Source organism: Ranitomeya variabilis, chromosome 4 (assembly GCF_051348905.1).
Source record: "Ranitomeya variabilis isolate aRanVar5 chromosome 4, aRanVar5.hap1, whole genome shotgun sequence".
Lineage (NCBI taxonomy): Eukaryota > Metazoa > Chordata > Amphibia > Anura > Dendrobatidae > Ranitomeya > Ranitomeya variabilis.
Genome location: NC_135235.1, coordinates 662023868 through 662162487, shown reverse-complemented (window position 1 = coordinate 662162487; position 138620 = coordinate 662023868). Strand labels below are relative to the sequence as shown.

General features: G+C 44.7%; 1 protein-coding gene across 5 annotated transcripts; it reads left to right on the top strand.

The window, feature by feature from the left end:
- Positions 1-36417: 36417 nt before the first annotated feature.
- LOC143766210 (uncharacterized) lies at positions 36418-138330 on the top strand. Of its 5 annotated transcripts, XM_077253700.1 has the most exons (18): positions 41163-41686; positions 41812-41991; positions 42074-42197; positions 42281-42378; positions 42508-42598; positions 58263-58399; positions 59872-60006; positions 60133-60312; positions 60388-60511; positions 60595-60647; positions 60882-60972; positions 77480-77562; positions 122674-122823; positions 122953-123132; positions 123207-123330; positions 123409-123503; positions 123600-123690; positions 135932-138330. In XM_077253700.1, exons 1-18 carry the CDS (start codon positions 41396-41398, stop codon positions 137371-137373), a joined length of 3669 nt encoding a protein of 1222 aa, XP_077109815.1. In that variant the 5' UTR covers positions 41163-41395; the 3' UTR covers positions 137374-138330. The 5 variants fall into 5 exon arrangements, with proteins under 5 accessions (XP_077109817.1, XP_077109815.1, XP_077109816.1 ...); XM_077253702.1 differs by lacking the exons at positions 122674-122823; positions 122953-123132; positions 123207-123330; ... (1 more) ...; positions 123600-123690; positions 135932-138330 and adding exons at positions 36418-36850; positions 36938-37101 and having other exon boundaries at positions 41503-41686; positions 77480-79630; XM_077253703.1 differs by lacking the exons at positions 41163-41686; positions 41812-41991; positions 42074-42197; positions 42281-42378; positions 42508-42598 and having other exon boundaries at positions 58266-58399; positions 59928-60006; positions 60595-60689.
- Positions 138331-138620: the final 290 nt, after the last annotated feature.

The window sequence follows — 138620 nt, the reverse complement described above, 5'->3', positions numbered from 1 at the left end:
CAAAATGATCGCAAGAACAGTGAGCAAAAATCCCAGAACCACATGGGGGGACTTAGTGAATGAGCTGCATAGAGCTGTGATCACCATAACAAAGTCTACCTTCAGTAGCACACTACTCCGCCATGGACTCAGATTCTGCAGTGCCAGACTTGTCCCCCTGCTTAAGCCAGTACATGTCAAGGCCCCTCTGAAGTTTGCTAGAGAGCATTTGGATTATCCAGAAGAGTATTGAGATAATGTCATATGGTGTGATGAAACCAAAGTAGAACTGTTTGGTAGAAACAAAACTTGTTGTGTTTGGAGGAGACGGAATTCTGAGTTGCATCCAAAACACACCATACCTACTGTGAAACATGGGGGTGGCAATATCATGCTTTGGGGCTGTTTTTCTGCAATGGGACCAGGGCGACTGATCCGTGTACATGAAAGAATGAATGGGGCCATGTATCGTGAGATTTTGAGTGCAAACCTCCTTCCATCAGCAAGGTCATTGAAGATGAAACGTGGATAGGTCTTTCAGCATGATAATGATCCCAAGCACACTGCCGGAGCAACGAAGGAGTGATTTCGCAAGAAGCATATGAAGGTCCTGGAGTGGCCTAGCCAGTCTCCAGATCTCTACCCCATAGAAAACCTTTGGAGGGAGTTGAAAGTTTGTGTTGCCCAGTGACAGGCCCAAAACATCACTGCTCCAGAGGAGATCTGCATGGAGAAATGGGCCAACATTCCACAAACAGTGTGTGCCAACCTTGTAAAGACTTACAGAAAATGTTTGACCTCTGTCATTGCCAACAAAGGATATATAACAAAATATTGAGATGAAATTTTGTTAAAGACCAAATACTTATTTTCCACCATAATTTGCAAAATAAATCTTGCCAAATCAGACAAGGCGATTTTCGTGATTTATTTTCTCATTTTGACTCTCATACTTTAGTTGTGATCTACCTATGATGTCAATTACAGGTGTCTCATCTTTTTAAGTGGGAGAACTTGCACAATTGGTGGCCGACTAAATACTTTTTTCCCCACTGTATACTAGAATTGAAAATATATGTAGTTACTAATATCTGTCATTCAAAAAGCAAATAAAAATTAACGTTCAATGTGCATTAAAATTTTTCATATTCTCATTTATGTATATACTACTACATCAACATAAGTATTGCAATAGTTTTTAAGCCTCTCAAAAATAAATATCCAATACTTACTCCTCCCTCTTCAGTGATAAGCCATTCATTATTTCCAATGCACAATCTCCCTGTCTGAATAGTCATTAACTTATAAACCTTACACTTCTGAACATGTTCATTTTACAACTTATATTTTACATGTACGATCCATTCCTTCTTTGTAGGAACATCAGGTGTGATCCATTTTTTTATTTAAACCCTTAATGTAAAATTGCCTTCGGGGATGCAGTACCTTACCACAGTTCATCGTACTTGTAAAGGATTTATTTAAATTGTAACCACATGAAATCGCACAGTGACATCTGAGCAATGCAGATAACTTGCCCTAGACCAGGTGTCCCCAACCTGTAGCTCGGGAGACACATGTGGCTCATGGTCCCATGAATTGTGGCTTGCGGCTGTCTGACAGCTTGTTGCATTAGCTCCAGATTTACTAAACTAGTATGAAGAGCACACCTCAAAATGGTGAACTTTGTGAGTAGCCCTGCAGAGAAGAGCAGATCTGGGTACACATCTACTGGTCTTGGGGGTTTAGAGATAATTTAAGTATGGTATGCCGGAGACAGGATGATACTAATGGTCAGAGGAGGTGCTTGAAGCTGGATGTGACTATGTTGGGAGTGCCTGATGGGAGAATGCTGAATGGGGGTTTGGTGGGAACCCCTGGATCTTGGTATAGTGCTTCATGGTGATTTGTGTGGAAATCTTTGGTTATCATTATACCCATAATAATTGATTTGGTTGCCACTACTGTGAGGTGGGACAGGAGCTGGATGTGGCTCACGACCCTCTTGCTGAGCTGAATGTGGCTCTCAAGGTCAGAAAGGTTGGGGACCACTGCCCTAGACCAATTAGCTTTGGACATGGCTGACAATCTCAGACCAATCACAGTGAAGGATGCTGGTTTATCCAGCCTTATTGACTCTGATCTTCTCAGTAATGTCACAGAGAAGATTGGAGCCGGCTGTCAGGCAGTGTATAACACCCTGACAGCCTGCCACAAAGATTTTCTTAGAGGCCACTGTCAATAGCGGCAATGGCATCTAAATGGTTAACGGAGGAAGGTACTGCAGTGTATCAGATTAGCAATCCAAGTAACAAAATATTAAAGTAAGGAAAAAAAATGAGGGTTAAAAGCTTCATCACTACAAATAAAGGTTTTATGTAAAACCAGTTTACATCTGGTATCACTATGTATGGAACAACTCAAAGTATAAATCTGCCATGTTATTTATCCCATATGGTGAACACTGTAAGCAAAATAAACAAAAAATGTCCAAAGACTATACCCCATTTAAAGTGATCAAAAAGTCGTAAATACAAAAATTGTCAACACTACAGATGTTATCTTGTCCCACAAATAATAAGCCATCATATGACTCTTTTGTCAGAAAAATAAATGTACAGCTCTCAGAATATGATGATGCAGCAAAACTATTTTTTTTAGCAAAAGTTGAAAATCATAAAGCCGATATAAATGGGGCATTGATGTAATCATTTTGACCCAAAGACTAATATCTGAAAAATTTGAATAAGCAATTAAAATTTTATGTACCCCAAAATGGTACTAATCTAAACTTCAACTTATTGCACAAATAATAATCCCCCACTCAGTTCTGGCATCTGTCAACCGAAAAATAGTGGGTTTCTGTGTATATGTGCACCACAATGACCTGACCAACTGCATTTAAAAGCTAATTCTTAGTTACATATACATAGTTACATACGTTGAAAAAAGCCCTAGGTCCATCAAGTGCACCCTTTCTCCACCAATTATACATTTTGTCCCTAAATTATCTATAATACACAATGTTATGCGCTCCAAATGCCCCTTCTGAGCCCCACAGCGTGCCTAAACCGCTATTAGCATCCACATGTATAGCACTGATGGAGTGAGAAGATCCCACCTAACAAATTACTGGGAAAGTGTCTTCAGAAGAACAAGCTGGGCACAATGTAATGGGCACTACAATGGCATATTTTCACTCTGCAACATCTACTCTTTTTTTTTTTCCTGGAAAGCCAAGTAAGACCAAAGTAGTCGCTGACTTGTAGGCGTTTTTGTGGAGGTGTGTAATTTGCAAAATTAGGTCACTTACTGGGGATTTCTGCTGTTATAGTACTTCAGGGGCTCTGCAAATGCAACATGGCATCCATAATCTATCACAAGCCCATTTGCCCTCCAAAACTAAAATTCTGCTCTTTCAGAGCCCTACTATGTGCCCAATTATTGGCTTTTGACAGCATATGGGGTATCATCACATTTTGGAGAAATTGTGAAACAAATTATGGGGTCCATTTTTTTTCCTGTTATCTCTTAAATTACAAACTGCTGGCCAAAATGTTGTTTTACTGGGAAAAACATAACTTTTTATTTTTACTTCCAAATATTACAAAGTTCTTTGATGCACCTATGGGTACATAATTGTCAAAACACACCTAGATGAATTCCTTGAGTGGAACATGTTCCAAAATGTGGTCACTTGTTGAGGTTTTCTGCTGTTTTTGTACCTTAGGGTCTCATGATGTCCGCAATCTATTCCAGTCAAGTTCATGCTCCAAAAGTCAAATAGCACTTCTTCACTTCCGAGTCTTTCCATGTACACAAAAAGCAGTTTTTGACCATGGGGTACAGCCACGTTCAAGAGAAATTGTGCAATAAATTTTGGGGTCTATTTTCTCCTATAACCCTTTGTGAAAGTGAAACGTTTTTAGCTAAAGCAATATTTTAGTGGACAAAATATAATCTTTAATTTTTTTGTTCCACTTTGCCTTAATTCCTGTGTAGAACCTAAACGGTTAACACATTTTATGACAGCAGTTTAGAATGACTTACATAGTTACATAGTTATTAAGGTTGAAGGAAGACTGTAAGTCCATCTAGTTCAACCCATAGCCTAACCTAACATGCCCTAACATGTTGATCCAGGGGAAGGCAAAAAAACCCCATGTGGCAAAGAGTAACTCCACCATGGGGAAAAAAATTCCTTCCCGACTCCACATACGGCAATCAGACTAGTTCCCTGGATCAACGCCTTATCAAGGAATCTAATATATATACCCTGTAATATTATACTTTTCCAGAAAGGTATCCAGTCCCCTCTTAAATTGAAGCAATGAGTCACTCATTACAACATCATACGGCAGAGAGTTCCATAGTCTCACTGCTCTTACAGTAAAGAATCCGCGTCTGTTATTATGCTTAAACCTTCTTTCCTCCAGACGTAGAGGATGCCCCCTTGTCCCTGTCTCAGGTCTATGATTAAAAAGATCATCAGAAAGGTCTTTGTACTGTCCCCTCATATATTTATACATTAAAATAAGATCACCCCTTAGTCTTCGTTTTTCCAAACTAAATAGCCCCAAGTGTAATAACCTATCTTGGTATGGCAGACCCCCCAGTCCTCTAATAACCTTGGTCGCTCTTCTCTGCACCCGCTCCAGTTCAGCTATGTCTTTCTTATACACCGGAGACCAGAACTGTACACAGTATTCTAAGTGTGGTCGCACTAGTGACTTGTATAGAGGTAAAATTATGTTCTCCTCATGAGCATCTATGCCTCTTTTAATACATCCCATTATTTTATTTGCCTTTGTAGCAGCTGCCTGACACTGGCCACTGAATATGAGTTTGTCATCCACCCATACACCCAGGTCTTTTTCATTGACGGTTTTGCCCAAAGTTTTAGAATTAAGCACATAGTTATACATCTTATTACTTGAGGGGTGCAGTTTTTTTTTTTAAATGGTATCACCTCTGGGGCTTTTCCAATGTATAGGTCCCTCAATGTCACTTCAAAACTGAATAGGTCCGTAAAAAGTAGGGTTTCTAAATTTCTTAAAAAATGAAATAATCCTGCTAAATTCTTCTAACTTCCTAAAAAAAATAAAAAGACTCTTGAAAAATTATGCTGATATCAAGTAGACCTATGATAAATGCTACTTATTCACTATTTTGAGTGGGATGAATGTCTTGATTAAGGCTATAAGCAATCAAAGTTTGAAAATTGCATTTTTTTTTAATTTTCATCAAATTTCAGATATATTCATTAAAAAAGCTAAACTTATCAACCTAACTTTACCAGTAATATAAAGTTCAATGCGTCATGAAAATACAGTCTTAGAATCACAGGGATATGTAAGAGCTCCGCCGTTATTACCACATAAAGTGACACTGGTCAGAATTGAAAAACGAGGCTTGGTCATTAAGCTCAAAAATGGTTTGGTCCTTAAAAGAGTTACGGTATATTCCTTTTTGTGTTAAGTATAGTTTGTTTTTGCCATCATTAGGAACTGATTCCCTTTTCTGTTCCCCAATTTACATATTATTTGGTCTATAGAGACCTCTATTTTAAATACATACTCCGTGGTCTCAATAACCTGACCCTTAACATTCACACTTTAAAGTAAAGAAAAAATATGTTCGGAAAAGTACCATTCCCTAGTAAAATCCAGTATTTCTTATATTCGCTGCTTTTCATTCTCCACCAAATCATATTTAACAGTTCAATGTTGGGTTTTCAGTAATGAGTTTTATTCCAAGTCTTTAGTTTCCCAAAATTTTTAATCCCTTGTAAATGACAAAGCATGGAACCGGATGAATCACCCATTTCATCCAAACCGGTAGATTTTATACGTTTCTAAGCTCCATGACAAAGACAAGGAAATTTGGAGTTGTCAATTATGTTTCTTTTTGTAGAGTTTTGGAGATAAATCAACACTAGCCTCAGAGCAAATTCAAAATGGTAGGAAGAAGAATCATTTTTTCTTTCAGATTTTTTTTATTTAAGGAAAATTACAATAAAATTACCTTCTCCCATTTTGCCCAGTCAGGAATTACGAGGCATGTAGATCAGCTAAGGTCCTCATTTTCAAGCAGTTTCTATTATTCTCAATCGCTCATTATGAACAAGATTAGTGAGTCTCATTATACTGAGTAGAGAAGCTCACACTAACATGCTGGAGGCCTGGAGTATCCAGCCAAGGGGCCCGGATTCTCTCATTTTTGGCTCTAGCTTTTCTTGTAGAATAAATCACTTGCTCATACAGTCCTGTAGTAATGACTTTATCATGTTTTGTTGGAGGATTTGTCTGAATCCATCTAAGGCTGGTTTCACACTTGCGTTTTTGTCTGCAGCGTTTTTTGCACAAAAAACGCATGCGTTTTTTTCCTATATTTAACATTGAAAACGCATGCGTTTTTTTGCACATGCGTTTGGTCGCGTTTTCAAACGCATGCGTTTTTTGTCTGCATGCGTTCATTTTCAAAAATGCTACCTGCAGTATTTTCTTGCGCTTTTTTTGCCGCGAAAAAACGCATGCGTTTTTTCGCGGCAAAAAAATGCATTGCTGTCTATGTAAACGCATGCGTTTTTAAGCACATGCGTTTGTTTGCGCTAAAAACGCATGTGTTTTTATAGAAAAAAAACAGAAAACACACTGAAAAGCCACCCACCACCATCAAGGTGATAAAGGGATCCAAACCCTAACCCTACCCATAACCTCACCCCTAACCGTTTAATGAACATTTTCTGACAGTCATATTGCCACGTATTTAAGTGCCACGTGGCACGTATTAAAGTGCCACGTGGCACGTATTTAAGTGCCACGTGGCACGTATTTAAGTGCCACGTGGCACATATTTAAGTGCCACGTGCCACGTATTTAAGTGCCACGTGCCACGTATTTAAGTGCCACGTGGCACATATTTAAGTGCCACGTGCCACGTATTTAAGTGCCACGTGCCACGTATTTAAGTGCCACATGCCACGTATTTAAGTGCCACGTGCCACGTATTTAAGTGCCACGTATTTAAGTACCACGTATTTCAGTTGCACGTATTTCAGTGCCACGTATTTCAGTCGCACGTATTTCAGTGCCACGTATTTCAGTCACGTTTAGGGTTAGGGGTAGGGGTAGGGTTAGGGTTTTCTTGTTTTTTCTTGTGTTTTTCTATAAAAACGCATGCGTCTAAAAAACGCATGCGTTTTACCGCTTTTACATGCGTTTTTCACACATGCGTTTTTGTTAAAAAACGCATGCAGATAAAAACGCAAGTGTGAAACCAGCCTCAATGTTATCAATTTATATGCAAAAAACAATAAATGTCCTACCGCAGTTTTACCATGACTGTTCAGTGTCCGTTCTTCTACATTCTGTAACCAAACCTTGGTGTCTCCGTCCAAACCTGCTGATTATGATTATACAATTGTAATAACTTTATTCAAAAAAGTTTTTATAATCCCGCAACATGCGATGAAGATCAGCAGGTTCTGCTAAACCATTTGGACCTTTGACCTCTGTACTTGCCGACCTTGTGGAGAAACAGAGGGGTTATACATCACCTATAAATAATATATAGTGTGACATTCTGCCACATTCCCCTAAGGATATAGATTTGACTTTTCAAGCATGATTGTCCATTGATCTTCAGAAACGGGCCCAATGTTCCTTTTCCCTTCACTCATGACAGCACATCAGAGAGAGGGATCTGCTCAGCAAGAGCAGGAAACCTACTGAAATACAAGGGCGGTACCTCTCCCCCACATCAGATGGTTTCCTGTCTTTGAATGGGAACCCTCGTGTTGAAATTTGGGTGAAGAATTTGTTATTTTTATGACTTACCCACTGCTGTCCCAGTACTGGAAGAGCAGGCAGTATGCCTGTGGGCCTGCCTTCAGAAGAAGGAAGCACCATCTACGGGTCCAGATGGGGCCTTCGAGCATGAGCTGGCACGGGCAGTACAGATGATTAGGCGGTGCATGTCTGGATCCGCTGCGCCACTCGCCACTTCCATTTACCCGCTCGACTCCGTGGTGAGTTGCGCTTCCGAGGGCATGCTCTGCCGACATCACAGACAAGGCATGCTGGGAATGGGCATGCCCAAGTGACATTGGAGGGGGCGCGCCGGAAGCAAGATGGCGGTACCCTGGGCAATATAATGTCGGCTGGGACGCGTGGGGACTTAGCGCGTCCTGGTTGAGGTGGTGTGGAGGAGGGTGGGGCGTTTTCGGGACCAAGGAAAGCATTGTGATTCCCCCTTAAAAAGGGAGGGATGATCACAGAATAGCGCTTATGTACAGCTTACTCCATTATGGAGGATTTGAGAAGACCGTAGCAGCCATCGCAGCAGCAACAGCAGAATCCACCACTACTATTGCCAGCTCACCAGCATGGGCATAGTAAAGGGAGCAGTCGCTCAAGCGGCAGCCATTCCAGTCAAAGGAATGGAAGGTCGCAGGACTCCTCAGTATTCAGGAGGGATGTCGTATGTACCCCCTGAACAGCCTCCGAATAGTGACCTTCTTGAATGTCACCATTTTTAATAGGGCCAATTTCTTGCTTAAATCACTAGAAGCCTAGGAAAGCTAGCACAAAGAATAATAGAGAGTGTGCCCTATGTAAGATCCAGTTAGCAGTGCACTGGCAGAAGAGTCTGCTCAGACTACACCCGAAAACTATCATGGGTGAAACCTCAGACTTTGCCGCATGCCTTAGGTCCGTGATCATGGCTGAGGTGGAAGGTTCCCTAAAGACCCTGTTAAAGAAGGGAAATGTCTCGGGTGTGTCAGGTGTGACAGACAGTCATCCTGGATCCAGCTGAAGAAGGTCATTGCGATTAGCTCTACAAGCACCATTTTGATTTATATATCTCTGTCATGAAGTGATATCCTTCTCCCTCTAGGATCCAACAGTTACCTCCTCCTTCTGCTGCTAATTAACACATCCTTACTGAAGGTTTAAATACATTCAGTCTCTTCAGCAAGGTGCTGGTGTTAGCTCAATTTCCCTCTGGTTGGAAGTACTAGCAGTCGGCTAGTGTCTTCTTGAAGTACTCTTGGAGGATTGCTGGCATGATATCTCGGTGGTCTTAAGCTAAGTGTATCCCCTTGTTTGTCCACCGTCTCTGTCTTTAGATGCAGTGGGGGCTGAGAAACGGTCACCCATTCCCCTCCATATCCAGGGCCTATCGCTAGGGTCAGGCAAGGATTAGGTGTCACGATCCAATTTTGGATTTGTGGCAGATCTGGTTTGCCTCAGTTTAAGACTTTTTTTCCTTTCTGGTCATCTGGGGTTAATATAGTTTTTCCCCCTCTGGTGGCCGCTGGTGTTATTGCATTGCTTCTGGGTCAGCTGATGTTTGTGGTGACCACTCCCTCCATCCCTTAAGAGGTCACCTGGTTCATCAGCTGACTGTCGGTGTTAGTTCATTCTTCAGCGACCAAGCTGGGAGTAGGAGCTTGCTGGGAACTGTTGTTCTACTGCTGTGTCCAGTGAATCTGGTGTTTCTTCCTGTTGTGCTGTGTCCTGCGGCATTAAGCTAAGTTTGGTTTTCCTTTACCTTTTCTGTATACCCTAAGTGTTGTATTAATACACTGGTGCAGTCCACCTCCCTTGGGGGGAGAGGGGGCCACTGATAGGGCCTGCACAGGAGACAGGGATACGCTGGCGGCTCAGGCCTCCTAACCATCATAGGTACCCCTGAGATAAGGGAAAGCCAGGGCCCCATATTAGTGGCAGGGACAGGTGCGGGTCCCAGTACGCCGTCCTGCCCCTTTATTGCCGGTAACGGCGTGACTTTAACACCGACCGTCACATTTTTTTCTGGTGAGCCATGGCCCAAATGCAGGCCTTTGCCCAATTACTGCAGACTCTCACCGATGAGTGTAAGGTGCTGCGTGGTGAGGTGGTGCAGCAGCTGCAGCAATTGTTGGGGTTTTGGGCGTCGGCTCAGGTACAGGCTCAACCAGAACCCAAGATATCTCTCCCAGATAGGTTCTCTGGAGGGAGAGATACATTTTTGGTTTTTAAGGAGGCCTGCAAGTTATACTTCAGGCTCTGCCCTCGTTCATCAGGGAGTGAGGAACAACGGGTGGGAATCATAGTTTCCCTTCTTAAGGTTGATCCCCAATCCTGGGCCTTCTCCCTGCCGACCGGTTCTCCATCTCTACGGTCAGTGGATGAGTTTTTTGCAGCTCTGGCGCTGGTATATGGTGACCCGGACGGCATCTCCTTGGCGGAATCCCGTCTCCGCAAGATCAAGCAGGGGGGTCGGCCGGCAGAGGACTACTGTTCAGAGTTCAGGAGGTGGGCCACTGACACACAGTGGAATGACCCGGCCCTTAGGAGTCATTTTGTGCAGGGTCTGTCCCCTAGGTTGCAAGATACTCTGGTACAGTACGCTGCCCCCAAGTCGTTGGAGGCCGCCATGTCCCTTGCCATCCGGGTGGATAGACGTTTGAGGGAGAGGCATACACCAAATGTGCCCCCGGTAGTCCTTGCTAGGGAGGAGGACACACCTGACCAGGTGGACGAACCCATGCAGGTGGGGAGAGTTGCTTCCCAAACAGGGTTGTCTGGGGTTCGCCGTGGTGTGGGGGCATGTTTTTACTGTGGGCAGACTGGTCATTTTATCAATGTCTGCCCAGCTCGCGCCAAGAAACCTGTTCCATATAAAAAGCCGCGTCCCCCTGGTTGTGTGGAAGGAAGCGACCAGGGAGTGTATATTTCCTCCATTTTCTCGTCTCAGTGTACCTTACCTGCTGAGGTGGTTGTAGGTGGGGTAACTGAGAATATTCCGGTGCTTGTGGACAGTGGAGCAGGAGTCAATTTGGTGGATGCTCATTTTGTCCAGACCCATGGCCTGATGAGTAGGTCGCTAGCTAGACCCCTAAGCGTTCAGGCCATTGACTCTGTCCCGCTCAGCCAGGGGAGCATTGCCCAAGTCGTAGACAATATACATCTGCGTATAGGGGCTTGTCATGAAGAGTCCCTGTCATGCTACGTCTTGGAGAGCATACCAACTCCCATTGTTTTAGGTCTCCCTTGGTTGAGAAAACACAACCCCGTCATAGACTGGCGGTCCAGAGAAGTAGTCAGTTGGGGTCAGTCGTGTAAGGACTGCTGCCCGGGAGCTACGATCTCTGCCATCCTTCTACAACCTACCCCTTCTTCTCCAGTGGGGGCAGTAGAGGTGCTTGAAGGGAGTAGGGGCAGGACTCTACCCTCACTACATTCTAACCCGATATTTCAGAGACCTCTTAGGAGGAGGGGTCAGAGGAGGGTTCCCTCGGTGCTTTGTGGGGGTGTGAGTTTGGAGACACAGGGGGACGCCTCTGTTGTCGCTTCTGTAAAGAGTTCATCATCTTGTGGCAGACGCATGCGTGAAAATAAACTTTCAGGTCCGGACCTGTGTGTGAGTGATTACGTATGGGTGTCCACCAAAAAGATCAGGTGGAAGTGTGGATCTGGAATCTGGAGTTCGAGGGTAATCGGGCCATATCGGGTGTCAGCCATTGTCGGTCCGAAGACTTACCAGTTGGAGTTACCCTCTGTAATGCCCATACACAACTCATTCCACAGGTCGGCGCTCTGGAGATTTGTGCCGCCTACGTTGTCATCTCCATCATGCTGTGTCCACCATAACCCTGAGGGTCAGGTGACTGAGGAGGTGAACTCTGGTTAATCGAGACGTTCTCACTGTAGGTTGTTTACTGGTGAGGTCCAGTGTTGAGGGTCCAGAGGCCCCTCATTGAAAGGGGGGTACTGTCACGATCCAATTTTGGATTTGTGGCAGATCTGGTTTGCCTCAGTTTAAGACTTTTTTTCCTTTCTGGTCATCTGGGGTTAATATAGTTTTTCCCCCTCTGGTGGCCGCTGGTGTTATTGCATTGCTTCTGGGTCAGCTGATGTTTGTGGTGACCACTCCCTCCATGCTTTAAGAGGTCACCTGGTTCATCAGCTGACTGTCGGAGTTAGTTCATTCTTCAGCGACCAAGCTGGGAGTAGGAGCTTGCTGGGAACTGTTGTTCTACTGCTGTGTCCAGTGAATCTGGTGTTTCTTCCTGTTGTGCTGTGTCCTGCAGCATTAAGCTAAGTTTGGTTTTCCTTTACCTTTTCTGTATACCGTTAAGTGTTGTATTAATACACTGGTGCAGTCCACCTCCCTTGGGGGGGAGAGGGGGCCACTGATAGGGCCTGCACAGGAGACAGGGATATGCTGGCGGCTCAGGCCTCCTAACCATCATAGGTACCCCTGAGATAAGGGAAAGCCAGGGCCCCATATTAGTGGCAGGGACAGGTGCGGGTCCCAGTACGCCGTCCTGCCCCTTTATTGCCGGTAAAGGCGTGACATTAGGTTCCTGCTTGGCGATAGGTGCGGAACCTATTTAGGGACATTAGGCAAGACAAGGTGTTGCTAGATCTGCCTAGGGGTCTCCAATTGCCCCCTTCCCTAGTGTTTGGGCTTCCCCTCCCTCTCCCCGTTATTGGTTCAACCTCACCCAGCATGACAGGAAAGAAAAGTGCTAAGGAGGTCTCTACTGAATCAGACCATTCTCCTTGGTCGGAGAGAGAATGTCGTAGTGAGTTTACGTCCTCCTCCTCCTCGGAGAGTGATATAGGGGGCAGACCATGCTTTTCAGCTGAGGACACGGATAGGCTAGTCAGAGCCGTTAGGTCAACAATAGACCTAAAAAAGTAAAACTCATCTAGGTCCCTGGAGGATGTAATGTTCGGAGGGCTGGTGGAGAGAAAAAAGCGCACCTTTCCGGTTAATAGCAAAATAAATAAAGAGTGGAAAAAGACGGAAAGGACTGGTACCTTGCCCTCATCCTCAAAGAAGGAGATAACCCTTTGAGGAAAAGGACTTGGAGATCTGGGATAAAGTCCCTAAAATTGACACTACATCACCAAAAGGTCGGCTCTGCTCTTTGAGGATTCTGGGGTGCTTAGGGATCCGCTAGACAAAAAAGTGGATGGTTTTCTTAAGCACACCCGAGAGGCAGCTGCGGGGTGTTAAGCCGGCAATAACTGTAACCTGTACTACATGCATTCTTATGATTTGGCTGGAACAAAAAGAGGAGCAGGTTACGGACAAGACCGCAAGGGAGAATATCCTGGCCAGGATGACCCTAAGGAAAGCAGTGTTCCTACTATTATCCATGACATCTTGAATCCTGGCAGTAAGATAGGCCCAATTCCACATGAGGCAGCTTCAGTGGGAAATTCTGTCTGCACAGTGGTCGTTAAGAGGACATTTAGAAGGAAAAGTAGATCTTTCTTCAACAGTCAGAAATTCCCTCTCTTCGTGGGCAGACCTGAGGAATCGCACAGTTCAGGGGACCTGGTCTTCTCTAGAGAGAAACCAGGGATCAAACTTGAAAGAGTTATGGGCCATGGAAAGGGCTCTAAGAGACTTCCTTCCCTTCCTCTTTGATCACCATGCCCCGGTCATGTCGGACAACCGGGCGACTGTGGCTTACATCAACCACCAAGGTGGATTAAGGTCCCATACCCCAATGATGGCAGCAGACAAACTACTCCAGCTAGCAGAACACCTGTTGTCCCTTACAGCACTTCATATAAGAAGAGTAGAGAATACAAAGTAAGACTTCCTGAGCTGCAAAAGACTGAAACAGGGAGAAAGGTCTTTAAATTACCAGATCTTTCAGCAGATAGTTTGCGCATGGGGGCAGCCTGAGATTATTATTATTATTTATTTATATAGCACCATTAATTCCATGGTGCTGTACATTAGAAGGGGTTACAAACAAAGTTACAGATATCGTTAGTGTGGCGCCCCAGGGTCCTGGTCGTCACAGTAGCATTGTTTTCCTCACGGGGAGAGTGATGTTACGCTTGAAGGCAAGAAGGGATAACTGCAACCAGGTAACCACAAGCATGCAACACATTCACACTCCAGGCCACCAGGGGGAGCTTTTGATCCTATTTACTAGGTGACTCCCCATTTATAAGGTAGTTTTGAAGGGAAAGCTGAGGACAGTTCTTGCCAGGAAACAGACTGGATCAGTCTGAGGCAGAGGAGGGTTTACGGAGCTGTGTAGCCGCAGTGCAGCAGTTCCCGGAAAGAGACATTCAGAAAGCCAAATTGATTGCAGTGAATGTGCAGGAGTGCTAAGCACAGGAGAGGATACCAGGTGGAGACCAGCCCCGAGCAGGCTGCCTCCTTCTGAGGCGCAGAGACTGGTAGCCGAGACACCGAGGTTGTAAAGACCTCTATGACTTACATCAGAGACCGGCAGGACAGCTGAACTCCAAGTTACCTGTCCGACCTAATACCCAGGAGGCACGGTGACACCCTTAGAGGATGGGGCGAGCTATTGTCCCTATAAACCGCCTCAAGTCACCAGTCATACGGGTTATGTCCTACCCTCTGCGGAGGACAGAGAGAGAGATAACATCTGTGAGGGCCTTATGTGAAGCCATAGGCAGTAAGGGACTACACCACCACAGCGCTAGAGGAAGGCTTTGATTTCCACCTAGATAAGGGGACTCCTAACTTGCCTTCAAGCCGGCCGGACCCTACCTGCCCTGTGATCCGGTGCCCTGGACTGTGGCTGCCTGAAGTCAACAGTAAACAAGGTAGAGACTGCAAACCCATGTCCTCGTTCCTTACTGCGCCATTCACCATCTACCATCCACACACATCAGGAGCCCTGGGGATACACTTCACCTGTGGGAAAGTATACCATCTAGCTGCCATAACATCACCCCAGAGGACCCCTTAAAGCAACGTCGATCCCCACTGACCGAATAAAACAGGTGGTGTCACGAACATAAACTTTATTCACTTTAAAGACCTTCCCCTTTTACATGGTCGCCCAGGGCCACGGACCAGGTCGCCACCGTGACATCCCCCTGTGAAACATCGGACCCGGTACCGAGTACCCCAATTTTACAATGACAGACTGGTACAGAGGGGAGAGGACCCTGTCCTTGCGGACTTACATTCTTCGGGATAAAGGGAAGAGACAGAAGGTCGGGGGTGCAGCAGGTCCGGTGGTGGTGAGGCGGCAGCTCAGGTGGTGGTGAGGCGGCAGAATGGTTATTGCAGGCTGTAAGCTTTCCTGAAGAGATGGGTTTTCAGGTTCCGTCTGAAGGATCTGAGGGTGATGGATAATCGGACATGTTGAGGCATGGAATTCCAGAGTATGGGGGATATTCAGGAGAAATCTTGGAGGCGGTTGTGTGAGGAACGAATAAGTGTGAAGGAGAGTAGGAGGTCTTGTGAGGATCGAAGATTATGTGAGGGAAGATATTGGGAGATTAGTTAAGATATATAGGGAGGGGACAGGTTGTGGATGGCTTGAACTGCATTCCTTGGGGATTTGGGAGCCAATGGAGGAATTTGCATAGGGGAGAAACAGGGGAGTAGCGAGAAGAGAGGTGGAGATTAGTCAGGCAGTAGAGTTGAGGACAGACTGGAGTAGTGCAAGAGAGGTGGCGGGGAGGCCACAGAGGAGGGTGTTGCAGTAATCAAGGTGGGAGATGATGACGACATGCACAAGAGTTTTAGTAGATTGAGGGCTGAGGAAGGGACAGATTCTGGAGATAGATCTATTTGCCAATTTACAGAACAAGAAGGTGAGGAACTTCTGTTCGCTAGACCCAAGGGAAAACCAATTTGCGGTAGATGCTTTTTAGATTCCCTGGAACTTCAGGATTGTCTATGCCTTCCCTCCTGTAGCGATGATTCCAACAGTCATGAGGAAGACCACGGAAAATCAGGCGAGGGTGATTCTCTTTGCTGTATTCGTGCCAAAAAGACCATGGTTTTACCACTTAAGGTTAATGTCGGTGTTTGATCCGAGAATTTTGCCGGACCTTCTAACACAGGGGCCACTATGCCACTCTCAAGTAAGAGGTTTCAATCTAGTAGCGTGGAATTTGAGAGGGCAATACTGAGTTAGAAAGGTTTCTCATTGGGGTTAGTCTCTATCCTGTTGAAAAGTTGAAAACCAATAACATCAAGAATTTATTGCAGGACATGGAAAACATTTCTGACATTTTCAAGGCAGCCTCTAGGAAATAAGGATCCAGTAGGATCCATTCTAGAGTTCCAGCAGTCAGGACTGGAGCTTGGTTTAGCAACTTACTATATACCCTCAAGGTTCAGGTCTTAGGCGTGTTATATAACTGTAATCTGGCGGCAAATAGATGGGTGTCACTATTCATAAAATCCTGTGGTAGGTCCAGACTGGTTAAAATCCCCCAAATTCCACCATAGGATCTAAATCTGGTACTAGAGGCACTAACTAAAGACCTGTTTGAGCCCTACAGGATTTGTCTGCCAAATTCCTTACGCTTAAAACCATTTTATTAGTGGCTCTAACATCGGCACACAGGGTGAGAAATATGCAGGCCCTGTCCGTATGCCCTCCATATACGCAGATATATGAAGATAGGATTATACTAAGACCTGATCCGGCTTACCTTCCCAAAGTGGCTCTTAAGTTCCATAGGAGCCAAGAAATTATTTTGCCCATTTTTGTGATAACCCTAGGAATCCAGGAGAGGAAAGATTCCATAGGTTAGATGTGAGGAGGTAGCTGTTAGAATATATATCCATGACCAGTCAGTGGAGGAAAGACCAGTCCCTGTTTGTAGCCTTTCAGGGTAGCAGAAAAGGGTATGGGGTATCCAAGGGTACCATTGTCAGGTGGATCAGGAAGGCCATTAGTTTGTGTTACACTGCAAGTGGTGCTCTGTTTCCTGAAGGCATCAAGGCTCACTCCACTAGAGCCATAGCAACCTCCTGGGCAGAAAGAGCGGAGGTATCAGTTGATCAGATTTGTTAGGCCGCTACCTGGTCCTCACCATCTACCTTCTTTAAATGGAACCTGTCAACCTCCCAGGGCCTATTAAAGGGAACCTGTCACCCCCGGGCGTTTTTAAGTAAAAGAGCCACCTTCTGCAGCACTAATGCTGCATTCTGTGAAGGTGGCTCTTCTTTTTCTATTTACATCACTTGATATAAGTTCCAGGGCAGAGCACACGGCGCATGCCGGAGAGATAATTGCAGAGCGTAGGCGCTGGTGTCGGCACAAGACAGAGAGGAGGGGGCGCCCGGTGGGATGATGGACGGCTGTGAGGCGCTTGAGTCAGGGAGAAATCATACCTCCCTGATGCAATACAGGTATGGAGCGAAATTTATAAAAGTGATTATTTCAGCATTCCTAAGGCTACTAAACATAAGAGCCACCTTCACAGAATGCAGCCTTAGTGCTGCTGAACGTGGCTCTTTTACCTTAATAGGCCCTGGGGGGGTGACATGTTCCCTTTAAGCACTACAGACTGAATCTATCCTTCTCTGCTGACTTATCCTTTGGTACAAGGGTGCTGCAAGCGGTGGCCCCTCCCTAAGATGTTTCAATTCTCCAAAAGTCTCTCAGGTGTGCTGTCATGGGTGAAGGGAAAACACCAAGGTTACTTACCGGTAGCCAGTTTTTCCAGAACCCATGACAGCACCCGTATATCCCCCCTCCTTTCTCACCATATGGGTGTGCACTACAGTTTGGGTGTTTTACAATGTGGTATAGCTTATGTATGTAAATTTACCTGGAGGTCCTCTCATGATCTGTAACCCAACTGATGCGAGGGGGAGAGGTACCGGTCTTTTATTTCAGTAGGTTTCCTGTCCTTGCTGGGTGTATCCCTCTCTCAGCTGTGCTGTCATGGGTTCTGGAAAAAACGGCTACCAGTAAGCGGTAAGTAACCTTAGTTGTTTCACACTTACAAAGACTAACCAGGGGATAATTTTACACATATTTAGATAGCAGCATTTTATATAGTCTCTTATATAGTCTAGGAATCTTACCAGACATTTTCCTTGAAGTAATTGCTGTGCTCAGCATCATATCTGACTGCATGTCACAATTTTTTAATCCTGTTTTGTAAAAAAGGTGTCAGACCTGAATATTGGTAAAAACTAGTGGCGAGCGAGTATACTCGTTGCTTGGGTCTTCCTGAGCATGCTCGGGTGATCTCCGAGTATTTGGATGTGCTCGGAGAATTAGTTTTCCTGGCCTCAGCTGCATGATTTATGGCTGCAAGACAGGCTGAATACATGTGAGGAATGCCTGTTTGTTAGGGAATTCCCACATGTTTTCAGGCTGTCCAGAAGCCGTAAATCATGCAGCTGAGGCGATGAAAACTAAATCTCTGAGCACACCAAAATACTCGGAGATCACCTGAGCGACAATGCTACTCGCTCATCACTAGAAAAAACCTCTATGAGGGAGGTTCAATTCCTCTTGTAATTGCTGAGATGAACAGAAAGAATTATTGGACAGTAGACGGCTAAGTCTTGCAAAAACTGGGGGCATGGCTTAGCCATGGTGGCATGAAGAGGCAGATTGCTGGAGCTTCATGGGTGCCAAATATAGGTATAACTGTTATTGAGCATTTATGATGTTGAGTAAGAGAGAGGATAACGGCAAACACTCCTTAAGAAATCCTCGCGGCAGCACCTGCAATTCTAACCTGGCTCATTTCTTTGGTAACAAAGTGGAGTTTGTTTCTTTGGTGTCTTGTGAAATGGTGACTGACCCTTCTTCACTTCCTCAGATGTGCAGCACTCATACAGTGGCGGGAAAGGTTCTCAATAATGCTGGCCCGTGTGTCTCCAAACTTTCCGATGTAAGATATGCTTCTGAAAGACCATGAGAGTCCTCAGAGAGGGATGTGTCAGCCATGTCACATCACCTTAGTAGCAAACAGAATTCCCCTGGCTTCCAGTTGTAACTGAGGAAGTCAAAGCTTATCCAAGTCCTGCTGATAAGGCAGAATCTTGATAATCAGGGTGGAGAATTCCCAATAACAAGCCCTTATAGCTATTTGGGCTGACATTGAAATGCTTACAGCTAGGACTGATACTAATGTGGAGATCACTAGTTCTCTTGCTGAAAGGTGTCTCCAGACTGGAGGAAAACATTTCCTTGTCTCAGACCCTTTTACAATCTCTTACTCTACTGGTTAATGACCTAGAAAACATAGGTAGACAACATATTTGTTTAAAGGGGATCTGCAAGATAACATTATATCAAATGGTGATCTCTTTATTCAGCATGGTGTCTCAAAGACCACTTAATGCTACTTATGTTATTGATAGAGTACATTGGGTGGCCCATATGGGTCCCCTAGATGAATTTTACCCATGTGATGTTTTATTAAAGTTGCACATTTTAACTGAAAAGGAGGCTATCACCCGGTAGGCCTGGTCTAATGGACCCATGATGGCCTGGTCTAATGGACCCATGATGATTGAGAAGATGAAAATATGTTTATTTCCTTATATTTCTACATGAGATGATTGCTTCAGCCATTTCTACTTAAAGGAAACCTGTCAGGTCCCCCGTGCCACCATAACGACCAGCAATTGCATCTGCATATTTGTATACTCTGCCTAACAGTCCCTATATTACATTACATACATAAACAGATCTTTAGAAAAATTATTTCTAAAGTCTGGTTATGGTTAGTGTTCCCCTTAGCATGTTATCACACCCCTGTGGGCATGATAACATAACTTGCAAGCGTGGCTTCTTCCCCTAGTCATTGATCCTCTGAAGGGCCCTGGTTTCAGAGAGGCGCACTACGCATGACCAGAACTGCAGAGACTTGGGTCAGGGGGACCAGACATGTTCCATTAAAGATTAAAGGCATTTGTGCTTCATGTTGTTGGGTACATCTTTCCATCTGATTGTAAAATGGGACAATGCATTCTTTTATTTGAGAACAATCAGAGGATCTGCATGGTCTGTTTTGGGGGATAGCACCTTTACACATCCCTACTGTAAGAGAAGAGAGGACATCTTAATCACATCTCACCTACAAATAATCTTGCTTGTTTCAACCTAGCAACCAGGCAGCTCCCACATGTACTTATGCTGGCTAACAGATGTAAATCATTCAGCTGTGGCGAGGAAAACTAAATCTCCGAGCACTAAAAAATCCTCGGAGGACCCCCCGAGCATGCTCGAGAAATCTTGAGTAACGAGTATATTCGCTCATCACTAGTCATTTTGAGACAAGGATACCAAAGGCACACTCAACAGTTCTTCGTGCCATGGTCAGTCTGTAATTAAAAATTATTTTTGTGTGGTTCAAGTCCCGGACTGGAGTATGGTTTCAGGAGGTTTCCACACATCTGAAAGGCCTCATCCCCAACCACAAGAAATGGCATTGGCGGGCCTTGAGTGTTGGGAAGAGGTTGTGGCAGGGGGAAATTAAAATGATTCCCATACAACCATTGGCTCATGTCCAAGTTTTTAAATGTCTGGGAGTCATTACCATGGCCAAAAGATCCAATGTCCACGGCGACAAACCTACAGTCCGCAGCTGCAATCGCCATGAGCACTATGGAAAAATATTTTTTATAATTAAAGTACTTAGATCCAGTTCCAGCCGGTTTGGTCATCCTGATATGTTTTCCATCCACTGCTCCCACACAGTTGGGGAAATCAAAAACTTCAAAAAATTGGTCTGCAATTTGCTGCCAGATTTCCGTGGTGGGTAGGGGGATAAATTCCGCACGGAGAACATCCCACAAAGCCCGGCAGGTGTCTCCGATAATCCCAGAGAGTATGGAAATTCCTAACCGGAACTGGAAATGGAGCGATGATAGGCTCTCTCCGGTAGCCAGGAATCTGCCAAAAAGAGAAAGAAAAATATAAATCAGAACAATAATTTTTATGACTTGGGGTTTTGCAAAAAAAAAGAAAGAAAGAAAGAAAGAAAGAAAGAAAAAAAAAGAGAAAGAACATGGCTTTTAGAACAATAATATTTAGGATAGTATTTAAGCTAAACAAAAAAACAGGGAAATATTAAGTACATTGCAGAACAATAATAATTATGACATGCATTAATGTTTAAATATTACGTACCTTAGTGTCACCAGCAGTTGTTCCTCAGCAGGAATTGCTCTTTGGAGCTGGGTGTCCTGCCTCTTGATGGCTCCTTGTACACGGTTCAGCAATTCCATAAAGCTGTCTTGAGACATCCTCATGTACTCAAAATATTTCTGTGGGTTTTCATGGAGCTCAATGAATAAGGAGTGGTAGGCTCCATGGCTCTCTCGTAGTTCAAGAATCGGGTGCTGCCAAAAGCGCCGACACCGTCTTCTCTGTTTTTTTCTCTTTTCTGTTCTTGCTCACAAGCAAATGCAAAGGAAAGAAACAAGTTGACATCCAAATCCAGATTCCAATAGGCTACTTTCACACTACCGTCGTTTGGCCTCCGTCGCAATGCGTTGTTTTGGAGAAAAAACGCATCCTGCAAAAGTGCTTGCAGGATGTTTTTTTTCTCCATTGACTTGCATTAGCGACGCATTGCGATGGATTGCCACACGTCGCAACCGTCGTGCGACGGTTGCATCGTGTTGCGTCGGACTGTCGGCACAAAAAACGTTGCATGTAACTTTTTTTGTGCGTCGATAGCGTCTTTTCCAACCGCGCATGCGCGGCCGGAACTCCACCCCCGCCTCCCCGCACATCACAATGGGGCAACGGATGCGATGTAAAACAGCATCCGCTGCCCCGGTTGTGCGGCGCTTCCACACTATGCGTCGGTGCGCTGCAACGTCGCATAGCAACGTGCAGTGCACGACGCTAGTGTGAAAGTAGCCATAGAAACTCTCCATGCGAAGATCCATCTTGACACAGGATACAGGAGTGAAATCTGAGGATTAATGTGTACAAGGGTTTATAGAGAGAAATCCCAGGAGCCAAGCCCATTTAGCACGGCTTGTTTCAAGGAAATTCTTCTTGAAGCAATTTTTCCTATCAAACACATGTGCATAAAAAACGAACGCATGCAAAAACGCATGCAAACGTTTTTATCCATGCATAAGTTGCTACGGAAAAAAAAGCAGCGTTATCATGCCTTTGCATGCATTTTGCATTGCGTTTGTGGGCGAAACGCTGTGGACTCAATCGCAAATGTGAACCTAGCCTTAGGTAGGTAGTGACAGCTGGGGAGAGGGACTGGAGGAAATGTGAGGGAACAGAATCACTTGTGCAGGTTGTAGGGCGAAAAAGAACAAGGAGCCTGGTCACTTCTTCTGTGACATGTTCAAAAATGGAAAGTGAGTTTGAGGTGCTGTAGGGAAGGGAATCCAGGCTCTGAGGGGATAGTGCAAAAATGTCCCGACTGATTTGAAAATATTGCACATGTGCCACAGAAAACATGCTCTCCCTCAGCCAAATCTGAAAATATCGGAAGTGTGTGCTGGGATGTAGGACCAATTTATCTTGTGGAATAATTAAGCAATTGGCAAGGTACTACAGCAGGCATTACTATTAGTGATGAGCGAATATACTCGTTACTCGAGATTTCCCGAGCACGCTCAGGGGTACTCAAAGTATTATTTAGTGCTCGGAGATTTAGGTTTTTTTGCCGCAGCTGAATGATTTACAGCTACTAGCCAGCTTGATTACATGTGGGGATTCCCTAGCAACCAGGAAACCCCCACATGTACTTAGCCTGGCTAATAGCTGTAAATCATTCAGCTGAGGCGATGAAAACTAAATCTCCGAGCACTAAAAAATACCCGGAGGACACCCGAGCGTGCTCAGGAAATCTCGAGTAACGAGTATATTCACTCATCACTAATTACTATGCAAGATACACTAACACTCATACTGGGCAAAAAACATAAAGTGAAAGAGAAAAACTTTGAAAATTTAGAAGCAAAGACAGGAACAATTAGTACATAACAAACCTGAAATATTGTGAAAGCAAGAGATGTTCACACTTGAGAGATGCAACACAAGCAGATCAGTGAATAATACCTGCTGGTCACTTTTGGGACATTTCTGGTGTATTTCTAATGTGCACGTGATAGATGCACTCCAAGGTGATTTTAATATTAGAGATAATATAGATGGTCCTGATTTGGGTACACCTTGTCGCAGTGGGATGGTTTTTTACGTTTTTTTTTAATGAAATTAAAAACAATGTTTACTAAGTACCCTATGTTATTTCTAGGCACTATTACTTACAGTAGAGTATTTAATGGCCAGTGTGAACATGCTGCTACATGTTGCATGTATGCCAAATCATACTCCAGTTCATTTTTTCTTGTTTTGCTTGTTGACCTAAAGAACATAAGTGTCTCCATTAATACTAAGTTGTAGTTTCTGCATGTGACTCGTGTACACAGTGAGTACATTGTGTGCGTGACATTGGTACTTATGTAAGCAGGTGAACGGATGCAGTAACGCAGGGAAAGCAAAACAAGGTCTAACAGTGCAGGGAGATCACAGTTAATTAACAGTAGAATTACAGTATAACACAACAGTCTTGTGACCGCTTGCATGTAAACCTAAAACAAGCAATGGGCTGCAAGATAGAATAGCAAATGTCTGCAAAATATGCAACCAAACAAGAAAGGTATCAAAAAAACCAAATTTTTATTCATACAATATGTATACACAATATTAAAATACATATATATGGACAAACAATGCGGTGATCGGAATGACGTGCCAACATGACCCCCAGCAGAGATGTTGAGGAAAACTGGGGAAGGACAAGCACAGTCCAGGTAGCCTAACTGCCCATCCACGCCAGAATATGACCCAGGTAAAAGAATTAATTGATTTTATAATATACAAAAAATAGCATAAATGGTCAGTGTTGATAACAACAGGGGGTATCTAATAAAGCCCCTCCCAAGGAGTTAAAGACTCAAAATAGAGATGACCCAAGCCCATAAATATGGTTATGCTACAAAAGAACCGGGCATAAGAAGATGGCAAGTTACCAGCACATCCAAGTCCTAACAGAGATGCATACAGGCAAATACTGGTATAGGCACATTACCTTGAGACATGATGGAAGTCTGGTATAGGCGTGGAATGGACAGAAGGAAGGCCTCATGAAGGCCCATCGCAGTCCGATGGGAGTTGCAGTACCGGCAGTGGCCAGCATGGCATCTTCAGGCGCAGCCTGCCAACAAACGGTCCAGCTTCTGGCGGCAATGGATGGTCACCGGTTTTGCCCATTGAGCCCCTAGTCCATCAATCTTTAACATCAAGGTGGAAAGTGCAGTAGAAGTCTCTGCCCGGTACGTGCTCCGCTGCACGCCTGCTAAGGATGGGGAACGCACCTCACGATCCGACACCCGCTTCTCAATGCGAGCACCACACACTGGATGGCTGAGTGCCCAACACTCTGCGTGCTCACTGACTCTAGGGGGCCCTCACGTAACCTGTGCTGGGGAGCAGCTCCGCTCTCTTTCGCTGCGGAGCGAGGTACACCACTGCTTCCTCTCCCTGCCGGCGGGAAACTCTGCTCTTTTCCCGGCATTACAGTTCCTCCTTACACTTACAGCACTTTCGGTAAGTGGTGGCAGCATTGAGTGTCTTGGGTGTGTAGGCTGGTTGAAGGCATGTTCTATGTGTAGCCTGAGGGACGGGAGAGTGTGAGATTAAAAGCTGTAGAATGCTCTGCACGCCAAACAGTAAACCTCACGTCATGGGTCTGAGTGGGTGAGGACCTGACTGTGACAAATTAGTACTCCTTAGGCCGGCGTCACACTCAGCGTATGTAAATACGGTCCGTTTATTACGGCCGTAATACGCAGAAATGTTCCCAAAATAGTGATCCGTATGTCATCCGTAGTCAGGGTGTGTCAGCGTATTTTGCGCATGGCATCCTCCGTATGTAATCCGTATGGCATCCATACTGTGATATTTTCTCGCAGGCTTGCAAAACCGACATCTAATGGATTTATGTGCTCAAATGTTCGTTAACCCCTTCACCCCCAAGGGTGGTTTGCACGTTAATGACCGGGCCAATTTTTACAATTCTGACCACTGTCCCTTTATGAGGCTATAACTCTGGAACGCTTTGACGGATCTTGGCGATTCTGACATTGTTTTCTCGTGACATATTGTACTTCATGTTAGTGGTAAAATTTCTTTGATATAACTTGCGTTTATTTGTGAAAAAAATGGAAATTTGGCAAAAATTTAGAAAATTTTGCAATTTTCCAACTTTGAATTTTTATGCCCTTAAATCACAGACATATGTCACGCAAAATACTTAATAAGTAACATTTCCCACATGTCTACTTTACATCAGTACAATTTTGGAACCAAAATTTTTTTTTGTGACGGAGTTATAAGGGTTATAAGTTGACCAGCAATTTCTCATTTTTACAACACCATTTTTTTTTAGGGACCACATCTCATTTGAAGTCATTTTGAGGGGTCTATATGATAGAAAATACTCAAGTGTGACACCATTCTAAAAACTGCACCCCTCAAGGTGCTCAAAACCACATTCAAGAAGTTTATTAACCCTTCAGGTGTTTCACAGGAATTTTTGGAATGTTTAAATAAAAATGAACATTTAACTTTTTTTCACACAAAATTTATTTCAGCTCCAATTTGTTTTATTTTACCAAGGGTAACAGGAGAAAATGGACCCCCAAAGTTGTTGTACAATTTGTCCTGAGTACGCTGATACCCCATATGTGGGTGTAAACCATTGTTTGGGCGCATGGCAGAGCTTGGAAGTGAAGGAGCGCCATTTGACTTTTCAATGCAAAATTGACTGGAATTGAGATGGGACGCCATGTTGCGTTTGGAGAGCTCCTGATGTGCCTAAACATTGAAACTCCCTACAAGTGACACCATTTTGGAAAGTAGACCCCCTAAGGAACTTATCTAGATGTGTGGTGAGCACTTTGACCCACCAAGTGCTTCACAGAAGTTTATAATGCAGAGCCGTAAAAATAAAAAATCATATTTTTTCACAAAAATGATCTTTTCGCCCCCAATTTTTTATTTTCCCAAGGGTAAGAGAAGAAATTGGACCCCAAAAAATGTTGTGCAATTTGTCCTGAGTACGCTGATACCCCATATGTGGGTGTAAACCATTGTTTGGGCGCATGGCAGAGCTTGGAAGGGAAGGAGCGCCATTTGACTTTTCAATGCAAAATTGACTGGAATTGAGATGGGACGCCATGTTGCGTTTGGAGAGCCCCTGATGTGCCTAAACATTGAAACTCCCTACAAGTGACACCATTTTGGAAAGTAGACCCCCTAAGGAACTTATCTAGATGTGTGGTGAGCACTTTGACCCACCAAGTGCTTCACAGAAGTTTATAATGCAGAGCCGTAAAAATAAAAAATCATATTTTTTCATAAAAATGATCTTTTTGCCCCCAATTTTTTATTTTCCCAAGGGTAAGAGAAGAAATTGGACCCCAAAAAATGTTGTGCAATTTGTCCTGAGTACGCTGATACCCCATATGTGGGTGTAAACCATTGTTTGGGCGCATGGCAGAGCTTGGAAGTGAAGGAGCGCCATTTGACTTTTCAATGCAAAATTGACTGGAATTGAGATGGGACGCCATGTTGCGTTTGGAGAGCTCCTGATGTGCCTAAACATTGAAACTCCCTACAAGTGACACCATTTTGGAAAGTAGACCCCCTAAGGAACTTATCTAGATGTGTGGTGAGCACTTTGACCCACCAAGTGCTTCACAGAAGTTTATAATGCAGAGCCGTAAAAATAAAAAATCATATTTTTTCACAAAAATGATCTTTTCGCCCCCAATTTTTTATTTTCCCAAGGGTAGGAGAAGAAATTGGACCCCAAAAAATGTTGTGCAATTTGTCCTGAGTACGCTGATACCCCATATGTGGGTGTAAACCATTGTTTGGGCGCATGGCAGAGCTTGGAAGGGAAGGAGCGCCATTTGACTTTTCAATGCAAAATTGACTGGAATTGAGATGGGACGCCATGTTGCGTTTGGAGAGCCCCTGATGTGCCTAAACATTGAAACTCCCTACAAGTGACACCATTTTGGAAAGTAGACCCCCTAAGGAACTTATCTAGATGTGTGGTGAGCACTTTGACCCACCAAGTGCTTCACAGAAGTTTATAATGCAGAGCCGTAAAAATAAAAAATCATATTTTTTCATAAAAATGATCTTTTTGCCCCCAATTTTTTATTTTCCCAAGGGTAAGAGAAGAAATTGGACCCCAAAAAATGTTGTGCAATTTGTCCTGAGTACGCTGATACCCCATATGTGGGTGTAAACCATTGTTTGGGCGCATGGCAGAGCTTGGAAGGGAAGGAGCGCCATTTGACTTTTCAATGCAAAATTGACTGGAATTGAGATGGGACGCCATGTTGCGTTTGGAGAGCCCCTGATGTGCCTAAACATTGAAACTCCCTACAAGTGACACCATTTTGGAAAGTAGACCCCCTAAGGAACTTATCTAGATGTGTTTTGAGAGCTTTGAACCCCCAAGTGTTTCACTACAGATTATAACGCAGAGCCGTGAAAATAATTTTTTTTTTTTCTCAAAAATGATTTTTTAGCCCCCAGCTTTGTATTTTTACAAGGGTAACAGAATAAATTGGACCCCAAAATTTGTTGTCCAATTTGTCCTGAGTACGCTGATACCCCATATGTGGGGGGGAACCACTGTTTGGGCGCATGACAGAGCTCGGAAGGGAAGGAGCGCCATTTGGAATGCAGACTTAAATGGATTGGTCAGCAGCCGTCACGTTGCATTTGCAGAGCCCCTGATGTACCCAAACAGTACAAACCCCCCACAAGTGACCCCATATTGGAAACTAGACCTCCCAAGGAACTTATCTAGATGTGTTTTGAGAACTTTGAACCCCCAAGTGTTTCACTAAAGTTTATAGCGCAAATCCGTGAAAATAAAAATTCTTTTTTTTTTCACAAAAATGATTTTTTAGCCCCCAGTTTTGTATTTTCACAAGGGTAACAGGATAAATTGGACCCCAAAAGTTGTTGTCCAATTTGTCCTGAGTACGCTGATACCCCATATGTGGGGGGGAACCACTGTTTGGGTGCATGACAGAGCTCGGAAGGGAAGGAGCGCCATTTGGAATGCAGCCTTAAATGGATTGGTCTGCAGGCGTCACGTTGCATTTGCAGAGCCCCTGATGTACCCAAACAGTACAAACCCCCCACAAGTGACCCCATATTGGAAACTAGACCTCCCAAGGAACTTATCTAGATGTGTTGTGAGAACTTTGAACCCCCAAGTGTTTCACTACAGTTTATAACGCAGAGCCGTGAAAATAAAACATCTTTTTTTTCCCACAAAAATGATTTTTAGCCCCCCAAATTTTTATTTTCCTAAGGATAACAAGAGAGCTTGGACCCCAGAAGTTGTTGTTCAATTTGTCCCGAGTACGCTGATAACACATATGTTGGGGTAAACCCCTTTTTGGGCGCACGGGAGAGCTCGGAAGGGAAGGAGCACTGTTTTACTTTTTCAACGCAGAATTGGCTGGAATTGAGATTGGACGCCATGTCGCGCTTGGAGAGCCCCTGATGTGCCTGGACAGTGGAAACTCCCCAATTCTACCTGAAACCCTAACCCAAACACACCCCTAACCCTAATCCCAACGGTAACCCTAACCACACCCCTAGCCCTGACACACCCATAATTCTAATCCCAACCCTAATCCAAACGTAAATGTAATCCAAACCCTAACCCTAACTTTAGCCCCAACCCTAACTTTAGCCCCAACCCTAACTTTAGCCCCAACCCTAACTTTACCTCCAACCCTAGCCCTAACCCTAACCCTAACCCTAAACGTGACTGAAATACGTGGCACTGAAATACGTGGCACTGAAATACGTGGCACTGAAATACGTGGCACTGAAATACGTGGCACTGAAATACGTGGCACTGAAATACGTGGCACTGAAATACGTGGCACTGAAATACGTGGCACTGAAATACGTGGCACTGAAATACGTGGCACTGAAACACGTGGCACTGAAACACGTGGCACTGAAACACGTGGCACTGAAATACGTGATACGTGGCACTGAAATACGTGGCACTGAAATACGTGGCACTGAAATACGTGGCACTGAAATACGTGGCACTTAACTATGTGATACGTGGCACTTAAATACGTGGCACTGAAACACGTGGCACTGAAATACGTGATACGTGGCACTGAAATACGTGGCACTGAAATACGTGGCACTGAAATACGTGGCACTGAAATACGTGGCACTGAAATACGTGGCACTGAAATACGTGGCACTTAAATACGTGGCACTTAAATACGTGGCACTTAAATACGTGGCACTTAAATACGTGGCACTTAAATATGTGATACGTGGCACTTAAATACGTGGCACTGAAATACATGGCACTGAAATACGTGGCACTGAAATACGTGGCACTGAAATACGTGGCACTTAAATACGTGGCACTTAAATACGTGGCACTTAAATACGTGGCACTTAAATACGTGGCACTGAAATACGTGATACGTGGCACTGAAATACGTGGCACTGAAATACGTGGCGCTGAAACACGTGCAACTGAAATACGTGGTACTAAAATATGTGGCACTGAAATACGTGATACGTGGCACTGAAATACGTGATACGTGGCACTGAAATACGTGGCACTGAAACACGTGGCACTGAAATACGTGGCACTGAAATACGTGGCACTGAAATAATTGGCACTGAAATACGTGGCACTATGACTGTCAGAAAATGTTCATTAAACGGTTAGGGGTGAGGTTAGGGGTAGAGTTAGGGTTAGGGTTTGGATCCCTTTATCACCTTGATGGTGGTGGGTGGCTTTTCAGTGTGTTTTCTGTTTTTTTTCGATAAAAATGCATGCGTTTTTAACGCAAACAAACGCATGTGCTTAAAAACACCAAGAAAATACTGCAGGTTGTATTTCTGAAAATTAACGCATGCAGAAAAAAACCGCATGCGTTTGAAAACGCGACCAAACGTGTACAAAAAAACCGCATGCGTTTTCAATGTTAAATATAGGGAAAAAACGCATGCGTTTTTTTGTGCAAAAAACGCTGCAGACAAAAACGCAAGTGTGAAACCAGCGACGCTTTTTATAGCAAAAAAGTTTTTGCGTCTCCACATTTTGAGACCTATAATTTTTCCACATTTTGCTCCACAGAGTCATGTGAGGTCTTGTTTTTTGCGGGACGAGTTGACGTTTTCATTGGTAACATTTTCGGACACGTGACCATTTTTGATCGCTTTTTATTCCGATTTTTGTGAGGCAGAATGACCAAAAACCAGCAATTCCTGAATTTCTTTTGGGAGAGGCGTTTATACCGTTCCGCGTTTGGTAAAATTGATAAAGCAGTTTTATTCTTCGGGTCAGTACGATTACAGCGATATCTCATTTATATCATTTTTTTATGTTTTGGCGCTTTTATACGATAAAAACTATTTTATAGAAAAAATAATTATTTTGGTATCGCTTTTTTCTCAGGACTATAACTTTTTTATTTTTTTGCTGATGATGCTGTATGGCGGCTTGTTTTTTGCGGGACAAGATGACGTTTTCAGCGGTACCATGGATATTTATATCAGTCTTTTTGATCGCGTGTTATTCCACTTTTTGTTCGGCGGTATGGTAATAAAGCGTTGTTTTTTGCCTCGTTTTTTTTTTTTTTTTTCTTACGGTGTTTACTGAAGGGGTTAACTAGTGGGGCAGTTTTATAGGTGGGGTCGTTACGGACGCGGCGATACTAAATATGTGTACTTTTATTGTTTTTTTTTTTTATTTAGATAAAGAAATGTATTTATGGGAATAATATTTTTTTTTTTTTTTCATTATTTTGGAATATTTTTTTTTATTTTTTTTTACACATTTGGAAATTTTTTTTTTTACTTTTTTACTTTGCCCCAGGGGGGGACAATACAGATCGGTGATCTGCCAGTTTGCATAGCACTCTGACAGATCACCGATCTGCGAGAAGTACAGGCTGCTTCACAGTGCCTGCTCTGAGCAGGCGTCTGTGAAGCCACCTCCCTCCCTGCAGGACCCGGATCCGCGGCCATCTTGGATCCGGGTCTGGAGCAGGCAGGGAGGGAGGTAAGACCCTCGCAGCAACGCGATCACATCGCGTTGCTGCGGGGGGCTCAGGGAAGCCCGCAGGGAGCCCCCTCCCTGCGCGATGCTTCCCTGCACCGCCGGCACATCGCGATCATGTTTGATCGCGGTGTGCCGGGGGTTGATGTGCCGGGGGCGGTCCGTGACCGCTCCTGGCACATAGTGCCGGATGTCAGCTGCGATAGGCAGCTGACACCCGGCCGCGATCGGCCGCGCTCCCCCCGTGAGCGCGGCCGATCGCGCTGGACGTACTATTCCGTCCTTGGGAAGTAGGGCCCACCCCACATGGACGGAATAGTACGTCCAATGGCAGAAAGGGGTTAAAACATATACACAGTATATATAAATATATATGTCATTGAGACACACATTATATATATATATATATATATATTTTTTTTTTTTTCTGTATTTATATTTCATTCAGCGCGAGATATGTGAAAAGCCGGTAATTCAATTGCCTGCTTTTCATTTCTCCTTCCCAAACCCGACATGATATGAGACATGGTTTACATACAGTAAACCATCTCATATCCCTTTTTTTTTTGCATATTCCACACTACTAATGTTAGGGGCTGGTGCTGCTGCATACACACCACGACTGAGTATGGGTGAGGTCCAGTCCTTTATATGGTTATTGACTTATTGCTAGTAGAAGGTCCATAGGACTTGCTGGATATACATGCTCTTAAATTACTTGATATGTTGAACTTGTGACCTCCAGTCTTTTACTATTGGTGTGCTATGTGGTGCCTGTTACCTGTATCGGTCTTTCATATAGTTATTTGGACATTAACTTTTTGTGCTATTAAACATTTGTACCCTTTGTATCTTATGATGGTAACTAAATAAATATTAATATATTTTATACTCTATATGGCAGTTGTGCAAACTCCTTTGTCGGATTATATATGTAATGTTAGTAGTGTGTATGTGCAAAATTTGGGCGCTGTAGCTTGTAAAATAAAGGGTTAAATCGCGGAAAAAATTGGCGTGGGCTCCCGCACAATTTTCTCCGCCAGAGTGGTAAAGCCAGTGACTGAGGGCAGATATTAATAGCCTAGAGAGGGTCCATGGTTATTGGCCCCCCCCCCTGGCTACAAACATCTGCCCCCAGCCACCCCAGAAAAGGCACATCTGGAAGATGCGCCAATTCTGGCACTTGGCCACTCTCTTCCCACTCCTGTGTAGCGGTGTGATATGGGGTAATGAAGGGTTAGTGTCACCTTGCTATTGTAAGGTGACATTAAGCCAGATTAATAATGGAGAGGCGTCAATTATGACACCTATCCATTATTAATCCAATAGTACGAAATGGTTAATAGAACGCACACACGCATTATTTAAAAGTATTTTAATGAAATAAAGACACAGGGTGTTGTAATATTTTATTATACTGGTAATCCACCTGAAGACCCTCATTCTGTAACAAAGGAAAAATAAAAAAACAACACTATCTCATACCTTCCGTCGCTCAGATCAAGTCCCACGAAGTAAATCCATCTGAAGGGGTTAAATCATTTTACAGCCAGAAGCTCTGCTAAAGCAGTGCTCATGCCTGTAAAACCCCCGGGGAATGAATGGAAAGCGGGGTGACCTGTAGTTACCTTGAGTTGCGGTGAGGCGCCCTCTGCTGGATGTCCTCATATGAACTAGAGCGTGGGAACTTTTCCAAGGCTCCAGTTCATGAGGACATCCAGCAGAGGGCGCATCACCGCAACTCAAGGTAACTACAGGTCATTCCCCTGCAATCCATTCATTCCCGGGGGTTTTACAGAGCTCCTGGCTGTAAAATGATTTAACCCCTTTAGATGGATTTACTTCGTGGGACTTGTTCTGAGCGACGGAAGGTATGAGATATTGTTGTTTTTTTATTTTTCCTTTGTTACAGAACGAGGGTCTTCAGGTGGATTACCAGTATAATAAAATATTACAACACCCTGTGTCTTTATTTCATTAAAATACTTTTAAATAATGTGTGTGTTTTATTAACAATTTCGTACTATTGGATTAATAATGGATAGGTGTCATAATTGACGCCTCTCCATTACTAATCTGGCTTACAATAGCAAGGTGACATTAACCCTTTATTACCCCATATCCCACCGCTACACGGGAGTGGGAAGAGAGTGGCCAAGTGCCAGAATAGGCGCATCTTCCAGATGTGCCTTTTCTGGGGTGGCTGGGGGCAGATGTTTTTAGCCGGGGGGGAGGACAATAACCATGGACCCTCTCTAGGCTATTAACCCCTTCATGACCTTGGGATTTTCCATTTTCCCGTGTTCGTTTTTCACTCCCCTCCTTCCCAGAGCCATAACTTTTTTATTTTTCCCGTCAATTTAACCATGTGAGGGCTTATTTTTTGCAGGACGAGTTGTACTTTTGAACGACATTATTGGTTTTACCATGTCGTGTACTAGAAAACTGGAAAAAAATTCCAAGTGCGGTGAAATTGCAAAAAAAGTGCAGTCCCACACTTGTTTTTTGTTTGGCTTTTTTGCTAGGTTCACTAAATGCTAAAACTGACCTGCCATTATGATTCTCCAGGTCAGTACGAGTTCATAGACACCTAACATGACTAGGTTATTTTTCACCTAAGTGGTGAAAAAAAATTCCAAACTTTGCAAAAAAAAAAAAAGCGCTATTTTCCGATACTCGTAGTGTCTCCATTTTTCGTGATCTGGGGTCAGGTGAGGGCTTATTTTTTGCATGCTGAGCTGGCGTTTTTAATACCATTTTGGTGCAGAGACATTCTTTTGATCGCCCGTTATTGCATTTTAATGCAATGTCGCGGCGACCAAAAAAAAGTAATTCTGGCGTTTCGAATTTTTTTCTCGTTACGCCATTTAGCGATCGGTTTAATGCTTTTTTTTATTGATAGATTGGGCGATTCTGAATGCGACGATACCAAATATGTGTAGGTTTGATTTTTTTTGATTGGGGCGAAAGGGGGGTGATTTAAACTTTTATATTTTTTTTATTTTTTTCACATTTTTTTTTTTAACTTTTGCCATGCTTCAATAGCCTCCATGGGAGGCTAGAAGCTGGCACAACACGATCGGCTCTGCTACATAGCAGCGATCTGATGTTCGCTGCTATGTAGCAGAAATGCAGGTGTGCTGTGAGTGCCGACCACAGGTCTCAAGGACCTCTATGGTTACTATTCTAAAGCATCGCCGACCTCCGATCATGTGACGGGGGTCGGCGATGACGTCATTTCCGGCCGCCCGGCCGGATGCGGTAGTTAAATGCCGCTGTCTGCGTTTGACAGCAGCATTTAACTAGTTAATAGCGGCGGGTGAATCGCGATTTCACCCGCCGCTATTGCGGGCACATGTCAGCTGTTCAAAACAGCTGACATGTCCCGGCTTTGATGCGGGCTCACTGCGGAGTCCTGCATCAAAGCAGGGGAGCGGACCTCGGACGTACTATCCCGCCCGAGGTCAGTAAGGGGTTTAATATCTGCCCTCAGTCACTGGCTTTACCACTTTGGCGGAGAAAATTGCACGGGAGCCCACGCCAATTTTTTCCGGGATTTAACCCTTTATTTTACAAGCTACAGCGCCCAAATTGTGCACATACACAATACTAACATTAGTAGTGTGGAATATGCAAAAAAAAAAAAGGGGCTATGAGATGGTTTACTGTATGTAAACCATGTCTCATATCCTGTCGGGTTTGGGAAGGAGAAATGAAAAGCCGGCAATTGAATTACTGACTTTTCAATAACACCGCTGCGTATTTCTCGCAAGTCACACTGCTGGTCCGTGTGTAATCCGTATTTTTCTCGCCCCCATAGACTTTCATTGGCGATTTTTTTGCGCAATACGGTGATAAACGCAGCATGCTGTGATTTTCTACGGCCGTACAAGACCGTATAATACGGATCAGTAAAATACGGCTGATAGGAGCTGGGACATAGGGAATCATTGGGCCGTGTGTTATGCGTATTTTACGGGTGTATTTTCTGCGCTCATACGTCCGTAAAACGTGACGCCGGCCTTACACACACAGCTCAGCTCCGCCCACCTCATACACACACGGCTCCGCTCCGCACACCTCGTACACACACGGCTCCGCTCCGCACACCTCGTACACACACGGCTCCGCTCCGCACACCTCGTACACACACGGCTCCGCTCCGCACACCTCGTACACACACGGCTCCGCTCCGCACACCTCGTACACACACGGCTCCGCTCCGCACACCTCGTACACACACGGCTCCGCTCCGCACACCTCGTACACACACGGCTCCGCTCCGCACACCTCGTACACACACGGCTCCGCTCCGCACACCTCGTACACACACGGCTCCGCTCCGCACACCTCGTACACACACGGCTCCGCTCCGCACACCTCGTACACACACGGCTCCGCTCCGCACACCTCGTACACACACGGCTCCGCTCCGCACACCTCGTACACACACGGCTCCGCTCCGCACACCTCGTACACACACGGCTCCGCTCCGCACACCTCGTACACACACGGCTCCGCTCCGCACACCTCGTACACACACGGCTCCGCTCCGCACACCTCGTACACACACGGCTCCGCTCCGCACACCTCGTACACACACGGCTCCGCTCCGCACACCTCGTACACACACGGCTCCGCTCCGCACACCTCGTACACACACGGCTCCGCTCCGCACACCTCGTACACACACGGCTCCGCTCCGCACACCTCGTACACACACGGCTCCGCTCCGCACACCTCGTACACACACGGCTCCGCTCCGCACACCTCGTACACACACGGCTCCGCTCCGCACACCTCGTACACACACGGCTCCGCTCCGCACACCTCGTACACACACGGCTCCGCTCCGCACACCTCGTACACACACGGCTCCGCTCCGCACACCTCGTACACACACGGCTCCGCTCCGCACACCTCGTACACACACGGCTCCGCTCCGCACACCTCGTACACACACGGCTCCGCTCCGCACACCTCGTACACACACGGCTCCGCTCCGCACACCTCGTACACACACGGCTCCGCTCCGCACACCTCGTACACACACGGCTCCGCTCCGCACACCTCGTACACACACGGCTCCGCTCCGCACACCTCGTACACACACGGCTCCGCTCCGCACACCTCGTACACACACGGCTCCGCTCCGCACACCTCGTACACACACGGCTCCGCTCCGCACACCTCGTACACACACGGCTCCGCTCCGCACACCTCGTACACACACGGCTCCGCTCCGCACACCTCGTACACACACGGCTCCGCTCCGCACACCTCGTACACACACGGCTCCGCTCCGCACACCTCGTACACACACGGCTCCGCTCCGCACACCTCGTACACACACGGCTCTGCTACATCCACCCTGTAAACCCCTCCTGACCCCACACATAAACTTCCCCTCATCCAGCACCATGACAACCAGCACAGCAGAGTCCTGCATACACTGAGGCCCCTGATCATGTGACCCCTGACTCCTCCCCTCCTGTGACCTCATCACAGGTCCTGTGTGCACAGAGCAGCCAGCAACAGCGGAGCCCCCCAAAATCCCACCACGGGTCACTCCCCACACAGACAAGTAGGTCGACCACCACAGGGCCTCCCCCCAATAGCGAATAGCGATCGGCAAGTAGCATTTTTCACCCTGAAACCACTGACCTCCATGGCGTCCACAAGCTGTCATGCTGCTTTCCTTTGCCGCCTTGGAGAACACGCCCCCTCCCGATAGGACACGCCCCCGGAAATGACGTCACACCTGGAAGAAGCCCATACACTCTAGCATTTACCCTACAGGTGGAGGTAGGTGCTGGAGATTCCCCATTACTGGGCAGGGGGCAGTAACCCCTTCAGTGCTGAGACTACGGTGCCCTCTGCCTCCCTTATCTCTAGTGCTGGGACCTTTCTCCCATTTCTCTGTTTTGTCGCCATTTTCGGCTCCATATATTGTAACTGATCGGCTTCTCGTCATATATTTGGTGAGCAGGAGACAGACGGCCGCTCCTCTATTATCTCTCAGTAATAAATGTACAATTACTGTGGTAACAATCATTATTATTGTTTAGCGGCCTTCAGCTCGATCTGGAGCCATGAAGACTTGATGGCTGAACGATCTGTAGGAAGAGGAGAGGGGGAGATTGAGCTCACCGCACCTTGCAGTCTATTGCTGGACGCTGAAATCTGTGTGGAAAGTGCCGTTCCGTTGGTGAAGTTCAGCCAAGTAATGAAAGTGTGTGGAGGAATGAAATCTGCACATCCATCCAACAATAGACAAAATAGATCAAAAGTTTAGTGTAAAATCTTTAAAAACATGGAGTCCAAAGATATAAAAGAGACCTGGATGACCTGTGCTCAATCAGGGTGTGCGGGTTTCCTCTTCCCTGTTCAGAGTGATTACCTGCCTATTTAGCTGGTTCTCTGCCTCCAATTACAACCAGTTGTAGTTTATGCTCTGTGGTGTTTGTTTGCCCTGTGTTCCTTTTGCTTAGTCTTAAGGTACCTTCACACGAAGCGACGCTGCAGCGATAGCGACAACGATGTCGATCGCTGCAGCGTCGCTGTTTGGTCGCTGGAGAGCTGTCACACAGACCGCTCTCCAGCGATCAACTATGCCGAGGTCCCCTGGTAACCAGGGTAAACATCGGGTAACTAAGCGCAGGGCCGCGCTTAGTAACCCGATGTTTACCCTGGTTACCAGCGTAAAATCTAAAAAAAACAAACAGCACATACTTACATTCACGTCCCCCTGCGTCCACTTCCTGACTGACTGAGCGCCGTACAGTGAGAGCAGAGCGGTGACGTCACCGCTGTGCTGCTTTCACTTTCACTTTGCGGCGCTGAGTCAGAGGAGGAAGCAGACTGCAGGGGACGCAATGTGAGTATGTGCTGTTTGTTTTTTTTACATTTTACGCTAGTAACCAGGGTAAACATCGGGTAACTAAGCGCGGCCCTGCGCTTAGTAACCCGATGTTTACCCTGGTTACCAGTGTAAAATATCGCTGGTATCGTTGCTTTTGCTTTCAAACACAACGATACACAGCGATCGGACGACCAAATAAAGTTCTGGACTTTATTCAGCGACCAGCGACATCACAGCAGGATCCTGATCGCTGCTGCGTGTCAAAGAAACGATATCGCTAGCGAGGACGCTGCAACGTCACGGATTGCTAGCGATATCGTTATAATGTCGTTTCGTGTGAAGGTACCTTTAGGGTACTGTCACACAGATTTTGATCGCTACGACGGTACGATTCGTGACGTTCCAGCGATATCATTACGATATCGCAGTGTCTGACACGCAGCAGCGATCAGGGACCCTGCTGAGAATCGTACGTCGTAGCAGATCGTTTGGAACTTTCTTTCGTCGCTTGATCACCCGCTGACATCGCTGGATCGTTGTGTGTGACAGCGATCCAGCGATGTGTTCGCTTGTAACCAGGGTAAACATCGGGTAACTAAGCGCAGGGCCGCGCTTAGTAACCCGATGTTTACCCTGGTTACAAGCGTAAACGTAAAAAAAACAAACAGTACATACTTACATTCCGGTGTCAGTCCTCCGGCGTCTCAGCTTCTCTCCACTGTGTGAGCGCCGGCCAGCCGGAAAGCGAGCACAGCGGTGACGTCTGACGTCACCGCTCTGCTTTCCGGCTATGGCGCTTACACAGTGGAGAGAAGCAGAACGCCGGGGACAGACACCGGAATGTAAATATGTACTGTTTGTTTTTTTTACGTTTACGCTGGTAACCAGGGTAAACATCGGGTTACTAAGCGCAGCCCTGCGCTTAGTTACCCGATGTTTACCCTGGTTACCCGGGGACTTCGGCATCGCTCCAGCGCCGTGATTGCAAAGAGTGACCGCAGTCTACGACGCTGGAGCGATAATCATACGATCGCTGCGACGTCACGGATCGTGCCGTCGTAGCGATTAAAATGGTACTGTGTGACGGTACCCTTAGTTATATTGTTACTAGTGATGAGCGAATATACTCGTTACTTGAGATTTCCTGAGCATGCTCGGGTGTCCTCCGAGTATTTGTTAGTGCTCGGAGTTTTAGTTTTTCTTGCTGCAGCTGAATGATTTACATCTGTTAGCCAGCATAAGTACATGTGGGGGTTGCCTGGTTGCTAGGGAAAATACTCGGAGGACCCCCAAACATGCTCGGCAAATCTCGAGTAACGAGTATATTCGCTCATCACTAATTGTTACCCTACCTGGGACCTTGCTTCTGACCATATGTTTGTCTAGGCCCTCTGTCTTCATTCTCTGTCTTCCTGAAATCCTGACCGTGACCTGACTATGCCTTTGTCTTGCCCCTTTGTTTATGACGAGCTTTATTAGTATCTAATCCCGAACCTCTCAACTATCTAGCTTCCACGGCTTGCCTGTGAGCAGTGACTAGCTACATGCATATGTAATATATTTATTAGAGCTTTCCACGTACAGTAAGGTAGCCTAATGTCCAGCTATTACTTAGCACTACTTAACCCATCGCGCGGCACTAAACAAATGTAGATGGACGCGTTATGTCCAGCTTTCAAAGCAACAATGGCTAGAGTAAAGGCCCCGTCTCACATAGCGAGATCGCTGCTGAGTCACAAGTTTTGTGACGCAACAGCGACCTCAGTAGCGATCTCGCTATGTTTGACACGTACCAGCGACCAGGCCCCTGCTGTGAGATCGCTGGTCGTGTCGGAATGGCCTGGACCTTTTTTTGGTTGTTGAGGTCCCGCTGACATCGCTGAATCGGTGTGTGTGACACGGATTCAGCGATGTCTTCACTGGTAACCAGGGTAAACATTGGGTTACTAAGCGCAGGGCCGCGCTTAGTAACCCGATGTTTACCCTGGTTACCAAAAAAACAAACAGTACATACTCACCTTTCGGTGTCCGTCAGGTCCCTTGCCGTCTGCTTCCCGCTCTGACTGCCGCCGTACAGTGAGAGCAGAGCGCAGCGGTGACGTCACTGCTGTGCTCTCACTTCTCACTGTACGGCGGCACTCAGTCAGAGCGGGAAGCAGACGGCAAGGGACCTGACGGACACCGAAAGGTGAGTATGTACTGTTTTTTTTTTTTTGGTAACCAGGGTAAACATCGGGTTAATAAGCGCGGCCCTGCGCTTAGTAACCCGATGTTTACCCTGGTTACCCGGGTGCTGCAGGGGGACTTCGGCATCGTTGAAGACAGTTTCAACGATGCCGAAGTCGTTCCCCTGATTGTTGGTCGCTGGAGAGAGCGGTCTGTGTGACAGCTCCCCAGCGACCACACAACGACTTACCAACGATCACGGCCAGGTCGTATCGCTGGTCGTGATCGTTGGTGAATTATTTTGTGAGACGGGGCCTTAACGATGGCTACATCTGGGCAACCAACTTTAAGCTTTCCATTACTATTTTATAAATGTAGATTATAAAATATAGAGAACACGGTTCATTTATTCTGTAGCATTGATGTAACCTTCAGTAAGGTATTATACATAGAATTTGTTGAAGGCTTGCTTGTTTAGATGATAGTTTATAGTCCGGCTGCAACCTGAACTAACAGAAGTAGGCTCATCATCATTGCCGTCAGTCTTTTTATATGAGATGAAATTAGGCTCATCATTTTCAAAATTGTGTTTACTGCTGTCTTCTTTGTCTCTCCTAAAATAGAATAGAATTCTGTAATGCCTCTATCATTGAATTAAATCAAATTACTCAATTTCTTAACACCGGCCCACTTTCAACAACTGATTCCTCATCTTCGTCAGGAGACGATTGTGTGCTGTTATCACTCATTCTTCGTCTCTTCCTGTGTTATCATGCACCGACGCACGCTGCTCTACTTTACACAACCTAATGAGGTGGCATCTCTCGTCTTCACAGCTCCTCCCCTCGGCTACTCCTGTCTGGCGCTACTTATGAGATTGCCTCTGGCTCCCTGCACATACTTCCAGCCTGTGAAGAACAGCGTCTGCTCACTCAGGGAATGTTATAAGGAATATTCGTTCTACGACTTTTGAACAAAAATATCACATTACTTGGGAAGAAATATCGCCTTTATGACATCAATCTCAAAGTACCAGAACATTTGTAGAGTCTGTAAGGGAAACCACCGACTCCGTCTCTGACTTCTCAATTTCCCTGACTTCCAACTCTGACTCCATAACTTCGACTCCGACTTCATAGCACTGCCTCACAAGTGAGAATGTAAATAAAAGCTTAGATCCTTAGATCAGTAATAGAACATACATTTATAGGACATTTTATAGGATGTTTTAGTTTATTGAACTACTAAACCCAATTTATTATATATTTTTGGAGTCTGTCCATTTGATTCTGACTCCCCCAAAAAGGACACCGACTTCACGACTCTGACTTCACCTCAGACTCAACAGTGCCTCCATGGTAGTTAGCAGGAATCAGCACCCTGTAATCACCTAGATGAGACGGTCGCTATTGAACACAGTATCATAGGACTTAAACAACCCTTGCAATTAGTATTATGTAATAGAATGTGACAGTGAGAAAACTGCCGCTGCATCGTGATGTACAGTAACAGTAAAGTGATTTTCCAACCAATCGTAAATACAAAATTTTCACTATATTTTTTTATTTTTTCTTTATTAACTCCAGTAATTGTATTATTACACAGGATTCTTTATGATGCTACATCGGCTCATCTTCCCATTCAGATTCCAACAATATTGGATCCTCTCAGTGGAGATCTAGATAAAAGAATTTTTCTGATTTACCAATCAAGGATGGATAGAGACAGAGACAAGATGGAGAGGATATTACACCTCACCCTAGAAATCCTCTTCCGGCTTACTGGAGAGGTGAGAGATTCTGATGATGTCACATTACATTATTCTTATCTGTGGGAATAACGGACAGAACTGGAGAGGTGAGGACTCTGGAAATGTTTGTAGTGAGATTTATTAATGTGTCTCTCCATAATCAGGATTACACAGTAGTGAAGAAGACCTCTAGTGAGCGCTGTCAGGACCCTGTGTCTGAGGGATGGGGAAGACCCCTGAGCCCAATTATGGGTCCTCCACCTCACCCCCAGATCCATGAGGACATCAATAACCAGCAGTTCCTAAAACTCGCCTACAAGATGATTGAGCTGCTGACTGGAGAGGTGACACCGCTGGGAATGCTGGGACATTATACAGTAACGCTATGAAGGGATTGGGGGATGACAGTGTCATTGTATGTGTCAGGTTCCTATAAGGTGTCAGGATGTCACTGTCTATTTCTCCATGGAGGAGTGGGAGTATTTAGAAGGACACAAACATCTGTACAAGGACGTCATGATGGAGGTTCCCCAGCCCCTCACCTCACCAGGTAATAGACAGGACTAAATACACACGGCCTATAATTATCTGTATGTAAAGAATGAATTCAGTCCCTGTATGTGTTTCCTCCAGATCTATCCAGTAACAAGACAACACCAGAGAGATGTCCCCGTCCTCTTCTTCCACAGGACTGTAAACAAGAAAATCCAGATGTTCCTCAGGATCATCAGGTAGATGGAGAGAAGGCGTCATGAGATCTCCCCTATGATGTGTAGACGGCTGTAAAGGTCTTGTGCTCAGTTTTGTTTTATCCACCAGTTTTTTTTCTCTATCAGTGACTTTTACAATTTTTATTTCAGGGTGAAGAAATGGCACATTTTAATAATACAGATCCATATGTGAGGTGTGATAAACAGTGTAAAGAGGAGATTCCTACTTACGACTGCCCAGGTGAGTAGTAACCACTAAATGCAGAGAACTCACAGATGCTTCTCAGTCACTGGCTGTTATGATACTGGTGGAGCACGGCTGCAATCCAATGGCCGGAGAAGCATGAGCGGGGAACAGCAAGTGGTAGTGGAAGTTCTTGGAATTAGCACTAGGAATTGTAGGAACAGGAGAGTAAAGGAGTGTTGAAAGTCTGGGTAAGACATTTATCAGCAGCAGGAGACTGGAAGTTAGACTAAAGGCTAGACACATTATTCAAGCAATGAGTGTGAGCTCCATGTAGCTATAAGTAAGCCCACAAAGGAAGCCAGATGGTTTCCATAGGTCTAACATCGGCTTAATTAGTAAAGGGAGATGATAGAAACACAATAGAAGCCTCTAGTTGTGAGGAGTGGAAAAGCAGCTCAGTAATGAAAGTGAATAATAGCAGCCACTAAGGGTCATTTTGCAGTAAGAGAACAGAATCCTGACACCGGCTGTGTCTTTTATCAGCGGTGTAGTCCGGCCATATCCCAATCATGATGACCATTCTGTCCAGATGTTTTCCATTTTCCCTTTTGGCTATGTCCTATCACATTTGAAATGGGTTTTATATGTTCATCTTTCACTTACCTCACTTGCTGACTATACTTCTATGTAGACTCGGGTTTGGAGTTCCAGCTCCACTGCTAGGTGTTTTCTTTGTCAGGTAAGCCCCAGTTATTTTTCCTGCTGCAAACCTGTGAGTCTTCCTCCCCAGCGCCTTTCCCTTCTTCTCTATGTTTGGAGGTCTGGAAGGTTTCATTTATTCCGTTTGTTTGTTTTTTTTGTTCTCCTTATTTATCCCTTCCTATCCCTTGTGAACGTGTTGATAGTTTCTTACCCTGGGTTGTCGTATCTCCCTGCATGATTTCCTCTACCTTTGTTGGATTTGCTTGCGGCCTCCCCTCTGGTTCATCAGGAGGTACAGGAGACCCATCGATGGTCTTTCAGGGAGCCAGGTCCGAGGAGGTGTATTTAGTTATGCGACTAGGGCCTTTCTTAAGGTACCTTCACACGAAACGACTTTGTAACGATATCGCTAGCGATCCGTGACGTTGCAGCGTCCTCGCTAGCGATATCGTTTAGTTTGACACGCAGCAGCGATCAGGATCCTGCTGTGATGTTGCTGGTCGCTGAATAAAGTCCAGAACTTTATTTGGTCGTCCGATCGCCGTGTATCGTTGTGTTTGAAAGCAAAAGCAACGATACCAGCGATGTTTTACACTGGTAACCAGGGTAAACATCGGGTTACTAAGCGCAGGGCCGCGCTTAGTAACCCGATGTTTACCCTGGTTACCAGCGTAAAAGTAAAAAAAACAAACAGTACATGCTCACCTGCGCGTCCCCCAGCGTCTGCTTCCTGACACTTACTGAGCGCCGGCCCTAAAGTGAAAGTGAAAGCACAGCGGTGACGTCACCGCTCTGCTGTTAGGGCCGGAGCTCAGTCAGTGTCAGGAAGCGGACGCTGGGGGACGCGCAGGTGAGCATGTACTGTTTGTTTTTTTTACTTTTACGCTGGTAACCAGGGTAAACATCGGGTTACTAAGCGCGGCCCTGCGCTTAGCAACCCGATGTTTACCCTGGTTACCCGGGGACCTCGGCATCGTTGGTCGCTGGAGAGCGGTCTGTGTGACAGCTCCCCAGCGATCAAACAGCGACGCTGCAGCGATCGGCATCGTTGTCGCTATCGCTGCAGCGTCGCTTCGTGTGAAGGTACCTTTAGTCTGCACAGGGACTACTTGGGTACAGATGCAGTTTCTATGGTAGTCGGTAGTTCTTTCCCTCTTTTGTTACGTGTGTGTGATCAAACACTCTACAAATCTGGTTTAGCGTTAGAACTCTTCCCCCTAAACATATGTTCTGGTTTGTGATGTATCTTTTTTTTGTCCTATGTTTTTTTTTTCACAGGTTCATTCTGTATTTGATTGTGATAGGATTTCCCTACCCCACACTTATGATTCTGCAACTCCTTGATAGTCTTTAAAAAAAGGTCTTCCCTGCCTATACCAAATGCCCAACATCTAAATTTAAGACACCTCAGCTCTATTTTAGTATGTTCTCTTTAAATGTCTAATATTTCTTCCATTGAAACTCACCTGACAAAAATATTACCACAAGGATAGTTTGGAGTACCAAGTCGCATACTCTTAATTACTCCAGAGATGGTTCTCTACTTCCGATTTTTTTTACTTATGAAGACTGTGGAGTTTGATCATGTCAGTAGATCTGTTATTGTCTATAGCAACTTTTTTTTAATACTGTAGTTAGTTCCCAAAAATGCTCTGATGTAATCACTTCCAGCAGCCAGTTTTATGTTCCCCCATTTTCATATCAGACATGTCACTTTGTGGTGATAACTTTGGATGCTTCTTCTGATTGCAATGATTCTGAAATACTTTTTCCGTGACACATTGTACTTTATGTTTATGGTAATTTTAGGTTGATATATTTTGCGTTTATTTTAGAAAATGCCTGAAAATTGCCAAATAACTTAGAAAGATTTGTAATTTTGAAACTTTTTAAATTTGAATGCTCCTTAATTAGATCGTGATATCACACAAAATAGTTAATAACGTTTACTGTACTTCTTCTTTAGGTCGGCAACATTTTTCCAAAATCCCCTTTTATTTATTCAACATGCTTTTATTTATTTATTTTTTCAGGATGATATAAGGCTTTCAAGTTTAACAATAAGTTTCTATATGTTAAATTATATTTACAGAACTATTTTTTACCCCCTTCACCCCAAGGCCTGTTTTCATCTTCCTGACCAGCCCAATATTTACAGTTCTGACCACTATCAGTTTATGAGGTCATAACTCTGGAACGCTTCAATGGATCCCACTGATTCATGTTTGGAGAGCCCCTGATGTGCCTAAACAGTAGAAACCCGCTAACAAGTGACACCATTTTGGAAACTAGACCCCTTTGGGAACTTACCTAGATGTGTATTGAACACCATGAACCCCCAGGTGTTTCAAAGAAGTTTATAAAGTAGAACTGTGAAAATTAAAAAAAATCACATTTCTCTGACGCCCATGACTGCACCACGGAGAGAGGGGGATCCGCCCACCAAGGACAGGAAACCTACAGATAAAAAGGCGGTACCTCTCTCCTGCATCAGTTGGTTTCCTGTCCTTGATAGGAGACCTACAGATTCACCTCCGTCAGAGGAAAAGATTCGTCGTGGGAATTCCGGGGCCAATCAGCTCGATTCTGGCAGCGGGGGCCCCCCTGCCTTGGCTGGTGTGGTGACCCGAAGCGCCACCGCTGGGGCTAGTAGGCCTTTAGGGTGCGCGGAGAGAGGTGGCAGGACCTCGGCCACCTCTCTAGGTAAGACTCACCAGCAGCAGCAGTATCCAAGGGGGTTCCCTCTATGGATAAGAGCCGGTGTCTTGCTCCCTAGCGTCAGTCTGCGGTTCCTGGGGGTTCCGAGGAGTCCAGCATGCGGTGATGCGCGGCGCCATCTTGCCCCCATCTGCGCACGCGCGAGATCGAGCGGGGGTGGTTAGTGAACTTAAAAAAAATCCAGATTGTTACCATGCCAAATCCAGGAGTACCTGGGCCTTACTCTGGACTCTATAAAACAAGAATTCCGTCTTCCAGAGGAAAAAATTCAAAACATCATAAGACTGGTATCCAGAAGGCGAGACACCCCCTCCATAACCCTCCGCCAAGCAATGTCCCTCTTGGGATCCATGACAGCCTGCATCCCTGCAGTCCAATGGGCTCAGTTACACTCAATAGAGCTTCAATGGCAAATCTTGTCAGAAGAAGTCTCTCTAAAAGGGAATTTAGAAAGTCAGCTCAATTTATCTCCAAACACAATTCAGTCACTAAGTTGGTGGACATCGCAAGGCAGTCTCTCAATTTCTCAAGGAATCCCGTGGGTAACTCCAGTCTCACAGATAGTAACAACAGATGCAAGTCCCAGCGGGTGGGGGGCACACCTGAACGACCTGTTAGCTCAGGAGGGCTTGGCCACCATATCTGAAAAAAGTGTCCTCCAATATGAAGGAACTACTGGCAGTCAAGTTTGCACTATTAGAGTTCCTGGGTCCCCTTCGGTCTCACCATGTCAGAATTATGTCGGACAACAAAGTGGTGATAGCGTATCTAAATCACCAAGGGGGTACCCGTTCTCGAAGTCTGATGGAGATGACCAGATCAATCTTCCACATAGCCGAAACCAACCTTCAATCCCTATCGGGTCTTCATATAAAGGGGGTGGACAACTACAGAGCAGATTACCTAAGTCGCTCTCGCTTGAAACAGGGGGAATGGGAGCTGAATCAGTCAGTGTTCACTCAGATCTCGGTAAAATGGGGCACACCAAACAGAGACCTTTTTGCAAACCATCTAAACAAAAAAGTGGACACCTTTTGCTCAATAACACCGTTGGGGAGCCCTGTTTCTCTAGATGCGTTCCTGATCTCCTGGAACCATCAACTAGCATATGCTTTTCCCCCTATTGCTCTGATTCCGGCAGTGCTGAGGAAGATTCGGGAGGACGGGGCTCACATAATCTTGATAGCCCCGTTCTGGCCGAAGAGGCCTTGGTTTTCCTGGATGATGAGGATGTCCATCTCCGATCCATGGGTACTACCAGATCTCCCAAACCTCCTCTCCCAAGGCCCAGTTCATCATCCACAGGTGACAAGTTTGCACTTGACAGCTTGGCATTTGAAAGGGAGTTACTAGAAAACAGGGTTTTTTTTCCGGGGCTGGTATCTACACTGCTACAAAGTAGAAAACCCGTTACAACCAAACAATATGGGAAAGTATGGAAAAAATTCCTTTCATCTTCAGGTGCCAAAATGGGGGAGGTCATCCCTCTTAAAGGCATGCTTGAGTTTCTGCAGAATGGGTTAGAGTTGGGTCTGGCCACAAGCACCTTGAAAGTCCATGTAGCGGCTCTAGGAGCTTTATTCAACTATGATTTGGCAGGGAATCGATGGATTTCTAGATTCATCAAAGCAGCCGGTAGATCAAGGCCTCTACCTGTGAAAATTACCCCTCAGTGGGATCTAAATTTAGTCCTTAGAGCATTATCTAAACCTCCCTTTGAACCCTTAGCGGATGCTCCAATTAAAATCTTATCCCTTAAGACTTCCTTGCTCGTTGCTCTCACTTCTGCACGCAGGGTCAGTGATATCCAGGCCCTATCCGCTAACCCCCCATTCACGCAAATCCTTGATGATAGGGTCATCCTAAAAACTGACCCGGCATATCTCCCGAAAGTGGCATCCCGTTTTCATCGGACACAAGAAATATCTCTGCCCTCCTTCTGTCCTAATCCCAAAAACAAAGAGTCATTACATACATTAGATGTGAGGAGATGCCTGATGCATTACATAGAAGCCACTAGGGAGAGTAGGGAGGATGCCTCTCTCTTTGTATGTTTTCAGGGCATCTAAGGGCACCCTGGCAAGATGGATTACAGAAGCCATCAGCCTGTCATACTCATCGAGTGGCGTACCCGTCCCGGGAAATATCAAGGCGCACTCAACGAGAGCAGTGGCAACCTCTTGGGCGGAGAAGGCCGGAGCTTTGATTGAGCAGATATGTAAAGCTGCTACCTGGTCTTCACCGTCCACTTTCTATAGGCACTATAGATTGGACCTTATCTCCTCTTCAGACCTTACCTTCGGTAAAAGGGTTCTGGAAGCCGTGGTCCCTCCCTAATGTACAAATCTCTATAATTCTCTCTGTGGTGCCGTCATGGGCGTCAGAGAAAAATATAGTTCTTACCGATAACAGTATTTCTCTCAGCCCATGACGGCACCCGTACATTCCCTCCCTTCACTTCTTGGGTGTGCACGTTAATATAGTGCTTTATGCTAATAGTATAAATAGTCACGCGGTATCTCAATTAAGTCTTTAAGTAATGTTAAAAGCAAGTCTCTATTCATAGTCTCCCATCGTTCTCTAGTAAACAACTGATGCAGGAGAGAAGTACTGCCTTTTTATCTGTAGGTTTCCTGTCCTTGGTGGGCGGATCCCCCTCTCTCCGTGGTGCAGTCATGGGCTCAGAGAAATACCGTTATCGGTAAGACCTATATTTTTTTTCTCTCAAAAATCTCTTCTGGCTCCAAATTTTGCATTTTCATAAGGGTAAAATGAGAAATTGCTCCATACAATTTGTTGTGCAATTTATTCTGAGTGTGCAGATACCCAATATGTGGAGGAAAAAACTGTTTTAGTGCACGACAGGGCTTGGAAGGGAAGGAGCGCCATTTGACTTTTTGAATGTAAAACTTCCTGGAATAATTAGAGGTTGCCATGTCGGGTTTGGAGAGGCCCTGATGTGCCTAAACAGTGGAAACCACCAACAAGTGACAACATTTTGGAAACTAGACCCCTTTGGGAACTTATCTAGATGTGTGGTGAGCACCTTGAACCCCCAGGTGCTTCACAGAAGTTTATAACGTTAAGCTGTGAAAATAAAAAAAATTAAAAAATTTCCTGCCCTTTTTTTAGCTCCAAATTTTGTATTTTCACAACTGTAACAGGAGAAAATGGACTCCAAAAATTTGTTTTGTAATTTCTCCTGAGTTTACTGAGACCCCATATGTGGTCAAAAACTACTTTTGAGGCACAGTGCAAAGCTCAGAAGGGAAGTAGCGCCAAATTAGAATGCAGATTTTGCTGCACTGGTTTGAGGGTACCATGTCACATTGGCAGAACCCCTGAGGTGCCAGAACAACAGAACCCCCCATAAGTGACCCCATTTTACAAACTAAACCTCTCAATTAATTAATCTAGGGTTGCAGTGATTATTTTGACACCAAATGTGTGTCACAGGATTTTATACCATTGGGCAGTGAAGAAAAAATAATGTACATGTTTACCACCAAAATTGTGTTACCCCCAACTTTTACATTTTCATACTGGAAGATTGGTAAAAATGTCACCAAAATGTGTCCCATAATTTCTGCTGAATGTAGAAATACCCCATATGTGGCTGTACAGTACTGTTTAGTCATACGAAAGACTCGCAAAGGATTGAGAGCTATTTGCCTCCTGGAGCGCAGATTTTCCTAGAATAGTTTGCAGACTCCATGTACAGAGTTCCTAAGTGCTAGAAAAGCAGACACCCCCCTCAAGTGACCCCATTTTGGAATTTTTACCACTTTGAGAATTTATCTACAGCTGTAGTGACGATTTTGACTCCATGGTGTTTTCCATAAACAAGGAGCAGTGGATGTTGCTGAGTGGAAACTGCCGTTGTAGTGACAAGTACGTTGCAGTCACCAGTACGTTATGCCCAGCTCATGCATCTGGAGAAAAGCACCTGTAAATTAGGTGGGTTCTCATCACTACAGAAATGCCGAACATGTGGGCGCTAAATGTGGTTTAGGCACACTGGGGCTCAGAAGGGAGGGGGCATTTGGATTTGGGAGCAGAGAATTTACTGAATTTCTTTTGGGGGGTGAGGAGCCATTTTGCTTTTCCAGAGCCTTTGTGCTACCAGTAACGTGTAAGCCACTATATTTCCATTAACAGATGACAGACCTGAGTGGGGACTTGCTTTTTTGTGGGTTGCGTTGTCCCGCTTGTCACTTTTTAACCCCTGTAACCCCTATACATAGAACTGAACTTATACTGGTACCCGTAAGCTGGGGCCATGGTGTTAGCTGCTGTTCTGTGGTGCATGATATCAAGGAGAAAAGTCAGGTAGTTGGGTCAGGATTAGGAGAACAGACAAAAAAACAAAATAAGCTGTGCAGTCGGAATCATGGAGTCGGCATCGACTTTGGTGGAGTCGGTATAAATTGAACTGACTCCTAAAATATATAATAAATTGGGTACAGTAGTTCAATGCAGGATGTGATGTACTTTTTTTTATAATTTGGGAAAGTTATTGAGATGTCCTATAAATGTCTATTACTGATCAAGGAAGAAATATATCTTGGTACCGTGTTAGCCAGTAGATAGAAAAATATTTAGAATTGAGAGTCCTCAGTGGTTGATACCTTTTAATGGCTAACTGAAAAGATGGTAACAAATTGCAAGCTTTCGAGACTACATACGTCTCTTCATCAGGCTCTTTCATTACTGATCAAAGGATTTAGGCTTTTAGTTGGTATGAATCTGTGCTGTATTTTATGTACATGCTCCTTTGTCGAGTTGGAGTCAGGGAAATTGAGGACTCTGAGTCGGAGGTTTGTCTTATTGACTCTACAGCCTTGTTGCACACACAATTATACTGCCAGACTGGATGATATTACAGGTTCCTGCGACATCTATCTTTTGTCTCAAAGGACAAGACTGCTATTCTTGCCCATACTCTCTTTTTTTTTCAAACCCATGAAAATGTTACATCTATGAAGCTATAAAATATATCCATGGATCTGGAATCACCAAACCTTCCTCAGTTTTGTCCCTTTTGAAGTGACGCCAATTTTATCCTTGCATTTCACTTGCATCATATCAGTTCTCTGAACAACGACTGCACCTTCCGGAATATGGGAGGAGGGATCCAACATGGGGAATTGTGAAGAGAACACAACAATTGTGACATCAAAATCATTTTAATGATATTCCCCCGACCTATTACAGATAGAGGCAATTTGCACCACGCATTTTTTTTAAATCTATCTAGTAAAGGGTTAATTTAACACTGTATAGTCTTTAATATTTGAACCGACTACCACACCGAGATATTTAACCCCTTGGTGACCACCAATACGTCTTTTTTACTGACCAAGAGACTAGCATCCCCCGACGGGTGACAATCCAGCAGCTGTCGGCTGTCCACTATAGCTGACAACTTGCTGCATCAGCCACGATCAGTGTTGATACTGACTATAGTAGTTTAACCCCTTAAATGCTGCTGTAGAAAATGACTAAAGCATCGAGATAGTTAATCGGCACCCTGAGATCTTGATCATAGTAACATAGTTAGTAAGGCCGAAAAAAGACATTTGTCCATCCAGTTCAGCCTATATTCCATCATAATAAATCCCCAGATCTACGTCCTTCTACAGAACCTAATAACTGTATGATACAATATTGTTCTGCTCCAGGAAGACATTCAGGCCTCTCTTGAACCCCTCGACTGAGTTCGCCATCACCACCTCCTCAGGCAAGCAATTCCAGATTCTCACTGCCCTAAAAGTAAAGAATCCTCTTCTATGTTGGTGGAAAAACCTTCTCTCTTCCAGACGCACGATCTTGATCGTGTGGTCCTGATGTTTGCCATGGCATTTCATGGCCAAATAGCGGCCTTAGAGTCTGCCGGCTACAGTGGCCTGTTCAGAAGTTATCAACATTTAGGTGGTAAAAATAAGCTTCATTCATGTCATGCCATTTTGCATTAATTACTGAAAAGCCCTTGAAGGGTTAGTAAACTACCTGAAAGCAATTTTGAATACGTTGATATACGCTGTATTTAAAATGGTATAATTTTTGTTGGGTTTCCAATACATAGGACCCACAAAGTCACTTCAAACCTGGCTAGGTTCCTAAAAAAAATAAGTTTTGTAAATTCCTTGAAAAAAATGAAAAATTACTGCTACATTGTTAAACCTTCTAAAATGATAACAAAATAAAAGAACATTTCACAAATGGTGCTGATGTAAAGCAAACATGAGGAAAATGTTATGTATTAATGTTTTTTCTGGCGTGACTGGATTAAAGGAATAATCATTCAAAGTTTGAAAATTGCAAATTTTTGTACTTTTTTTTATTATATATTATAAACAAATTTCAGAAAATATTGACATAAATTTACAACTATCATAAAATACAATATGTCAAGAAAAACCAGCCTCCAAATCAATGGGACATGTTGAAGTGTTCCAGAGTTATTACCACATAAATTGATACTGGTCAAATTTCAGAAATTTGGCCCAGACACTAAGGGATCAAACTGTTCCACCACTTGTATCTGAACTTGTGCAATTGCATCCATATGTGGGAGAAGATCCAGTGGTTATATAGATGACCTATCCCATTTTGATTTTTAGGCCTGATCTCTGACCAAACTCCTTTTATATCTGTGATTATTTGTCCAAAAGATTACTCTACAGTAGTGATGAGTGAGTGTACTCGTTGCTCGGGTTTTCCTCCCCAGCACGCTCGGGTGATCTCCGAGTATTTGTTAGTGTTCGGAGATTTAGTTTTCACTGCGCCAGCTGAATGATTTACAGCTACTAGCCAGGCTGAGTACATGTGGGGGTTGCCTGGTTGCTAGGGAATCCCCACACGTAATCAAGCTGGCTAATAGCTGTAAATCATTCAGCTATGGCGATGAAAACGAAATCTCCGAGCACTAACAAATACTCAAAGACCACCCAAGCGTGCTCGGGAAAACCCGAGCAATGAGTATACTCGCTCTTCACTACAGCTCTGGCAAAAATTAAGAGACCACCACATCAAAACCCTGTCATGGGCAGCCCAATCTCCAGACCTGAACCCCATTGAAAACCTTTTGAATGTAATCAAGAGGATGATGGATGGTCACAAGCCATCAAACAAAGAACTGCTTAAATTTTTTGATCCAGAAGCAGTGTGAAAGACTGGTGGAAAGCATGACAAGACACATGAAGGTTGTGATTAAAAATCATGGTTATTCCACAAAATATTGATTTCTAAACTCTTCCGGAGTTAAAACATTAGTATTGTTTCTAAATGATTATGAACTTGTTTTATTTGCATTATTTGAAGTCTGAAAGCACTGTTTTTTTCTAATTTGGACCACTTCTCCTTTTCAGAAAAAAACAACAAAATGTATTGCTTGGAAATTCGGAGACATGTTGTCAGAAGTTTATAGAATAAAAGAACAATTTACCGTATATACTCGAGTATAAGCCGAGATTTTCAGCCCATTTTTTTAGGCTGAAAGTGCCCCTCTCGGCTTATACTTGAGTAGTTGTCCTAGGGGGTCGGCGGGAGAGGGGGAGCGGCAGCTGTCAAATCTTACTTACTTGCTCCCAGTGCGTCTCTGCATGTCCCTGCTTCTCCGGCGCCCACAGCTCTTCCTTTATTCAGCGGTCACGTGGTACCACTCATTAAAGTAATGAATATGGACGCATATTCATTACTTTAATGAGCGGTACGATGTGACTGCTGAACAAAATAAGAAGCTGCCGGCTCCCGGAGAGCATCTGTCAGTGAGAAGCTGACAGGGACCACGCCGGGAGCAGGTAAGTATAACGGGGGAGGTGAGCATTGTGCAATATTCACCTGTCTTTGTTCCACCGCTGCGCGCCGCTCCGTCTTCCGCGTCCTCTGGCTGTGACTTTTAGGTCAGAAGGCGCGATGACGTGTTTAGTGGAACGGGGACAGGTGAATATCGCAAGTGCCGGTGTCCCCGCCTGCTCAGGACAAGAAGTGAATATGTAATTTTTTTTTTTTTTTTTCGCAGCAGCATATGGGGCAAATATTTCTATGGAGCATCTTATGGGGCCATAATCAACCTTTATGCAGCATTATATGGGGCACATTTCCTATGGAGCATCTTATGGGGCCATAATCAAACTTTATGCAGGATTGTATGGGGCAAATGTTTCTATGGAGCATCTTATGGGGCCATAATCAATCTTTGTGTAGCATTATATGGGGCATATTTTTGTATGAAGCATCTTATGGGGCCCATCATAAACTTTATGGAGCATTATATGGGCCATATTTTATTATGGAGCATCTTATGAGGCCCATCTTGAACTTTATGGAGCATTATATGGGGCTCCTGATTCAATATGGATATTCAAAAACACTTAACCTACTGATGTCTCATTTAATTTTACTTTTATTGGTATCTATTTTTATTTTTGAAATTTACCAGTAGCTGCTGCATTTTCCACCCTAGGCTTATACTCGAGTCATTAAGTTTTCCCAGTTTTTTGTGGCAAAATTAGGGTTCACAGCTTATACTCAGGTCGGCTTATACTCAAGTATATACGGTACATTTTACTAAAAAATATACTTATAAAGAGAAAAATCAGACAAACTGAAAATTTTGCAGTGGCCTCTTAATTGTTGCCAGAGCTGTATAATGCCCACATAAAATAGCATGTCACTGGCATACAGACTCAACTTTTCTATTATGTTATTACACTTAAAACCAACGATGTCCCTTGAATCTCTCAGTTTACATGCCAGCGACTCACTTGCTAATGCAAATAAGAAAGGAGCTGGCATCCCTGTCTTGTACCACTGCCCAACTCAAATGGCCTTGACAATCGACCATGTACTCTCAATCTTGCGGATGGTGACCCATAGAGAATTTTGACCCAATTTATGGACCTATGACCAAATCCAATTTTGCCTAATACTTTCCATAAATAATTCCACTCAAAAGCTTTTTCAGCGTTGAGGGATATTATTTCTCTATTTCCAGACTCGTTGTTACTCATTTGTATTTTAAGATATAACCATCTAATGTTGATAGATTTGCCGGAGATTTGTTAGGCATAAATCATGTTTGCTCTTCATGGATCACTTTCGTTATCATTTTATTTAACCTATTGACAAGTACTTTGGCTAATATTTTTATATTTAAACGGAGTAGGGATATTGGATGATACGAGTCTGGGTACTCTGGGGTTTTTCCCTGTTTCAAGTTTAGGACAATAATTGCTTCAATTATAGATGTGGGCAATATTCCTACTGATGCGGCCTCCTCAAAAACTCCCAATAATTTTGGTAACAATATCTCCCCATACTCTTTATAGAATTCCCTTAGACCCCTGGCCTTTTTCATTTTGGAGTTTACACTCTGCCTCCTCCATCTCTTCTACTGTTATTGGCCTGTCCAAGAGCATACTAGAATCTACAGACGGTTTAGGGAGCTTTATACTGTCTAAGTATAGAGATATATCCTCTTCTTATGCTGTGATTTTAGACATCTATATTTCTCTTTAGTATGTACTTAATGTGGACAAGATATGTGAAGTGTCTGGAATTATTTCCCCTTCTGCTGATACTAGTTTAATTATGTGAAGACCCTTCTTGTGACAGGAAATGTCCCGCACTTTTCCCATCAATAAAATATTTTTGTTTGGTGAACATACGCCTCTGGAACGCCAACTCCATTAGATGATCTGTCATGTCCCTCTGAGATGACTCCCACTGCTGCCTATTCGGTTCCGATGGATTTTCTATATTGTTTGCTTCTCGCATCACGACCTCTTGCTGCAGTTCCTGTGATTTCTCCCATGTTTTGAATTCTATTTTGCTGATTTCAATAATACAAATGCCTCGAATGAAAGCCTTCATCGCATCCCACATTACATTCCCCCCGGCTGTCCCTCATTGTTACCGAAGTATTCCAAAATACTGGTTGGGAGGGATCCTTTAATGATCTGCAGCCAATAAGGATGTAGATATCAAATAGACCTTCCCAAGGACCTGCTTCCACCACCATTAACCATACCATCAGTGGTGAGTGATCAGATATACTCCTAGGCAGGAATTCTATGGATTTAATGTAATCCAAAATGCTATTATTACCTAGCACCAAATCTATGCTGGACAGTGACATATGTGATGAGATGTAACATGCGTATTGTTCAATTTTTGGGAGAGCTAGATGCCAAAGGTCAGCTATTCCCATTTCCTTTAGTAAATAGTATAGAGATGTGGGTCTGACCTTTTGAGAGATAGACCCTGAATTATGCTTGTCCCAATAGGGACTTGTATAGGCATTAAACTCCGCCAACACAATTACTGGGGGTTCCTGAAAATTCCCTGCAAAAGAAAATATTACCTTTAAAACGTAAGGAGTATGCAGGCGGGGGTATTCAATACCGCAATAATTATTTTAGCACTATATATAGCCATTCCCTTTTATTTTTTTGACTTTCCTGGAAGTTTTGATGGAGTTTTTAGATTTTCTGGAATATATTCCCCATTTATCTAACAATACAAACATACCGTAATACAACATATAACAAAACCTATACCTCCAAACCAGAGGAGGGTAGGGCTATTAATTAGCCTGAGTTTAGCACCAATATATTATTTATTTTTCTAGGTTTTGGTGTATAAAATAAATCCTTTAAATTTGTCTCCAGATCTTACTCCCCAATACTAGTGAATTACAACCATCAGTCCAGCGTGGACATATCCCATCCTTAACCTCTACGGTAAAAACAAAGGAAGAATTCCCCCGAAGAAAAGAGAGAGGAAGGAAAATTATATATATATATATATATATATATATATAGTATCACCGGTATTCTTCAGGAAATGCTCCTTCCTCCATTTACAGGGTGCAAGGACCGTTTGTTAATGTCCATGCAGGTCATCGCCTCTTTTGGGGTATCAAACATCTGTACGTTTCCCACCACAACCACTCTCAAATGTACCGGGTACAGCATGGAGTATGGCACCTGTTTTCGCAGGCAGTCTCCTCTTTAAGTCCATGAATTGCGCTCTTCTACTCTGTACTTCTGCCAAGAAATCCTGATATATTGATACCCTAGTACCATTGATGGATAAGTCTTGATGGTCTCTAGCTTTGCGCAGGATTATGTCTTTATAATAGGAAAGGGTGATGCACCTGGTGGTCCTGAACGACTGGGTACCATGTGTACTCATTCTATGGCAAAAGCGATGTCAGGGCTTCCATGCTGAATTTCTCTAGCAGCCAGGATTCAAAGAATACGACCGAATCTGGACCGTCCTCCTTTTCTGGAACCTCCACAATACGTAAATTATTTCTTCTTGACCTATTCTCTTGGTCATCACTTTGTTAAGAAGCATATTGATGTTTTGTTTATTTTAACATCTTTCTGTATACCACTCTCACTCTTTTCTTCACCTCCCCCACCCTTTCATTAGATTGTGTATGTCCTACTTTATTCATTTAATGTCCTCTTGGATATCTCCCACTTGCTGCCCGAGGCCATCTAAGACAGAGCTGCAGCCATTTATAGCTGTGTAGACATCTCTTGAGAGTTGGCTCTTTATAATCTTGTATTTGTAGTTGTATGCAATTAATCCTTCAGGTGGTCTGACTCATCCTCTCTAATTTGCTGCTGAGGGAGCAACCTGTTATGCTCCTCTGTGTCTCCTCGTTACTCTCCCCATCATCCATCTCATCCAGTACCTGCCCAGACATGTGTTTCACAGGATGTCTGGGAGAGTCATCCACTGCTCTTGCAAATCTCCCCAGCTTGATTGTTGCCATCTCTGCTGCTCTGTCACTGCGCAAGGTTTTGTGAGGAGGTGCCATCTTGGAGTTCTCACTACCACAATCTCTCTCTTTCTGGCTCCTGCTTTGAGTCATCTCAACTTCTAGCTTGTAATACTGCTTCCCCTTTGGTTCTGGACACACCCCCCCCCCCGGCATTTTGCTTATTAAGGGCCTTTGAGTTACTAATAATGTGAAAACTTCTGTATTTCCACTGACAGATGATGGACCTGAGTGGGAATTATTTTTTTTGCGGCATGAGTAGAAGTTTTTATTTGTATCATTTTCACCTACATAACATTTTTTGGTGTTTTTTTATTCCAATATTTGGCGGCAGTTTGAAAAAAACAGTTAAACACCATGTCCCACTTGTTCATGAGGCCTATTAGACTGATTTGTCAATGTCTTAGTGAATAATTCAATGGGCATTTTAATTAGAAATGTTCAAAAATATACATTTCAAGGATATTTTATTAAAAAATAATTGGTTTTATTTGTTGGCAGATGACGGTGCCAGGACATCAGAGGGACAGCTGACATCTTCAGTTTTTAAATCAGATGACCCTGAGATTACACAGGATCTAGCTGAAGTGAATACCATTACTCACAGCAAAGATCAATCATCTGTTCCTTTGAAACAGGTCCTATCTTCTGATTCATTATAGACTACTAAGAAATATGAAAGTCACCAAAGAGGCATTAAAAACACACTGCTCTTCAAGCAGAGAAGATATTTTCACATTCAGAACATGGAAATAGTTTTCCCGCAAAACATGTTTAGTTGAGCATCAAAAAATTCACACAGAGGAGAAGAGATTTTCTTGTTCCAACTGTGGGTGATATTTTAACTGGAAATTAGATTTTATTAGGCATGAAAGAATTCACAGTGGGGAGAAGCCATATTCATGTTCATAATGTAGAAAATGTTTTTTCTTTTTAACAGAAATCAGTTCATGTTAATTACCAAAGATATCACACTTGTGTTCACATCTTATCTTACATCACAGAATTCTCACAGAGGAGAAACTATATTTATTTTCGAATGTGGGACATATATTGACTGGAAATTTACTTTTGTGGAGCACCAGAAAATTCACACAGGGGGGAAGCCATTTCATGTTCATAATGTGGGAGATCTTTTTTTATCTGGAAATCTGTTCTTGTTTAGCACCTGAGAACTCACACAGGGGAGAAGCCTTTTTCATGTTCATATTGTGGAAAAGTTTTAAGCAAAATTGCTACCTTCTTGAATATCAAAAATCCCACATGTGGAGAGGGCATTATCATACCTAGAATATGACTTTCGGGGGGGGGGGGGAGGGGGATTATGTATTTTGACAAATTGTACAAAAACATATTACACTAAATAAGAAAGGGATTTTACTTTAGAACTTAGAACAAGCTCCTGAACCCAAGAAAAAGTCAAGGAAATTCTGAGCTGCCAATCCTCCCTGTTATGTAGACTTTTGTAGATGAAGCATCTTCTGTTTCAGCTCTTTATGTCTCCACACAAGGTCTTTGAACACATTTTCTATGATTTTAAATGCTTTTTTCTTTTGAATCCAAACTGGTATTTGAGAGCACAAATAAAATGGTGGGAAAATTAAACACTTTTTTTTTCAATTAGATATTTTTTATCATGTTTTTTTAAAAAGGAAATTACACTAAAATATCTCTAATCACCTATTCTCTTCTCCCAAAGCAAAATGGGGGGATAAAATTATATATACGGTACATCTAAACAGAGGCCTCATTACTCAGAAAGAAGTATCGCTTTTGTGTCACCAATCTTCAAGTACCAGAACGTTTGTTACTTTTTCCATAGCCACAATCGGCACCCTGCGATCACATAGCGAGATGCTAATGCAACATTTAACCACCTTGTTGAGATGATCGCTATTGAACACAGTAGCATAGGACTTAAACAACCCATGCAATTAGTATTATGTAATAGTATGTGACAGTCAGAAAACTGCATCCGCATCATGATTTTCCAACCAATCATAAATACAAAATCTTCACTTGGTTTCTTTCTATGTTTTTTTTGCCTTTGTCCATTAATTGCTTTATTACACAGTATCCATTATGATGTTACATTTTTCTTCCCATTCAGATTCCTACAGTTTCGGATCTTCCATACAAAAACATTTTTCTGATTTACCCATCAAGGATGGATAGGGACCAGAACAAAATGGAAGAGAGGATATTACACTTCACCCTAGAGATCCTCTCCCGGCTTACTGGAGAGGTGAGAGATTCATATGTCACATTACTGCATTCTTATCTATGGGAATAACAGATGGACAGAACTGGAGAGGTGAGGACTCTGGAAAGCTCTGTAGTGATATTTATTAACGTGTCTCTCCAAAACCAGGATTACACAGTAGTGAAGAAGACCTCTAGTGAGCGCTGTCAGGCCCCTGTGCCTGAGGGATGGGGAAGACCCATGAGCCCAATCACAGGGCCTCCACCTCACCCACTGATCCATGATGACATAAAAAACCAGAAGATCCTAGAACTTGGCTACAAGATGATTGAGCTGCTGACTGGAGAGGTGACATTGCTGGTACATTATATATTATCGCTATGGAGGGATCAGGGGGGATGACGGTATCATTGTATTTCTCAGGTTTCTATAAGGTGTCAGGGTGTCACTGTCTATTTCTCCATGGAGGAGTGGGAGTATTTAGAAGGACACAAAGATCTGTACAAGGACATCATGATGGAGGTTCCCCAGCCCCACACATCACTAGGTAATATATTGGACTAAATACACACAGCTTATAATTATCTGTATGTAAAGAATGAATTCAGTCCCTGTATGTGTTTCCTCCAGTTCTATCCAGTAAGAGGACAACACCAGAGAGATGTCTCCATCCTCTTCTACAGGTATGTAAACAAGAAAATCCAGATGTTCCTCAGGATCATCAGGTAGATGGAGAGAAGGTGTCATGAGATCTCCCCTATGACGTGTAGACGGCTGTGAAGGTTTTGTGCTGTCTTGTTTTATCCACCAGTATTATATGTTTTATACTTGTGTAATGAGAATGGTGGAGATGACAGGATCAGAGCTGATCATAGATGTGATTTCTCCATCAGTGACTTTTACTATATTTGTTTCAGGGTGAAGATATGACCCCTATTAATACTACAGAGACATATGTGAAGGGTGATGAACAGTGTAAAGAGGAGTTTCCTACATATACCTACCCAGGTGATTAGTAACCACTAAATGCATAGAAGTCACAGATACTTTTCAGTCACTGGCTGTTATAATACAGGTGGAGTAGGTCTGCAATCCAATGGCTGCAGAAGCATGAGAAGGGAATAGAAAGTGGTAGTTGAAGTTCTTGGTATTACCCCTAGGAATTGTAAGAACAAGAGAGTAGAGGATTGTTGAAAATCTGGGTAAGACAGTTCTCAGTAGCTGGAGACTGGAATTAGACAAAAGGCTAGACACATTATTCAAGCAATGAGTGAGAGTTCCATGTAGCTATACGTAAATCCAAAAAAAGAAACAAGATGGCTTCTGTCATGAACCAGGCCGGGGTTTGTTTCTTGCTATGCTCTCCCCGGTCTGGTCATGCAGGGGTTAACTTTCCTCTGCCTCGTTCTGGGATCTGTTAGGCTATTTCTGCCCTCTGCTGTCTGCAGGCAGTGTCAGTTATAGTTCCTGCCCCGGCTTGAGCGGCTGACCCCATTACTCCCTGATTTGTCCTCTGCCCGTTTGCTCAGTCCCCGTGCTTTCCCACTCCTGCTAGTGTTTGTTCCCCGTGCTCTGACCTCTGGTATCTGACCCGGCTTGACCTCTGACTCGTTTGTCTGTCTCACGTCTCTGGCATTTCTGTTCCTGTCTGGCTTATGACTTCTCTGGCTTGCATCTGACCACGTTTATTGCTGCTTCCTCTGGTACTGCGTTTCCTGACCGTTACTGACTCGGCTTGTCTTACTACTCTCTCGTCACCTTGTGGCGTTTGCGCTGCCGCACTTTGGTGCTACACTGTGAGCACATTCTTTCTTCCTCCACCAGTTCCCCCTGGTGGAGGCTGTGCATACTGCTCTGCGGTAGCATTACAGCTTCCATAGGTTTAACATCCGCCATCTTAGTAAAGGGAGATGACAAACACAATAGAAGCCTCTAGTTGTGAGGAGTGGAAAAGCAGCACAATAATCAAAGTGAATAATAGCAGCCACTAAGGGTCATTTTGCAGTAAGGGAACAGAATCCTGACACCGGCTTTGTTAACTTTAAAAGCGATGTAGTCTGACCATATCATGTGTTGACCATTCTGCCTCCAGACCACAACATTCTTCTTTAACCAAAACTGTTCAAATTATTTTGGGCATTGAAAGCACTGTACTAAAGTGTTTACAACCTGTAGGATCCTCCTACCCCCTATAATCAGAAGATGCTGACCTTTACCTTCCAAGATCTGTAAACTGCAAAGCCATATGACAGCGCACATAAAATGTGCCGAAAATTTACAAGATCACTTAAAGAAAAATATTATTTTTCCATCATACATGACGGCACCACGAGAGAGGGGATCCGCCCATCAAGGACAGGAAACCTTCAAGATAAAAGGGGCGGCTCCTCTCTCCACATCAGTTGGTTTCCTGTCCTTGACGGGGAACCCTCAAGATGGAAGACGTCTGATGAGGAAGACGTCTGATGAAGATTGAAGAGGATGCCGGGACCTGGGTCGGGTGGATTTGGGCAGGCGCTGGTCTGCTGCACCCGTCACCAGGTACCCGTAGTCGCCTCGGGGGTCAATGTATACCATGCCCCCCCTGAGCGAAGCATGGCCACAGCCCGCGAGGCGAACGCCCGGGTGAAGATTCTCCACGGGGGCCGCAGGTGCGCTCCCCCCCTGTCGAGTTAAAAAAAATCCTGCCTGTCCACGGGGGTCACCTTATGGTGCCCCCCCTGTTGACCAAAGGTGGCCATGCAGCCCGTGAGGCACATCGGTGCCCGGGCTAGGTAAGCTCCTCGGAGGTATAGTGGCCCCTCCCTGTTGAGCGTGGAGAGCAGGTCTTCCCCCTTCCCCCCTTCCACCTCCCTGGCAGTACCTGATGTTACATGGAGGTGAGTGCGGCAAGCATGGAGCGGTGTCCAAGAAGGGAGCATTAAGGAGACATCTGGCATTGGAGGTGAGTGCGGGCGCTGCCTCCTGGAGCCGTGGTCTGGAATTCACGGCGCTGTGAGCCCTTCTCAGCCGGCGTCGGGTGCTGGTACGCGCATGCGCACGATACCCGGCCGCAGCACTCGGAACTTTTCTCAGGGGCTAAGGGACAGGGGGACCGAAAAAGGCGGCGCACACCGGAAGTGATGCGCGCGCCTGGAGCACAATTCAGCAGCGCGCACCGGAAGTAAGTCCGGGTGCGTGCACAGGGCTCTGACAGAGGCAGGATCAACCAGGTAAATGGTGGATTACAAAGCGCGCACCGGAAGTGGTTGCCGGATGCGCGCTGGCATGATTATTCAGCGCAGGCATTGCGCTAGCGTCGGCAGGATCAACCAGGTGATTGATTGCACATAGAAGCACCGGAAGTGGTGCAGGCACGATCAACCAGGTATTCATTCAGGACAGGTGCGACCATACACCTGATCACTGAAGCAGCCAGTAAGGCAGGATCAACCTGGTGAATCATTAGGAAAAAAAAAAAAGGATCTATTTAAACAAGCCAGAAACGCTGCCCTGTGTCACTAAAACCAGGCCAGGTTGAAGGTGACTACTCTTGCTAACTATTAGTGTGTATGATGGAGAGTCTTTCACCAGAGCATTTGATGCCGCAGCAAGAGATGCAGGAGAGGCGGTCTCGCTCAAGCGAAAAGAGCCAGTCCCGCCGTGGCAGTAGCAGAAGCCGCTCGGACAGCGTACGGACGGATCGCCATGCCAAGGAGGGGTCCCTAGTCTCAGTGAGAGACACGGTGAAATCCAGCCAACCTCCGGATCCGGTACCCGTACTTTGAAAATGTCCGAGTGGTGAGTGATCTGCGAGAAAATCCAGCACGCTAATGTCTGTTCTTTTCTCTTCTCTTATCTCCGTCTCTCCCCTCTTTTCTTACATACATTGCGGGGTGGAGTATAGGAGGTCCCCAAAAAGTGTAGTGGAAAAACTAAAAATAAGGAGTGCCCCTTATGTAAAAAGCCCTTAAAGACCTCTTGGGGTAAAAGACTGTGTCAGGGGTGTATCAACAGGACGGTGGCGGAGGAAACACCCTCCTTTACGGACAGCCTAAGGTCCCTGATTCAGTCCGAAGTCTCTAGGTCCGTAAACGCAGCTGACACAGATGCCAGATCTAGGGACAGATCCAGCCCTTCAGTAGGATCCCAAAGAGAGTCCTCGGGGTCAGAGCAGGATTCAGATACGGCCCGCTGCTCTGATAGTAGCTCAGAGGAGGAAGACACTTCCAGCAGAGGCTACAGATAAGCTTATAAAAGCTGTTCGCTCTACCATGGGGCTGGTAGATGAGAAGGCCAAAAAGACAGCCCAGGAACTTATGTTCAGTGGCCTACAAAAGAAAAAGCGGAGGTCATTCCCTGTTAATGAGCAGCTACAAGAACTAATTAAAAGGGAATGGCAAAAGCCAGAAAAAAGGTCCCAGTTAACCACCTCCCTAAAAAGAAGGTACCCTTTTGAAGAGGAGGCGTCCTCATCTTGGGACAGAGCCCCAAAAATTGATGTGGCGGTCTCCAAAGTCGCCAGGAAATCCTCCCTGCCATTCGAGGACCTAGGTTCTCTAAAAGAACCTCTGGATAGGAAGGTGGACAGCTCCCTGAAGACAGCTTGGGAAGCCTCAGCAGGAGCACTAAGGCCAGCCATCGCGGCCACTTGTGTAGCCAGATCCCTTAAAATCTGGATAGACAACCTGGAGGAACAGGTAGAGCAAAAAGTTCCCAGGGAAACTATCCTGGAGGCAATACCAACTATGAAAGCAGCGGCGGTGTTTCTAGCTGAAGCATCAGCGGACTCGGCTAGGCTGGCAGCAAAATCAGCAGCGTTAGCCAACACAGGACGCCGTGCCGTATGGCTTAAATGCTGGCCGGGAGATACTCAGGCGAAGATGAAGCTCTGCTCTTTGCCTTGTGAGGGGAACTTCCTCTTCGGACCGGCTTTAGACGAGGTATTGGAGAAAGCCGGGGATAAAAAGAAGAACTTCCCGAAACAGCCATTTCAGCCCTTTCGTCGCTCCTTTCGGAGAGGTCAAAAATTCCGGAGGCAGCAGTACAGAGACCGAGACAGGAGCAACCTGGACAAGCGACCCAGGGGAGGAAAGGGCTTCTATTTCGGCAAGTCCCCCAGAGACACCAACAAACCTTCCCAGTGACGGTCCTTCTCAGGTGGGAGGGAGGCTCTCTCACTTCCTTCCAGCCTGGGAGAGGATCTCATCCAGCATATGGATCCGGCAGATCGTAGGATCAGGCCTAAAACTAAAATTTCACCACTGGCCTCCAAGAAGGTATATGCAGACCCCGGTACAATCCTCTCAGGAGAAACAAGACAGTCTGGAAGGAGAAGTAACATCACTCCTAGACAAACACGTCTTGGAAGAAGTTCGTATAGAGGAAAGAAGGGAAGGATTTTATTCCCCTCTTTTTCTCATAAAAAAACCAGACAACTCCTGGAGGACAATAATAAATTTAAAAGGCCTCAACAAATTTCTTGTAATACCATCGTTCAAGATGGAGACCATAAAATCGGCGGTGAAACTTCTCTATCCCCAGTGTTACATGTCCGTCCTCGACCTCAAGGACGCTTATTATCACGTCCCAATCAGACAACAAGATCGTCGGTTTCTCAGAGTGGCCGTCCAGATGGGGTCCCAGCTGCGTCACTTCCAGTACAGGGCTCTGCCCTTTGGGATAGCAACAGCCCCACGGGTATTCACAAAGCTGATAGCAGAGGTCACAGCTCATCTCAGGGAAAAAGACACTCTGATAATACCCTAATTGGACGACTTCCTGATAGTGGGGAAGAACTTTTCTCACTGTCAGAAGCAGGTCAGGATAGTGATGGACACTCTTCAGGCACTGGGATGGCAACTAAATCTCAAGAAGTCCAAGCTAGAGCCAGCTATGGTCCAGAATTTCCTGGGGATAACGATAGACTCCGTGGCACAGGAGTGTCGCCTCCCAGAAGAAAAAGAGGAAAAAATCAAACAGATGATTATAGCCACTTTAAAAAAACCGGAAATGACTTTAAGAAGGGCCATGTCGGTGTTAGGATCCCTAACCTCCTGCATACCGGCAGTAAAATGGGCCCAGTTCCATGCAAGAGAACTGCAATGGTGTGTGCTGCAGAACGACCGGGAACTTCAGGGGCAGTTAGAGCAGAAGCTCACTCTCCCACTCTCTGTGCTCCAATCTCTCAGATGGTGGTTACAGATAGAGTCATCCCCGAGAGGAGTTCCCTGGACATTCACAGCCTCCAAGGTGATCACAACAGATGCCAGTCCGTGGGGGTGGGGAGCCCACTCAGACACACTATGGGTCCAAGACCCCTGGGCTCAAGAGGAGAAAGATCTATCCTCAAACGAGTGGGAGCTCCTAGCAATAGAAAAGGCGCTAGAGAGATTACTTCCTCACTTAGCAGGGCATCATGTGAGAGTCCTATCGGACAACCGAACAGCGGTCGCATACGTGAACCACCAGGGAGGCACCCGCTCTCGGGCTCTGATGCACGTAACCACAAGACTCATGTCTCTAGCCGAACGGCACTTCCTGTCATTATCGGCCCTGCATATCCGAGGCGTGGACAACATAAAGGCAGACTTTTTAAGCAGGAACCACTTGAGGCAAGGAGAATGGTCCCTAAAAAAGTCTGTTTTTCAACGGATAGTGCACATGTGGGGAAAACCCAAGGTAGACCTCTTTGCCTCAAAAGTCAACAAGAAAGTCCAAAAGTTCTGCTCCCTGAACCCAGCAGACAGGCCGTTGGCAGTAGACGCCTTCAGCATAGAATGGACGTCAGGACTCCTGTATGCCTTCCCAACGATATGTCTAATCCCAGTGGTTCTGAGGAAGATCAGGGAGGACAAGGCCAGGGTAATTGTCATAGCTCCCTTCTGGCCGAAAAGACCGTGGTTTTACTGGCTGAGAGTGATGTCAGTGACTGACCCATGGGTTCTCCCGGAAGACCAGGACCTTCTAACTCAGGGTCCCTTCAACCACCCGCAGAACTCCGGGCTTCATTTGACAGCCTGGCTTTTGAGCGGTCGTTACTAGAGAAAGAAGGGTTCTCAGCTGGGTTAATATCCACCTTGCTCAGCAGCAGAAAACCAGTAACGACCAAGATCTATGGGAGAATATGGAAGAAATTCCTCTCCAGCTCAGGGCCAATACGGGAAGGGGAGGTCCCAATAGTGGCAATACTGGAGTTCCCGCAGAAGGGCTTAGATCTGGGGTTAGCTGTTAGTACCCTCAAAGTACACATTTCAGCCTTAGCAACCCTATTCAATTGTGACCTGGCAAGTAATAGGTGGGTGGTGAGGTTTGTCCGAGCCTGTAGTAGAGCTGACTCTGTTCCATCTCCTACTCCTCCACCATGGGATCTAAATCTAGTATTAACAGCCCTGACTGAAAGCCCCTTTGAGCCGTTAAATACAACTTCTGATAAAATACTAACATTAAAAACAGCTTTGTTAGTGGCCCTTACATCAGCCCGTAGGGTGGGGGATTTACACGCGTTGTCAGCTGACCCCCCTTACACACAAATCATGGACGATAGGGTTGTATTAAAATTAGATCCGGCATATCTCCCCAAAGTGGTATTGAGATTTCATAGGGCTCAGGACATAACCCTACCCTCTTTCTGTCCCAATCCCAGTAACAAAAAAGAGGAGAGACTCCATTGCCTAGATGTTAGGAGATGTATCCTACAGTATCTAGAGGTGACAAAATCCTGGAGGAAGCAAAGGGCTTTATTTGTTTCGTTCCAGGGGTCAAGGAAGGGCCTTAAAGCCTCAAAACAGACTGTAGCTAGATGGGTGAGAGAGGCCATTATTCTAGCGTATAGTAGTGCAGGCAAGGTTGTTCCACAGGGTCTGAAAGCCCACTCCACGAGGGTCATGGTGACGTCATGGGCGGAGAGAGCAGATGCTACCATTGACCAAATCTGTAAGGCGGCCACTTGGTCCTCTCCGTCTACGTTTTTTAAACATTATAGGCTAGACCTATCTGCTACTTCTGATCTCACATTTGGGAGAAGAGTGTTACAAGCAGTGATCCCTCCCTAAAGAGAATACAATCTCTGTAACTCTCTCGTGGTGCCGTCATGTATGATGGAAAAACACGGGTATTACATACCTGGTAATGTGTTTTTTCATGAGACATGACTGCACCCTTATATTCCCACCCTTTTGATCACTTCATTAGTTGGGTGCACTATTAGCATTATTTGTATTATACACTCCCTGGGGTGTCGGTGAATAGAACCGTATAGGATGTATTATTTATGTGTACACTAACCAGCGGAGTTCCTCTCGTACTCTGTAAACAACTGATGTGGAGAGAGGAGCCGCCCCTTTTATCTTGAAGGTTTCCTGTCCTTGATGGGCGGATCCCCTCTCTCGTGGTGCCGTCATGTCTCATGAAAAAACACATTACCAGGTATGTAATACCCGTGTTTCTATGGTGGATTTCTAACAAAAGGTAAAAGCTAATGATGCTGTTGCCTTCCTAGAGTCCTGGCATCATATAGAATGAATCTACCTTCTCTCTCTTCTGTGCTGCTGCTGAATGTGCTCGTATGGTCCCTACAAGACCAGGTCCAGTCTTCCTGACCAAACTTCACTTTTATGATCGAGAACAATAAATGTACAGTGAGGGCCAAGTGTGAGATTCTGGTTTGGCTTTTATCCTAAGTCATGTGACAAGACTCGTTAAAGGGTTGACATTGACTGTTAGGATTGCTGCTTACAATAGGTGGCACTGGAGTTCTAGTCCTCTTCCTCTCTGAAGAGACAATCTACAATAACAAGAGTTTCCTTTTATACTAACTTTTCATTTTCTTTTAAAACCTACTAACTTCAAAGAGGATTGTGATAAACTACACAAAAAACATCACACCTTGGATATAATATATCAATAAGCCTTGCTTGACTGCTGACTCTGATATACATTCTGCAGGAGATGTGTTGGCATGGCTTGAGCCCTGGTTTCATGGCTTCACTCCATGTCATATTTTCAAGTCTAAGGAATTCATATTACTGCACAATCATTCCTGAAATGGATAGTGATAATAATTTTTCTTCGTCATGGCTCGGTTTTGGGATTCGATCCCATGACCTTTTGCTGCCTGGTTGGTTTCCCTCTATGCTGCGCTACAGTTCTTTTTGTCTCTGTTCAAATGCTGATAATTTCTTTTGCCTTTTTTTTCTTGGTTGGTTTCTCTCCAGATGTTTTTCCATTTTCCCTTTTGGCACTGTCCTATCACATTTCGGGATGGTCTTTATATGTTCACCTTTCACTTGCCTCACTTGCTGGCTATACGTCCATGTGGATGGGTGTTTGGAGTTCCAGGTCCTCAGGTAGGGGTTTACCTTGTCCTGCAAGCCCCAGTTGTTTTTCCTGTTGTGAATCTGTGAGTTTTCCTCCCCAGCATCTTTCCCTTCTTCTCCATGTTTGGAGGTCTGGTAGATTTAACTTATTCTGTTTTTTTTTTGTTCTCCTTATTTGTCTCTGTCTATCTCTTGTGAACTTTTGTGAACTTGTTTTAGTTTTTTTTACCCTGGGTTTTGCTAGCTTCCTTTTTTTTGGGATTTGTTGTGCATCATCCCCTGTCGTTCATCAGGAGGTACGAGAAACCCCTCGCCAGCCTTTTAGAGAGCTAGGTCCGAGGAGGTGTATTTAGTTGTGCAACTATGGCCTTTTTTAGTCTGTGCAAAGACTAGTTGGGTACAGGTGTGGTAGTTCTTTCCCTCTTCTGCTACCCTTGTAAGTGTGTGAGCATGATCATAACTCTCTACTTTTCTGGTCAGGACTCAAAGTAGCTCCAATGGTCCATCATAAGTAAGTACAACTCCAGTTTAGTGTTAGAGCTCTTCCGCCTAATGTCTTTTTTTACAGGCTCATTCTTTATTTTATGTTTGATTGTGGAGGTATTGCATACCCCACTTACATGAGTCTGCAACTTTATGGTTGTCTTTAAAAAAGGGTCTCCATTGCCTCTGCTAAATGCTGAAGATCTAAATTTAAGATACCTCAGCTCTATTTTAAGATGTTCTCTTTAAATGTCTAATTTTACTTCTAGAAACTGATCTGCCAGAAAACGTCAACACAGTGATAGTTTTGATTGCCAAGAGTTAACAAGCCACATACTCTTATTTACTCCAGAGATGGTTCTCCTGCAGTTACTTAGTTACTAATTTTTTACTGATGAAGACTGTTGAGTTTGATAATTTCAGTAGATGTGTTGTTGTCTATAGTCAGAGTTTTTGACTACAGTAGTTAGTGCCCAAAATACTCTGATTTAGCCCCTTCGCACAGCCGGTTTTGTGTTCCTAACAGGCCCCATTTTTTAACTTTTACATGTGTCATGTGTCACTTTATGTGGTGATAAAGCTGGATGTTTCTTCTGATTCCACTGATTATGAAATTTTTTCTGTGACACATTGTACTTTGTTTCTCGTTATTTAAGGATAATATATTTTGTGTTTATTTTAGAAAATACCAGAAAATTACCAAATACCGTATATACTCGAGTATAAGCCGACCCGAGTATAAGCCGACCACCCTAATTTTGCCGCAAAAAACTGGGAAAACGTATTGACTCGAGTATAAGCCTAGGGTGGAAAATGCAGCAGCTACCGGTGAATTTCAAAAATAAAAATAGATGCTCCATACCATTCATTATGGCCCAATAGATGCTCCATATAAAGCTGTGCCACATATATAATGCTCTGCACCGTTCATTATGGCCCCATAGATGCTCCACATAAAGCTGTGCCATATATAATGCTCTGCAACGTTCATAATGGTCCCATAGATGCTCCACATAAAGCTGTGCCATATATAATGCTCTGCACCGGTCATTATGGTCCCATAGATGCTCCACATAAAGCTGTGCCATATATAATGCTCTGCACCGTTCATTATGGTCCCATAGATGCTCCACATAAAGCTGTGCCATATATAATGCTCTGCACCGGTCATTATGGTCCCATAGATGCTCCACGTACAGCTGTGCCATATATAAAGCTCTGCACCTTTCATTATGGCCCCATAGATGCTCCACATAAAGCTGTGCCATATATAATGCTCTGCACCGGTCATTATGGCCCCATAGATGCTCCATATAAAGCTGTGCCATATAGAATGCTCTGCACTGGTCATTATGGTCCCATAGATGCTCCACATACAGCTGTGCCATATATAATGCTCTGCACCGTTCATTATGGTCCCATAGATGCTCCACATAAAGCTGTGCCACATATAATGCTCTGCACCGTTCATTATGGTCCCATAGATGCTCCACATAAAGCTGTGCCATATATAATGCTCTGCACCGGTCATTATGGTCCCATAGATGCTCCACATACAGCTGTGCCATAAATAATGCTCTGCACCGGTCATTATGGTCCCATAGATGCTCCACATAAAGCTGTGCCATATATAATGCTCTGCACCGTTCATTATGGTCCCATAGATGCTCCACATAAAGCTGTGCCATATATAATGCTCTGCACCGTTCATTATGGTCCCATAGATGCTCCACATAAAGCTGTGCCATATATAATGCTCTGCACCGTTCATTATGGCCCCATAGATGCTCCACATAAAGCTGTGCCATATATGATGCTCTGCACCGTTCATTATGGTCCCATAGATGCTCCACATAAAGCTGTGCCATTTATAATGCTCTGCACCGTTCATTATGGCCCCATAGATGCTCCGTAGAAAGCTGTGCCATATAGAATGCTCTGCACCGTTCATTATGGCCCCATAGATGCTCCACATAAAGCTATGCCATATATAATGCTCTGCACCGGTCATTATGGTCCCATAGATGCTCCACATAAAGCTGTGCCATATATAATGCTCTGCACCGTTCATTATGGCCCCATAGATGCTCCACATAAAGCTGTGCCATATATAATGCTCTGCACCGGTCATTATGGCCCCATAGATGCTCCATATAAAGCTGTGCCATATATAATTCTCTGCACCGTTCATTATGGCCCCATAGATGCTCCACATAAAGCTGTGCCATATATAATGCTCTGCACCCTTCATTATGGCCCCATAGATGCTCCACATAAAGCTGTGCCATATATAATGCTCTGCACCCTTCATTATGGCCCCATAGATGCTCCATATAAAGCTGTGCCATATAGAATGCTCTGCACCGTTCATTATGGCCCCATAGATGCTCCACATAAAGCTGTGCCATATATAATGCTCTGCACCGTTCAGTATGGCCCCATAGATGCTCCATAGAAAGCTGTGCCATATACACTCACCGGCCACTTTATTAGGTACACCATGCTAGTAACGGGTTGGACCCCCTTTTGCCTTCAGAACTGCCTCAATTCTTCGTGGCATAGATTCAACAAGGTGCTGGAAGCATTCCTCAGAGATTTTGGTCCATATTGACATGATGGCATCACACAGTTGCCGCAGATTTGTCGGCTGCACATCCCAAAGATGCTCCATACAAGGCAGGATGGATCCATGCTTTCATGTTGTTTACGCCAAATTCTGACCCTACCATCCGAATGTCGCAGCAGAAATCGAGACTCATCAGACCAAGCAACGTTTTTCCAATCTTCTACTGTCCAATTTCGATGAGCTTGTACAAATTGTAGCCTCAGTTTCCTGTTCTTAGCTGAAAGGAGTGGTACCCGGTGTGGTCTTCTGCTGCTGTAGCCCATCTGCCTCAAAGTTCGACGCACTGTGCGTTCAGAGATGCTCTTAGGCCTACCTTGGTTGTAACGGGTGGCGATTTGAGTCACTGTTGCCTTTCTATCAGCTCGAACCAGTCTGCCCATTCTCCTCTGACCTCTGGCATCAACGAGGCATTTCCGCCCACAGAACTGCCGCTCACTGGATTTTTTTTCTTTTTCGGACCATTCTCTGTAAACCCTAGAGATGGTTGTGTGTGAAAATCCCAGTAGATCAGCAGTTTCTGAAATACTCAGACCAGCCCTTCTGGCACCAACAACCATGCCACGTTCAAAGGCACTCAAATCACCTTTCTTCCCCATACTGACGCTCGGTTTGAACTGCAGGAGATTGTCTTGACCATGTCTACATGCCTAAATGCACTGAGTTGCCGCCATGTGATTGGCTGATTAGAAATTAAGTGTTAACAAGAAGTTGGACAGGTGTACCTAATAAAGTGGCCAGTGAGTGTATAATGCTCTGCACCGTTCATTATGGCCCCATAGATGCTCCATATAAATCTGTGCAATATATAATGCTGCTGCTGCTGCAATAAAAAAAAAAAATGACATACTCACCTCTCTTGCTGCCCGCAGCTCCTCTGCGTCCCGTCTCTGCGTCTCTCCGCACTGACTGTTCAGGCAGAGGGCGGCGCGCACACTAGTACGTCATCGCGCCCTCTGACCTGAACAGTCAGATCAAGAGGACGGGAAGACGGAGCGGTGCCCGGCGTGTGGAACGTGGACAGGTAACTATGACATACTTACCTGCTCCCGGCGTCCCTGGCTCCTTATCCCGGACAGCTGGTCTCCGGGTGCCGCAGCCTCTTCCTCTGTCAGCGGTCACCGTTACCGTCATTAGAGGAATGAATATGCGGCTCCACCCCTATGGGAGTGGAGTCCATATTCATATCTTTAATGAGCGGTCCCACTTGACCGCTGAACAGGGGACGAGCTGCGGCACCGAAGACCGTGGGACGGGCAGGGGGAGCGCCGGGACTAGGTGAGTATGCAACAGTCCTCTCTCCCCCTCACCCGCCGACCCCACCGCCGATCATGACTCGAGTATAAGCCGAGAGGGGCAATTTCAGCCCAAAAATTTGGGCTGAAAATCTCGGCTTATACTCGAGTATATACGGTAACTTAGACAGATTTGTCATTTTTCAAAATTCAAATGTGTATGCTCTTAAATCAGATAGTGATACCACACAGAATCATTCATAAATAGCATTTACCGTATTTCTTCTTTAGGACGGGAGTATTTTAACAACATTCTGTTTTCAACATTCTTTTATTTTTTCCTGATAATCGGAGAATTATAAGTGCATCAAGTATTTATATATTCAATTAAATTTACAAAACTAATTTTTTTAAATTACTTTGAATGGCATAGATTTTAGAAAATTGCATTCTTCATAATATTAAAAACCATATTGAGGAATTAACACAAAGTGGAATGCAAAAATTATTTTTTTCACTAAAATGTTGATTTAGCCGCAATTTTTCCATTTTCACAAAGGATAATATGAAACAAGTTGACCTTACTAATTCTTTTCCAACTTCTCCTGATTCTACTCTGTCCTCCTTCTCCTTGACCTGTCTTCTGCCTTTGACACTGTGGACCACTCCCTTCTGCTACAGATCCTCTCATCTCTTGGCATCACAGACTTGGCCCTATCCTGGATCTCGTCATATCTGACTGACCGAACATTCAGTGTCTCCCTCTCCCATACCACCTCCTCACTCCGCCCCTTGTCCGTCGGTGTTCCTCAAGGCTCTGTTCTAGGACCCCCCTACTCTTCTCCATCTACAACTTCGGCCTGGGACAGCTCATAGAATCCCATGGTTTGCAGTATCATCTCTACGCCGAAGACACGCAGATCTACCTATCCCGACCTGACCTCACCTCTTTACTTATCAAAATCCCACACTGTCTGCTATCTCGGCCTTCTTTTCTGCTCGCTTTCTAAAACTGAACATGGACAAAACAAAATTCATCATCTTTCCCCCATCTCACTCTACTGCTCAACCAGACATATCTATCAATGTCAATGGCTGCTCACTTTCCCCAGTCCAATACGCCCGGTGCCTCGGGGTGATCCTCGACTCTGCTCTCTCTTTCAAGCCACATATCCAAGCCCTTGCCTCCTCCTGTTGTCTCAAACTTAAAAATATTTCCCGGATCCGCGCATTCCTTGACCGCGACACCACAAAAACACTAGTCCATGCCCTTGTCATTTCCCGCCTTGATTACTGCAACCTCCTACTCTCTGGCCTCCCCTCTGGCACCACTCTAGCACTCTGGCACCACTCCAATCCATCCTACACTCTGCTGCGCGACTAATCTACCTGTCTCCCCTCTATTCCCCAGCCTCTCCCCTATGCCAAGCCTTTCACTGGCTTCCTAACACCCAGAGACTCCAGTTCAAAACCCTTACAGTGACATACAAAGCCATCCACAACTTGTCTCCTCCATACATCTGTGACATGATCTCCCGGTTCTTACCTACACGCAACCTCCGATCCTCTCAAGACCTCCTTCTCTACTCCCCTCTCATCTCTTCTTCCCACAACCGCATCCAAAACTTCTCCCGTGCTTCCCCAATACTCTGGAACTCTCTACCACAACACATCAGACTCTCGCATACCATAGAAACCTTTAAAAAGAACCTGAAGACTTACCTCTTCCGACAAGCCTACAACCTGCAGTGATCCTCAACCTACTGAACCACCGCACAACCAGTTCTACCCTCTCCTAGTGTATCCTCACCCATCCCCTGCAGACTGTGGGCCCTCGCGGCCAGGGTCCTCCCTCCTTATGTACCTGTGTGCCTTGTTTTTTGCTCATGTTTAGTTGTATTTGTCTATATTTGCCCACTTTTCACATGTAAAGCGCCATGGAATAAATGGCGCAATAAAAATGTACAATAATAATAATAATTCTGACAATATCCAATATATGGTTGTATACTACTGTCTGGGAACAATGACAGGGCTCAGAAAGGAAGGAGCGCCATTTAGCTTTTGGAACGCTATGTCGTGACTCTAATGTCAGGTGTCCCCGGTGAGACCAGGGGCCCCTTCCTGTCCCTAATGCTAAGGGCACCCTAGCTTGCCCTGTTCCCTGGATTACTTCTGATAGTGAAGATACCGGGGTCATGTACCTTTCCTTAGCTCCTGAATCCGCCCTCAGTCTGTACCCTTCCCCCACTCAGGGGAGTAGTAGTGTACTGTAATACACGAACCAGACTAACAAGGTTATGCAAACAGGTATAACAAAAAATACCAAACATATAAATATACTCACATGTCAACAGAGGAATTCATCGGGGAGTGGAGGATGGGGTTAAACCAAAGTAGGAGAAGAAAGGGAATTATCACACACTCAAAATCTAGCAACAGTCACAGATAAATCCAAATGCCTTCTCCAATAACAACCACCAACAATCTCCAGCCATGCAGCAAATACTATCTCTGACAATGAGTGCTAACCAGGGCCCAGATTATATAGAAGATGGGAGTGGCTTACAGTGAACAGCTGAGCCTTAACAAAGGAAAGCTTCCAGGAGCTCTCAAAGGAGCAGATTAACCCCTGCACTGCTGAAAGAAACTTGTATCGTTTAATATAAAGGTAAAGTGCTTCTAATCAGTGCAGGAGTAGGAGAAATCAGACGCTGCTGTATTCTGGCTCCTCTCTGTCACGGTAAACCTATGATAGCAGATAATCTTGGAATAGTTTGCAGTCACAATGTAATGGGGGGGAGGGGGAGCACTGTTTGTGGTTACCTGGCAACTCAAAAAAAAAAATGCTATCACAAATAGGCTTGGTGCTAGCAACTTTATTTTCCAAATCTCAGGAATTACCCCACTTGTCATCATTTAACCCATATACATAGACCTGAACTTTTACTGGGACCCCAAGGCTCAGGCCATGGAGTTAGATGCTGTTCGGTGGTGCGAGATGGCAAGATGAATAGTCAGGTCGCTGGGTCAGAACCAGGAGGACAGAGAAAATACAAAATCCAAAGACGCAAGAGTAGTTTGTAAACTGTCTGGAGTCACAATAGGATACAAATACACATACCTGGAGCGGAGCACAGAGGACTGAACCAGAGGAGAGCAAGGCTGTATTTGGCAGCTTCTGACAATATATGCTTCAAGATTTAGTATCATGTGGGGCTTTCCAATTGGCTGGAGCAGGGAGCTGATTACTCCAGCCAGACTACATCGATACTGCCAGACAAATTAGCAAACAGTGGATGTTGGAGAGTGAAATTGCAAACATGCCATTTTATTACCCAACACATCGTGCCCAGATTGTGCTCCAGGAGACACACACACTATAAATTAAGTAGGTTCCTCTCACTTCAGCAATGCCAAATACATAAATGCTAAATGTGGTTTGGGCACAATGCAAGGCTCAGAAGCAAGAGAGAGATTTGTCTTTTGGAGATTAGATTTTGCTGGGTTGGTTTATGGAAACCATGCTACTTTTCAAGAACCTTTGAGTTACTAATAATGTGGAAACCTCTTTTTCCATTAACAGATGATGGGCCTGAGTGGGGATTTATTTTTTTGTGGAGTGAGTAGAAGTTTTTATTGGTATCATTTTTGCCTTCAAAACATTTTTTGGTGGCTTTTTATTCCAATATTTGGAGGCAGAATAAGTAAACAGCTGAACACCACACTTTACTTGTTCACGCCATGAGGTCTATTAGACTGTCATCTGTCATTGCATTAGTAAATAATTCAATGGACCTTTTAATTAGAAATGTTCAAAAATATAAATTTCAAGGATATTTTATTCAAAAATAATAATTGTTTTTACTTTTTGGCAGATGACTGTACCAGGAGATCAGAAGGACAACTGACATCAGTTTTTAAATCAGATGACCCTGAGTTTACACAGGATACAATTGAGGTGAATGTCATTACTCCAGTTATAGCATCCCTTCACAGCAAAGATCTAACATCTGATCCTTTGAAACAGGTCCTATCTTCTGATTCATTTCTGACTAGTAAGAAAAATAAAAGTCACAAAAGAGGTGTTCAAAAACAAACTGCTTTTAAAGCAAAGAAGATATTTTCACATTCAGAACATGGAAATAGATTTTCCCTCACAACGTCTTTTGTTAAACATCAAAAAATTCACACAGAGGAGAGATTTTCTTGTTCCACCTGTGGAAGATATTTTAACCTGAAATCAGATCTTATTAGGCATGAGAAAATTCATACTGGGGAGAAGCCACATTCGTGTTCAGAATGTGGGAGATCTTTTATACGAAAATCTGTTCTTGTTAAGCACCAGAGAACTCACACAGGGGAGAAGCCTTTTTCATGTTCAGAATGTGGGAAATGTTTTTTACAGAAATCAGTTCTGGTTAATCACCAGAGATATCACACACGGGAGAAGCCATACTTGTGTTCAGAATGTGGGAAATGTTTTACAGATAAATCAAATCTTATTGCACACCAGAGAACTCACACAGGGATGAAACAATATTTATGTTCAGAATGTGGGAAATATTTTGGACGGAAATCGACTCTTGTTAAGCACCAAAGAATTCACACAGGGGAGAAGCCATTTTTATGTTCAGAATGTGGGAGATCTTTTATCCGGAAATCTGTTCTTGTTAAGCACCTGAGAACCCACACGGGGGAGAAGCCTTTTTCATGTTCAGAATGTGGGAAAGGCTATGCAGATAAATCATGTTTTGTTAAACATCAGAGAAGTCACACAGATGAGAAGCCTTTTTCATGTTCAAAATGTGGGAGAAGTTTTACAGATAAATCATATCTTATCTCACATCAGAGAACTCACACAGGGGAGAAACAACATTTATGTTCAGAATGTGGGAAATATTTTCATCAGAAATCAACTCTTGTTAAGCACCAGAGAATTCACACAGGGGAGAAGCCGTTTTCATGTTCAGAATGTGGGAGAAGTTTTACAGAGAAATCATATCTTATCTCACATCAGAGAACTCACACAGGGGAGAAACAACATTTATGTTTAGAATGTGGGAAATATTTTCATCAGAAATCAACTCTTGTTAAGCACCAGAGAATTCACACAGGGGAGAAGCCGTTTTCTTGTTCAGAATGTGGGAGAACTTTTACAGAGAAATCACATCTTATCTCACATCAGAGAACTCACACAGGTGAGAAACAGTATTTATGTTCAGAATGTGGGAAATATTTTGATCGTAAATCAACTCTTGTTAAGCACCAGAGAATTCACACAGGGGAGAAGCCATTTTCATGCTCAGAATGTGGGAGATCTTTTATCCGGAAATCTGTTCTTGTTATGCACCAGAGAATTCACACCGGAGAGAAACCGTTTTCATGTTCAGAATGTGGGAGATCTTTTACCCGGAAATCTGTTCTTGTTAAGCACCAAAGAACACACACAGGGGAGAAGCAGTTTTCTTGTTCAGAATGTGGGAGAACTTTTACAGAGAAATCACATCTTATCTCACATCAGAGAACTCACACAGGTGAGAAACAGTATTTATGTTCAGAATGTGGGAAATATTTTGATCGTAAATCAACTCTTGTTATGCACCAGAGAATTCACACCGGAGAGAAACCGTTTTCATGTTCAGAATGTGGGAGATCTTTTACCCGGAAATCTGTTCTTGTTAAGCACCAAAGAACACACACAGGGGAGAAGCCTTTTTCATGTTCAGAATGTGGGAAAAGTTATGCAGATAAATCATGTTTTGTTAAACACCAGAGAAGTCACAAAGCGGAGAAGCCTTTTTCATGTTCATAATGTGGGAAAGTTTTAACCAAGAATGGTACTTTCTTAAACATCAAAAATCCAACACAGGACGAAGCCATTATCATATTTAGAGTGTGAGAAATTATTTACTTGAAAATCATATTTAGATAACTATCAAAAATAACTTTCACGGGGATGGATTATACATTGTATTGGCAAATTGTACAAAAAACATATAATAGACTAAACAAGAAAGGGAAATTACTTTAAAACTTAAAATATTACAGTTTCCAAGCTTCCGAAGCCAAGAAAAAAGATAAGGAAATTCGAAGTTGCCAATCCTTTCTGTTTTGTAAACTTTTGGAGATGAAACATCTTCAGTCTCTGCTCTTTATGTCTCGACACAAGGTCTTTGAACACATTTGTTATGATTTAAATGTTTTTCTTTTTTATCCAAACTGTATTATTTGAGAGCAGAAATAAAATGGTGGGAAAATTAGCCACTTTTTTCAATCAGATTTTTTTATCATGTTTTTTTTAAATAAAATTTACTTACAATAAACTGTTCCTAATCACCTTTTCTCTTCTCCCAAACAAAAATGCTGTGGTAAAGTTATCTATACATCTATACAGAGACCTCTGTGTAACAGAGTGTATTTGTGCACTGCTTCACCCAGGTAGCGCCTGTAGTTGTTCAGTCTGTATCCTCTCTCATCGATGTGGCCAAGGTACCTTGACACAGTCGGTGGTAAGGTATTAGGGCAGAGGTCCGTAATCCGACTAGCTCTTGCTCGCCTCCCAACATAGCACACGTGTGAATAGAGCAGAAGTTAAAGGGATCCGGAGCTTCAGGACAGGTAAGTATAACCCTGTCATGAACCAGTCTCTCCCCCAAAGCCCTCCCTCCTGGTTCCCACTCCTTCCCCTTCTATGTTCTTTTTTTGGGGTAGTCGTTACCAGAGACTGCACAGCTCTGGAGGAGAGAAAGTGATGGTCTTTGTTCAGGGGCCAGGTGCTGCTGCTGGTTGTCCTGCTTGCCTATGTGCTCCTGTTGACCTTAGTTGGTCAGGGTTAGACTGGTGGTGGGTGGGAGTGGGGCCTTGCCGCGCAGCTGCCTGGGTACCTGCAGGCGTCTCTCAGCTCTTTGCGGGCCGGGCGGTATCTGGCTGTAGTGTAGGTCTGGCTTTAGAGGCAGAAATTGGGCATGTGTGGGTGTGGCCATAGGTGCGCTCGGCCAAACAGCTGGCGTGATAGTTCAGCTAATCACCGAGCTGGATATTTCCAACCATTCGGCGGCCTGGTTACCCCCAGCCTATCAGCGTGGCCAGTCTTCCAGCCAATCAGCAGCGGTGTCTCAGCACGCCAGGTACCCACCCCTCTGACTCATCCTTTCCTTTTCCTGGCTATAGTATTCAGAGGGAAATAAAACCACTGTGAATCGACTACATTATCCTGAAATTCATCCCAACGGCAGCGTGGACTTTTATCTACGAATTTCCCTCTGAATACAGTACTTTCTCTGGTGGTTGAAGACCTGTGGATCTGCAGCAGCCGCTATCTTTATGCTCTTATCTCATCCTAACCAGCTGAGCAAATTTGGTGTATATTCTCTTCTGTGTAACGTGGATAAGACCCTATTGCTCTTTGTCTTCCAATTTTTTGCAATACTTTTGCTGGCTATGGCACAGCACTGTTAAATGGTGTGAGCCACAGAAGTACCTCGGCATCTTCCTCCTTGTGGGTTTGCATGCTCACCTGGGGAACACATTCCTCCTCCAACGTGGAAGTGGTAAGCTGATGGCTACTGGAGGCTAATATTAAGCACTCATAAGTTTTTTGTCACTGATTAGTGGAGACTTCTATTTTCTTTCTGAGTCTAGAGAGCACGTGCACGCCTGTTAGCGCAGACTGCACTTGTCACTTTCAATGCTTGTGGCACTTGTAACAATTTTCCACTGGTCAGTCTGGGGCCTATTGTACTGCCTGTAGCCCTTCTGCTTCCTTGCTAGTAGCCACACAGGGAATCTAGTTGAGAATCTGTCCTAGATCCATATCAGTTGGAAAACCTAAAGGAAATGGGGGACAATTTGGTGTCGGTTGTTGATGCCTCTCTAGGTGTAACAGCTTTGCCATCCCCTCCCGTTACCAGTACAGAATTTTTGGTAGGAGGGGTAAGCATGTGGCTAGATCATTTTCTAACCATGAGGAAATTACAGAGGAGTTACAGAGGGCATGGGAACACCAAGACAAACACTTTTAAAGGCGTAACAATATGGAGGCGTTATATCCCTTCCCAACAGAGAGGGTGGCCTCTTGGTCTACTCCACTGATGATAGATACTCCGGTGTCTCGCTTATCTCAAGTGACCATTCTACCTGTGAGGATCTGAGGTTGTGAGTTATAAAAATCACCTAGACAGGTTAACGATGGAACTATTTTTTATTTCATACATCAATGGTTGTACAAAAAAATCCATGTAGATGGCCAACATACAATGTCCTCAGTCCACAAGTTCCCAATCTGAGATTTGTAGTTCCACTAGCCCATACCAGGCGATACCCACTGTCTCCCAACTTTTGGTTGCCCACAGCTTTTGGTATCTCCAGCCAGTATACTGCAGTAACAGCCTATGTTTCTCCAGACGATGGATATCACGACCGTAGCTCATGGATACCCCTCCAGCCAACAACCAATCGCCAAAACTGCATAGACCATCCATCCCAGCTCGGATCCTCTCACATCGAAGTCATGTCAACAACTGCCTGATTCAACCCATGTGCCTTTTTTCTCCCTCCCCCTTAAACAGTTTTCTTAAGGTACCGTTACACTAAACGACTTACCAACGATCACGACCAGCGATACGACCTGGCCGTGATCGTTGGTAAGTCGTTGTGTGGTCGCTGGGGAGCGGTCACACAGACAGCTCTCTCCAGCGACCAACGATCAGGGGAACGACTTCGGCATCGTTGAAACTGTCTTCAACGATGCCGAAGTCCCCCTCCAGCACCCGGGTAACCATGGTAAACATCGGGTTACTAAGTGCAGGGCTGCACTTAGTAAGAGCTTCCCTGCACTGAATGTGTCAGCGCCGGCAGTAACAGCGGTGATGTCACCGCTGTGCTCTGCTTTACGGCCGGCGCTGACACAGTCAGTGCAGGGAAGCTCTCGGCAGCAGCGCGTGCATTAGCAGCTCTCCTGCCGAAAGCAGTTTTAACCCTGTGGACGCCGGGGGACGTGACAGACATCAGAATGTGAGTATGTACTGTTTTTTTTTTTTTTAACTTTTACAATGGTAACCAGGGTAAACATCGGGTTACTAAGCACGGCCCTGCGCTTAGTAACCCGATATTTACCCTGGGTACAAGTGAACACATCACTGGATCGGCGTCACACACGCCGATCCAGCGATGACAGCGGGTGATCAGCGACCAAAAAATGGTCCTGATCATTCCCCAACGACCAACGATCTCCCAGCAGGGGCCTGATCATTGGTCGCTGTCACACATAACGAGATCGTTAGCGGGATCGTTGCTACGTCACCAAAAGCGTGACGTTGCAACGATATCGTTAACGATATCGTTATGTGTGACTCGGCCTTTAAGCTCGCAGAACAAAGCATATTCCATCACAGGGGCTGTATGTGAGACCCCTGTGTTGATGGCTCCCCTGGGTCTACTATCTCCATCCACACAATGGACCTTTAGGAGTCTACTGTCTGGCCTTAGGTTTACATAAGATCTAGCCTGCTTGTCTTCCTCTGCTTACTGGGAGTGAATGGAAACATTGATTCCTGAAGATGAACTGACGAGCAAGCAAATCGCTAATAAAACATAGCAAGAAAATATCTAATAAAACACAACAAAACTGGTGCTCCGTACTGGAAAAAGTATCGTCTCTACGTCCATTTGTCCTATAGTCTTTAGTAAGCGGCCTTATCCTCACATTCCTCCTCCACTTTAAGTATGGACACGAATGTAAGAGGTTTCACCTTCATAAGAACGATATTTTGTATCATCCAATTTCCTCAAGGCATATTCCATGTTGTCCTTGTGAATAAACTCCACAGTCCCCATTCCACCGTGGTGTACATTGGCATAGTAGACATCCCCAGCTTGTCTCATATGATCTTTCAGATCCTGCCAACTTCCTGATGGGGGAAGCTCTGAGACAAGGACTCTGTATTTAGTTAGCTGGGACAGGGGTCTGTTTCTCCTGCGGAATCCTCCCCCGATCCACGGTTGGACCTGGGAAACTCCACACGTATCTGATGAGAACCAAACTTGTATCCATTGCGTCCAACCCCAGAATGCTTACCCCCAGCTATGGGGATGGTCACTTGGTGGCCTGGTAAATAATGTTTTGGGGGGACAGTATTTGCGCTGACCAGGGTGATGGTAGACCAAGTGTCCCAAAGTCTCTGGGCCTCCTCCCTGATGTTATTTACCTCCTCCAGGTCACATTCCTTCATGGTAATGGTCATTACATTTTGTGCATTACTCACCACTGGCAGGGGGTAGTCATCATGTTGAGATTGCTCTGTTCCCTCTCAGCTGATGCAGTGTGAACCGATCAATGGCTTTGGGTTACGAGATTTTCCCAGTGGCACACCAACCCTGCACCTAGGTTGTTTCCCAGCAACACATCTACTGGTAGATTCCGCACTACTCCTACATCCACCATTCCACAACTGTGACCCCAGTCTAAATGTAGTTGGGCCCTCCAAATGTTCAGAGATTCTACTCCGGCTAAGTTGACTAACATCCTGCTGCAGGGAACAATACACTGGTCCAGTACTAGATGTTCTTTGATCAGTGAGTCACGCCGCCCTGCAGCCTCCATGCCCAGACCGGCTGCAGATGCTAGTTCATGGTTGCTGAGGTGTCCCATCTAGTCCAGGACACTTAATAATAAAAATAATAATCTTTATTTTTATATAGCGCTAACATATTACGCAGCGCTTTACAGTTTTAACACATTATCATCGCTGTTCCTGATGGGGCTCACAATCTAAATTCCCTATTTATGTCTTTGGAATGTGGGAGGAAACCGGAGTACCCGGAGGAAACCCACGCAAACACGGGGAGAACATACAAACTCCTTGCAGATGTTGTCCTTGGTGGGATTTGAACCCAGGACTCCAGCGCTACAAGGCTGCAGTGCTAACCACTAAGCCACCGTGCTGCCCCCTGTCCTTGTAACACATATTCCTCTTCCGGTTGGGGTAGTGGGATCCTCTCACCTTCAGCATTCCAGCCCAGTTGTAGCACAGTGTTCACCCGTTGAGGACTTGGAAGATGAGGGCTAGAAAGTTCCCTGCATTTCCTGGCAAAGTGTCCCATCATCCAAAGTTATGGCAGATTAACCCTCCTCGCCCCAATGTGTGCTGCACTGGGCAGTTGGGAAACCTCCCCCTAATTGTGAAGCCCGAAATCCCCTCCATTTCTCCTCTTGCCAGTCCATGGGTCTCGCTGGCCTCCATGTAAGCTCCAGTTCACGACTCACTGGGGCTGTACTTCCACATAGCCCGGGTCGATTACCAGACCAGTCATCAGCCAATCTTGCAGCCTCATCCAGGCTGAGTGGTTTTCTATCTGCCACCCATTCGATTAAGTCACCTGGGAGCTTGGACATAAATTGTTCCACGATGAATATATCCAAGACATGTTCTGCTTCCCGAGCCCCCAGTCCTTCTATACACCAAGTACATGCCAAACGTAGTGTGTTATCAAACTCCCGATGTGTGTGTGCACTGGGCTTGTCAGACTCCCAAAACTTCCTGCGTTAGGTTTCAGGCGTGACGGCATACCTCTTTAGTAATGTGCTGTGAATGGTAGAGTAAAATCTCTGATCCCCAGAAAACAAGTTATTAAAAGCCTCTCTTGCTTTTCCAGTCAGGCCGACGCTCAAAAATCTGGGCTATTCACTGACTGACACCTCATGTAGCAGGCAGAGGTTCTCAAATAACCGGAGATGTTCATCAATATCCGAGGCGTCCTCATTGAACTGTGGTATATCCCAGTACCTTAAAGCTGGGTGCCCATCGTGCCTGTAATCTACTGTCCTCTGTTCGGGGGCTGGTGGGGGCACATGCACACCCAGATTTTTGCTTAACACTGACTCCCGCTCTATCTACGTGGCCCGCTCTCCTAAAGCGTCCAGCATTCGCCTCAGCTCAGTCGGTCGATCCTCCGCCATCTGGATGTCGGCCCTAAGCTGTGGTCCCTCATGTGGTTGTTCCTGGTCCCTGTCATCCAAGCATTGTATTATGGTTGCCCGGTTGTCCTCCGGCAACCACTCTACCTCTCTCTCAGAACAAAGCACTCTCAGCTGCTTCTATTGAGCCTCTTGTAGATGGAGTCTGCCATTTTTTCTGCCAAGTCACCCCTCAGTAACTTTCCCTGGTATGCTGTCCAGAGATAGGTGATCCCACCAGCTGCCACCACTTGTGAGGATCTGAGGTTGTGGGTTATAAAAATCACCTAGACAGGTTAACGATGCAACTATTTTTTATTCCATACATCAATGGTTGTACAAAAAAATCCTTGTAGATGGCCAACATACAATGTCCTCAGTCCAAAAGTTCCCAATTTGAGATTTGTAGCTTCTCTGTCCCCATACCAGGCGATATCCACTGTCTCCCAACTTTTGTTTGGCCCACAGCTTTTGGTATCTCAAGCCGGAATAGTGTGCAGTCACAGCGTATGTTCCTCCAGACAATGGATATCATGACTAGCTCATGGATACCCCTCCAGCCAACAACCAATCTCCAGAACTTCATAGACCATCCATCCATCCCAGCTCGGATCCTCTGATATCAAAGTCACTCCAACAACTGCCTGATTCAACCCATGTGACTTTTTTCTCCCTCCCCCCTAAACAATTTTCTTTAGCTATATAAAAATGGTCACACTGGCGCTCGCCCTAAGAAACAACAATTATCCTCAGCTGCTGGAATCCAGACAAAGTAGTGCCAACTGTGTCTAAAATATTAAACCATGTAAAACTGTAACGATACTGCGCTTGAGGAAAAACCAGAAAATGATTCAGGTCGGTCAGGTTACCCACTGTACCAAAGCCTCAGCTTCCACTCATGTAAACAACTGTGTGCGTGTCTACAAAGACATATGGTTGTCCCTGCGGTAAAAAAGGTATATAGCTGCCAGCTTACCTGTGTATATTGGGTGCTGCAGCATGGGATGTATTCCAATGTCTGCAATGCAGGCTCACTGGTATGGGGCAGGCGTACGGGGCACTGTGTGTATCAGATAGTGAGGCGCGATGTGCAGCCAGGGATGCTCCGGCCGGCAGCGTCCCTGGATATCACGCGGGGCAAGAGAAAAAAATGGCCGATAAGCTCCACCTACTTGTGATGTCACGTACAGGATGGAGCACTGTGGCGCTTAGGCTACGTTCACTTTGCGGTCGGCGCCGCAGCGTCGGGCGCCGCAGCGTCGCCGCATGCGTCATGCGCCCCTATATTTAACATGGGGGCGCATGGACATGCGTCGCACTTGCGTTTTGCGCCGCATGCGTCCCTGCAGCGCCCGCGTCCGGGCGCAGAGGACGCAGCAAGTTGCATTTTTGCTGCGTCCAAAATCAATGAAAAAAAGGACGCATGCGGCGCAAAACGCAGCGTTGTGCATGCGTTTTGCTGCGTTTTTGTTTGCGTTGTGCGTTGCGGCGCCGACGCTGTGGCGCACAACGCAAATGTGAACGTAGCCTTAAAAATGTTTTCTTTAGCTCATGTAACAAAGCATATTCCATCACATGGGGCTGTATGTGAGACCCCCTGTGGTTATGGTTCCCCTGGGTCTACTATCTCCATCCACACAATGGGCCTAGGCTGGTAGAACAATGGATTGATAGGATGATTGCTTTACATTTACCTTTAGGCTATGTGCACACGTTCAGGATTTCTTGCAGAAAATTCCTGAGAAAAATCTGAAATTTTCTGCAAGAAATCTGCATGCGTTTTTTGCGCGGTTTTGCCGCGTTTTTGGTGTGTTTTTTTCCGGACATTTCCCAATGCATTTTATGGTGGGAAATCCGCAAAAAAATTTCAAAATTAATGAACATGCTGCGTTTTTTACCGCGATGCGTTTTTTTTCGCGGAAAAAAAAAGCATCATGTGCACAAAACATGCGGAATTCATTCTAAATGATGGGATGCATATTGTATGCTGCTTTTTTGCGGTTTTATAACGTTTTTAAAAAACTTGAAAAATCAGCAATGTGTGCACACAGCCTTAGCAGTCTACTGTCTGACCTTAGGTTTACATAAGATCTTTACTGCTCCTCTTTCCCTGCACTGAAATGAAACAATTCCTGAGGATGAACTGACGAGGAAGCAAATCATTAATAAAACACAACAAGAAGATATCTAATTAAATACAACAAAACCAGTGCTTTGTGCTGGAAAAAGTCTCCGCTCTATGTCCATTTGTCCTATAGTCTTTAGTAAGCGGCCATATCCTCATACTACCTTTTGCCGGGATTGCAGCACTTAAGGATTTCATGGATAGACGTATAGAGGCTGTTTCCCAAGATCTGGAATTATCAAAGATCGCGGAGTAGATTGCACAGAGAGGAAAGGATCTCTGTTCAGCATCCTTAGATGCGGCGGAGTTATCTGCCAAGGCGGCAAGTAATTGTGGCACAATTCACCTCATGCTAGGGCTCAAGGTACGGTAGACCTCGCTTCAAAGAAATGTCTGACAGGACTAGCATTCCAGTCGTCTCGTTTATTTGGGACTAGGTTAGATAAAAATCATTTTAGAAGCAACAGGTGGCACCCTGCTTCTTCATTCCAGGGCCAGACGTCCGTTCTTGGAGACGTGGGGCCTTGCAGGTCTGGTCCTTTTGTCAGTTTCCTGCAACGGATCAATCAGGTTAGCAGGTTAGACCGAAAGTCGCTCAGGAGAGCTACCTTTAGAGCAACACCTGCGAAACGCCCTTCAAGATCAGAGACTAGGCCATCCGGGTCCTGAGGTAATAGGAAGCGCAATGCTTGATGCGTGGCCCCCACTTAGGGATTCTTCCTGTGTGTGTGTGTAGCCACCTACTCATTTTTCAGGAGGCATGGCTAGAGGCAATCAGCTATTTTAAGTGAGGGAGGTCATCTCTTCACATTACAGAATAGAGTTCACCTCTCTACCCCAGGATCGTTTCTTTTGCTGTCGCCATCCTATGTCTGCCAGCATAAGAGCCAATTTCGACCAGTCAATAGCTTCCATGCTTCAGGCAGGGGTGATTGTAGGTGTTTCCACTTCAGAGTGCTTCAAGGGGTTTTATTCACACCTATTTGTTATCCCCAAAAAGATTTTAGATTTAAGGCTTCTGAACAAACGGATTCTGCTTCGTCACTTCAAAATGGAGTCGCTCTGTTCAGTGGTCGCATCCATGGAAGACGGGGAATTTCTTTCTTTGGTAAATATTCAAAATACCTTGTTGCCGGGGTGGAAACATGGAGGGTCCAGGCGCCTTTTGTCTGCATGTCTCTTCGTATGGGCGGAGGATGCTTCTAAAGTGGCCTCCCACAATTTCACAAAATCCTTGGAGAGAACATCTGCTGCAGGGACATCAGAAGGAACTGTCACTCGGAGGGGAACCTTGGGTTGCCGACCGAACACAATGTATAAAGGAGACTCTCCCGAGGCTTCACCAACATGATTGTTGTACGAGAACTCAGCCCAGGAAAGAAGTAATTTCACGCAATCATTGTTGTGGGCATTGACAAAGTGTCGCAAGTAGTTGCCCAGGACCTGTTTGACATGCTCCACTTGCCCATTGGACTGAGGGTTATAGGCCGAGGAGAAATCCAAGACGATATCCAGATGTTTAGAGTTCACCAGAATCTGGAAGTAAACTGCGAACCTCGATGGGGCACAGTGTGACGAAATCCGTGCAGGCGGAAAATGTGTTTGATGAAGCTGTCGGCCAGTTCAGGGGCGGACGGGAGAACAGACACCAGGATAAAATGCGCCATTTTGGAGAAGCGATCCACGACTACCCAGATGACGGTGCAACCCTCGGATACTGGCAAATCTTTAATGAAGTCCATTGCTATGTGCTGCCATGGACCAGATGGCACGGGTAATAGCAGGAGAGAACCGGTAGGAAGTCGTCTGGGGACTTTATTGCGGACACAAATCGGACAGGCAGCCACGTAAGCATAGATCTCCTTCCTCATGAATGGCCACCAGTAGTGGCGAGAAATCAATTGTATTGTCTTCCTTTGTCCCACATGACCAGCCACCTTGGACAAGTCGCTCCATGACAAAACTCGCTACCTCTCAGATTCAGCCACAAGGGTTTTTCCTGGGGGAATTTGCAACAGGCTTGACTGGAGCGACAGGAACCATCTTGGAGGGTTTGATGATAAATTGAGAGTCCTCCTCTTGGTCCCCGGACAGAAATGAGCGAGAGAGGGCATCAGCTCTGACATTCTTGTCACCGGACCTGAAATGTAATAGAAAGTTAAAGCGGGCAAAAAACAAAGACCATCTAGCTTGGCGTGGATTAAGTCTCTGGGTGGACGGGAGATAAGCCAGGTTCTTATGGTCCATGTAGATGACCACTGGATAGACTGCGCCCTCCAGCAGATATCGCCACTCCTCCAAAGCCATCTTAATGGCGAGTAACTCCCAGTCACCAATGGAGTAGTTTTGCTTTGGAGCGGAGAAGGCCTTAGAGAAGAAACCGCAGGACACGCGGCGACCCGAGGAAGATTTCTGAGTGAGCACAACTCCAGCCCTTAACGAGGATGCGTCCACTGTTTGTCCAAATCCGGACGCAGAACGGGAGCTGTGGAGAAGGACTGTTTAAGGGAGTGGAAGGCCTCTTCAGCCTCGGAGGACCAGTTCTTTGGATCGGCTCCCTTTCGGGTCATAGCAGAGATGGGAGCTGTCAGAGTGGAGAAGTGAGGAATAAATTGTCGATAATAGTTAGCAAAGCCAAGGAATCGCTGTATTGCTTTAACTCACTAGCAGCGGCCATTTAAGGGTGGAAGAAACTTTCTCAGGATCCATCCTGAGTCCGGTGTCTGAGATAATGTAACCCAAAAAAGGAAGGGCTGATTGTTCAAAAACGCATTTCTCATACTTGGCGTATAGTCGATTATCCCTAAAACTCTGAAGAACTTGCCGAACTGCTCATCTGTGGGAGGCCAGATCCGGGGAAAATACCAAAATATCGTCCAGATACACAAGAACGCAGGAATAAAGCAGGTCCCGGAAGATATAATTGACGAACGCTTGAAAAACAGCCGGTGCATTATTGAGACCAAAAGGCACTACTCAGTATTCGTAATGTCCGTCCTTGGTGTTGAAAGCCGTCTTCCATTCGTCTCCCCAGCGAATGCGGTTTAGATTGTGAATATGCAAATCGCCTCTTCTGAGAAATAGAGGACTTTACTCTATAACGCCACCTATTGGAAGTAGCGATCCTACAAGTCACAATCAACCCTTTAAGGAGTCGTGCAATATGACTTAGGATAAAAGCCAAATCAGTATCTCAATTCGCAGACACGGTGTTTCGGGCTATTGGCCCTCGTCAGTGCGAAGCATGAGAACTGATTTGGCTAGGTGAGAGGCTCTGGAGTGGGGTCTAAGGGGTAACGTTTCTCCTTATGGAGAGTGACATACCATCTCTGGCTTGTCAAGGTAAGGAGGCTTATTCGCCGTGCAATGCTCCTCTGGGAATTTAAATATGCAAATCGCCTCTTCTGAGAAAAAGAGGACTTTACTCTATAGCGCCACCTATTGGAAGTAGCGATCCTACAGAGTAAAGTCCTCTTTTTCTCAGAAGAGGCGATTTGCATATTTAAATTCCCAGAGGAGCATTGCACGGCTAATAAGCCTCCTTACCTTGACAAGCCAGAGATGGTATATCACTCTCCATAAGGAGAAACGTTACCCCTTAGACCCCACTCCAGAGCCTCTCACCTAGCCAAATCAGTTCTCCTGCTTCGCACTGACGAGGGCCAATAGCCCGAAACACCGTGTCTGCGAATTGAGATACTGATTTGGCTTTTATCCTAAGTCATATTTCACGACTCGTTAAAGGGTTGATTGTGACTTGTAGGATCGCTACTTCCAATAGGTGGCGCTATAGAGTAAAGTCCTCTTTTTCTCAGAAGAGGCGATTTGCATATTTAACCCCTTCACCCCCGGAGCTTTTTCCGTTTTTTCATTTTCGTTTTTCGCTCCCCTCCTTCCCAGAGCCATAACTTTTTTATTTTTCCGTCAATTTGGCCATGTGAGGGCTTATTTTTTGCGGGACGAGTTGTACTTTTGAACGACATCATTGGTTTTACTATGTCGTGTACTAGAAAATGGGAAAAAAATTCCAAGTGCAGTGAAATTGCAAAAAAAGTGCAATCCCACACTTGTTTTTTCCTTCGCTATTTTGCTAGGTTCACTAAATGCTAAAACTGACCTGCCATTATGATTCTCCAGGTCAGTACGAGTTCATAGACACCTAACATGACTAGGTTATTTTTCACCTAAGTGGTGAAAAAAAATTCCAAACTTTGCAAAAAAAAAAAAAAAATTGCACCATTTTCCGATACTCGTAGCGTCTTTATTTTTCGTGATCTGGGGTCAGGTGAGGGCTTATTTTTTGCGTGCCGAGCTGGCGTTTTTAATGATAGCATTTTGGTGCAGATACGTTCTTTTGATCGCCCGTTATTGCATTTTAATGCAATATCGCGGCGACCAAAAAAACGTAATTCTGGCGTTTCGATTTTTTTTCTCATTACGCCATTTAGCGATCAAGTTAATGCTTTTTTTTATTGATAGATCGGGCGATTCTGAACGCGGCGATACCAAATATGTGTAGGTTTGATGATTTTTGTATTGATTTATTTTGATTGGGGCGAAAGGGGGGTGATTTAAACTTTTATATTTTTTTTATTTTTTTCACATTTTTTTTTACTTTTTTTTTTCACTTTTGCCATGCTTCTATAGCCTCCATGGGAGGCTAGAAGCAGGCACAACCCGATCGGCTCTGCTATGTAGCAGCGATCATAAGATCGCTGCTACACAGCAGAATTACAGGTGTGCTGTGAGCGCCGACCACAGGGGGGCGCTCACAGCCACCGGCGATCAGTAACCATAGAGGTCTCAAGGACCTCTATGGTTACCATTTAGAAGCATCGCCGACCTCCGATCATGTGACGGGGGTCGGCGATGCGCTCATATCCGGCCGCCCGGCCGGATGCGGTAGTTAAATGCCGCTGTCTGCGTTTGACAGCGGCATTTAACTATTTAATGGGCGCGGGCGGATCGCGATTCCGCTCGCGCTCATTGCGCGCACATGTCAGCTGTACAAAACAGCTGACATGTCGCGGCTTTAAGGTGGGCTCGCCGCCGGAGCCCACCTTAAAGCGGGGGTTCTGCCAGCTGACGTACTATTCCGTCAGCTGGCAGAAAGGGGTTAAATTCCCAGAGGAGCATTGCATGGCGAATAAGCCTCCTTACCTTGACAAGCCAGAGATGGTTTAGATTGTAGGCACTCTTATATCTAATTTAGGGAAGTTCCTGGCACCTCTTAATCGGTGAAACAACTCAGGGATGAGTAGGATAGGGTAATTATTTTTCAACGTGATCTGGTTGAGACCCCGATACTCTATACGGGGTCGGAGTGATCCTTCTTTCTTTGTAATGAAGAAAAACCTGGCCCCAGCAGGAGAGGAGGACTTCTGAATGAACCCCCTGGCCAAATTCTCCTGAATGTAGTCCGACATAGCTTGAGTCTCAGCTGGGGACAGAGGGTAAATTCGGCCCCTAGGAGGTGTAGATCCGGGAATTAAGTTGATAAGGCATTCATACGGCCTGTGGGGCGGCAAAGTCTCTGCTTCCTTTTTGTCAAATACATCGGCAAAGGACCATTAGGCAGACAGCAAACCAGGCAGCGATCCCGGAGAAGATGGAGCCTCAGCCGGATGTTCTGGACACTTCTCATGACAGGAATGTCCCCGGTGGAGCACCTCCAGTTCTCCAGTCCGACACAGGCCTACCATGGCTATTACAGCACAAACCTAAGAGAAAGGCATGAGAGATGTGGGAAAGAACATAGACTATCCTCTCAGTATGAAGCATCCCAATACGGACTTCATGCAGCTCAGTGGCCATACAAACCATCTCGAAGAGTTCTCCCATCGACAGATGTTATTGCCAGGGGGTTCTGGAGCGGATGAACTGGGATTTGGAACCAATCCACTACAGCCTGGAAGATAACATTTCCGGCTGCCCCGGAATCCAAATACACTGACTCAATAAACTGGGATTCAACGTTTGTCACAGCCACGGTAAGGGTCAGAGGTAAAGAGATGTCTTTTCCGTCTAAGGAGGCCTCTCCTACTGACCCTAGATGCCGGAGCTTCTCAGGCTTCACCGGACAGAATCGAATGGAGTGACCCATGTCTCCACTATACAGGCACTGGCCTTTAGCGCGGCGATCCCTCTGTTGCTATTTGGCAAGGGCAAGGTGGTCGATCTGCATAGGTTCAGGTGAGTCCTTGACAGGGGAGGATGAAGAAACAAGTGGCCTTTGAAAGACGGAGCCAGGCACCGTGGTCCTCTTTCACGTGCCACCTCACAGGCACGCTCATGGAAACAAAGGTCTATATGGATGGTGAGGGAGATCAGGTCGTCCAAGGTAGTTGGTAGGTCTCGACCGGCTAGCTCATCCTTAATGTCTCTGGAAAGCCCCTCTGTTGTGAACTGTTCTCGAACTCCCTCCTGTGGTCAGGAATGGTATTTCTGTGAGTTCTGTCCGTGGGTTCCCTCTGGTGGCTGAAAGTGCAGCTGCTGGTCTTAAAGTGGCTTCCTCAGCTGCATCGTTTAGTACTGGGATTGATTTCTGAAATCCTCAATCCTGTGTCATTTCGTTTAGACCTTCCGGCTTCTTTTGCCATCCATAATGTGTTCCATAGGTCGTTGTTGCAGAGATATGTGGCGCCTATGGGTCCTTCCGTTGACCCTCCTGCTCCGGTGTTGGTCAAGGGAGAATTGGAGTAAGTGGTGGAGAAGATTTTAGATTCTCGTATCTCGAGACGGAAACTTCAGTATTTGGTCAAATGGAAGGGCTATGGTCAGGAAGATAATTCCTGGGTTCTTGCCTCCGATGTCCATGCTGCCAATTTGGTTCGTGCCTTTCATTTGGCTCATCCTGATCGGCCAGGGGGTTCTGGTGAGGGTTCGGTGACCCCTCCTCAAGGGGGGGGTACTGTTGTGAACTCTGTTCTCGAACTCCCTCCTGTGGTCAGGAATGGTATTTCTGTGAGTTCTGTCCGTGGGTTCCCTCTGGTGGCTGAAAGTGGAGCTGCTGGTCTTAAAGTGGCTTCCTCAGCTGCATCGTTTAGTACTGGGCTGGTTCCTCTATTTAACTCTGCTCAGATCGTTACTTGATGCCAGCTGTCAATGTATCAGTACTGGTTCAGACCTCACTTGGATCTCCTGATGACCTGTCTACTTCAACAGAAGCTAAGTCCCTGCTAAGCTCATTTGTTGTTCATTTGTGTGCTGAATATATTTCTGAGTACCTGCTAAGTTTCTGTCCAGCTAGCTATCATGATATTGTCTCGCTAGTTGGAAGCTCTGGGTTGCAGAGTGGCACCTACCGCACCGTGAGTCGGTGCGGGGGGTTTTTTTTTGCTCACTCTGCGTGGCTTTTTGTAGTTTTTGTGCTGACTGCAAAGATCCCTTTATCTATCTTCTGTCTATTTAGTAAGTCTGGCCTCCTTTGCTGAAACCTGTCTCATTCCTGTGTTTGTGCCTTCCTCTTAACTCACAGTCAATATATGTGGGGGGCTGCCCTTTTCCTTTGGGGAATTTCTCTGAGGCAAGGTGAGGCTATATTTCTCTTTAGGGGTAGTTACCTCTCAGGCTGTGAAGAGTCGTCTAGGCAGAGTCAGGCACGATCCACGGCTAATTCTAGTGTGTGTGATAATAGGATTAGGGCTGCGGTCAGCAGAGCTCCCACTTCCCAGAGCTCGCTCTATTTTGGCAGTTTGACTATCAGGTCATTCCAGGTGCTCCTAACCACCAGGTCCATAACAGTACAGCTGGCCATGAAGTGTTAATGCATCTCAATAGAGGCATAAGAGAAGTTCTGAGACCATTTTTTTTTTTCTGCAGTGTGTTTTGCCTTTCTTTTCCCCTAAACCTCTGGGTGGTTCAGGACTCAGGTGTAGATATGGACATTCAAGGTCTGTCCTCTTGTGTGGATCATCTCACTGCAAGAGTACAAAGCATTTAGGATTATGTAGTTCAGAATCCTATGTTAGAGCCTAAAATCCCAATTCCTGATTTGTTTTCTGGGGATAGATCTAAGTTTCTGAATTTCAAGAATAATTGTAAACTGTTTCTTGCTCTGAAACCTCGCTCCTCTGGTGACCCTAGTCAGCAAGTAAAAATCATTATTTCCTTGTTGCGTGATGACCCTCAAGACTGGGCATTTTCCCTTGCGCCAGGAGATCCTGCATTGCTTAATGTAGATGCGTTTTTTCTGGCGCTTGGATTGCTCTATGACGAACCAAATTCTGTGGATCAAGCAGAGAAAATCTTGCTGGCTCTATGTCAGGGTCAGGATGATGCTGAAATGTATTGTCAGAAGTTTAGAAAGTGGTCTGTGCTTACTCAGTGGAATGAGTGTGCCCTGGCAGCAATTTTCAGAAAGGGTCTTTCTGAGGGCCTTAAGGATGTTATGGTGGGGTTCCCCACGCCTGCTGGTCTGAATGAATCAATGTCCTTGGCTATTCAGATCGATCGGCGTTTGCGGGAGCGGAAAGTTGTGCACCATATGGCGGTGTCCTCTGAGCAGAGGCCTGAGCCTATGCAATGTGATAGGACTTTGACCAGAGCTGAACGGCAAGAACACAGACGTCAGAATGGGCTGTGTTTTTACTGTGGTGACTCCACTCATGCTATCTCTGATTGTCCTAAGCGCACTAAGCGGTCCGCTAGGTCTGTCACCATTGGTACTATACAGCCTAAATTTCTTTTGTCCGTTACTTTGATTTGCTCTTTGTCATCCTACTCTGTTATGGCGTTTGTGGATTCAGGCGCAGCCCTGAATTTGATGGACTAAGAGTATGCCAGGCGCTGTGGTTTTTTCTTGGAGCCCTTTCAGCATCCTATTCCATTAAGGGGAATTGATGCTACGCCTTTGGCCAAGAATAAGCCTCAGTACTGGACCCAGTTGACCATGTGCATGGCTCCTGCACATCAGGAAGATATTCGCTTTTTGGTGTTGCATAATTTGCATGATGTGGTCGTGTTGGGTTTGCCATGGCTACAGGTCCATAATCCAGTATTGGACTGGAAATCAATGTCTGTGTCCAGTTGGGGTTGTCAAGGGGCCCATGGTGATGTTCCAGCGTTGTCAATTTCTTCTTCCACTCCTTCTGAAGTACCTGAGTTTTTGTCGGATTACCAGGATGTATTTGATGAGCCCAAGTCCAGTGCCCTGCCTCCTCATAGGGATTGTGATTGTGCTATTAATTTGATTCCTGGTAGTAAGTTTCCTAAAGGCCGACTTTTCAATTTATCTGTGCCAGAACACGCCGCTATGCGGAGCTATATAAAGGAGTCCTTGGAGAGAGGGCATATTCGCCCGTCGTCATCACCGTTAGGAGCAGGGTTCTTTTTTGTGGCCAAGAAGGATGGTTCTCTGAGACCTTGTATAGATTACCGCCTTCTTAATAAAATCACGGTCAAATTTCAGTACCCTTTGCCTCTATTGTCTGATTTGTTTGCTCGGATTAAGGGGGCTAGTTGGTTTACCAAGATAGATCTTCGGGGAGCGTATAATCTTGTGCGTATTAAGCGGGGCGATGAATGGAAAACCGCTTTTAATACGCCCGAGGGCCATTTTGAGTATCTGGTGATGCCATTCGGGCTTTCTAATGCGCCATCTGTATTCCAGTCCTTTATGCATGACATCTTCCGAAAGTATCTGGATAGATTCATGATAGTATATTTGGATGATATTTTGGTCTTTTCGGATGATTGGGAGTCTCATGTGAAGCAGGTCAGAATGGTGTTCCAGGTCCTTCGTGCTAATTCCTTGTTTGTGAAGGGGTCTAAGTGTCTCTTCTGAGATCAGAAGGTTTCCTTTTTGGGCTTCATTTTTTCCCCTTCTACTATCGAGATGGATCCAGTTAAAGTCCAGGCCATTTATGATTGGACTCAGCCTACATCTGTAAAGAGCCTTCAGAAATTCCTGGGCTTTGCGAATTTTTACCGTCGCTTTATCGCTAATTTTTCCAGTGTTGTCAAACCACTGGCTGATTTGACCAAGAAAGGTGCGGATGTGGTGAATTGGTCCTCTGCGGCCGTTGAGGCGTTTCAGGACCTGAAACGTCGTTTTTCTTCGGCCCCTGTGTTGTGTCAGCCAGATGTTTTGCTCCCTTTTCAGGTCGAGGTTGATGCTTCTGAGATTGGAGCAGGGGCTGTTTTGTCTCAGAGGAGTTCTGATGGCTCTGTGATGAAGCCATGTGCTTTCTTTTCTAGAAAGTTTTCGCCTGCTGAGCGTAATTATGATGTGGGCAATCGAGAGTTGTTGGCCATGAAGTGGGCATTCGAGGAGTGGCGACATTGGCTTGAGGGCGCCAAGCATCGCGTGGTGGTCTTGACGGATCACAAGAATCTGACTTATCTCGAGTCTGCCAAGCGGTTGAACCCTAGACAGGCTCGATGGTCGCTGTTTTTCTCCCGTTTCGATTTCGTGGTTTCATACCTTCCGGGTTCTAAGAATGTGAAGGCTGATGCCCTTTCAAGGAGTTTTGTGCCTGATTCTCCGATAATTTCGGAGCCGGCTGGTATTCTCAAAGAGGGGGTAATTTTGGCTGCCATCTCCCCTGATTTGCGGCGGGTTCTACAGGAGTTTCAGGCTGATAGACCTGACCGCTGTCCTGCAGAGAGACTGTTTGTCCCTGATAGATGGACTAGTAGGGTTATCTCGGAGGTTCATTGTTCGGTGTTGGCTGGTCATCCTGGAATTTTTGGTACCAGAGATTTGGTGGCTAGGTCCTTTTGGTGGCCTTCCTTGTCGCGGGATGTGCGTTCTTTTGTGCAGTCCTGTGGGACTTGTGCTCGGGCGAAGCCCTGCTGTTCTCGTGCCAGTGGGTTACTTTTGCCCTTGCCGGTCCCGAAGTGGCCCTGGATGCATGTTTCCATGGATTTTATTTCAGATCTCCCTGTCTCTCAAAGGATGTCGGTCATCTGGGTAGTTTGTGATCGCTTCTCTAAGATGGTCCATTTGGTACCCTTGCCTAAGTTGCCTTCATCCTCTGATTTGGTTCCGTTGTTCTTCCAGCATGTGGTTCGTTTGCATGGCATTCCGGAGAACATTGTGTCGGACAGAGGTTCCCAGTTTGTTTCAAGGTTTTGGCGGTCTTTTTGTGCTAAGATGGGCATTGATTTGTCTTTTTCTTCGGCTTTCTATCCTCAGAAAAATGGCCAAACTGAACGAACCAATCAGACTTTGGAGACCTATCTGAGATGTTTTGTTTCTGCTGATCAGGATGATTGGGTGCCCTTCTTGCCATTGGCTGAGTTCGGCCTTAATAATCGGGCCAGTTCGGCTGCTTTGGTTTCACCTTTTTATTGTAATTCTGGTTTCCATCCTCGTTTCTCTTCAGGGCAGGTTGAGCCTTCGGACTGTCCTGGTGTGGATTCTGTGGTGGACAGGTTGCAGCAAATTTGGACTCATTTAGTGGACAATTTGACATTGTCACAGGAGAAGGCTCAATGTTTCGCTAACCGCCGTCGCCGTGTTGGTCCTCGACTTCGTGTTGGGGATCTGGTTTGGTTGTCATCTCGTTTTGTTCCTATGAAGGTTTCTTCTCCTAAGTTTAAGCCTCGTTTTATTGGGCCTTATAAGATTTCTGAAATCCTCAATCCTGTGTCATTTCGTTTGGACCTTCCGGCTTCTTTTGCCATCCATAATGTGTTCCATAGGTCGTTGTTGCAGAGATATGTGGCGCCTATGGGTCCTTCCGTTGACCCTCCTGCTCCGGTGTTGGTCGAGGGAGAATTGGAGTATGTGGTGGAGAAGATTTTAGATTCTCGTATCTCGAGACGGAAACTTCAGTATCTGGTCAAATGGAAGGGCTATGGTCAGGAAGATAATTCCTGGGTTCTTGCCTCCGATGTCCATGCTGCCAATTTGGTTTGTGCCTTTCATTTGGCTCATCCTGATCGGCCGGGGGGTTCTGGTGAGGGTTCGGTGACCCCTCCTCAAGGGGGGGGGGGGTACTGTTGTGAACTCTGTTCTCGAACTCCCTCCTGTGGTCAGGAATGGTATTTCTGTGAGTTCTGTCCGTGGGTTCCCTCTGGTGGCTGAAAGTGGAGCTGCTGGTCTTAAAGTGGCTTCCTTAGCTGCTTCGTTTAGTACTGGGCTGGTTCCTCTATTTAACTCTGCTCAGATTGTTACTTGATGCCAACTGTCAATGTATCAGTACTGGTTCAGACCTCACTTGGATCTCCTGATGACCTGTCTACTTCAACAGAAGCTAAGTCCCTGCTAAGCTCATTTGTTGTTCATTTGTGTGCTGAATATATTTCTGAGTACCTGCTAAGTTTCTGTCCAGCTAGCTATCATGATATTGTCTCGCTAGTTGGAAGCTCTGGGTTGCAGAGTGGCACCTACCGCACCGTGAGTCGGTGCGGGGGTTTTTTTTTGCTCACTCTGCGTGGCTTTTTGTAGTTTTTGTGCTGACCGCAAAGATCCCTTTATCTATCTTCTGTCTATTTAGTAAGTTTGGCCTCCTTTGCTGAAACCTGTCTCATTCCTGTGTTTGTGCCTTCCTCTTAACTCACAGTCAATATATGTGGGGGGCTGCCCTTTTCCTTTGGGGAATTTCTCTGAGGCAAGGTGAGGCTATATTTCTCTTTAGGGGTAGTTACCTCTCAGGCTGTGAAGAGTCGTCTAGGCAGAGTCAGGCACGATCCACGGCTAATTCTAGTGTGTGTGATAATAGGATTAGGGCTGCGGTCAGCAGAGCTCCCACTTCCCAGAAGCTCGCTCTATTTTGGCAGTTTGACTATCAGGTCATTCCAGGTGCTCCTAACCACCAGGTCCATAACACCCCTCCCAGAATGTCGCAACCAAAGCTTTGTTAATCCATCTGAGTTCGGACGCCAGAGTGCGAAAGCGCACGGCATATTGTCCCATGAGTGAGTTGGACTGATGTAAACAGAGAAGAGCGGAAGCTGAATAGGTGGTTCATCGAATGCTTTGCAAAAAGCCTCCAAGAATGCAGTCAAATTGGAGACGGTCGTGTCTTCTTTCTCCCATAATAGGTTCAACCACGCCAAGGCCTCGCCGCCAAGGTGTGACATAAGGAATGCCACCTTTGCTCGGTCCAACGGGAAGTGGTGAGGGAGGAGTTCAAAATATCACTGGCACTGATTGATGAACCCACAGCAGAGCTTTGGATTGCCGTCAAAGCGTGGTGGAGTTGCAGGTCGGGGGCCTGAACCTCGAACTAAGCAAACCATCTGAGGAGTCTCCATAGAACACACGGTTGCTTCATCGTGCAGGAACTCTGGAGAGATGTTTAAGGCCTCCAACTTGGTAGTCAGGGACTGCAACTGCATGGACAGCTCCTCCCGCACGTCTTTCTGTCGGCAGAGCTCTTGGTACATGGTCTGAACAGGCAGGATCCGGGGTCCAGCGGGATCCATGTCCTGAGCAAACTGTCACGGACATGGTTTGTGGAACCACTGTGCCACGGACCGTGGAGAGCTTGGAGGGGCATGGCTAAGCGAGCACCAAACTGCTCACTAGAGCCTCTGATGGTGAGGTTAGGCTTGGCTGCCAATAAGTGCCAGGTGCCACTCCAGGACAGACCAATGGACGCGCAGCAGCTGGACCCAGTAGGACAGACTGGATGGTGCAGCAGGTAGAGTTGGTATCAGAGTGCAGCAGGCAGGATCTGCATCAGAGTACAAAAGGTAGGATCTGCTTCAGAGTGCAGCAGGTAGGATCTGCACCAGAATGCAGCAAGAACTGGTACGCAACCTTACGCAATTTAGACAGCAGAACAGGAAGGTTGCTCATGCACCTCCCAAGTGAGGAGGAAGCAATATATACGTAATGCCCCACAGTCATTGGCTAGGGAGGAAATAGCAGGTGCCGGCGCTGGCCCTTTAGGAGGGCGGGAGCGCACGCGAGTGCCCTAAGGATATGGCTGGGAACCTGGCTGGAAGCTCTGCTGGATGCATGCAGAGCATGGGGAAGGAAGGAACCAACCGCAGCACGGGTGAGTGAAGTGACATGCCAGAGACCCTGCCTGTGTTAAATATGCTTATTTTGCACATTTATTTAATCAGGACTTAACCAGGTGCGTTATTCTTAAAGGAAAAAAGGCATGATATTCTCATAAAACATGTAGTGGTTTATTGAATTGTCCACAGATAAACCACATTGCAGCAAAACATAAAAATAGATAAAATAGTTACGAACATATTGTCCATATGTAGATATCAGCGCTTGTTACTCATCTTTCCCAAAGTTCTGAATGGTAAAAGCCGTCTGTCTGTGTGAAATCTGAAATCATCATGGTTCCCAGCTGTTGCTTCCTTGAGTGACTTGTCCGATGTCCATGGAGAATGATGGTGAAGGCAGGAGATGACAGCCCCCACGTGACAAGAGCCCCCCACCCTCCTAAGAGACGTTATTTATATGTCCCACTGACCACGTGTTACCCTTTATATGGTGTTGACTTATACTCTGAGCTTCATGCACAGAAATAGCCCTTTGTAATGTCAGCAAGAAGCAATGTGCTCAGTACAGGATTGAATAAGAATAATTCAATTAATAATTAATATTTAACAGCCTGTCAGAGCAGGGATCCGGCGTGGTGGTAACAGTCATAGTAAGCAGTATGTGACGGAGAGAGAGAGGTATGATGAGCAGTATGTCTGGGAGAGAGAGCCATGGTGATCAGTATGTCTGGGAGAGAGAAGCATGGTGATCAGTATGTGTGGGGGAGAGAGAGAGGCATGATGAACAGTATGTGTGGGAGAGAGGGGGCATGTTGAGCAGTATGTGTGGGAGAGAGAGGCACGATGAGCAGTAAGTGTGGGAGAGAGAGAGGCATCCTGAGTAATATGTGTGGGAGAGTCATATTTGGGGCCACACCATCACCAGTTGACCGTCAGGCAACACTATCTCCAGTTTGCCGCAAGCCTATACTAATGCCACACCATGGCCAGACATCCCAGCATTGCTTTGCTTATATGGTCACCTGTCTGCGCCTGCATGCCTTGCCTGTCTGCGTTTTGTGAACTGTTCTGAACTTCAGCTTCTGCTTCAAAAGGAGAATTGTCTACAGTGTCTTCTCGGCTTTTCTAGCTCTCAGTAAGGACTTTCTTACAATGGAAAGCACTATATATATTAAGAAAAGATGATATGTAATAAGGGACGGTGCTATATATAATGAGGACGCTATATAATAAGGGATGGAGCTATACATAAGAAAAAAGGAATGCTATGAAATGAGGGGTGGCGTTATATAGTCATATAGTGTTAGCAGGAAGTGTTGGAACCCTTTAAATTGTTCCATAAAATGATTGCAATTACACATGTTTTGTTTCACACCTGTTTATTTCCTTTCTGTGTATTGGAGCAGCATAAAGAAAACCAGAGAAAAAATAGCAAATTGAACATAATTTCACACAAAACCCCAAACGTGCATCGGACAAACTTGTTGGCACCCTCAACCTAATATTTGGTTGCACACCTTTTGGCATAACTAACTGCAATCAATCGCTTCCCATAACCATCAACAAGCTTCTTACACCTCTCAGCTGGAATTTTGGACCACTCTTCTTTTGCAAACTGCTCCATGTCTCTCATATTTGAAGGGTGCCTTCTCCCAACAGCAATTTTAACCCCTTAATGACAACCAATACGTCTTTTTACTGACCTGAGATATAAGAGAATATCATCCTCCAACGGTTGTACAATATAGCTGACAACTTGCTGCATCAACCACGATCAATATTGGCACCGTCCATACCTTTTTAGCCCCTTAGATGCTTCTGTCAATAGTGACTACATCATCTAAATGGTTAACAGAGTGTAGGGGCTTCCTCTTTATCCACATCGGCACCCCGAGATTGTGATTGGTGGGGCCTGATGTTTGCCATGGCAATTCACAAAATTCCAAATAGCGGCCGTAGAGTTTGCCGGCTATAGTAACCTGTTTAGACGTTAGCGACATTTAGGTAGTAAAAACACACTTTTTCTTTCCTGTCATGTCACTTTGTATTAATTCCTGAAAACCACCTGAAGGGTTAATAAACTACCCGACAGCTGTTTTCAATGTGTTAAGGGGTGCGGTTTTTAAAATTTGATCACTTTTGGGGGGTTTCCAATATATAGGACCCCCAAAATCACTTCAAACCTGGATAGGTCCCTAAGAAAAATGATTCTGTAAATTTCCTTGGCAAAAGGAAAAATTGCAGCTACACTTTTAGGCTATGTGCGCACGTTGCGAATTTACTTGCAGAAATTTCTGCAAGGATTCTGCATCTCTTGGCAGAAAAACGCAGCTGAAAATAGACTCATTTTCTATGCGTTTTTGTGCATTTTTCGTGCATTTTTTATACGTTTTTGTCAATCCATAGAGGTAAATAAAGATATATTAAAAAAAAGAAAAGAATTGTGATGTCATTTCCTTGTTCAACCTCTTCAGCCAGATACCCTAATTAATATTAAATAAAGACACACACACACACACACACACACACACAGTCACCAGCCTATGTAGGAGCATTAGCATAATTAACCTACATATGCTGTAACAAAACAGCAACTGTTGGGCCACGTCCCCATGGTCAGTAATTGGCAGCGCTTTGGAAGCAGCACATGTCCGCTCTGTCCAAAGCGCTGCAGGCTTTTTAGCACAGGTGATTCCACATGTGTTCATTGAACCGTGCAGATTCACAGCACCCTATACATTGGATGGGTGATATTTATTTTGTGGAGACTGAGCGTCTCCACAAGATAAATAGACATGCTGCAGTCTGGGAAGCCGCGTGCGCCAGTGCATGTATACTGGACATGGGATTTGTTGAAATTCACTTTACTGTAATATTTGGCCACTGCGGGTTGGACGCTGCGGATGTACGCAGCGTCCAACCCGCAGCATTTACTGACTTTGGGAACATACCCTCAGAAATCTGTGTGAAATGCAATATACAGTACAGACCAAAAGTTTGGACACACCTTCTCATTTAAAGATTTTTCTGTATTTTCATGACTATGAAAATTGTACATTCACACTGAAGGCATCAAAACTATGAATTAACACACATGGAATTATATACTTAACAGAAAAGTGTGAAACAACTGAAATTATGTCTTATAGTCTAGGTTCTTCAATGTAGCCACCTTTTGCTTTGATGACTGCTTTGCACACTCTTGGCTTTCTCTTGATGAGCTTCAAGAGGTAGTCACCGGGAATGGTTTTCACTTCACAGGTGTGCCCTGTCAGGTTTAATAAGTGGGATTTCTTGCCTTATAAATGGGGTTGGGACCATCAGTTGTGTTGTGCAGAAGTCTGGTGGATACACAACTGATAGTCCTACTGAATAGACTGTTAGCTGCTTTTTTCTTGCCATAATACAAATTCTAAGTAAAGAAAAAGGAGTGGCCATCATTACTTTAAGAAATTAAGGTCAGTCAGTCTGAAAAATTGGGAAAACTTTGAAAGTGTCCCCAAGTGCAGTGGCAAAAACCTTCAAATGCTACAAAGAAACTGGCTCACATGAGGACTGCCCCAGGAAAGGAAGACCAAGAGTCACCTCTGCTTCTGAGGATAAGTTTATCCGAGTCACCAGCCTCAGAAATCGCAGGTTAACAGCAGCTCAGATTAGAGACCAGGTCAATACCACACAGAGTTCTAGCAGCAGACACATCTCTACAACAATTGTTAAGAGGAGACTTTGTGCAGCAGGCCTTCATGGTAAAATTGCTGCTAGGAAACCATTGCTAAGGACAGGCAACAAGCAGAAGAGACTTGTTTGGGCTAAAGAACACAAGGAATGGACAGTAGACCAGTGGAAATCTGTGCTTTGGTCTGATGAGTCCAAATTTGAGATCTTTGGTACCAACCATCATGTCTTTGTGCGAAGCAGAAAAGGTGAACGGATGGACTCTACATGCCTGGTTCCCACCATGAAGCATGGAGGAGGAGGTGTGAATGTGTAGGGGTGGTTTGCTGGTGACACTGTTGGGGATTTATTCAAAATTGAAGGCATACTGAACCAGCATGGCTACCACAACATCTTGCAGCGGCATGCTATTCCTTCCGGTTTACGTTTAGTTGGACCATCATTTATTTTTCAGCAGAATAAAGACCCCAAACACACCTCCAGGCTGTGTAAGGGCTATTTGACCAAGAAGGAGAGTGATGGGGTGCTACTCCAGATGACCTGGCCTCCACAGTCACCAGACCTGAACCCAATCAAGATGGTTGGAGGTCAGCTGGACCGCAGAATGAAGGCATAAGTGCCAACAAGTGCTAAGCATCTCTGGGAACTCCTATAAGATTGTTGGAAGACCATTCTCGGTGACTACCTCTTGAAGCTCATCAAGAGTGTGCAAAGCAATCATCAAAGCAAAAGGTGGCTACTTTGAAGAACCTAGAATATAAGACATAATTTCAGTTGTTTCACACTTTTTTGTTAAGTATACAATTCCACATGTGTCAATTCATAGTTTTGATGCCTTCAGTGTGAATGTACAATTTTCATAGTCATGAAAATACAGAAAAATCTTTAAATGAGAAGGTGTGTCCAAACTTGTGGTCTGTACTGTATGTTTATTTTTCAAAAAAATTTGTAAACAAATTGCGTGGGCTCCCGTGCTATTTTAATAACCAGCAGAGGGAAAGCTGAGGGCTGATGTTCATATTCTGGGAAGGAGCCAATAGCGATAAAGGTTCCCAGCTGTTTGCTTAGCCTTTACTGGCTAGTTTACAGGGGAACCACAGAAAAAAATTTATATGGGTCCCCCTATAAAATGGAACCAGCAAAGGCTAGGCTGACAGCTGCGGGCTGATATTAATAGCCTGGGAAGGGGCCATGGATATTGGCTTCCCCCCAGGCTAAAAACATCAGCTCTCAGCCGCCCCAGAAATGGCACTTAGCCTCGCTCTGCCCTGTAGCAATGGCAAGTGGGAGTTCATATTTGTGGGGTTGAGGTTACCTTTGTATTGTCAGGTGACATCAAGCCCACGGCTTGGTAATGCAGAGGCGTCTATAAGACACCTATCCATTACTAATCCTATAATTACGTGGTAAATAAACACACAGCCAGAATAAAGTCCTTTTCTTGAAATAATCAAACAGACTCCTTTAATGAATCTAAATTTACCATACTTACTGAACTCCTAATTCCACCAAAGCCCTTGTGTCCTGCAACAAAAATAAAATAATAAAACATATACTATCCTGTCCGACGTTGTCTGTTTACCGTATATACTCGAGTATAAGCTGACCCGAGTATAAGCTTGCTACAAAAAAACTGGTTAAACTTAATGACTCGAGTATAAGCCTAGGGTGGAAAATGCAGCAGCTATTGGTAAATTTCAAAAATAAAAATAGATACCATTAAAAGTAAAACTAATTGAGACATCAGTAGTTTAAGTGTTTTTGAATACCCGTAATGAATCAGGAACCCCATATAATGCTCCATACAGTTCATGATGGCCCCATAAGATGCTCCATACAAAATACACCCCATATAATGCTCCATACAGTTTATGATGGGCTCTATAATATGCTCCGTATTAAAATATGCCCCATATAATGCTGCACAAATATTGATTATGACCCCATAAGATGCTCTATAGACACATTTGCCCTGTATAATGCTCCACAAATGTGGATTATGGCCCCATAAGATGCTCCACACAGATATTTGCCCCATATAATGCTGCACATGGCCTATAAGATGCTCCATACAGATATTTGCCCCATAGAATGCTGCACATGGCCTATAAGATGCTCCATACAGATATTTGCCCCATATAATGCTGCACATGGCCCCATAAGATGCTCCACACAGATATTTGCCCCATATAATGCTGCACATGGCCCCATACAGATATTTGCCCCATATAATGCTGCACATGGCCTATAAGATGCTCCATACAGATATTTGCCCCATATAATGCTGCACATGGCCCCATAAGATGCTCCACACAGATATTTGCCCCATATAATGCTGCACATGGCCCCATAAGATACTCCGTACAGATATTTGCCCCATATAATGCTGCACATGGCCTATAAGATGCTCCATACAGATATTTTCCCCATATAATGCTGCACATGGCCCCATAAGATGCCCCATACAGATATTTGCCCCATATGCTGTTGCTGCGATAAAAAAAATAAAAAATCACATACTCACCTCTCAGGCCCCCGGCACTTGCTATATTCACCTGCTTTCCCGTTCCACCGCCGACCACCGCTGTGTCTTCCCTGTCCTCTGCACTGACGTTCAGGCAGAGGGCGGCGTGCACTAATTGCGTCATCACGCCCTCTGACCTGAGCGTCACTGCAGAGGATGCGGAAGACGCAGCGGCGCCGACGGTGGAACGGGGTGTAGGTGAATATAGCACACTGAGTTATACTCACCTGCTCCTGGCACGGTCCTTGCACGTCTGTTCCCCGACGCTGGCAGCTTCTTCCTGTAGTGAGCGGTCACATGGTACCACATTATACTATATGGAGGACTATGGAGTGCATTATGCTATGTGGAGGACTATCGGTCGTGCATAATACTATGTGGAGGACTATGGGGAGTATTATACTAAACAAGCAAAATGCTGACTATTCATTGATGTTATGCTAACACCTATATGGCGGTACTCGATATGCTGTATAGGGCACCGTTTGTTAAATTGATGTGATCATTTTGTATACATATTATTCTGTCTTTTTATGAGATTTAATAAAGGCCGCCCCTTGATGGTGATTGGTGCTAGTTTTGGCTCCACACTATTTAAGGTGGCCATTTGTGGTATATTGTATACTTGATAAAGGCTATGTTTAGCCGAAACGTTGTATGATGTGATGCCAGAATAAAGATCTTCCTACGCTTTTCACCTGGAATGGATGCTGCTCTTCTATTATTTTTTTTTAACCAGCACAGCAGAGTCCTGCATACACTGAGGCCCCTGATCATGTGACCCCTGACTCCTCCCCTCCTGTGACCTCATCACAGGTCCTGTGCGCACAGAACAGCCATATATGTGGTGTGCGGCTCTGCAGGTGGAGGTAGGTGCTGGAGGTTCACCATTACTGGGCAGGGGGCAGTAACCCCTTCAGTGCTGACACTGCTGTGCCCTCGGCCTCCCTTATCTCTAGTGCTGGGACCTTTCTCCCATTTCCTCTCTGTTTTGTCGCCATTTTCGGCTCCATATATTGTAACTGATCGGCTTCTCGTCATATATTTGGTGAGCAGGAGACAGACGGCCGCTCCTCTATTATCTCTCAGTAATAAATGTACAATTACTGTGATAATGACATATAGAGAATATTGTACGATTGTACGACTCTTCCACAATAATATCTCATTACTTGGGAGGAAATATCACATTTATGTCAACGGACTCCAAATACCAGAACATTTGCTATTTTTTCTGGCTGCCATGGTAACAATCGACGCCCTGTGATCACATAGCGAGATGCTGATGTAACATGTAACCACCTGGATGAGACGGTCGCCATTGACCACAGCATCCAAGGGGGTAAACAACCCGTGCAATTGACATCATGTAATAGTATGTGTGACGGTGAGAAAACGGCCTCCGCATCGTGCTTGACAGTAACGGCAAAGATCAGGGAGAGAAGAAAGGGATTTTCCAACAGTCGATATACATTGCTCAAAAAAATAAAGGGAACACTAAGGCTAGTCTCACATTTGCGGTAGAATCCGCAGCGTTTATGCCGCAACCTGAAACGCGCAATAAACCGGCTGCAAACGCAGCTTTTTTTAGACGCATAAGGTAATGCATGCGTTAAAAAAACCCCACAACGTTTAGGCTATGTGCACATGATGCAGATTTGCCGCAGATCCGCAGCGGATTTTTTCGCGCAGAAACGCTACAGATCCGCACTGTGATTTACAGTACCATGTAAATCAATGTAAAAAAAAAAAAAAAAAAAGTTGTGCAGAAAAATCAGTGCAGAATTGCTGTGGATTTAAAAGAAGTGCATGTCAGTTCTTTTGTGCAGATATGCAGCATTTCTGCACCCCTCCTTGATAGAAATCCGCAGTGGCAAAATCCGCATAGAAACCGCGGCAAATCTGCGGCTTCGGATTCTGCCAGGAGATGCATTCTACACCACTTTTCCTACGTGTGCACATAGTCTTACATGCATTTCATGCGTTTTGCATGCGTTTGTGTTTTTTGTACGCATGGTGGAAAATTTATCAGAAGAAAAATCTCGATAAACAGACACCGCCAATGGGACTACAGAGGGCGTGTTTTATGGGATATCTTTATATAGACCCTTGGACTGCTGAAATCTTCAGATTTTGCTCCTGTGTCATGATGGATCTTCGCATGGAGAGCTTTTATTTCAACCTGGATTTAAGCATCAAGCTGTTTCTTGCCTGTGCGTTTGCTTGGGAGCAACAAAGAAATAGAGAACGACAGAGAAGGACACGGCGTCGGCGTATTTGGCGACACCCAATTATTGAACTCCAGGAGAGCCATGGAGCCTACCACACACTATATGGCGAGCTTAATGCCAACCCAGACAAATTCCCGAATATACCAGGATGTCTCGAGACTTTTCAAGATTTTCTGGGTTGTGTCCAAGGAGCCATCTGGAGACAGGACACCCAGCTCCGTAGAGCGATTCCTGCAGAGGAATGTCTCCTGGTCACACTAAGGTACATAATAATTCTAAACAAATGCCAGTCATAATTATAATTCTTCTGCCATGTATTATTTGTATTTTCCTTTATGTGTTTAGCAAAACCCCACCATAAATAGAATTGTTCGGAATTTTTTTTTTCTTACAGATTCCTGGCAACCGGAGAGAGCTTATCATCCCTCCACTTTCAGTACCAGCTTGGAATTTCCACCCTATCTGGAATAGTTGCGGACACCTGCCGGGTTTTCGCTGGATCTCCAAAAAATCCTGATTGGGGCCCTTGATGAAGGTCTAATCACCAAACAAGTCCTTGAGGGCTTAACAGTTAGGTTTCCTAAAGTTTCAACTTTTTACTTACTACCCAAGATCCACAAGGATGCCGTCGACCCTCCCGGGCGTCCCATAGTATCGGGAATTGGCAGCTTATGTGATCCGATCTGCCAGTTTATAGATTTTTATTTAAAACCCCTGGTGGAAACACTTCCATCCTATATACGTGATACCACGGACGCCCTGGCGAGGGTTGATGGCATTCTTGTGGATCATGACACGTTGCTGGTGACAGCAGATGTAGAAAGCCTGTATACTTGTATTAACCATCAACACGGTATTGAGGCTGTCCGTCTCTTCCTCGGGGCGTCCGGCCGGGGCGGCCCTTTCTGTGAGTTTATTCTCGAGCTGCTGCACTTTGTCCTGTCTCACAATTACTTTGTCTTCAAAGACCATTTTTACCTTCAGACACGCGGCACAGCCATGGGCGCGGCCTGTGCGCCCTCGTACGCAAATCTCTTCCTGGGCTCCTGGGAGAGATCTTTATTTGGGGACGAGGGCCCACGGGCCGCCTCCCATGTGCTGTGCTGGCATCGTTATATAGACGATGTTTTCTTTTTGTGGGACGGGACGGTGCAGCAGCTGGGTGAATTCATGGGGACATTAAACCAAAATGCTTTAAACATCCGTCTAACGTATACCTACGACACCAAGAGAGTTAATTTCTTGGATGTCACCTTTGAAGTGGACCATGCTGGTCGCATTCAGACGGATGTTTATCGCAAACCTACATCGGTTAATGCACTTATTCATGCATCTTCTGCCCATAACCCATCCACGATTAGGGCCGTCCCGGTTGGCCAGTTCCTGAGGATGAGACGGATCTGCTCAGCTGATGCCAAATTCGAGAGCCAGTGCGCTGACCTTAAAACACGCTTTTCCGCGCGTGGTTACTCGAATAGATGCATCAAACGTGGTTATAAGAGGGCTAGAGAGACCATTCGTAATGACCTACTACAGCCCTCAAGGACAAAAAGAGGGACCCCTGCTGATGGCCCAATTAGGTATATTTCGACTTACAACCACGAATGGGAGGAGATGCGACGTATTCTAAAGAAATATTGGTCCATTTTGGGGGCCGAACCCGCCCTACAAACATCATTAGGGATGGGTCCTTTTATGACTGCCAGGAGATCGAAGAATTTAAAAGATCTGTTGGCACAAAGTCATTATGTTCCCTCTAGAGCCAATCCTTTCGGGTCCAGAGGGCCCTGTGTTGGATCTATACCTTGCGGTCACTGCCTGGCATGCGCAAATGTCCTGCGGTGCACTACATTTAAATCATCTAATGGCCAAAGAGAGTTTGATATTAGGCACCGCATTTCGTGCAGGACTACTAATGTTATATATTACGCCACGTGTGGCTGTTCAAAAATTTACGTCGGTTTAACATCTAGAGAACTTAGAGTACGTGTGCGTGAGCACGTGCGGGACATTTGCGCGGCCAGGACAGTGACTGATCTATCCCTCCTCAAGACCATCCCGCGCCATTTCAGGCAATTTCATGGATGTGACCCCACATCACTGTCGGTACGCGGCATTGATGTGATTCATCTGGGGATTCGAGGGGGGAACTACAAAAAACTACTCGCACAGGTAGAGGCCAAATGGATTGTGACCTTGGACACTATGACCCCAAAAGGACTAAATGAGTCACTCTCCTTTTCCGCCTTTCTCTGAGTTGCTATGATTTATATATAGTTATATTTATCCCTCAAAATATTAAAAAAATTAGTAGTCCTGTCCTTCTTGTTCCCCCCTGGCAGGGTCTGGGTGTGTGTTTTTTGTTTTTTGTGTGTTTTTAATCCACTGGTTTTAACTTGTCCTTTTATCTTCCATTTATTTTTGTTATCCCAGGCAGGATACCTTTTGGATACAGATGTTCACCCTCATATCACCCTTATTCTTCAAATATTGCTTTTGGACCATCCGAATATGTCTAAGGGATGGGACATTACGTGATGTTGTACATCCTGGACCATCTTGGAATTATCATGCTTCAATATATCATCATATTTATATGTACTGTATTTATGTTTTGTACCTCTAGTTATCTTTTTTGTACACATACGCTTTACATTGGTGGCGCAGTGGCGCCGTATTTATATGTATTATATCTGAGATCTCTTTTGTACATACATTCTATACAGTGGTGGCGCAGTGGGGGTGCGCGTGCGCGCTACGGTGCCGGCATTTGGCTGTGCAGCGGCGCGTCTTTATCTTCTTCCATGGGTCAGGGGATTGCTCCTCCTCCCCTCTCCCATGTGACGACGATGACGCTCTGCTTCTCTGGCCGAGTGCCTGGTAACTGTGGTGCGCATGCGCCGTTGATCCTAACTGTGATTGGCCGGAATGTTGTCACATGTCAGGTCAGAGGCTAACTTAAGGTCCTGCCTGGGCCATTATGTCATTCCCTTGAGAAAGCGGGGTCTGTTACCCGCGAAACGCGCGTCGGGAGACGCACACCCGACCCTGGACTCCTGCCAACTTTATGCCCGGTAAGCATCCCACCCTTAGGGGTTATCCGTCATCATACTTTCTCAGCATTATGCGGTTACTTATGGGGTAAATAGTGGTGATGCTATTTAGACACGGTATTACTAGTATACTATGCACTATGCACTTCATGCCAGGTTGTGAACTGAACCTGTGCCGTGTGTCTAAACATCCGGTCATTCTGTTTTGGAGTCCTGAGGTTCCCCTTTGGGCATTCCCCTGCTATTTTTAATGCACTCTTTTGTATTTTGCATGTCCATGTATTTAATAAAGTGTTTTCTTTTTCTACACCTGTTTGCTCTTTTTCCTCCGGAGTTATAACCTGCCGGGTTTTGTGGAATGTTCTCCGGGATGAGTTTATACCCCTACCCACTGAGGAAATGTGGATGGAAATTGCAGAGAAATTCTGGAGTGTGTGTGATTTCCCCCAACTGTTTAGGAGCGGTGGATGGAAAGAACATCCACATTATCAAACCCGCCAGAACTGGATCGGAGTACTTCAACTAAAAAAAATATTTTTCTGTAGTGCTCATGCTAATAGCAGATGCGGACTGTTGCTTTATCGCCGTGGACATTGGAGCTTTTGGCCGTGGCAATGACTCACAGACTTTCATGAACTCGGATATGGGCCGACGTGTGTATGGCAAAAATGTTAATTTTCCCCCGCCACAACCTCTCCCCAACACTCAAGGCCCACCGATGCCATTTGTTATGGTTGGGGATGAGGCCTTCCAGATGTGTGAAAACCTACCGAAGCCCTATTCCAGTTGGGACTTGAACCACACTAAAAGGATTTATAACTACAGACTGACCAGGGCCCGAAGAACAGTTGAGTGTACCTTTGGGATTCTTGTCTCAAAATGGCGCATTCTTGCGACAGCCATTAATCTTAAAATGGAGACAGTCGATGAGGTGGTCAAAGCCTGTGTGGTTCTCTACAATTACATAATGGCTAAGGAGCGACCCAACATTGAACTGGATGAACCAGGTGCAAACCCATTGCCAGATTACCAGCATCCTCCACTGCGGTCAACTGTTGAAGTTGCCCACATGCTGGACCAATTTGCTGCCTATTTTGTTTCTGACATCTGACATGTGGCATGGCAAGATAATATTGTGTAAAATGTGATGTTGGGTTTGAGTCTGTACCAGTTATGTTTTAAATGTTACTAATATTTTTTGTTAATAAACAACGTGTTTTGATACCTGTACCGAGTCTCCTATGTCTTTCCTCTAAAAACCACTTATGTTGTTAGTGGTAAGGTAGTTTACGTCATTAAATCCTGCATCTCTTCTGCAGTATCTATTGGATGCAGACTGAAGAGACGATGGAGGTATAATACAAAGCAGATCTATACTTACCAGTTCATGTGTGAGAAATTATGACTTCATGATGCAACCGCATACGTTTCTAGGCCGCAAATTTACACCTCTGAAATTACAACATGTAGCGTTTACCGTTCCAAGCCGCAGACAACAAAACGATGCATGGTTCGTCAAACGTGGCAAAACGCATCCAATCGCTGGCACCTGCGTCCCTAATGTTAATAGGAATACACGACGCATGCGAAAAAATGCAGCATAAACGCTGCGGACACAACCGCAAATGTGAAACCAGCCTTAAACAACAGAATACAACTCCCAAGTAAATCAAACTTTTGTGAAATCAAACTGTCCACTTAGGAAGTAACACTGATTGACAATCAATTTCACATGCTGTTGTGCAAATGGAATAGACAACAGATGGAAATTATTGGCAATTATCAAGACACCCACTATAAAGGAGTGGTTCTGCAGGTGGGGACCACAGACCACATCTCAGTACCAAGTTTTTCTGTCTGATGTTTTGGTCACTTTTGAATGTTGGTTGTGCTTTCACACTCGTGGTAGCAGGAGATGGACATCTACAACCCACACAAGTGGCTCAGGTAGTGCAGCTCATCCAGGATGGCACATCAATGCGAGCTGTGCCAAGAAAGTTTTCTGTGTCTGTCAGTGTCGTGTCCAGAGGCTGGAGGCGCTACCAGGAGACAGGCCAGTACACCAGGAGACGTGGAGGGGGCCGCAGGAGGGCAACAACCCAGCAGCTGGTCCGCTATCTCAGCTTTTGTGCAAGGAGGAACAGGAGGAGCATTGCCAGATCCCTGCAAAATGACCTCCAGCAGGCCACAAATGTGCATGTCTGCACAAACGGTTAGAAACCGACTCCATGAGGATGGTCTGAGTGCCCAACGTCCACAGATGGGGGTTGTGCTCACAGCCCAACACCGTGCAGGATGCTTGGCATTTGCAACCGAACACCAGGATTGGCAAATTCGCCACTGGTGCCCTGTGCTCTTCACAGATGAAAGCAGGTTCACACTGAGCACATGTTATAGACGTGACAGAGTCTGGAGATGCCGTGGAGAGTGATCTGCTGCCTGCAACATCCTTCAGCATGACCAGTTTGGCAGTGGGTCAGTAATGGTGTGGGGTGGCATTTCTTTGGAGGGCCGCACAGCGCTCCATGTGCTCGCCAGAGGTAGCCTGACTGCCATTAGGTACTGAGATGAGATCTTCTGACCCCTTGTGAGACCATATGATTGTGCGGTTGGCCCTGGGTTCCTCCTAATGCAGGACAATGCCAGACCTCATGTGGCTGGAGTGTGTCAGCAGTTCCTGCAAGATGAAGGAATTGAAGCTATGGAGTGGCCCTCCCGTTCTCAACGCTTGAATCCGATTGAACAAATCTGGGACATCATGTCTCGCACCATTCACCAACGTCACATTGCACCACAGACTGTCCAGGAGTTGGAGGATGCTTTAGTCCAGATCTAAGAGGAGATCCCTCAGGAGACCATCCACCGCCTCATCAGGAGCATGCCCAGGCATTGTATGGAGGTCATACAGATATGTGGAGGCCACACACACACTACTGAGCATCATTTCCGTGTTTTGAGGCATTTCCACTGAAGTTGGACCAGCCTTTAATTTGATTTTCCACTTTGAATTTGAGTATCGTTCCAAATCCAAGCCTCCATTGATTGATTAATAAATTTGATTTTCATTGATGATTTTTGTGTGATTTTGTTGTCAGCACATTCAACTTTGCACAGAACAAAGTATTCAATGAGAATATTTCATTCATTCAGATCTAGGATGTGTTATTTGAGTGTTCCATTTATTTTTTTGAGCAGTGTATATACATATAAGTATTTCACCACAGTGCTGGGAATCATGACAGAATGCGATCGGTTACGTTTTGACCCGTCAGGGTCTTTTTCAAACCTCGCTAAAGATAAAGTGAAAAATATATATAAAATTACTGTGCTGTACAATATGTACAGTGAGTCATGGCATGCAATGAACATGCATAAAAATAAATACCAGAACAAAAACACAATAATAATCATCAAGGAAGTAGGAGTCTTTAACTCCTTAATGACCACCAATACGCTTTTTAATGGCCCTTAAACATCGATGTCAATCGCGACAGCGGTTTTTAAATTGCGGTAAGGGGGTCAGAAGACCCTCATAGTAACCATCGGACTCCCACAGTGAGAATCGTGGGTCCCGACGGTTATGGATGATAGTTGCAAAACCAACAAAAAAAACAAAATAAATCTGGTATCGCTGTAATCGGACTGACACAAAGAATAATTCCTCCTTATCACTTGTAACGCACGGTGAACTGCGCAAAAATAAAAATAAGAATTATTCTTGTACTGCTGTCTATTTGTTTATTCTATCTCCCAAAAATCGGAATAAGGTTTGGCTCATGTTTATCCTGCGCTCTCCGCTGAGCGCTTACTTCAGGGTTCCATGTAAATTCCCCAAAACCCTGGACGAAACCACTCGTTTATAAGGCAGATGGAGTCACTTTGGACTGGTTTTTGTTCCAACGGTGTCCCATCATTTTCGGCATATTTTTAATAAACAAGTGTGGGTGACCACAGATCTGTGCACGCCTAAAAGATGGATCCCACCAGAGCAGACGCCAAAGTGTCTACATCTGCCTCATTATGGTGGGTGGTTCTATTGGGGGTTTTATCTGAATCGCATTTTTGTGAGATTTGCATGGAAGCCCCAACGTAATGCTGAGCGTAAAACACAAGAATATGATCCCAGCCTTATTCTGGAACGAATTGAAAAACATTATGTACTCCAAAATATTACTAATAAAAACCCTAATTTATCTCGCACAAAACCAGGCCCTACTCCGGTCTGTCACTGGAACTATAGGGGGTTCCCACTTTATTGGTAGAACAAAGACTCTGGAAAAGCGACATGACTCCCGCCCCCTCAAATAAAATCCAGTGACTTCTATGCTCCCACATCCAAATAAACCCCTACTTCTGAGCCCCACTGTGCCTAAACCACAGTAAGCAGCTACATGTTTGGCATTATTGTAGTGGGGACAACACACTTAACAATTTATGGGTTGGGTATCACCAGAAACACGAGCTGGGTACAATATATGGGGGCACTACAATATACGATGACCCTACACTGTATGGCGACACAATGTATGGATACTAGACTGGCAGATTTGCAATAAAGCCTGGTGTGGATGTTACAAAATAGTCAGTGCAGTCACAGATTAATTAATTGGGAGGTGCAATTTTCTGCAATAGGGTCACTTTTGGGGTTTTTCTTTTGTTTTGGCACCTTCGGGGCTCCAGAAATGTCACACACAAACTATTCTAGAAAAAACTGTGCTCCAGAAGCCAAATAGCGCTCCTTCCTTCTCAGTCCTGACATGTGGCCTAACAGTAATTTTTGACAACACATGGGGCAGCACTGTGTTTGGGAGAAATTGCACAATAAATTGTGGGGTCTAGTTTCACTTTTAACCCTTGTATAACTGAAAAATTTGCAGCAAATCCAAAAATTTAATTTTTACCACTAAAATGGCACCTATGGGTTCAAAATATTCACTACACCCCTTGTGAAGTTTCCAGTATGGGTTCACCAGGAGGGTCACTGCTGATCTGGCTCAGCTAATGGATTCCAGAATCTATTCAAACGAAATCTGCGTTCTTAAAGCCAAGTAGCGCTCCTTTCCATCCGATCCCTGCCATGTGCTCAAACAGTACAACCACATATGGCAGACCTCAAAGGCAAAGTGCATCCCTCAGGCCACATCCGATCGAGACAGCCATGGGGATGGAAACTAAAGGTCCACGGGCAGCACCGTGCCCGCCTGCTTGCTGTCTCTATTTGCGCCGCTGACTTCTTTGGTGGAGGAGGGGCCTCCTGCCACTTCCTCCACTAATTAGCATGTGAAACAGCTGACGCGAAGGCCTTATTTTAATTGCATCAGCTGTGTACTGCGGAGAATCAGTGCATCGGAGGCAGGAGAAAAGCAGAGCACCCTGGGCCCATTGTGAGTACGTGATATTCTTTTTTTTTTTTTTTTTTTTTTTAATGTGTATGGAATGTTTGGGTGGGCATGGGGAGGCTATGGGGGTGACATGGTGCTGCAACATGGGGGGGTGACATGGTGCTGCACATATGAGGGGTGACATGGTGCTGCACATATAGGGGGTGACATGGTGCTGCACATATAGGGGGTGACATGGTGCTGCACATATGGGGGGGTGACATGGTGCTGCATATGTGTGCGACATGCTGCATATGGGTGACATGCTGCACATGGGGAGGCTATGGGGGTAACATGCTGTACATGGGGAGGCTGTGTGGGGCTCATGCAGTGTATATAGGGAGGCTGTGTGGGGCTCATGCAGTGTATATAGGGAGGCAGTGTGGGGCTCATGCTGTATATGGGAAGGCTGTGTGGGGCTCATGCAGTATATAGGGAGGCTGTGTGGGGCTCATGCAGTGTATATAGGGAGGCTGTGTGGGGCTCATGCAGTGTATATAGGGAGGCTGTGTGGGGCTCATACAGTGTATATAGGGAGGCTGTGTGGGGCTCATGCTGTATATAGGGAGGCTGTGTGGGGCTCATTCTGTATATATAGGAGGAGATGTACTCAGGTTCAAACGATATATAGGAGGGTGTCGGCATACTTATCAATATTAAGTGATACAATTAATATTAATAGAATTATCAGTAATATAATAATTAGAATAAATCGATATTGAGCAGAATTACTTTTGGCCTATTGGTTCGGCCCTCCACAACAGTCATAGTCTCTCATGTCGCCCCTCGCAAAAATTAAAGGGAACCTGTCACCCCCAAAATGGCTGGTGAGGTAAGCTCACCGGCATCCGGGGCTTATCTACAGCATTCTGTAATGCTGTAGATAAGCCCCCGATGTTACCTGAAAGAGGAGAAAAAGACGTTAGATTATACTCACCCAGGGGCAGTCCCGCTGCGGTCCGGTCGGATGGGTGTCTCCGGTCCGCTCCGGCGCCTCCCATCTTCATTCCATGACGTCCTCTTCGGGTCTTTACGCCGCGGCTCCAGCGCAGGCGTACTTTGTCTGCCCTGTTGAGGGCAGAGCAAAGTACTGCAGTGCGCAGGCGCCGGAAAAGTCAGAGAGGCCCGGCGCCTGCGCACTGCAGTACTTTGATCTGCCCTCTACAGGGCAGGCAAAGTACGCCTGCGCCAGAGCCGCGGCGGAAAGACCCGAAGAGGACGTCATGGAATGAAGATGGGAGGCGCCGGAGCGGACCGGAGACACCCATCCGACCGGACCGCAGCGGGACTGCCCCATGGGTGAATATAATCTCACGTCTTTTTCTCCTCTTTCAGGTAACATCGGGGGCTTATCTACAGCATTACAGAATGCTGTAGATAAGCCCCTGATGCCGGTGAGCTTACCTCACCAGCCATTTTGGGGGTGACAGGTGCCCTTTAATTGTCCACCCTTGAAATATAGGGTACTGCGATATTCGGGAGAAATTGCATAAGAAATTGTGGGGTCTAATTTCTCCCATTACCTCTCATGTAAATGATGAATTTTGTGCAAAAACAGTATTTTTAGTGGAAAAAATGTAAATTTTTGTTCTCACAGCTATATCTTATGAAGTTTTGTGAATCACCTGTAGGTTAAAAATGCTCAGTACACCCCTATATGAATTCCTTGAGGGGTCTAATTTCCAATCTGGGGTCACTTGTGACCTATTTCTGCTATTTTTGGCATGTCGGAGGCACTTCAAATGTGACATGGTATTCACAATCTATCTGAGACAAATAGCGCTCTTCCTTTCCTAGCTCTGCCATGTGCAGCGTAAGCCGGAAGTGACGCTTAGAGGGAAATCAAAAGGAGGCTTCGATAGTTTGGCATGCGCAGTAGCGCGCAGGAGCGAAGGACGGCTGCCTTGATGTGCATTGTTGATGTATTAGTCTTTGCCTGATGAAGAGACCTGTGTAGTCTCGAAAGCTTGCAATTTGTTACCATCTTTTCAGTTAGCCATTAAAAGGTATCAACCACTGAGGACTCTCAATTCTAAATATTTTTTAAATAAAATGAAATGATGGAAAAATGAAAAGATACAAAAATGAAAATAAAAAAAAAATATTTGAAATAAAAAAATGAAAAAATATTAAATAAAAATTAATAATATAAAACCTAATGAAATAAATAATGAAAAATTAAAATACAAATGAAGACATGAATGGGGGGAAGGGGCACAGTTCCACTTACCAGGGTAAGATGTGGGGGAGTCATTGACTCTATCAGGGTAAAAATATAGTTAGAAAGGAGGAAAATCATATGCAAAAAAAATTCCAATGCGTTGATTATGATGCTGACATGAATAACTGAATGGAAATGCATGAGGCTCTTTGGATTATGCCGACTGAGCCATGCACTGCAATTATATATTATTTTATATACAGTAAACCATAAATATAAAGCAGAATAATGTTTATACACAATCATCGTACCAGTAGATCTAGTTCCCTGTTCAAACCCTTGGGTGATAGTGTCTGTAAGGTCTGAATCCAGTAAGATTCCCTTTCTTTGAGAAGTTTTATATGGTTTCCTCCCTCATCTAGGTCTGGGGACTAACTACAAAGATGGTGTCACACATGTAAAAGCCTTTAATGGGGTGATGTCTTCCTGTGTGTGGGTGGATGACCTCACTAGACTTTATCACGCTGGAGCAAGGCAGCGAAACCCAAGCACGGAAATGTGCCCATCCTCCTGGTCCCAAGAAATCTTTCTGTAGGTTGTTTTGACAGCTTCCAGTATCGGCTCGAACCATATTTTGTGGCCAAAGGCCAAAAGGTGCATATTAGTGCTAGAGCTTTGAAAGCCTCCTCCTGTGGATAGGCTCTGGTTAATTGGGACCAATGTTTCCTAATTCCCCAATTGGTATTGTATATTTTGGGTATCACAGGATGGTGGATATCCCATTTGCTAGTTGCTTTTTTGCATGACTTCTATATACAGTACATTTTGATGCAATTGGCTCATCCCCTAGTATGTTAAAGGTATAAGATAGATAAGATAAGATAAGCCCCCGATATATCCTGAAAGATAAGAAAAAGAGGTTAGATTATACTCACCTGGGCGGACCGATCCGATCGGCGTCGCGGTCCAGTCCAAGGCCTCCCATCTTCATAGGATGACGTCCTCTTCTTGTCTTCATGCTGCGGCTCCGGCGTACTTTGTCTGCTCTGTTGAGGGCAGAGCAAAGTACTGCAGTGCGCAGGCCGCGATGCCCATCAGACCGGAACGCAGCGGGAACGCCCCTGTGTGAGTATAATATAACCTCTTTTTCTCATCTTTCAGGATATATCGGGGGCTTGTCTACAGCATTACAGAATACTGTAGATAAGCCCCTGATGCCGGTGGGCTTAGCTCATCTTCGATTTTGGGGGTGACAGGTTCCCTTTAAAGATTTGGACTGTCTTGATGATTATTATTGTGTACTTTTACCTTACTTTTTTTTTTGTTCTGGTATTTATTTTTATCTATATGTTCATGCATTGCATGCCATGACTCTCTGTATATATTGTACAGCACAGTAATTTCGTATATATTATTCACTTTACCTTTAGCGGGGTTTGAAAAAGACCCTGACGGGTCGAAACGTAACCTATCACTTTTTGTCCTGATTCGCAGCACTGTGTGTACTGCATTTATTTGAAATCCTCTGCGAGTGCTGCTGATTATCTCCCAGTGACTGCTTGGATTCTCCAGTTCAGCCTGCACCCCCTGCCAACGTTGAGTGTTCACTAATGATGAGTGAGTATACTTGTTGCTCGGGTTTTCCAGAGCACGCTCGGGTGACCTCCGAGTATTTATGACTGCTCAGAGATTTCATTTTCATTACAGCAGCTGGATGATTTATAGCTACTAGCCTGCTTGATTACATGTGGGGATTCCCTAACAAACAGGCAACCCCCACATGTACTTAGCCTGGCTAGTAGCTGTAAATCATTCAACTGCCACTATAAAAACTAAATCTTCCAGCAGTCATAAATACTCGGAGGTCACCCAAGCGTGCACGGGAAAACCCGAGCAACGAGTACACTCGCTCATCACTAGTGTTCACCTTATTTTTCTAGATAAACAATAAATACAAAATCTTCATTACTTGGCACTTTATTATCTCTAGTAATTGTATTATTCGATGACATCTTTATGATGTTACATCGGCCTCATCTTCTCATTCAGGTCCCTAGAATATTAGATCCTCTCAGTGGAGATCTTCTATATGAGAAAATGTTCCTGATTGGCCAGTCAAGAATGGGTACAGACAGGGAAAAGAAGGCAGAGAGGATATTACACCTCACCCTAGAGATCCTCTTTCGGCTTACTCGAGAGGTGAGAGATTCTCATGATGTCGCATTACATCATTCTTATCTATGGGAATAACAGATGGACAGAACTGGAGAGGTAAGGACTCTGGAAATGTCTGTAGTGAGATTTATTAATGTGTCTCTCCATAACCAGGATTACACAGTGGTGAAGAAGACCTCTAGTGAGCGCTGTCAGGCCCCTGTGTCTGAGGGATGGGGAAGACCCCTGAGCCCAATCACATATCCTCCACCTCACCCCATGATACATGAGGACATCAATGACCAGAAGATCCTAGAACTTACCTACAAGATGATTGAGCTGCTTACTGGAGAGGTGACACTGCTGAGATATTATACAGTAATGCTATGAAGGGATCGGAGGGATGATGGTATCATTCTATGTGTCAGGTTCCAATAAGGTGTCAGGATTTCACCGTATATTTCTCTGTGAAAGAATGGGAGTATTTAGAAGGACACAAAGATCAGTACAAGGATGTCATGATGGAGATTCCTCAGCCCCTCACATTACAAGGTAATAGACGAAATACACATGGCCTATAATTATCTGTTTTTATAGAATTAATTCAGTTTTTGTATTTGTTTCCTCCAGTTCTATCCAATAAGAGGACAACACCAGAGAGATGTCCCCGTCCTCTTCCACCGGAATGTAAACAAGAAAATCCCAATGTTCCTCAAGATCATCAGGTAGATGGAGAGAAGGTGTCATGAGATGGCAGGATTAGAGCTGATCATATATGTGACTTCTCCATCTTGCTGTGATTTTTACAATATATGTTTCAGGGTAAGGATCTGACCCATATTAATACTACAGAGACATATCTGAAGGGTGATGAACAGTGTAAAGAGAAGATTCCTACATATGACTACCCAGGTGAGTAGTAACCACTAAATGCAGAGGCGTCACATATTCTTCTCAGTCACTAGCTGTTATGATATTGGTGAAGCACAACTGTAATCCAGTAGCTGGAGAAGCATGAGTGGGCAACAGCAAGTCATAGTTGAAGTTCTTGGAATTAGCACTAGGAATCATAGGAACAAGAGAGTAGAGGAGTGTGGAAAGACAGTTCTCCGGAGCTGGAGACTGGAATTAGACTAAAAGCTAGACAAAATATTCAAGCAATGAGTGAGAGTTCCGTGTAGCTATAAGTAGACCCCAGAAAAAACAAAAATGGCTTCCATTGGCTCGATGTAGGCCATCTTAGTAAAGGGCAATAACAGAGACACAATAGAAGCCTCTAGTTGTGAAGAGTGGAAATGCAGCACATTGAAAGTGAATAATAGCAGCCACTCGGTGTCAATTTGCAGAAAGGGAAGACAATCCTGACACTGACTGTCTCCTTTATCAGCACAGTCATATGATCACTATTCTGCCTCCAGATCACAACATTCTTCTTCATCGAAAACTGTTCAAATTACTTTTGGCATTAAAAGTCCTTCTTTATAGAGTTTACAACCTGGAGGGTCCTCCTACCCTCTGGAATTAGTAGACGCTGACCCTTACCGCCTAGATCTGTAAACTACAAAGCCTAAAGACAGCGTACGTAGAATGTGCTGACAAGTTAGAAAATCACTTGAAGAAAAATTATGGTGGACCTCTAACAGAAAGCAAACAGTAATGATGCTGTTGCCTTCCTAGAATCCTGACATCACATAGGATGAATCTACCTTCTCTCTGTTCTGATCTACTGAAAGTTGTCATATGGTCTCTAGACAATCTCAACACGGTGAGGTTTGCCTGTTTGTTAGGCAATCCTCGCATGTGTTGAGGCTGTCTATCAGCCGCAAATCATGCAGCCACAGGGACTCGAACATATTATCCGAGCATGCCCAAGATGCTCAGATAACACCTTATGGAAGCATGTTCGTTCATGTTCACCTTTCACTTAACTCACTTGCTGGCTATCGTTCCATATAGATTGGTTTTTGGAGTTCCAGCTCCTCTGCTGAGGGTTTACCTAGTCCGGTAAGCTCCAGTTGTTTTTCCTGCTGTGAATCTCTGAGTTTTCCTTTTTAGCACCTTTTGTTTTTATCCATGTTTGAAAGTCTGGTGTTTCACTTATTCTGTTCTTTTTTTTTCGTTCTCCTTATTGGGTACACGTGGTTGGGTACACGTGTGGCTACTCTCTTTGGTAGTTGGTAGTTCTTTCCCTCTTCTGTTACCCACGTGAGTGTGTGACCACGATCATAACACTTTATTTTTCTGGTACAAGAAACCCCTTGATGGCGGCTTAGCGAGCCAGTTCCAAGGAGGTTTATTCAGTTGTGCTAGGGCCTTTTTTAGTCTATACAGGGACTAGTTGGGGAAAGGTGTGGCTTCTCTCTTTGGTAGTTCTTTCCATCTTCTGTTACCCGTGTGAGTGTGTGAACACGATCATAACACTACTTTTCTGGTCAGGACTCATAGTATCTCCAATGGTCCATCATAAATAAGTAAAACTCTGGTTTAGTTTTAGTGCTCTCTCACCTAAACATATCTTCTTGTTGGGAATTTAACTTTTTCTCTAGTAACCCCCCACGACAGCACACCTGAAGGATGTTACCCCTTTCCTAATAGGGACAGGAAATGACAAAGAGGTTAAATAACCCCTCCCTCATCCTCCCCTCAGTGTTATTTCCTGTCCTTTCTAGGGATGAAGGGGTCATCCCAAGTGTACTGTGCCGGCAGCGGTCACTGAGGGGAAGAAAACTCAGAAGCTGGGCAGCTGGGGAGCAGACTTACCTCTCTTCCCCGAGTGCTGCTCCCGTCTCCGGGACTCCCGCCACCAGTCCGCACCTTCGGGCAAGGTCTGGGGGCATTCTTCGGCTGGAGACCTCTTGAAGCTCTCCAGCCCCTCTCCTCCTCCGGCGTTGTGGCCAGGGTGCGCGGAGACTTCCGGTCTGAAGCCGGCAGCAGGATGTGACGTCAGACGCCGGACGGCTTCAGCATACATGAAGGTCCTTTTGCGTTCCACGCTGGAATGCATGGTGAATACAGCATGGATGGTGTCTGCGGGCTCTCCCCCCCCCCCCCCCACACACACCTGGACATTGGAGGGAGGAGGGTTGCAGTCCGGTCACCTATATAAGAGCCCCGGACAGGAAGACATCTCAGGTAGGACCACTGACATCTGCAGATCCCAGCACCATCCCGGCCCCAGCAAGTATTTTGGCCCTGGGTGTCCACTCCCTGATGCAGGTTGCAATTTTATGATTCCTTCTCCCCTTTATTGCAGGGGCACAAGGAACCTGCATCAGGAAGCAAATCTAAGACTTCACACAAATGTGCAGTCAGAACGAAAAAATTGTCCTCTTCGTATAAGAAGACATTATGGAAAGAGTGCACAGAAAAAGTAATCAGGGAAGAGCAACATCCTTGATGGAAAAGATTAAGGGCTTAATCCAGCACGAGAATAAAACCTCTCTGGCCGCCCTTTCCCAGCCCACACCCTTCCCTATAATGAGGCAGATGGAGGCCCTGTGTAAGCCATAGGATCTGTGATCCGGCGGTGCCTGTCTTTTTAGGATTGCATAAAAGTGCTGTCGGCCACAGTTTTGTGCACGTCTGAAAAGAAGGACACCGCCGAACAGAGGCCAGATGGAGTCCAGAGTAACTCTGCTCCCTCATTATAGTGAATGGATCCCTCAGGGGTTTCATCTGTCACATCACTTGGAGATTTAGATAGAAACCCCAAAGTAAGTGCTCAGCATAGAGTGTCGGATAAATGTGATTCCAAAGGTCAGAGGGGTATGTAGGTTTTCTGGCACCCGGGGCAAGAATTCAGTTTGGCGCCCCCCCTCCCCCCTCAGCACATATGCGATTTGCACACTTAATCACGCGCCAACGAGCTGCTCTCCCTAATTCTCTCAATGTTCAGTGAAAAACTGAGAGAAGCAGGAAGAACACCTCATTGTCACATAACAGCAAATATGAAAATCACATATGAGTGAAGTGGCCATGTGATAACTGCTGGAACCTGAAAGCAGAGCTTAATCCTGACAGTTAGGATATTACACATTGTTAGGACTGGCTACAGGGCTTCATTTTATAATTAAAGAGGGCGTCCAGGTTTGAGATGAAAGTCTGCAGTCATTCTATGTGACTGCAGGCTTCTGAATTTTCACAGTGCAAGCACTGCACACTCTTAGGTTTCTCCCTTGCCGGAGGCCAGAGTGGATGGTCATGACAGCACAAGTATGTGATTTGGATACTTCTGGCCACATTCCAACTAGACGTGCCCGGCCTCCGTCAATTCATTTTCATTGAATGAGGCCACACATGTCTAGTCAGCAAGTGACCGCATGTATGTAAATCACCAACATCAGAGAATTATGATAGCAGTGTGCACTGTGAGAATTCAGAAGTCTGCAGTCACATAGTATGACTGCAGACTCATCACAACCTTGGAGATCCCCTTTAATGTTCCTAACATAAATAAAAATATGAGAATTAGTATCACAAAAAAACCCACACTTACATCCAGGTACCTGATAGATGACGTTGTTTCTGGAGTCGCCTCTTTCTTTTCATCTTCATCTTGTCCAGATGCCATGATGACTCTTCTCATCCACCGGCAGAGCTCGTTTCTGCAGACTTCCATCTTCTCCTGTCTTCTGCAGCACATCCCGACACAACACCCTTAAAGATAGCAGTGTTATTATAATGCTCTGGAATAAAAATATCTACCCTAGGCTGAGCCCCTGAGTAAATAATTGCCCCTCACTTTATTCCCAGCACATAATATGACCCTCAATGTCCCTGTTATGGTACATGCCATCCACACTGCCCTCTCTTTTCCACACTTCACACTGCCTTCTCATACTGTGTCCCTCCTAGAGAGCCCAGTCTCTCTACTGTGCCCCTTCATTATACTCCTCCTACTTGGCATACTGTCTCCTCCTTGCTGTTACCCTCACACTACTCAGTATCTATTCTGTGCCCACTCACACTTTCCTCCCCCCATACTGTCTGCACACATTTCTAATAGCCTCCTCATGTACATCCCCCCCTGCTAACTATACTATTTACTCACTTATTTACCCCTTTGCTCTCCATATTTCCTCCTCACACATTCCCCCGATTCCCCATACTGTGTCCTCACACATCCCATCACCCTCGCTCCCAATACTGTGTCAGCACACATTTTTCCCTTCGCTACTGTGTCCACCCCCATCTCCCCACTCACCCCCACAGAATATATCCACTCCCCTTCCGACAGAATAAATCTATCCCCCTCCACACAGAATAAATGCACCCTGCCACACACATGCTAAATAAATTCCCGCCCCCCCACACACACTGAATAAATCCCCCACACACACCCTGAATAAACCCCCCCACACGCTGAATAAATCCCCCCCACACACACTGAACAAATCCCCCCCACACACACTGAATAAATCCCCCCCACACACACTGAATAAATCCCCCCCACACACACTGAATAAATCCCCCCAACACACACAATGAATAAATTCCTGAACCTCCCTTCCATACACTCTGAATAAATCCCCCCCCACACACACACACTGAATAAATCCTGCCCACACACACACTGAATAAATCCCGCCCACACACACACTGAATAAATCTCCCCCACACACACTGAATAAATCCCCACCCACACACACTGAATAATATTCCTTCACTTCTCAGCTTAACACTGTGACTAAAAAATATTTCCCGGTTTAAGTAAGATATTGGCGCACTTAGGAAAAAATGGACCTCCGTTTGTTGTAAAGAAATTTCCCTTTAGCACTTAGAAAAATTAAAAACTTGGCGCTAAAACATTTTAGTGGTAAAAATGTTATTTATTCTTTCTTCACCACTCAATGGTATAAAATTATGTGAGTCACTTGTGGAGTCAGTATGATCACTGCACCCCCCCATGAATTAATTGGGGGGGAGTAGTTTGTAATATGAGATCACATATGGGGGTTTCTGTTGTTCTGGTACCTCAGGGGCTCTGCAATGTGACATGGCACCCTCAAATCATTCCAGCAAAATCCCTTCTGAGCTTTGAACTGGGCCTCAAAAGTAGTATTCCTTCAAATATTGGGTATCGGCGTAATTGAGGGAAATTGCACAACAAATTGTATGGTGCAATTATTCCTGTTACCCTTGTGAAAATAAGAAAAATTGGGGCTAAAATTACTTTTTTTTGCTGGGAAAATGGGATTATTTTACTTTCATGGCTCAACATTATAAACTTCTGTGAAGCACCTGGGAGTTAAGTGCTCACCACAAATCTAAATACATTCCTTGAGGGGTCTCGTTTCCAAAATGGGGTCACTTGTTGGGGGCTTCCACTGTTTAGGCACATCATGGGCTCTCCAAACAGGGCATGGCATCCGCTAATGATTCCAGGAAATTTTTCATTAAAAAAGTCATATGACGCTCCTTCTATTCCAAATTCTGACGTGCACCCAAACAGTAGTTTCTCCGTCATATGGGGTATCTGCGTACTTGGTACAATTTTGCACTACAAATTGTATGTTACAATTTCTCCTGTTACCCTTATGAAAATGCTAAATTTGGGGCTAAAAACATATTTAATTATTGTATTGTTAACATTGTTACTTATGACTGTTAATGTTGTGTTTGAAACTGTTAAACTGTAAAGCGCTGCAGAATATGGTGGCGCTATATAAAGATTATTATTATATTTGTGTGGGATAATGTTGTTGTTTTTTTTATTTTCACGGCTCGACGTTATAAACTTCTGTGAAGCACCTGAGGGTTCAATGTGCTCAATAAACATCTAGATAAGTTCCCTCAGGGGTCTAGTTTCCAAAATTGTGTCACTTTTGGGGAATTTTGACTGTTTAAGCACATCAGAAGCTCTCTAAGGCTGGTTTCACACTTGCGTTTTGATCTGCAGCGTTTTAGTGCTAAAAAACGCATGCGTTTTTTCTCCTATACTTAACATTAAAAACGCATGCATTTTTTTAGCGTGCGTTTTGACGCGTTTTCGGCAACGCATGCGTTTTTTGACGTGTGCGTTTAGTTGCAGAAATGCAACATGTAGTAATTTCTAGCTGCGTTTTTTGCCGCAAAAAAACCGCATGCGTTTATTCGTGGCAAAAAAATGCATTGCTGTCTATGTAAACGCATGCATTTTTAAGCACATGCGTTTGCATGCGTTTTTAAACGCATGCGTTTCTATAGAAAAACACAAGAAAACACAAAAAAAACAAGAAAACCCTAACCTAACCCTTGGGTTACTAGGGATCCTAACCCTAACTTTAGGATCCCTAGTAACCCTAGGGATCCTAACCCTAACCCTAGGGATCCTAACCCTAACCCTTAGGGTTAGGGTTAGGATCCTAACCCTTAGGGTTAGGGTTAGGATCCCTAGGGTTATGGTTAGGGTTAGGGGTAGGGTTTGGATCCCTAGGGTTAGGGGTAGGGTTATGGTTAGGGTTAGGATCCCAAGGGTTATGGTTATGGTTAGGGGTAGGGTTAGGGGTAGGGTTTGGATCCTGTTGTGAATTCCGTTCTTGGGCTCCCTCCGGTGGTTGTAAATGGCACTTTTGTGAATTCTGCCCTTGGGCTCCCTCCGGTGGTTTTAAGTGGAACTGCTGCTCTTTGGGTTTAGCTTTAGCAGCTGCTTCCACTGATCGTCTCTCCTGGCTCTGCTATTTAGCCTGGCTCTGGTCTTCAGTCAGTGCCAGCTGTCAATGTTTCTTGGTTGGATTCAGATCTCTCCTTGGATTTCTCTGATAGCCTGTCCATTTCTGCAAAGATAAGTCCTTGCTTGTTCTTTTGGTTGTTCACTTGCTGTGGACTTAATCGTTCAGCTCATGTTATGTTTTTTCTTGTCAAGCTTGTCAGTATGATATATTCAGCTTAGCTGGAAGCTCTGGGGTAGCAGATTTGCCCTCCACACCGTGAGTCGGTGTGGAGATTTTTTGTAAACTCTGTGTGGATTTTTTAGCTTTTAATACTGACCGCACAGTATTCTTTTCTGTTCTGTCTATCTAGCTAGATGTGGCCTCCTTTTCTAAAATCTGTTTTCATTCTGTGTATGTCATTTCCCTCTCCACTCACAGCCAATATTTCTGGGGGGCTATCTTTCCTTTTGGGGATTTTCTCTGAGGCAAGATAGCTTTCTGTTTCCATCTTTAGGGGTAGTTAGTTCTCAGGCTGTGACGAGGTGTCTAGGGAGTGACAGGAACATCCCACGGCTACTTCTAGTGTTGATGTTAGGATCAGGAACTGCGGTCAGTGCAGATACCACCTCCTCAGAGCTCGTCCCATGTTGCTCCTTAACCACCAGGTCATAACAGGATCCCTAGGGTTAGGATTAGGGTTAGGGTTAGAGTTTGGATCCCTTTATCACCTTGATGGTGGGGGGTGGCTTATCAGTGACCTGGTGACCAGGACATTCTTCTAATAAATAGCTACCCCTAACCCTAGGGATCCTAACCCTAACCCTAGCTAATTCTATTAATAGTGGGTTTTCTAGTTGATTTTGATGATTGGCAGCTGTCACACACTTCTCAGCATGCGTTTTAAAAATGCAAACGCATGAAAAAACGCATGTAAACTCGTTTTTTTGCAAAAACGCATGCGTCTAAAAAACGCAGCGTTTGCATGCGTTTTTTCACCACATGCCTTTTTTTAAAAAACGCTGCAGATCAAAACGCAAGTGTGAAACCAGCCTAAAAGAGACATGGCGTCCTCTAATTGTTCCAGCAAATTTTGCATTCAAAAAGTCCAATGGCGCTCCTTCCCTTCTAAGCTTTGCTGTGCTCCTAAACATTGGTTTTCCCCCAAATATTGGGTATCGGCATGCATAGGAGAAATTGCACAATAAATTTTGTGGTCCATTTTTCCTGTTATACTTGAAAATAAAAAAATTGGGTCTAATTTAATTTTTTTGTGAAAAAAAGGTTAAATGTTCAATTTTTTTCCACATTCCAAATATTCCTGTGAAGCACCTGAAGGGTTAATAAACTTCTTGAATGTGGTTTTGAGCACCATGAAGGGTGCAGTTTTTATAATGTTGTCACTTTGGGTACTTTCTATGGTATAGACTCCTCAAAGTCACTTAAAATGTGATGTGGTCCCTAAATAAAAGATTTTGTAAACTTTTGTTGGAAAAATTAGAAATCACTAGTTAACTTTTAGCATTTATAACTTCCCAACTTTTTGCTCATTAAACTAGACATGTGGGAAATATTATTTGTTAACTATTTGTGTGACAAATCATCTGATTTGATACAGGGCATACAAATTCAAAGTTTGAAAACTGCAAAATTTTCCACATTTTTGCCAAATTTTATTTTTTTTCACAAACACAAGTTATATCAAAGAAATTTTACCACTTTCATGAAGTACAACATGTCACGTAAAAACAGTCTCCGAATCAGAGGGATCTATTGAAGCATTTCTGAGTTATTACCACATAAAGTGACTGGTCAGAATTGTAAAAATTGGCCTGGTCATTAACGTGCAAACCACCTTGGGAGGTAAAGAGGTTAAATGTGTATTCTCCTTAATCACATAGTGATACCACACAAAACAGTTTATAAATAATATTTACCGTATTTCTTCAAGTCGGCAGCATTTTTCCAATATCCCCTTTGTTTATTCAACAAGCTTCTTATTTTTTTTCTTATGATAGAAGGATCATCTGTTTATCAACAAGTTTTTACATATTCAATTAAAATTAGAAAACTAATTTTTTGAGTAACAAATCACTTTTGAAATTACTATGACGGACTTAGATTAGATAGTTGCACTCTTCGTAGTATCAAAAACCACATTGAGGAATTAGCACGAAGTCAAATTAAAAACTTATTGCTTTTTTCACTAAAATGATTATTTAGTCTCAATTTTTTCCATTTTCACAAAGGTTAATAGGAAACAAATACACCTTACCAATTATTTTCCAACTTTTCGTCAATCTGACAATATCCTATATACGGAAGGAGCTCCATTTAGCTTTTGGAACACAGACATTCTGTCACGGGTTTACCGCGACAGAGAGGAGCCAGAAGACTGCAGGGTCTGATTTTTCCTATTCCTGCTCTGAATAAAAGCACTTCACCTTCATGTTAAAGTTTTCCTTCGTTAAGGTGCTCAGCTGTGCACTGTTAGCCACTCCTATCTCCTATATAAACTGGGTCCTCTCATTGTCAGAGCTAGCGCATTCTGCATGGTTGGAGGTTGTTGTTGGTTGGTATTTGAGAAGGCGTTTGGTGGATTTATCTGTGACTGTTGCTAGATTTTGAGTGTGTGATTATTCCCTTTCTTTTTCTACTCCACCACTCCCCTTTGCATTCCTCTGTTGTCTGTGTTTTTATATTTGGTATTTTTCATTATTGCTGTTCGTATTACCTTCTTTTTTTTTTACTCAAATAAATTTTTATTAAGAATAACATTACATTTGACATGTTACATTCTTGTTTTCATTACAAAGTTTTTCCCCCAAACGAACCCCCGCAATCCCAACTTATCCCGCCCCCACCCAATAAGACAGCCCACCTTGTTTAATAGCTCCACCCTCAAATCTATAGGATGACTATCCCCTCAGTTAGGACCATAGGCCACGTGCTATATTTTCACCAATTCAGGGTCTTGATTCGCCTTCGCATTACCTTCTTAGTCTGGTTGGTGTATTATGGTACACTACTACTCCTGTCTGCCCTGAGTGGGGGAAGGGTGCAGACTGTGAGCGGATTCAGGAGCTAAGGCAAGGTATGTGACCTTGGCGTCTTCGCTATCAGAAGTAATCCGGGGAACAGGGCGAGCTAGGGCACCCCCTAGTGTTAGGGACAGGGAATGAGCCCCTGGGCCTGGGACATCCGATAAGAGTCATGACATATCCCTGGAATAGTTTGCAGGCACAATGTAACTGGTTCACTTTTCATTGTCACCTGGCAGCTCAAAAGATGGCTACTAGAAACAGGCTTGGCACCAACTACTTTATTTTCCAGATCCCAGGGATTACCCTACTTTTCTCCCTTATACATAGATCTGAACTTATACTGAGACCCATAGGCTGAGTTCATGGAGTTAGCTGCTGTTTGGTGGTCCGAAATGGCAAGAAGTCAGGTTGCCGGGTCAGAGCCAGAAGGACAGAGAAAATACAAAATCAGAACACACAAGAGTAGTCAGTAAAAAGGTCAGAGTCACAACAGGATTCAAATACACAAGCATGGAGTTGAGCACAGAGGACTGAACCAGAGAAGGACAAGGTTGTATCTAGCATCTTCCAGCAATATAATTTGAGCTTTATTAGGGTGTGGTGCTTTCTAATTGGCTATAGCAGGGAGATGATTACTACTAGACTACACCCATGCTGCAAAACTGGATGATATTACAGGTCCTGGCCACCCTTATCTTAGTGGCTGGACAGAGCCTGCTCTGCTCTTAAGAGCTTCTGGTTCCTGTCTCTTCTATCATCAGCATCACTAAAGGATGAATGAGGCGGCGCCTGACTATAGAAGCAGATGTCGCAGAAGCAGATCCCAGAGGAAATGGGACATAACTTCTGCAGAAGCCCTCATGTGACAGAATGGCAGAAAACCCCATAAAGTGACTCCGTTTTGGAAATTATAACTCCGTGAATTCATCTATAGGAGTAGTGACTATTTTGACTCAGCAGGCACTTTTATGAAATTATCATGCAGTGGATGTTGGAGAGTGAAAATTGCAAATATGCCATTTTTTTTGTGAATACAAAGTCTTTTCCTCATCATCTTTTCTGAAGAATTGATTTCCTTAAGCAGCACAGCCCACCCCTGTGTTTATCCAACTGGATCTACTATATCCTGGAGCAGCAGCTATTTTTCTTCATGCCTACGTAGGAGTTGTGACTATCAACTCCTTGAGCGGAACCAGCACTCTCCTACTCTCACTCCACAGGGTATCACCCTATTGTGCACTTTGATTCCCACTTCTAGATTGACACATTTTATTACGCAACATATAGTGCTCAGTATGTACTCGAGAGAAACGCATATAATAAATTAAGTGGGTTCTTCTCCCTTCAGCAATGCCAAATGGATGCTAAATGTGGTTTGGGCAAGTTTCAGAAGCGAGGGAGAGATTTGCCTTTTGGAGTTTGTATTTTGCTGGAATGCTTTATGGAAGTCATGCTGCTTTTCCAAGAGTCTTTGAGTCACTAACAATGTGGAAACGTCTGTTTTTCCCATTTACATTGATGGACCTCAGTTGGGACTTGTTTTTTTGTGGAATGCGTAGAAGTTTTTAATAGTATCATTTTCGACTACATAACATTTTTGGTGGCTTTTTATTCTAATATTTGGGGCAGAATGAACAAACAGTTCAACATAACGCTTTTGTAATAATTATAGGGGATAACTCAGGAGACTCTGTGCGTGGAACAAGACAACTACAGGACACAGTTTTATAAGTGGTAAAGTCTATATTATAACACGGTGATTCAAACAGGTACAGAGAGAAACTCAAGTCCACAACACTTGGTGTAAATATGAAACGCAGCTTAGCAGTCTATAGGAAACTTCAGAGGAAAATGCAAACACGCAGAAAGTCTATGAAGCACAGTTATTCTTGAGGATACTTGACACGAATAAGTATTGGTTTTAGTCCAAACACAGATAGATATGCTTATAAGGCAGTTCAAATAATATCTTAGCACAACCAGGGAGGCCTGGGTAATAGTTTCAGGTTTTTGCAGCGCAGCAACAGCTTACATGTCCAGCAAATGCAGATGGAAGTAAACACGAGCAGCAGATGAAGAAGGATTACTGGAAACTGGTGTATGCAGCAGGAACTTAGAGCAGGATCACCACACAGGTTCACAGGAGCAGGTATATAGCCAGGGAGTCACCAGGGTCAGGAGCTGGATGCAAGGCAGAACACTCTAGCACAGACTGAAGGCTGGGGTGGAGTTTTATAGCAGGAAGACAGTGCACATGAGACCAAAGACGCCATCTTGGATAAGGGCAGTAATGCACAAAAGGTAATAAAAAATGTTCAGAGTCCTGACAGCTTTACTGGTTCTTGCAGTGAGTTCTACTATTACTGTGATCATCATTGTCTTGGGGAATCATTCAATGGAAATTTTAATTAGAAATGTTGAAATATATAGATTTCAATTATAATTTATTCAAAAATAATTTGTTTTGTTTTTTTTTGTCAGATGACTGTACTAGTAGATCAGAGAGAATTTTTAAACCAGTTTACACTGAGATTACACAGGATACAATTGAAGTGGATGCCATTACTCCAGCTACACCATCATCGATTCACCGCAAAGATCTATCATCTGATCCTTTGAAACCGGTCCTATCTTGTGATTCACAACAGACTACTGATACAAATAAAAGTCACAAAAGAGACATTAAAAAACAAACTGATCTTAAAGCAAAGAAGACCTTTTCACTTTCAGAACATGGAAATAGTTTTCCCCTTGAAACATCTTTTGTTAAACATCAAAAAAGTCACACAAAGGAAAAGAGATTTTCTTGTTCCAGCTGTGGGAAATATTTTAACCGGAAATCAGATCTTATCAGGCATGAGAGAATTCACACTGGAGAGAAACCATATTCTTGTTTAGAATGTGGGAAATGTTTTGCACAGCAGTCAATTCTTGTTAGTCATCAGAGAACTCACACAGGGGAGAAACAATATTTATGTTCAGAATGTGGGAAATATTTTAATCAGAAATCAGATCTTATTAGGCATGAGAGCATTCACACTGGGGAGAAACCATATTCTTGTTTAGAATGTGGGAAATGTTTTGCACATCGATCAATTCTTGTTAGTCACCAGAGAACTCACACAGGGGAGAAACAATATTTATGTTCAGAATGTGAGAAATATTTTAACCGGAAATCAGATCTTATTAGACATGAGAGAATTCACACTGGGGAGAAACCATATTCTTGTTTAGAATGTGGGAAACGTTTTGCACAGCAATCAATTCTTGATAGTCACCAGAGAACTCACACAGGGGAGAAACAATATTTATGTTCAGAATGTGGGAAATATTATAACCGGAAATCGTCTCTGGTTACGCACCAGAGAATTCACACAGGGGAAAAGCCTTTTTTCTGTTCAGAATGTGAGAGAAGTTTTACAGAGAAATCACAACTTCTCTCACATCACAGAACTCACACAGGGGAGAAACAATATTTATGTTCAGAATGTGGTAAATATTTTAACCGGAAAGCGCATCTTGTTACACACCAGAGAATTCACACAGGGGAAAAGCCTTTTTTCTGTTCAGATTGTGGGAGAAGTTTTACAGAGAAATCACATCTTATCACACATCAGAGAATTCACACAGGGGAGAAACAATATTTATGTTCAGAATGTGGGAAATACTTTAGCCGGAAATCGATTCTTGTTAAGCACCAGAGAATTCACACAGGTGAGAAGCCATTTTCATGTTCAGAATGTGGGACGTATTTTAACCGGAAATCGACTCTTGTTAAGCACCTGAGAACTCACACAGGGGAAAAGCCTTTTTCATGTTTAGAATGTGGGAAAGGTTATGCAGATAAATCAAGTTTTGTTACACACCAGAGAATTCACACAGGCGAGAAGCCTTTTTCATTTCATAAAGTGGGAAAGTTTTAACCAAGAATGATAGAATTTCAGAAATGATTTACTTGAAAATTATATTTTGTTGACCATCAAAAACGACTTGCACGGGGAGAACTTATGTATGTTATCGACAAATTGTAAAAGTAAATATAGTAGACTAAACAAGAAAGAGAAATTAGTTAAAAACTTACCATATTCCAGTTTCGAAGTTCCCGAATCCAAGAGAAAGACAACAAAATTCTGAATTGCCAATCCTCCCTGTTTTGTAGACTTTTGGAGATGAAGCATCTTCGGCATCGACTCTTTACCTCCACACAAGGTCTTTGAACACATTTTCTGTTATTTTAAATACTTTCTCTTTTTTATCCAAACTGCAGTATTTGAGAGCACAAATAAAATAATGGGAAAATATACCATTTTTTTTAATCACATATTTTTTTATCATGTTTTTTTTAAAAGGGAAATTAAAATAAAATGTCCTTAATCACTTTTTCTCTTCTCCTAAACCAAAAATACTAGAGTAAAATTATCTATATAGAGACCTCATGTATAGAAATATTAGATCTACAGCAACATCATCTATTATATACAGAAGAATAGCGCTATCTTCGTAGTGCTTTATACAACAATATATTGATGAGACAAGGTCCTCATATTTAGGCGGTTTCCATTATATTCATATGAATGAGATCAATGAGTCTCATTATACCAAGTAGATAAGCTCTAGGGACAAAGACCTCATCTTGTACTAACACGCTGGTGGCTAGGCCTGGAGTATCCAGCCACAGAGCCCGGATCCTCTAATTTTTGACTCTGGCGTTTCTGTTAGAATAACTCACTTTTAATTTATGTGCAAGAAACAAATGTCCTACCGCAGTTTTACGGTGTGTGTCCGGTGTCCGTTCTTTGTTCCATCATAAAATACCTTGGTGTCTCCAACCAAACCTGCTGGTTATGATAATACAACTGCAATAACTTTACTTCTAAAATGTATTTCTCCTTCGCCTCATTGGGGGACACAGACCATGGGTGTATGCTGCTGCCACCAGGAGGCTGACACTAAGTATTACAAAGAAAGTTAGCTCCTCCCCTGCAGTATACACCCCTCTGCTGGCTCCCAGCTAACCAGTTCTTGCTTAGTGTCCGTAGGAGGCACACGGACTGGTCTGCTATTCAGACCCGAAGAATCTTTTTACTTTTACCTTTTACCGTGCGAAGGGGGCGACGGATTCTTTCATGTTCCGATCTCCCCCGAACCAACAACAGGCGAGCACGGGAGT

Coding starts and splice junctions, on each gene's coding strand:
- LOC143766210 (XM_077253700.1), top strand. CDS start 41,396: ATGTACAGTAACAGTAAAGTGATTTTCCAACCAATCGTAAATACAAAA. Junction 41,992..42,073: donor TTGAGCTGCTGACTGGAGAG/GTGACACCGCTG, acceptor TGTATGTGTCAG/GTTCCTATAAGGTGTCAGGA. Junction 60,648..60,881: donor GTCTCCATCCTCTTCTACAG/GTATGTAAACAA, acceptor TATTTGTTTCAG/GGTGAAGATATGACCCCTAT.